At 40.4% G+C, this 128,124-nt stretch overlaps 1 protein-coding gene and 1 long non-coding RNA gene across 2 annotated transcripts; both read right to left on the reverse strand.

Annotated features, from left to right (window-relative positions):
• Positions 1–7,664: 7,664 nt before the first annotated feature.
• On the reverse strand, positions 7,665–105,229 carry usp43b (ubiquitin specific peptidase 43b). Its single transcript, XM_085156660.1, has 16 exons — positions 104,470–105,229; positions 97,982–98,128; positions 72,773–72,876; positions 55,574–55,666; positions 47,269–47,404; positions 46,946–47,090; positions 37,916–38,078; positions 35,216–35,327; positions 25,997–26,100; positions 20,619–20,696; positions 20,410–20,539; positions 16,286–16,628; positions 12,879–13,037; positions 12,260–12,433; positions 10,774–11,913; positions 7,665–10,319 (listed from the first exon to the last, which is right to left on the reverse strand). The coding sequence occupies exons 1-16, from the start codon at positions 105,097–105,099 to the stop codon at positions 10,309–10,311; spliced, it is 3,669 nt and encodes a 1,222-aa protein (XP_085012786.1). The 5' UTR covers positions 105,100–105,229; the 3' UTR covers positions 7,665–10,308.
• LOC146520577 (uncharacterized) lies at positions 31,737–35,208 on the reverse strand. Its single transcript, XR_014873681.1, has 2 exons — positions 32,283–35,208; positions 31,737–32,211 (listed from the first exon to the last, which is right to left on the reverse strand). It is a non-coding gene; the product is annotated as an uncharacterized LOC146520577 (long non-coding RNA).
• Positions 105,230–128,124: the final 22,895 nt, after the last annotated feature.

The following is a 128,124-nucleotide window of genomic DNA, read 5'->3' on the forward strand; positions in this document are numbered from 1 at the left end:
GAGTAACACATTGGTGTGGAGCCGGAATTTGTTTGGAAGTCATTTTCACTCCAATATTGCAGCAACAGGTGAGCATGAGACTCTGAGCACAGCACACTGGCTCAAAGTCTTTTTAAAGCTGGTTCTTTAAGATGTGCTGATAAAAAAAAGTGCTTGGAATAAATTACAACTTTAATGAAAAACGTTTCAGGAATAATTTAACATTTGGGGAAGTATATTCTGTTTGGTATGCTTCATTTCAAGTCTTTCAAATAGGAATAAGTGCATAATTAAATGAAATAAATATGTATATAAGAATGAAGCACATGATGAGAACATTGGTACCACTCTTTTTTTTAATCTATATTTTTATTAGTTTATTGAGGATTGACATTAAAAAGCTAAATAAAATAAAAGCAAACTTGTTTTCTTCATTGGGTTTATTGAGTTTGATATTTTGGGAGTATTGTTTAAATGACAGTTTATTAAAGGCGAAGAAGCAGAGGGGGGACTGCTTGCCACACATGATCAGAACGGTGTCACGATCCTGGGTCTTATGACCCAGTGTTTTGAGTTTAGTTTATTTGGATGTTTATATGATTAAGCTCATGAGTTTTTCTAGATCTTTGTTATTAGATTCCCCTTGTGTCTTCCAACCCCTGTTAAGTCTCCCCTGCTCTTCATGTGTTTCATGTCTGTGTCTTACGTTGTCAAGTTCTGGTTGTCATGTCTGCGTCTCATTATGTTTCCTATTTTATTTTGAAGAGATCTCGTGTTTTTATATTATGGATTATGTTTTGAGTCCTTTGTTGTACTGTTTCTTGTTTCCCTAGATTTCAGTTATGGTTATCATAGGTTTAGTTCTTTGGCTTTGTAATATGGCTTCCCTGTGTTCAATGTTGTGTCTACTGTGACCTTTTTGTACCATGTTTCTGGTCCCTATGTTCTGTCTTCTCAGTTGCTGTTAAGTTTGCATGTTTAGAGTTCAGTCAGTGTGTTTCCTGTTTTACTTTGAAGGTGCATGTCTCATGTGAGTATTTCTAGTTTTGCTTCCCTTGTCTCGTCCAGCCTGATTACTCCCAGCTGTGCTCTCCTTCTGTGTCTCATTCCCTCGTTATCCCTCAGTGTATTTAAGCCCTGTGTTTCTCTTTGTCAGTGTGGTAGTCTCCCTCATAGCGGTGTTTCCCTGTATGTCAGTTTATCCATGCCCCAGTTTAGTTTTGTTATATTTTTGTGCCGTTCTGCAATAAAGTAGCTTTTTGAGTTTTATTCCTGCATGGTGAGTTTTGCGTTTGGGTCCTTCTCTTGCCTGCACACAGCCGAAACATGACAAACTGTGCAGACTTTATGATTATTTGCAGGCATATGGTTAATATTAGCAGTACTCACCTTTTCCTGGATGTCTTCTCAGCAGGATGTGGATCAAAAAAGCAAAATGAGCTCAGCACACGAAGTGTTTCTAATATATGCAACTGATTAACCCCTTAATGCCTAGTGTATCATATTTGATACAGTTTTTTGTGAGTTTTTGAGGCATCGATATCATTGCTGTGATTTTTTTTCCCCCATTAAAAATCGAAATAAATTGTACAAAACATTTTTAAGCAGTTGTTACAAAAAAAGTCAGATGTAGCAAACACAATACAAATATGGAAATTAAAATTTCATTATTTTTTTAAATTAATTTGTCAGATGGTTCATTAACTAGAATTTTATGGCAATTATTTTATATTTCAAGCTTTAAGGGTTTAAATCACAAATGTTATTGAATCATTTAGAGGAAGTTGTACAATTTAAATTTTTCTTTTCTTTGTATGATACTTTGGTTTGGTGCTACCTTGTGTGGATAATGCCCAGACTTTGTTTATGAATTTAAATCTGAAATTTTCTTTCTCTTGTCACTTGTTTTATTTAAAAGCTTGAGTTGCTTCAGACTTTATACAAACTATAATCACCATATAAAAAATGATTATACAACAATGGAAATGAAGCTACCGACAACTTTACATGAATTATACTTTGCTGGCTGCAATATGATGCTTATTGCAGAACAAACAAGAATACATAAATAAATGATAAGCCATGCTTTTTCTGATTTACCCATTGAGAGTACCAAAGGAGTCATGATTTATTCAAGCGCTGTGCTTCTGAACATCCATCAAGTCTTATTAAACACATGAGGAAACCCATCGTGATGCTGAGGTATAATACCCCATGCTAACCTATGTTGATGTAGGGTGTCTGCAGAGGTAATTCAGTTTGTCAATCAGGCACCACCACACTCAATTCTGTTTCCTCTGAAATCACATACTTGCTAGTGGAACAGAGCCAGATTTGAGGAGAAAAGAAGTCCTCATCTATCAGTCCCATTTCCCTTTGTATCCATCCTGGATAACTGCATTGCAGAAAATAACAGGAAAGTGGTACATTTGTGAAAAATGTGCTTGAGGAATAACAAGAAACAACAAGTACTTTGAAGTCTATGTTTTACACTTGTTAGTGAAGTGTTTCTGGAATCATTAAAAAAGAAAAGTTGGCTTGTCTCGGCCATGTTCAGACATACAGCCGTGTTTTTCGCAGAGTTTACTGGGTTCTATCAGAGTGCTTGAGTGTGCATCAGGCTATAATCTTTTGATAACATTGCAGTAACACACCGGACCCTGGCTTGTTTTCCTGCTGACATCAAAGAAAGCACCAGAGGCTGAATATGATGATTGATATTGCTCCAGCACACCTCTTCTCCGTTAGCAACCATTTTTCTGAAAGGTCTTGCTGAAATGTCAAACAGTGAAAGCTCTTTTATTTACATTTGATCAGCAGTTCTATTCAGTGTCGTGTTGGGCATCTGGCCCTCCTGCTGCAGAAGAGCATATAATTGTATAATTATAACAAGCAGAGCCTCCCTTACTTTGGTAACTTAGACATAGAAAACACATTAGCTTTGTTGGACAACACTGGGCATTATATTAGTCTGTGTATGTAAATAGGAATTTATTTGCACAGCAAGTCCTGTTAATGTAGCAGATGCTGTGAGAACATTTAAAGCATGTTGCTGCATACAAAATAAGCTAATGTCTTTTAAAATTATCTTTGGTCATGGCAAGAATAAGAAAGTTAATAAGAAACACAGACCTCCTCATTTGAGATTCAGTCCATGATCCCTTTGTCTTGCAGTCTATAACCCTCACTGTTGTCCAGGGTATGCTGACTTTTGGGGTCTTGCTTGGCTTCTGGCTCTGTCACACCTGGGATAACCCCTTCACGCTACCTTCACGCTCACATAGCTGAATGTCAAAATCGTGTCAGGACAGACACAGTCTCTCTTCAATAACACAGGGAATTTATTTACAAGGGAACAGTGCAACAATAGTCCAACACAAAGTCCACAGTAGTGATGATCGTGTGCGTGAGTGTCCTCGCTAAGTCTCTCCACAGGAGCTCTCCCAGGCTCAGTTTGCCCTCTGCTTTTTCGGAGGGGTTTCTCTTCAGGTGTCTGCACACAGGAGACAACAGAAAGTTTTCCAAACAGATTACAGAGCCAGACAAGAAGCATGGAAGCCAGAGTCACTCTAACTGTGAGCGATTCAACAATACAGCAACGACTGAAGCTCAGCAGATCCATAAGTAGTGGCTTTGAGGAGGGCTCAGGAAAAGGTGTGTAATGATCAGCAGGAAAATTGGAAAAGCTGTAAAACCTGTGAAAATGGAGAAAGAGCCAGGTGCTGCTAATTGAATACACCTGATTAATTGATCATCTGAAAGTGAATGCACCTCTACGAAAGGAGAAGTTTTGTCAGTTTGCAGGTCTGGAACAATTGAGTCAGTGTTAATGCAATACCAACAAGGAAAGACTTCAGCTTCACATCAATCAGGGGAGGGTTATAAAGTCACGTCGAAACCATTTGAAGGCCAGACTGTGCAATGCCTGTAGTAACTGCCAAAACCCCAAGAGCTACGTCTCAGACTCTACAAAAGTTTTTTTTTTTTTTTATAGGAAGATACTTGATTTTTTTTTACTAATGCTTTCACCTGATACTTTAAGTTTTTACAGTAATACTGTAATTTCTAGAGTGTGTATATAGGGGCACTTAAGTTTTTACAGTAATAGTGTAATTTCTGCAGTAAGTTATTTTACAAAATTATAATATATTTGACCAGGGGCGATTCTAGGATCAGAGCTTTGGGGGTGCTGAGCACCCAGAGAGCTGCCCATGCAGGCAAGGTAAACTTTACTCGTCACAATGAGAGTTCTTCCCTGTCTCTGTCAGTCCCTGCATCCTTAAATGTCTCCAGTTGTCCCGAGTTCCCTCTGACTGTCTCCTTGGTGCATTTAAACCCCTGTTCCTCCCTGTCCTCGTCCTCTGTTGTCTTCAACAGTCTCCGTTATCAGTCATCATAATTTTACCCTCTCTGTGCAAATCTGCAAATTTCTTTATTAAATCATAAGTTTCTTAAATTCATCAAGTCTCTCTGTGCCTGGGTCCTCGTCACAAAACATGACATCACTGTTTTGTACATTTTAACACAATTTAATCCCCACATTTTTGAAAGAAAAGCAAAACACTTTTTTGAAAAGTCTGTAACAAAACCATCAAATCTGATCAAGGTTATTTAAATGCTGCCAAAGAAGAATGGATTGGAATAAAAAAACAAACAAACAAACATCCTAACCTTAATTACTGCGGGAGAATAATGAATGATGCTCACAGTGAGTAAAAAGTAAACTGAGTGCATTTTTTGGACAGAGATTCACTTTTAAAGTGTATGTATAATATAATACAGATACATAAAAATACACTCCAAAAATAGAAGAGTCCTTGAAATGTACAAAATATTATTACAAAATTAGAAAAATTGAGACACCTTGGCCTTTGGTACAATGTATACAATGTATGAAAAGATCTTTACTGCAGATACTACTATGGCTCTGCAGATTTTTTTCTTTTCTTTTATCCTATGTCGCCTTAGCTTGAGGTTGGCAAATCTGTCTATCACATTTTGGTGGTCAAGTCTCTCAAGCATCTCTTTCTCAACTGACATCACAGCCAGGTGCTGGAGTCTGCTTTGACCCATGGTCCTTCTCAGCCAGGTATGGAGCTGACTTAAGACACTAAAAGACCTTTCACAGCTACAGCTGCTAACTGGGTTTGTTAGGGCAACCTGAATAACAGTTTTCAGTGTGGGGAAGAGGTGATTATCCAGAAGATTGTACAATGTTAACATATCTGGGATGGCACCAGCCTCACTCTTGAGCTTCAAAAAGTTTTTGGCAACCGTGACTTCCTCTGACTGAAGCTCAATATGGTAATGCAGTGCCAGGGCTGACAACACAGTTTGTTTTGCAGATTATGTATAGCAGCTTTAATATAGGGAGAACACAACTTCCAGATTGTATGAGTAAAATTAGTTGTTTTGTTTTTTGTCTTTGCCAGTTTAACAATTTCTGTTTTGCCTGTTAGTATCCCCTGTCTGTTTATATATATATATATTATTAGTGATTAATAATAATAATAATAATAATAATAATAATAATAACAACAACAACAATAATATATGTTTATATATATATATATATATATATATATATATATATATATATATATATATATATATATATATATATATATATATAATTAGTGATCTTAATAGTATTTTTTAATCTAATTGAATACAATCTATACAATACAATCATCTCCCAGTCTCAATGGAACTGATGCAACGATTTCTTCTTCTAGCACAGACTCCTTCAGCGTAGAGATAGTTTTAGGCATTTTTAGGTTTTTAGGCTCTTTCAAAGAATATCTTTGCAACACCTAACCCAGTGAGGCTCTGTTAGTGTGCAAGAAACTTCTTTAACCTGGGAAACTAAAGAAAAAGAAGGCGTAGGCAGAAACAAAATGCTGCTGGTAACAGCTTTGGTGAGATGAGGCAACCTTGTAGTAATTCAAATAGTTCACCCAGCGCTGTGTTGTATCAGTGTATGAAATGTGGTGTGAAGCACTTTATGGCACTTCTGTACAAGCTTTGAAACACTTGGACATATTCACTTCATTCTTACTCCCCCGCAGCACACGGCATCGTGGCACAGCTGTGCTAAAAACATCCCCGCAAATCATCCATTATGACACACAAAGTCCTTTCAGAGAGGTCGGACCTAAACCACTGCAGAGCTGAACCAGTGATGCCCACCCACTGCTACATTCTGCTTTTACAGTCTGTCGGCTTGCAAAAGCAGGTGCGGTCTTTCAGCGGCTCCGGACGATCTGGTCAATCCCAAAGATCGATCTGGTGACGAAGATTCGTCTTCTCAACTCCATCGTTATACCTACTGCGATCTGTACTTGTGAGACGTGGAAAACATCAGCCAGAAGACTCAATGTGGCCCAACAGCGATGGCTAAGAGGGAACCTGGGCGTCTCTTACCGGGACCATGTCACCAATGAAGAAGTACACCGTCGGACTGCCACACATCCCCTCCAGGACATTGTGACTGAGCAGCATGTGCGCTTTGGAGGTCACGTTCTATGCCATCCCCCACACCGACTGCCCAAGATTGCCATCATGTGGAACCCACCCCAACCAAGATGGAAACCAGGCCGCCCCTGTACAACATGGTGGAGGACTTTCATCGATGATTTACGCACCACAGACATTGCATGGGATGAGGGCGAAGCAGCTGCAGCTGATTGAGTACGTTGGCGGACATTTGACACCCAATGCGCCAAATGGCGCAGGAGGACCTAACTAACTAATCAGAATAATAACCATTATGACATGACATCATCACACAGTTACTACAGATTTGTTGGCTGCACATCCATGATGTGACTCGCTCATTCCAACACATCCCACAGATGCCCTATTGGTTTGAGATGTGATGACTATGGAGGCAAACTCATGGTCATGTTCAAGAAACCAGTGTGAGATGATATGAGCTTGACATGGTGTATCATCCTGGTGGAAGCATTAATACTCAGATAGGGTGGTGTTTAAATGATGTCGGTTCCAAGGTGTCTGAAGTGTGTCAATAATTTTTGTTTTTGCACCAAATTCTGACCCTATCATCTGAATGTCAGAACAGAACTTGACACTCATCAGTGGAGGGAACAGTTTTCCAGTCTTCTGTTGTCCAATTTTGGTGAGCTTGTGCAAACTCTTCCTCAGTTTCCTCAGTTTCACCCAGTGAACTGCCACATACTGGATATTTTCTATTTTTCAGACCATTGCCTGTAAACCTGAGGGACTGGTTGTGTGAGAAAATCTCAGTAGATTACCAGTTTTTGAAATATTCACTTAATTTCACTTAGTTTGAACTCCAGCGGGCAGCCTTGAGCATGTCAGCAAACTTAAATGCATGTAGTTGCTGCCATGTGATTGGCTGATTACATAGTTGTGTTAACAAGCAGTTGAACAGGTGTAACTAACAAACTGGTTTCTGGAAAATTAATCTTGGTTATTATCTATACATTGTTTTGTATGCATGAACATTTTTTTTTTATTTTTAATTTAAAAATGTTATTATTCACACTTTGAGTTTTAAAAAAAAAAAGATTATTAAGTATGAATTAAGAGGAGCCACGCAATGCCTTTTTTTTTTAATAAAAGAAAAAACTCAGCTGTTTTTCATTTATTTGAACCAATGTTGAGAAAAATGCACCACAAATAATTCTGCCACACTGACATGATTTGTGAGAAAAGCTGTGTTTAATTTGCAACCCATAAAACTCTCAGTACGTTATGCAGATGTTACAGACAGTCCGATTCAAGAACTCGCGTGTGTTGTGTCACATTCAAACCTACCAAACCTATTATTCTGACCTTTCGTGGTAATCTGAAGCATACAGTTTTAATCTGGTACTTAAATTACATAATTACACATCAGGTACAAAATGTAGACTTTTAAAAAAGTTAATAAAATAGAATCTAGCCATTGTTCCCAAATAATGTATCAGACACATCCTTCATGTATGATCACTTAATTTGGTAAATAGTGATTTTAAACAGTGACGTCAAATGACAGAACATAAAACAGTGAGGACAGATACAGTGTGTGCAACTAACAGGGACTCTGAAAAGCATCAGTGACAAATTTAAAACACTGAAAACAGTTTATTGTAAATCAAAAGATTATCGTCGAGTTTGAATAGAGAAATTTTTTTTTTTATTTCTGGTTTGCTCATCCTTCCGCCCCATCGGAGAAAGCTATCACGGTGCAGCTCCAGAAATGGTGATTACTCTGACTTAAACAGATACTAAATATTCAGGAAGAGCTCCTGTTTCTGGCGGCTACTTTATACAATTTTCAGGGAATGCTTTGAAGCATGATTGCCATTAACACTTTGCCTATCTTCAAGTCTTCGATGAAAGAACAGCCTCGTGCACAATTTTTTTAAATCAGCAAAATTTCAATCCAACTCGAGTGAAAAAGACATGCACTACACACTCACTCTCCCACACACTGGAGCAGCAGATGTGGAGATAAAAAAAAAAAGCCATCTCCTTTATTGCTGTGCAAGCCACTGAGGTGGTAAAAACATGTTTTCTGTGCTTTCTTAACATTTCCTCATGATGTTTTATTTCCCTCCACAGAGCAAACCAACCACTGGAAAATGTACATTTGAATAGAATGGGGTTTCACAGCTCCAACACCCCCCCCAGACCAAACCTTTAGTCATGAAAGTCCCCATACATACTCTTCACCAGTCGAAGTACAGATGAGAACAAAATTATTATCAGCTGTATGAAATTTCTAACTTTCCCTATTGCTTTTGTAACAGAGCAATCTTGATAATCCCAAAGCAAGGATATACAAAGTTGTCACAGCATTTCCAGGTGTCAACAACTGGAGTGAGAAGTATCATCAAGAAATTAAAAGAGAGTCACAGAGTACAGAACGAGGCTGGCAGAGGTAGGAAGCCAAAGATCTCAAAGACTCTGGAAAGAAAACTTGCCAACAACTGCCAAGACACCATTGAATGACATGTCAAGTAGGGAATTGTAGTCTCCAAGAAGACTATCACTCGAACCATGTACAGGAATGGATTGGGAGGTTGCAGAGCAAGAAAAATGTCTGCAGAAGAGACAGATGAAAGTATGTTACTAACAACTTAGTAACATACTAAGTTAAAATAAGCAAGAAATAAGCAAGTAATAATAAGCGTACTGGAAGCGTGTCCTTTTGTCAGATGAGATGAAACTAGAACTCTTCGGCCACAGAGACTCTGCTTACATTGTAGGCCTACAACCAAAGAACACCGTCCCCACAGTGAAACACGGTGGTGGGATTATTAGGCTGTGGGGATGCTCCAGTGCATCTTGAACTGAGAATCTCATCAATGTGGAAGGAACTTTATCTTGCAACACAGGAATGACCCAAAACACACATCGCTCCTGGGGAAGAACTTGACTGAGAAGCCCAAAGTGAATATTATTGACTGGCCTACACAAAACCCTAAATTGGATCCTACCTAAAATCTGTGGGATGAACTGAAGACCAAGTTCCATGCCAGAAGGCCATCGAATCTGTAGGAGCTTGAGAGATTCACCAAAGAAGAACAGGCAGGTGGTTATCCAGCAAAAAGGATTCAGATTCAACTTTTTACATCGACTGGGATAATAATTTTGGCCCCGATAAGTAAAATAACGTAAGGATCCAAAATAAAACTAGGATGTTTGGAAAAGCTTTGTTAAAAATTGCCTGCTCTGTGTATCAGTACTTTGGAAAAGGGGGAGGCTAATAACTCTGTCCTCATCTGTATCTGTTGTTGCCCAATTTGTACAATGCAATTGTTCCAAATGAGCTCTGGTCACTTTGGACAGATATGGAAAAGTGTACAAAAAAGAAAGTGCAACAAAATATAATATTTAACTGATAATACAGCCGGTTAACAGTGCTGTGTTAGTATAGTTTTTGCAGCGCTTTAGAACAATCTTACACATCATCGCCCATTAACTGTAAACTGTTCTTTAGTCAATCAGTACATGCCACACTCCACAATGGACTAAAACTATGCAAATTCACCATATCAACTTCCACAAAAAGTTGATCATAAACTCAAACATGTAGTGTAGTAACAGCAGACAGCAGTGTAAAAACAACACAAAAAGTGCAGGAAACAAATCACATTACAGCAGTATTTTCCCTTAGTAATTCATCTCTGCATAGATTTCATTTAAGACACACACAGGTGAGAACTTAGAACAGTACTATGAAGGGGAGAGAGAAGATGTACTTTGATTCGCCGATGCCTCCAGCTGTGGGCTTCTCCCGGTGCGTGGGTGTGGAGGGATCAGTAGAGAGCTCGGGTGTTCGGCAGTCATTCAAGGCTCTCACAGAGGCACTTATAATGGGATATAAAAGGAAACAATTAGTATTTGATCACCTGTCAAACAGGAAATCAGCATTAGCATTGGCAACAAAGAAAAAGCTGGCTTCAACTGACATTTTGACACGTGTGGCTGCATTTGCTGGAATTTAATAGCTTACACCTAATCCGTCAATTGGAATTCATTCCACAGTTTCAATTAGTGCATTACAGCAGCAGGAATGTTTGGCCAATCCGCTTCCACTGCCACCACTTCTTTGTTCACCAAAGGCAGTTTCTCATTTTAAAACCAAGCTGACATAAGAAAAACATCAACCATGCCACTGACATTAGCTCTAATTTGTGCTTTTTGTTTTTCTAGACCAGACAAACTGAAAGGATTTTATTTACAATTCCACATAACATAATAATTAATTTCAGAGTGCAATGTGACCTTTAAAACAGGCCTCAGGGAAAGTACCGTGCCTACCCAGTGAGGTGGTACTGTATCGCGTCCGCTGCAGAGTGGCGTAACCCGGCTTGTCCGCCAGCAGGACGCGGTGAGCTGGAGGGATCGTGACTTCTCCGTTCCTCTGCAGGGAGGAGCACCTGCGAAATGTCAAATCTAGTTTCGTCTGGATGTTGCTGGAGCTGTGAGCGCGTTTGATGTCGACAGGGTCATGACTTCCAGCCTTTCCGTTGACCAGCTGGATTTTGCAGTTATGGCCATCGCAGTTGGGCCCACCGGCGCCTTTCCTCTCTTCTAGTGCCGCAGCGGTCAGAGTCCCGTTGGAGAGGGACAGCTTGGCTAAATTGCTACTTGCCAGCCTTCCCAGATCTTCATGGTCTTTCAGGCGCTTCTCTTGCCCCTTGACTGGTGACCTTGGAATGTCTTTCTTCAAGAAACCGGGCTTAAAAAAAGAGAAGAGACTTTCTTGGCTCCGACCTTCATGTCCTCTTTGCACCCTCCTGTCCTCAGGCTGAAGGACCATCTGTAACAAGTCTTTTTGTGCCCTGGGAGTCGCCCCTATTTGGACCTTAGATCTTCTCAGTGTAGAATCTCTGCTCGGGGGTGCGCTGTGGCTGAACTGACCGCCTAGAATGGCCCCTCTCTGTAGCTGGAACTCCAGGGTCCTGCCCTGGTCTGGCCTCGCTCTCTTAGATGATCTCCTTCTCAGAGAATCATCATCTCGAGCTTTGACATCTTTGCTGCCATTACCGCCTCCATGGCTGATGTTTCTCTCTGCAAAAGTTCTGCTCTGTCCCTCTGGTATTTTGGGGGAGTAACAACTTTCAGAGCTGACTCTGTCTGTACAGCTGAGGCTGCTGCCGCTCGGTGAACTGCAGTCCTGTCCTGCTTCAAAGACTCTTCCGTGGGCGTTTCTTTGTGGCGGGGTAGCCACCAGCGTGATGATGGGGTCTTTGGTACATCTTGGGCGCCGACCGGACTCGAGATACTCCACCAGCTCTCCAGATTGAGTCTGGGCAGAGTGCTTGATACGGTCTCTGGAACCAAAGGACCACCTCAGTGGGAGAACTTTGTTCAGGGTGTCCTTGGGCTTAGTTGGCGATCTCATGCTTACACTCCTGCCCTGGTACCCTCTGACAAACTGATTGTTTTCTGACCCATCTATAGGAGACAAGACACGAGACAAAGTTTAAAAAAAGAAATTGACATGACCTGGTCAAGATTATAGACCTGCACGAGGTTGGAATCACATCAAAATCATCAGCAAGAACAACAATAAAATACTAACTCAAAACAAGGAATTGTTTTCTCCTTTTGTTAAGATAAGAAAGGAGTTAACCAAGCTTTCCATAGCTTATCATTGAGACTGGAAGCATTTGAATACAAGTCCTTTGGTAACAATGTAGCAGTGTAAACTATAAAATCCACCTCATCTTTTACTCTTAAAGGCTTTTTTTTGTGTTTTATACAACATATACAAACTATACACATTAGTCCAGATACCTACATGTTTCCACTGTTTTGGGAGGTTCATCTCTAAACACTGGCAACTCAGGAGACTCAGGGGCTTGTACGGCTCCCAGAGATCCTGGCGCAGGTCCTCCTGACACCACACTGCCCCTCTTACTGCCCCCTGTCAGCCGGACCAGCCAGTGGTCAGAGGCGGACGAGCTGGTGGAACCTAAACAGAGGAATGAAAATAGTTTGTTTTGTTGCTCTGCAGTCCAATAATAAGCATGCACATTAGGAGAAAAAGACCAACTACAGCTCCATTAGAAGAAGCAATCCTGCATCGAGATGGCAACAGATCTGTGATTGTGGAGTAGTATCTATTTTTATCCATTAGGAAAAACAGACATTAGGTAGAAACTATGAAAAAGAGCGTCTCTGTGACTCATGTAAATAGATACTGGCAGCAGGTCATCCTTTGTTGGCTATTAGCTACAACACAAGATGTAGCAGTGAAAATGAACACTGATGGGGCTAAAAATACCAAATAATGAGGGTGTGAGGTGAAGTGACACTCTCACGTTGCCTCCATTAGTTTTATATTTTATGAATGAGGTGTAGCAGATTCCAGCCAACTAATAATAACAAGGCACTCTGCAGCATCTGAAAGGACTGACCTGTGACTGAGGAGCTGGCAGACCAGGGGGGGATAGTGTTCCTCCTCTGGTAGAAGAGGATGTAGGCTCCACGTGTGCACACCTCCGCCTCTGGAACTGGCTCAGCGCTGCTGTCATCATAACTGTACCACTGGCCGTCAACAGAGTTCCTGCAATAGGCTGAAATTACAATGGAAAAAGCAGAGAGACCAAACTCTTTGATTTCTGCTAGGCTCCGGCGAAAGGATGTCACTGCAGTTGTTTCTTTATTTGACTAATTAATGAGTGAAAAAGTGGTACACAGATGGGTGTGTCTGTAGGAGTTTGCTCATAAACATACACAGGAAAATACACAATGAATGGGTAATTGGATCCTTAATTGTCTGTTCAGCTTTCTGTTAATACCCATGCTGCGGCTAATGACCAAGGCAGCTGATAATATGAATGCTTTTCTATGTCTTTGCCACAGGGTGTCCTCACTGGGCTTTTAAACAGATTGGGCTCTTGTATGGGTCCTTTCTGAGACTTGGGATGGCTCAAACTGGAAGTTCTGGAACTGGTAGGAGATTTTTTTTTACTGTAATTGAACTTCCTTCTTCACTACATCTCATTTCTGGCAGCTTGTCTGAGATCAGAATCAGAATGGGTTTTATTGCCAAATGTTGAGCAGGTTTACAACATTAGGAAATTGCTGCAGTACTTAGTGCAAACATACTGTCATATAACGCTTAAATAGACATAACAATAAGAATTAAAAGTGCTAAGTAGATAGATATATACATGAGTGCAGGTGGTGATCAGTGCAAACATGGAATGATGCAGTGAACACAGCGTAGGGTCATGTGTTAGTGGTGGGAACAGTCATATGGTTATTGTTCATGAGTCCAACAGCAGAGGGGAAGAAACTGTTCTTATGGCGAGAGGTTCTGGTGCGAATGGACCGGAGCCTCCTGCCTGAGGGGAGCAGGTCAAACAGACTGTATCCAGGGTTAGAAGGGTCAGCTGTGATCCAAGCTGCACGCCTCAGTGTCCTGGAGGTGTACAGGTCCTGCAGAGATGGGAGTCTGCAGCCAATCACCTTCTCAGCAGAGCGCACAACATGCTGCAGTCTCCGTTTGTCCCTGATAGTGGCTCCAGCGTACCACACGGTGATGGAGGAGGTGAGGATGGACTCAATGATTGTAGTGTAGAATTGCATCATCGTCCGTGTTGGCAGGTTGAATTTCTTCAGCTGCCTCAGGAAGTACATCCTCTGCTGGGCTTTCTTAATGACGGAGGTGATGGTGGGCTCCCACTTCAGGTCCTGGGTGATGGTGGTACCCAGGAAGCGGAATGAGTCCACAGAGGTGATGAGGGTGTCAAGTCAATTAAACTGTTTCTTCTTGCACTTGATGTAATTCTTTTTTTACCAAAAGTCCTCTCAGTTAAATCCTTTGAGTTTCTATTTTTTTATTCTATTGCTTACTTGCAATCATTTAGTTGTAGGCAGAGGACCTGTTTAGTGCGGCACGAATCAGACTTATGTCAATCAGCATGTCAGCTGGCGTCTAATGATGGTGGTGGTCATGCTGTTTGTTTCTGCTTCTTCAAGAAGATCATTTTCGGGGCTTACAATGTCAATTTTTATTTTATGGAACACTTGCCGAGGTTAATTAAGATCCTTGGTGTCTTTTTTTATTTTCTTTAAAGTCACGCCGATGTGCAAGTTTGCCCAGACAGAGCCATTTAGCATGCACTGAAGATCTTTTTCTGTGTGGGCGATGTTAGTGCCGTCATCAACTCCACGAGGGCTGTGTGGGAGAAATCGGTCTAGGCCTTGAAATCATTTTATTTCATCGCCTAGCTTGAGCAGGCGACCCATATATCATAAGGCTACTGCAGAAAAGTTCTATCTATCCCAGGGCTTTTGCTGAATGTCTTCCCCCGCTCTCTCTCCCAGCTTTCCTGTTCACTCTAAAAACTTCTGTCATAATAAATGTATCCTCACTTTTAAGGGAGAAAATGCTGCAGCCTTCTCTGGACCTGAGGTCATTTAATACAGACTGAGGTTAAGTGGAAAAGTGCTCTATGGTTGTAAAAATCTAAATTTGAAATTCATTTTGGAAGTCATGACACATCCTCTGAGTGAAAGAAAAGAAGGACCGTGCAGCTTCTTTTCAGCTCGTGGTTCAAAAGCCACGCACATCTCACAGGATAAAGTGTGAAGGCCCAGTTTATACTGAACGATGTAGCCTATAGAAAGGTATCATTATAACTTATGGTGCCAAAACTGCTTTTTCAGGGAAAGCCTTACTTCTTTCAACAGATAGTGTCTGCGTTACAGCATCATGACTCTGTAGAAAAACAGTTTGAGTGAAGGGTCAAATACACCAATTAGTCACAGCATTGAAACCTGGAGCTGGTGCAGAGAAAGACCGGTTTCTGGAATGTTCTTTTTTACTGATTTTCAGACTGACTTTATCTGAGCGCATGCCAGATTATTTTAAAACAGCTTCTGTCATCCCTCTGCTTAAAATCCCCTCAAAACGTCCACAGATCCCACAGACAATTACAGGCCCATTTCCAAACTTCTATTCATTTTTGAAATCCTTAAGAAAGCTGTGTAAAAAATTCCGGTAAGAACATGCAACAGACAACTGAATTTTGAATCTCACATCCCAAAACTCATCCAGTCTTGCTTCCTCAGATAAAACTCAGGTTTTACATAAATCTCTGATCTCCCCAGCCTATCTTCAACTGGTCCAGAAGGCAGCGGTTAGACTGCTAACAAGACTTTGCACAACCTAAAAAATCCCCATGGTGGTGTGGTGTAAGAAGTAAGAAGGCCCTGAGTTCAAATCCACCATCTGGCTGGAGCCTTTCCTCCCAATGCGTGCACGTCACATGCACTTAGTGAAATTAGCTTAATTGGCGATTCCAAATTGCCCATAGATGTGAAAGGTTGTCTGCCCTGTGACAAAATAGTGACCTATCCAGAATCCCCACCTCTTGCCCAGTGGCAGCTGGGATAGACTCAGGCTCCAATAGGATAAAGTGGAAAAAAATGGATGGATGGATAAAGCCCTACATGGTCAGGCTCCTGCATATAAAGTAGAGCTACAGAGACCTTACAACTGCAGCTCTGATCAAGGTCTCCTAACGCTCTTATTTTAAAACCAGAGGTGATCACGCTTTTAGGGTTGTAGCGTCTAAACTTTTAAACAGCTGTTTTTAAAAGAAGGTCAGTTTTTCTTAAATCATCTTTAATCCCTTTGCTGTGGCCTCTGCTTCTCCTAATACGTCTACAGGAGTTCATATGCAGGAATGAATTTACATCTATAAATATGGTCACTTGGTTTTAATGTGTTTTTATCTAAACTGTGAGGGACTTTGCTACTGTACAAATAAAGCACAAACTTCTAAGTACATTTCTTAGATGTTACTCAAACCTGTGTAATGTCCACCGTGCATGCCTCCGTGGTGGTTGCACACAGCATACACATCATACAGATAGTCAGGAGGAGCCAGGTCAGGTCGTCTGCTCTGCTTCCAGCCCGGCTGTAGAGGGTGCTGATGGGCGCCGTGGCTGCGATGCACCACGTGCGGCGTCATGTCCAGGCCCACCAGGGGGAAATGCACGAATGTGGTGAGCTTGTTCCTCCGCTCACCCACCTGCCTGAAGCGCTTCAGATGGAGAATGAGGATGTCTGGCAGGGTCCACAGGCTCATCTTCACCATGCCCTGCTGCAGCTGCTTACAATGGGGGCACTTCCAGGCATCATCAGGTGCCAGCTGATTGGGAAAACAGAGAGGAAGGGAAGCAGAGACAAAACTGCCGTTTAAATATTCGATAGTCTCTCAAAAATCCCTCTTCTGCTTCATATGTTTGCAAATCAGTTTTCCCCTCCTGTTTTATTACATTCTTATAACTCACACACTGGTGCAGCGAAAACCTGGAAATTCTTTCTTCCTTTGCTCGTGGAGCACTCAGCTTGACTTCGACCAAGATGTACATTTAGAATCCGTTGCCATTATTACTACTTGTGCACACTTTTCTCGCTTCCCTATGTTTACCATCCTGAATACTGTGAAGTGATGAGCTGTTGTACTCAGCAAGGTCACGGACTCAAACTTTACAAAGAAGCGCTGAAGATTGTTTATCGCTTTGTTAATGTCACATGCATCGCAAATAAAGCACAGCTGCACTTTTTGCTGACTCACAACAACAACGACCATCTCATTGCTTAAAAAAATACTCTGTGAAGCGAAAATCACCTCAAACATACGGAGAATCTCAGAAAAAAACACATCCTCCGCTTGCCTTCTGTACCTTTGTAAATGTTTGCATTTGCTTTCTGGACTGCAGTGAAAAAAAAGATAATTATCATTTTATGCTTTTATCTTGTTTTTATCAGGTTTAGAAAGGAATCAACATCTGCAATTTGTAAAAAGGAATTTATTTATACAGTGAAATATTGGTAAGTTGGCTCAATCAGAGGAACATTTACCGACATAGATTGAACAGCGTCTCCCACGAGACTGGTTACCAGCTGGTAACAAAATGCAACTGTAACAAAGTCACACAGACTAAAAAGTGGATTCAACTACTTTCTAATCTACGTCTACTCTTAATTATTCTAATAAAATGTAATAATAAATTATATTCATCTACATCTCCATGCAAAAAAACACAGGAAAAAAACTATCTTCAGTGCCTTTTGGATGTTTTACTGGGAAAAGAGACAGTTTTGTGTCTGGAGTGTTTGGCTGAACGCATCACTGAAGCACATGGACAGTCATATGATTCTGACACCCCACATGATGGGAACAACCCACTTAAAAGCTGTCTAACACTGTCATGTACTGCCCACAGAGGAGAGCATGAACAGACATTTGACATGTTGCAGTCGATAAAAATACTTCGCCTGCTTGTTTTTACCTCTTTACCACCTACTGATAGACGATAGACAAACATAACCTTTCAAAAACAAACATTTCTTTTCCCGTTTCAGTCAGCGTCAGTGTGTTGTACGCTGGCATATCTACAAGCAACAACAACTGTCTATTTTTGAACTACCTGATTACTTCCTGATTTAATACCAATACAAACACAAACACGTGGAACCAGTTCCACACTGCACTAGTTCAGTAGCAAAATGTACACAGCTCAGAAAAATTAAAGGAAGCCTTTGAAAACACATCAGATCTCACCTGGAAAAAACTAACTTAATGGATGTCTATACTGATATGGACTGGAATATGTGTTAGGATATAAAAATATGTCACATGGTGTGACAGAAATGAAAATGATCAAAAACACCACAAAGTGGACGAATAGTCCGTTTTGGCAAAATTTCATTGCAGCAACTCAAAATGTTACTCAGTACATGCTTGTATGCATGCCTGACGACATTGGGGAACACTCCTAATGAGACTATAGATGATGTTTTTGGGGATCTTGTCCCAGGTCTGCACAGGAACCTACCAATACTATGACCAGAGCCAGTTATTAAGAGACATTCACATTAGTGTTCTGCTGGAGGTCATTTTGTCACTCTGACAGTGCTCGTCCTCTTACCCTCTGTCTGTCCAGCTCTCCTAAGCTGTGTCCCAATTCAGGGTCTGCACGCTTGAAGTACGCATTTTAAGTGTGATTACGTCACCACCACGCGACGACGGCTGTCCCAATTCGAAGTGTACTTCAAATGCATACTCCAAATGCACCGTCAATTTCCCCAAATATCAAGCGTGGTCCGGTGCACGCTTCGTCGTCCCATATATCCCACAATTCATAGCGCGGCGGTGGGTGTGGATAATTTTGCCGCAAAATACGGCAGAAGGGAGCGGCCGAAGAGTGAACTGTCAAAAGTAAGTACTGAACATGACGTCACTTATTTATGTGCGAATGTTTAATAACGAAGAACATTAAAACATTGCTGTTGGCCACATGTGGCAAAGTTGTGTGACATTAGTGATGTTTGTACTTTCAGCGTTAACTTAGTTGTAAAGCCTTTTATATATTTGTCAGATTATTATGATATATATATATATCATAATAATCCGACATTAACTATAATATTGGCCATATTATATTTACATTACCACAGTGAGATGATTTTAGTCTCTTGAACAATATTAGCTAATTGTTATTTATTAACTACTCTTGGAATAACTGTTCGGTACAGAAATGAAGCCCAACAATCATGTTTTACAGTCCTGTGGTCTCAGCCTCAGATACTCAACTAATCACAGTGATGTCATGACAAAAATGATTGACCAACAAAACATTTTTTCTCCTTCATTTCTGTCACACAAAGCTGTATGTAACGTTTCTCGCGGTTAGTATCATGGTTGAACAGCGCGACGAAGGCTAGACCGTCCCATTTCACAAGCCTCTCACTTCCGCACTTCTCGTACTTATAGTACGCACGTACGTAGTACGCGTAGTGTGCGTACTTCAAGCGTGCAGACCCTGAATTGGGACACAGCCCTAGAGTAACTGCCTGCTTCCTCTAATCTTCTTCTTGGTCTTGAGACCGTGCAGGGAGACGCAGCAAACCTTCTGGCAGTGGCAGGTATTGATGTGCCATCCTGGAGGAGTTGGACGATGTGCGTGACCTCTGTAGGGTCCACGGTGGTTGGTATGGTTGCAGCACTTCGAGCATTAGCTCTTGTTCTATTCGAGCTCTTGTCTCTTCTTATCGTTTTGTGCTTGTGGAGATTAGAAGCACTGCTGGTGCTTCGGCGTTGGTTTTGTATCCTTGGTTTTTATTCAGCCTCGGTTCCTATTCTGAGTTTGTTATTTATTTTTAGTTCCTTCAGTGTTTCCCCATCTGTTCTTCCATCTGTCACTGCAGTTTCAGCGCCTCCTCATTTCAGTTATAGTGGCTTGTTCATTTCCTGTTTTCATTCTGTTAACTCATTTCCTCTGGCATCTTGTTTCTGGATTTTATTTTCTGTCTGTTGACTATCTTGTTTTTCTTCAGCTGAGCCTTGTCCCCCACCTGTCTCCACTTTATTGGTCAGAGTATAAAAAGTTCTGCCTTCTTCTTCCTCTTCGTCAGATTGTTTGTTGTACTTCCTGGTTTGCTTGTGTGGGTTTTCAATGCGGCTCCTCTCCCCTGCAAGTGCCGTCTGTTTATTTTGGATTGGTTTTGTCACTTTGGATTTGTTACCTCTGCTGGCATTCTGGTCTGAATTTGGGCCAAACTTTTAGTTGAATCTTGAGACATACAAAACAACTTGCTGACTTCTATCCCATTGTTAGCTTCAAATGTTAAAGTGTTTTAATTGTGTCTAAAGTCTTTGTCTTTCCCTGATGGGTATCAGTAAGAAACAGATTAGATGGAAATGTATTCATTGATTGATCTATCAGCATTAATATTGTATTATATTAAGATATTAATATTTTCTTTTATTTTTGTGCACAAGTTATCACTTTTAAAAAAAAAAAAAAAAAAACAGAAATCAATTACACAGTTTAGGCCGCTGAACTAAAAGAGCATAAGCAGCAACACATCCGTGCTGTACTGTTGTTCCAAACTGTAAATATCTATAACAGCACACAGTCTACCTGTTCCTCTTTGGTGTAGAGCTGGAAGCACTCATCCAAGGTGCAGCTGTACTGCTGTACATGCTGCTGTTGCTGATTCCTCACGCTCTCCGCATCCTTCACCACCTCCTCCTTAATGTTACCGAAGAGGCTGCGGGCACAAAGAGTTATTTAAGGTTAGCGCAAATGCTAAAGTAATACTGAAACAACTGGATGCACAATGTACTGACCAGTCTTTGATTCTGTGTTCCCACTCGATAATGAGCTTCACATGTGGAGGGCCTCCTGAGCCGCACAGCTTCAAAGCTCTAAAAGACAACAGGATCAAAGGTAGCTGTGAGGCATCGGTACAACGTGACATCGTTCCTGTCAGCAGGACTACTCCATCGGTTTTATTTCCATCAGGCTTTTCTAACATTTGCTGCAGTTTCAAGTTGTGACACATTTATCAATTTACTGGACTGTTTAAGTACATGTGCACTGATGCTTCCAAACCACTAGGTGTCAGCATTGTTGTTGGTTTTAGATGGGACATAAGCAGGTGATGTATTGACTCCGAGAGAGATGATCAATGTATCCCCATAAAATTAAACATAGGAGTGTATATTTATGTGAGATGTGCAATACAGATGAACATATTTGAATTATCTGATGTTGATTTCAGCTTGTGAGGTTAGACTGCTGTCATTCCATTAAGACAGAACCTTTAAATGTCTCCATTAAAAATCAACTTTGAGCATTTCTGAGGTGCTGTGGAAGCTGTCGAACAAAATCAAAGTTTCAAAAGAAAATGAATAGAAAGAGCAGGAATCTACCAGCAGCTGTCATTCGTTTTATGGCAATTGTGATATGTGTGACACTATGCACATTATTATTTTAAGAAGAGCATTCTGTTGTCTGTACATAGATACAGAAATCTTAGATCAGGATGCTAAAACATGCTGATAGTAAGCAAGTGCAATTCCTATCATTGACACCATCTAGCTAATTATGGCAGCATGCTAACATTTAATAGTTAAAGAGACACCCACTAAAATAAGACTCAGGGGATGACTGAAGTCAGTAGGTGGTGCCGTTTCAATCTGATAGTGGTTCAGAGGTTTCACTCAGAACCAAAGTAGTTGCCATCCAATATTTACATCCATGCTTTAATGCTAACATGACCAAAAAGGTGCTAACAAGGCAATCTCTGTGGAAGCAGTGACCTGTGTGACATTACACACAAACACAAGCAGTTTACAAAGGCCGAAAGAAGTGAACAAAGTGTAGTGAAGCACTTGCACTAGAACACTCTTGCCTACTTGATGTGGGCTGACTTGGGGACAGAACATATTTCTGAATCATTAGAGTTCAAACGCTATCATTACACGAGATTCTCGGATACAGTGTGCTGCTTTTGCATTTGCATTTCAAAAGATTTCAAAAGCATTTGCCCCCATCAGCACCATTCAGTGAGTGAATGAACTGTTCTTAGCAGCCACACAAATGGAAGTCCTTTAAAGACTTTGCCAAAATGGTCCTTTGAAACAGCAATTCACTTCTGCAACTGAAAGCCATCAGACATGCGCCTGTAAAGAAAGAGGAAATGTCTGCACATTTCAGTCACTGCTGTGAAAATCAAAGCCAATCTTTCCAGTAAATGTGATATACATAAAAAAGATGAAATAAAAGCCAACTTTGCCTTCAGGACAGCATCAATCAGAGAATGATAAACTTATTTTTAACCACACACATGGTGGTGTGCAGCGTGTCAGCATGCTGCTTGTAGCTTTTATTTTCAAGAAACCTTCTGGTTAGATCAGAGAAGAATTCAAATCCATTCAAACTGATTAAATTAGACCTAATATGAGTTAGCTGATTGAAACAGGTTATTGAGGCGAGTTTGTTGGATTTCAAACATAATACCCGTCATTCCACAACTCAGGAGATATTTACAATGATCTAATAATTCTTTAGACCAATAAAATATGAATATATCTGTCAAGGTGTGTGCTGTAGTAGGCAGGATGAAGGACAAATGCAGGACCCGTACACGGAATGAAAACTTAAAGTGTCACCTTTTATTGCGGGGAAGACTTTCCATAAAAAACAAACTCACAAAAAAACCAACCAACCAAACAAACAACAGAAAAAACTTGATCATGAAAACTAGAAATTAAACTGGAAACTTGAAAATAAAAAAACACAGACTAGGAAAACAAACTAGGAACTGAGAACTAGAATTAAGCCAGGAACGCAAAGGGAGAAAACAGCATGATGAGGATATCTGGATTCCTTATTTGGAAAACACGGGGCTTTAATACACAAGGGAGTAACGAGGGAATGGGAAACAGGAGGGAAGCACAGCTGGGCTAATCTGACATAACGAGACACAGGGACATAGGACACGATGTGTGTCCCAAAACGTCGGCTGCATCCTCCGGAGGCCGCATTTGAAGCCCGATTACGTCACAGCCAGGCCACGAAGGCTGTCCCAATTCGTCCATCAAATGCGGCCGACAAATGCGTCCTTCATTTCCCCGTATTTGAAGGATGGGTCGGGTGTGTCCTTCGTGGCCCACCATATCCCAGAATTCATAGCGCGGCCCAGCCAAATTTCAGCTGCCAACAATGGCGGCCGCTACTAAGTTTTAAAATTAGTCTTATTAATCTTTCTGGGTCACAAAATAAACTTTTAACATATTTTCAGCTCAGAAAGTAGCTGTGTAAATTACAAATATCTGCTTGGTTTATCAAGACATCGTATATTTGCAAAAGAGTGCCGACGTTTTCGGAGACGTCTGTTACCCACCCGCTCGATAGCAAGCCGGGGGGTTCAATGGTCACTCCAACCGGCGAGAGCAGCGGACTCCTGGCTTCATCGTTTCCAGACCCCCGCTCTTTCGCTACTCAGGTTAAACATGATATATAAGTCACTCGGATACCATAAAAATTGTTTGCCTTTTTTGGTGTTTTATTTGTTCCGGAGTAAATCAGTTTGGCTGAGATCAAAGTTATTAGATTATTAGATTAAATAAAACTTTATTAATCCATCGGGTGGGTTCCTCCGGGATTTTCACACAGCTGAATAAACGTTAAACAGAAGTGTGAGACGGTCGAGAATTTACATCAGTGTCCTGTTATGTTTTAGATAGCAAGGAGCAGACGGCCGAGTTTATTAAACTCCACCAAGACAGCGGTGACGCAAATCTGAAGGCTAGACCGTCCCATTTCACAACCTCGCACTTCCCGCCTTCTCGGTCTTCGAAGGACCCGGCCCACGTAGACCGCGAAGGCCGGGTTCTCCAAAGGATGCAGCCGACGTTTTGGGACACAGCTACGGACTACCAAAGTAAAACAGGAAGCACGAGACAGTTTATAAAGAGGCAGGATAGACACTGAGATGTGGTAACATGACAGACTCTGGAACAGACGGAACATGAAGCACAGATACAGAAGGAACTAGACGTGGAGCACAGGGAAGACATAAAGACAGAAAACTAAGACTAAGCATAAAACTCGCAGGGACCAGAATCAGAGCAGAAACTGAGAAACCAGGAACAGTAAATATAATACAAAACAGAAAAGCATAATTCAAAAAGTATAACTTAATCCAAAAACACAAAACACTGGGTCACCGACCCAGGACCATGACAATATCAGCCTTATAGTTTGCTCAAACGAGATCTGTCGCATTCAGTTTTATTTATATAGCTTCAATTTACAACAACAGTCACCTCAATGTGCTTTACATTGTAAGGTAAAGACCTTATAATAATAGAGGAAACCCCAACAATCAGAAGACCCCTATGAACAAGCACTTGGCGACAGCGGGAAGGAAAAACTCCCTTTTAACAGGAAGAAACCTCAGGCAGAACCAGGGTCAGGGAGGGGCGGCCATCTGGACTGACTGGTTGATGGGAGGAAGACGGGACATCACTTATCTGGTATAAACCCTTACCAGTTGGCCAGCTACGCAAAACTAATAATTATCTCACAGTTCTGACTGTCCTTCCTATCCTTGATGTTCAGAAGCAGTCCTCAATGCTACCGCCACCTCTTCTGTACTATTAGCATTTTCTAGATGATAGGCAGCACCTTGATTTTAAAAGTGCAAAGAGTTCAGTCCCAAACAGTTCAGTTGTATAGCTGCTCTGATGGAGTGCTGCTGGGATGGTGGTCCTTTCAGCAGGTTTTTCCAGTTCTACAGACTTACTTAGACTTAGATCCTCCCGCGCCGATCGGCGCATCGGGCGACAAGAGAACGCCATCGAACTCAGTCTATCGCGGCAGTTGTTGCTTCATCCCATGACAGTTCGACTGAACGTAAATCTTCAAGGAAAGTCCTCCTCCATGTTATTTTAGGTCTTCCTCGCTGTCTCTTTCCATTCTTCGGGTTCCACAGAACCGCGACACGGGCAGGTCTTGGGTCCGGTAGCCGAAGGATGTGACCGGCAAATCTGAACCGGCGCTTGGTGACTTGGACATGGAGCGGCTCTACTCCCGCACGGCGATATACTTCTTCATTGGTAACGCGATCCCGATATGTGATCTTGAGCAGCCGTCGAAGACAACATTGTTGGAAGACGTCAAGATGGCGGTTGATCTTTGCAGTTGATTTCCAAGTCTCCGCTGCATACAGTGCCGTCGGTATAACGATGATCTTCAGGAGCCGCAACTTGGTTGATAAAGGCAGTGCGGTGGTCATCCATATAGGTTGTAATCGTTGAAAGGCTGCCCATGCTTTCCCAATTCTGCACTTAACGTCATGCTCCACGTCCCCGTCACTGCTAAAAGTGCAACACAGGTACATAAACCTGTCCACCTCTTCTTCTCCAATTCTACAGAGGACATCTGAAGTCTTGTTCTTGATCACCTCTCTTAGCTGGGTTTCACATTTTGGTAAAGCTCCTAGAAGACTCTGATCTCAGTGTCCTTGTATTTGACAGTGATTGAGGCCACTGCACTCCTGGGAAACCGCAAAGTTTCAGATGTGGATTTAGACCCTTCTGCCGATCTACGCCTCGCCTTAGTTTTATCACGGGAGCATACAGAGTTATTCTTGGATGTTCACAGCTTGATCTTTTTCCTGATGTGTGGAGTCAATTTCCGTACACTATACAGCCAATCCCTGCTATTTTCCACCGGTGGACTCTAATCAAGTTTAAGTAGACACCTCAAGGGCCATAAAAGATAACAGGATGCATCTGACCACAATTTGAAGTGGTACAGAATAGCCTCTGTATCCTTTTGCGAAAGGGAGAGTTTAATTTTTGAGAAGTGATAAATTTGTAAAAAAAAATCTAATTATATAAAAATACTTTACACACGGTCTATTCAGACATTTTAAAAAAACATAAAGAGCTCAGGGAATACGTTCTGTGACCTTTCGCTTCACGCACGCTTTCAAATTTTTGTTTGGCATAAAAGTTGCTGCAGCTGTGGGGGCTCCCCAGAGCTGCAGAGGAAGATTCAAGTTTCAACAGGAACTGCAATTAACACCCCAAAATAAGAAAAAGTCATTATGAGTGAATAAGTGATAATTGGAAGAACCAACACATAACACGGGGACTTGTTATGCCCTGATATACGCTAACTTATAAGATTCAAGTATTTTTGGCATCCTGACCTGTCGACAGCAGGGTGGTAGAGAGGCTGCCCATCCTGAGGTGACAGGTAGCTGTAAAACACGGATCCCCCCACCACACGGATGTTGAACAGCACTCTGGTGTTCTGAAAGAGGAGCATAAAACACACAGTAAACACACGGACAGCATCAGGATACTTTACCACACAGCAGCACCTCCTGAACGTCTTTAACATCTCTCAGCACCTCTCTATAGATACTGTAAGTGTTTTATACTTTCTGGATCTCAGCAGTATTATTAGATAAATGCTTCTGCATGTGAAAGTCAGTGTTAGTTTGCTCCTTAAGACGTTCTCACATACACCATTTAAAAACGTAATGTGCTTTTATTTCTATGCAGTGTCAGGTAAACACGTTAAAGCTCACATTTTCACTCATGTTAGTGTCGTGTGGCTACATGGATGGTTAATTCTTCACATTCAAATACACAAACTCACTGATTAGCTGTTTAGCATAAATAGCTGTGGCCAACAGAGGGTCGATCCTTTTGGCATTTGGATTTCTCCCCCTTTTTTTCTAATAACCACACTGATGTTCACAATAGCTGCTAGTTTATTAGTTCTTTTACATTTCCTACCTACGCTGCTTATTGCTTTTTATATGATTTATCACATCTCAATCATCCAGGAAAGTAAATCAAATGTTGCAGGAAAGTAATTGCAAATGTGCTGTTTATAAGATTTGAAACCTGCAGTCAGCTGAGACTGAAGAAGTCACTTGGATGAGTGAGGAAATGTTTCTCCCACAAAACGCTACGTCCAGATGAACAGAATCAACTTTTGGAGATTTATCACATTATTTAAAATCACTTGTTGAAGTTAAAGCATTGGGCGGTATTCTCTTCTCTTATATTTACAATCTAGCACAAAGTACAGCCGGCCTCAAAGAGCTGCTATTATCGCTGCAGACTTGTTGTCTGCATGTTACCACAACAACTACCGAAGCTCTGCTGCTTGGAGTTGAGTGTTATTATTCATCCAGTCAGGGTTTTGTGTACTGATCAGGCAAAATGATGGCTCAGTTTGCTGAGTGCAGACCAAAAAGAATTATTTTATGAACCTAATATGTGAAAGACAGTCTGCAGTTATATTAAGAGGTTGCTAAAAAATCAGCTGGGATTATTTGCAAAAACAGGTTTGTAAAAACTTCATTTAGTCACATAAAAGCCTTATTTATCAAAAACCACTTTACTGTCGCACCCTTTAACACTAAAACTATCTGGAAGGTCAAGCTTAACCACCTAGCCTCCCACCCACAAACATCACAAGTCAGAAAAAAAGAGAATAGGAGGAAAAAGGGAGGTGTAGAAGTAGCAGTGTAAGACAGAGACAGAGAGGGACTCAGTGCAGCTGGTAAACTATGGAAATGATCGCATGTCTAAAAACTGGGTGAGATGTCTGTTTTTGTGTCTGTTTTACCACACGGTGGGGTTAGGGGAGCAGGTTTTTTGGAGGCCATCATCTGGTTGCCTAGTCACAAACAAGATACCTGAGCCTTCAGTACTGATTTGCCTCTTTGTAATCTTCTGGAGTTTTTTTGGACACCGACACATGAGTGCAGAATGTACAACAGCTTCTGTTTTCCCATCACACGATCAGTCAGTGCTTCATCTTGGCAAATAATTACTTCAGACATCACCCACTTCACCATCCCATTAGGTACATCCTTCCCCGCGGCTCACCAAAACATAGCCAGAATTTCTTATGGAAGGAATGGTGCCTCTGTATATAAGAAGGCTAATGATATAAATCAGTCTTTACAGGCAATTTGTTAAAAAAACAAAAAAACAAAAAAAAAACCCTGAGTGAAACTTCCCGCCTTGATATCTTTCAGACGGTGATTAGTTGCTGGCGCTTGCGTGCTAAAAATGGTTCTTGAACAGCTGTTCCAAACTATTTAAAAATGCTGAAATGGAAATTAGTGTGGATAAAAAACAATGGCCTGTTTTTGTGTTATATTTAAGTTGGAGAAATGTGCTGTGTATGGGCTCGGGAGATACAAAAACAAAAATGGGCCATCGTGAAATATAGGCTGAGACCTGCACCTGACATTTTTAGCTCATGGCTTGAATCAGCACGGAGCACAGCATTTAAGTGTCTTTTTCTTAAATCCAAACCACAAACAGACTCAGACTTTTCTCTCATATGCTATTCAACCACGCTGGAAAACACGAGTTCAGGAGAAAAAAAGAGAAAAAGAGTGTTTCTTGTCCTCTGAAGCCCGAGTATATTACCCTGAGATCTGCCTTAGATCAGAAGTGCTTTAGGAACGAAGGAATGGAAAAATGAAATTGATTTCCTTTTGTTCTGGGGAAATCTGTTGCTGGCTGGCCTCAAACGCAAACTCCCACACGAGGCTGAGAGGAAAAGCTCAGACCGGCAGGATCTTTCTGATGACCAGGAGCACAGCGGAGCAGACAGAACATTCCTGGAGAATATTGACGTGCTGAGCCCACCGGTGCGCACGCACCCCTGGGGAAAGTTAAATGTTACTTTTGAATTACTGCCTCACAAATGCACACGCAGTACTATCCAGAATGTCAGCTAGCTGCTGAAATGCAGCAGTTAGCACTTATCGTTAGAAAGTAGCATTTTGAGGGCACACACACACACACACACACACACACACACACACACACACACACACACACACATAGTAGTTTATAACGAAGCTATCTTCACTGTCTGTGGTCAGTGAAGGCATCAAACTCCCGTGTGGTGTCTAGGTGCTTTGGACGGCCTTTCCAAAGAATTCAAAACCATTCCTGCCTATTTATTTGGAATGCTAGATGACAAGTTTAAAACCAAAATGACTTTTTATTACAGCCTTGCCGGGCTTGTTGTGAGTTCCACTGCAAGGCTTGTGTGTACATGCAAAGCGACCACCCAATGAGTTCTTCCAACTCGAGATTCTCATGTCAAGAAGCAGAGAAAACTTCCTCTACAATAAGATACATGCACTTATATTTTTAAATGCCCTTCTTTTGACTCCTTCAACAACATTACCTCTCCTCGCACACATGAGATAATTCAGTCTGAACTCTTGTCTTGAGCTGCAATTCTCCAGAGATGGCTTAGCATCCATAAGGAGTCATGACAGAGCTGTCAAGCTTGAGATGTCTCTACATAATGTAGAGCTGTGAAAATACAAAGAGTCTGAACAGCACTGCAATGCAAGATCAGTGCTGTTTTTCCCATATTCCCACGTTCCATAAGCATCATTAGTGGGCGAGGAGGGAAACTTTTAGTTTTATTTCCCTAGGACATGCAGCTTTGAGCCCCAGTCTTTAAGCACAATATAGCATCAAATGCTTCTTTAAGACTTTTAAAAAAATAGATCAAACTCTACTGTTAGAAGTTTGTTTCCTTCTGTCTATAGAGGATGCTTTCAAAGATGCCTTTACCTTTTGACTGGTAGACTGTAACTTAAATTCGTAACTGTGTCAGAGCATAATCTTGACAAGTGACAAAAGTAGCATATTGGTCTGGTAACTGTTCTGTATGCGCTTATCTTCCTCCCAGCTTTAAGATGAATCTGTGAAGGCAACGCCAAAAATGAGGCGGAGCTAACAGACCGTTGGTTGTGTGTCAGACAGTAAATATGAGATAAAAATGAGCTGAGAGATTCTCAGGTCAGTGTCGTAACCATAGCAGATTTGCATAGACTGTGCAGGCGCCGGGCTGCAACAGGTGTGGCAACACTAGCCTGAGGACCACGCCCTACATAAGGACCACTGTCTGGAGAGGATCGTTTGATTCCCTTTTCATTCAACGAGTCAGCTCAGCGATTAAGACTTGCTGCGTGCCTGGGAGGATAGAAGGAGTAAGTAGGAGTGAACTGCTGCTGCTATTCTGTAACTGTGTTCTCTTATTATAATAGACTAAAAATGTAAGCCCATATTTTTGCTTCGTCACTTTCAGTCAGGTCTCTGAGTTTGTGTTGATGCATAGTTCTGTTAGTTTGCTGTTTTCACTTTAGCTCACCCTGACAATTTTGTATTTCTGAAGTTGTCAATCTGCTAAATAATAAATACAATGTTTTTTCCACATAGAAGTTGTTTCTGCGTTTGCTTCGGCCTTAGAGAAGTAGATTTTCCTGTTATGTCCTGCCTCTCAGGTTGGAAGTTACCACAGTGAAACATAAATATAGTCATTCTGAGAAATATAATGTGATAAGGATATTAAAGGTATCTGAATATACATTTAAAAACAATTTTCAACAGCAAATGTGAAGACGACCTGCTGCAGTTCAAACAATAAAGCATCAGAGTGAGGAAGAAAGGTAAAGTAACTTTGAAGCAAATGGGAAGACAACAGATACTCAAATATTCACTTGTTACAATCAAGGTGTGCAGAAGAGCATCTCTGAACACACAACACATTGAACCTTGAAGCACCACCAGCAGCAGAAGACCACACCGGCTGCCACTCCTGTCACCTAATATCAGGAAACTGAGGCTATGATTCACATGGGCTCTACAGAATTAGACAAACAATACCAGGTTGTTGTTAGTTTTAACATCCAATCAACAACTGATGGGAACACAAATTTAATTTTTTTTTAATATATTTAAAGTAATGAAACAGACAGTTACATGTTTTCCTGAATCCTAGATAGAAAGGCTGTATGTGGGGTGCATCAGTCATTTACATGGAAGATCATGTATCACATTTCAAGTTTGAGTCTTTGAGTTTCATTCTGAGTTGTCATCCTCTTGCTCTTTACCTCTACCTGACATTTTCTGATGCAAACAGTCATATGAGTCTACTTAGAAGGGCACGAGTCTCAACACTACGTCATTAAGTGATGTCAGTAGCAGGAAAAATAGCAGAGGATGTGTGTTTTTTGCCTTCGCTAAAGCTAAAATTAGACAAAAGTGGAAAATATCCACTTGTGAGCATAATTCATTGAGGCAAGAAAACCACATATTCTGCTGAGTTGAAAGATTTAGAGCAAACATCTGCTCTGAGCACTGCTCCCTCCTTGGCAAAGGTAGGCTTCCAGCGAACTGATTATACTCTACGAGCCTGGTTTTAATTAAACAGCTGACAGCATGGGGCACAAAGGAGACTGCAGATCTCCAACAGAGTTACAGAAAACGCTGCACCTGACTCTTCTCTTCCATCTCTCTCCTGGCGCTTCTGAAAGAGCGGCGAGCAAGTCTGCGCCTTTCTTGTGCTCTGTATGGCTGTTTATTGCAGCTGCATGGCACCTGCACCACGCGGGGAGAGGCACTGATTGAAAATCAGTTTGGCTGCACAATTAGCAACAGGCTTATGCACACAGTGATATGCTCAAGCACAGGAATGTGTTCAGTGCAATCATAGACTCTTTGTTTGGGGGTGTCTTGGTAGCAAAATTATTTACAAAGGTGAGTTGAGAGCTATGCAGTTATCTTTGTCCTTGTGTGCACAATACGACTGATAAATGTGTAGACAATTTTGTAAATGCATATTGAGATAACAATAGCTGAAAAGAATGATTGTTCTTGTACTTGTTGCTGAGGGTAACTAGCAACTGGTAACATGTAACCTGAGAGTGACACCCCGTTCTTAATCCATAGGGTTTAATGTGATGTCGTTCCACCCTTTGCAGCTACAACAGCTTTACTTCTTCTGTTTATGGGAAATTGAGGTCAGACTGATAGGGATGGGTATTGATAAGATTTTCACGATTCCGATTCCATTTTCAATTCTGTTTAACAATTCGATTCTCTTATCGATTCTTTTTTTTTTTTTTTTTTTTAAAGGAGAACACTAAGGTCGATTAGCTTAGAACTTTGTTTTATATCTTCTCTTTGAACAAGATAGAAATTTAGGAGTAACATGGCCTTACAAACCCAACAGTGAGATCTTAAGAGATCCACAGCCTATGGCTCTTCAATGGGGTGTCACAGGGTCCCCGGGGAAAAAAATTGTAAATGTAAAATAATAAAATAAATATTCTTCTGTAGCAATAGCAAAGTATACCATTCTGTAGCAATTACACAAGAATATCCAGTAATGTCCCTGCCTACAATTAAACACATTCACTTACTGAAAATCGGGGGCAAATGGGTGCAAGGCTTTTACCACAAACTTAGTCACTGCTCGGTGACATTCGTCTATCCTGGCCTGAAAGGAGACGCTACCGGTAGACTGCAGCGAGAACTGCCAACATCTGAGCCAGACTCTGTCTGTCTCTCTCATCATGGTCACCTGAGTAATGGCAGGTTTTGTAATAAGGCAGATTGCGCTAACATAATATGCACTGTTAGTTGATTATTTACCTGCCACATTAACGAGAGAGGACCTGCAAACGTTACCGCTGCTGCTGGGTTGAGATTCACGAGTCCGGAGCGGAATTAAAAACACGACATTCATTTAAGGTCATCGTGTGTTTTGTGAGCAAATGCTTTTGCATATTCGTAGTGTTTCCTCCCTTAAATGAAATATCTACTTTGCAAGTATTGCAAGTTGCCCTGTTGTCATCTGTTCTGGTAAAGTATGACCAAACTTTTTAGTGTTTGAGCCGCTTAGGCGCCATGTTTCCTGCCAGGTAAATGGCGCTCCGCAACGTGGTGACGTCATTCGGGGCGACTGGAATCAATAAGGGAATCGTTTGCAAAAATTGCAAACAATTCCAAGGAATTGAAACAGTGGGAACCGGTTCTCAACAAGAACCGGTTTTCGATACCCATCCCTACAGACTGATGATAAGAGACTTGCAGTCTCCGCTCTAATTCATCCCAACGGTGTTCTTTCGAGTTGAGGTCAGGATTCTGTGCAGTCCAGTCAAGTCCTCCTTGCTCATCATCTTTATATACCTTGCTTTGTGCATTGTTGCGCAGTCATGTTGGAACAGAAAGGGACCATCGTCAAACTGTTCCCACAAAGTTGGTAGAATGAAATGATTTAATTGACTTACTAATCTGATCGGCAGATGGAGGAGTATTATTTATCGCTCCAGAGAACCTGTCTCCACTGCATCTGACGTCTTGTATTGGACTTGGTGATGTAAAGATGTCACAAACCTTTGGGAGATTATATAAATATATCACACAACTGTAAATTTGAGTTTAACACTGGAAGAATAATCACAGCTTATTTTGTGTCTGATGTGGTTTTGACAGTTTGCATATTTTGGAGGGGAAGGTATCACCAGAACGAATGTATGATTGGCACAGGTGGACGCTCAATGCTGTGAACGAGGTGCGCAATGATTTGGTTCTGTCCTGTAACTCTTTGCTGCTGAGTACAGAGCTGAGCACCACCTATTTCCGGTCCTCATTAACACCAGCATTTTGATGAAAGGGAGCAGAAGTGAACTGAATGTAGAGCGTCAGGGGAACGAGGAACCCGATGGACAAAATAAAAACAGGCAAGTTAGCTTTATTTCTTTTTACACAATGAAACCATCTCGTATCTCATGCGTGTCGTTTCTCAGCAGTGCAAATACAGAGCGAAACAACAGATACTGACATTCAGACACACCTGAAGTGTGTTGTCTTTTTAATGGTGCAGATCAGTTATAACAAACTGTAACAGTTTGTAACAATGTAGCTCTCCTCTGAGTCAAATCGGCAATAAACCTGAGCTTTTTTAACCTAGAGAAGAAATTTGATGAGTTTGCCTTTATATTAACAACACATTGATTCTCCTTCTTTTTGGGGCTGCTTCCAATCACATGGTCTGGACTGATCCCCGTGTCCTACACAGGGACGGATGCATCAATCTTAAGTTGATGCATCTATTGTCCATGTGAAGGTTCAAAGATTACAAAAAAGTGCTATTTGAATTAGAAAATGAGGCTTGTAGAAAGAAAGTGCTTTGAGTATGAACGGAGTAGAAAGTCAGTTTTAGATCGACCTTGGGTTGGTTTAAAATACCATGTTATTCCAATTTTTGTGCATTATTTTTATTTATTATGTTGCTCTCCCCAATCACATCCCATCCCAGCTCAGTGTGTATTAGTAAAGAATCCACATTCACCTCCTAAGAAATCCCAACATTTGCTCATAGAAAAGATAACACAGCGTGATTGAGACTGAGCAGGACCAGTAAATGTGATTGGCAAACAACAACGCTACACCGTAATGCATGAGTGGACAAAAGTAATGCTCCCAGCTCAAACGTGACTATATAAATGACTTATAAATGAGGCTCTGAGACAGAGGAAGCAATCTATTCATTCATCAGCACACAAAGAGGGAAACAAACAGCCTAGACGAGAGAACAGCTATGCTCATGCATCTCTTTAGGGTGCAAAAGTCAAATAAATATTTATTTGCCTTAAAATAACCGGATTACATATAAATTGGTTACATAAGTACGACATAAAAGGCTTTTTTTGATGAGCTGGTCAAATTCACCTGACTAGCATACATTCAGTTCATACCAAGCATATTTCAATTTAATGATTAATTATTCAAATGCAGTAAATAAACATTTTATTTAATATATTCCATTTGCATTTTACCCAAAATGATTGCCTTATGTTTTTCGAGGGCAAAGAATCTTTTTTTTTTTTATGACACAAACCAGCATTTGTCATACCAGTACACCTGACTCTACTTTGGTGCGCTGGTAGGCACAGCGAGAGGACACCAGCTCGTCTCTGCTGCTTCCAGCTCTGAGCTCTGAGATCTCGCGGCTGTGAAACACAGTGTCACTGTGTTCACTGTGTGGGCATGCTTTGCTCTGTCTCGAGCCAATAAACCTGGCCTGGAACAGGTGCGCCAGCCGGCTCTGCAGGAACTCTAGCTGGTGCTTGAAACACACCCGCCTACGCACACTGCCGTTAAATATAAGCTTTAAAAGCATCATAGGTGTCATAATGCGGGGGTACAGTACAATATCTTTTCTGTATTATTAATATTATTATTGTTATTATTATAATTATTACTGATTTATTGCACAGGGCTGTACTGTAGTTTTAATTTAGTCTTTATGGGGCTTTACTATAGCTTTAGTTGTGCCTAATTAGTGTGTCTAATAATCAGTGTTAGTTTTTTTTTTGGTTCCTAGACTGAATTGAACATCTCTGGCAGTTGGGTTTAACCAGAGGACATGAGTTAAGCATCTGTTGTGCTAGAATTTCTCTACGTGAGTCTGTGAATCCCTACCCTGGCATGGATGTCTCAATAGGACATCAGGATAAGACAAAACAAAACAAAATTTCCTTCAATCATTAAAAAAAAATAAAAATCTATCTTTGTATTACCTGTGCCTGAGCTCCGTTGATCATCAGGTAATAAAGCTTGCTGAGGATGCTCTGCTGCAGCTGATCCCAGGAAATAGACCGGTCCTCCCTCATGAGGAATGGAGGCCCGAACCTAAAACCAGCACAGAGAAAATTAGTGTCACGGGAGCTAAAAGATGATGAATTCAAAATGGCAACACCACCACTCAGTCATCCCATATTACCCCTCACTGACTCACCGCCTTCTTATCCTATTGTAATGTAAATAATTATTTATCATCATTATCAGCATTAGAGCAGAATTCTCATTACAGCCCATCTACAGAAGGGAGATAAGAAATGGAAAAGACCCTGTGACATGATAGATCACATGACGCATTTATTATAATACTCATTTAATTGAGGTCAACCCGCTATTGTATGTATTAGATTTATTAGCATACACGTCCATAGAGAGACAAAATAAGAAGCAGATACACATCAGAATTGTAATGAATGAAAGAAAAGCTCTGGTGCATGTTTAAAGACACTGTGGTTTTTCATTTGCACATTTTTGCAGACACTGATGCAAAACAGTCGACATCGATCCTAAAGATTTTAACATATTGTGCCAGTGAAAGCTGGGTGAGGCCGTAGCCTCCTGCAACCCCTGAATCGGATAAGCAGTTAAGAAAATAGATGAATGGATTTCTTAAAATAATCTGCAAAGTTCTCCACTCGACTCCAAACCTAAAAAAAAATCAAAAACAGTGCCTCATTCAAATGTGTCCAAATTTACCTGCACTGCTTCCAAAACATCAGCTAATTTTAGATGGCTTTGCAGGATTACCATTGAACTTGTGCCTGAGCCATGTGTGCTAAATTCCCTTCACTTTATCGAAACAGTCACTCTTTAGCTTGAATTTTATTTTGGTGTGAGAAAGCAAAGTCACAAGGAGGCAGATCAGGCAAGTAGGCATTGGTCAGTGGGTTAAGATTATGCCAGCACACTATATGACATCATCTACAACAAGCATGCCCCTCTCCTGACGTGCTGTCTGCAGGTCTTTATGATGTGGACTCTTTCACTGGAAGCTGCTTTTCTGCTATTGCCAGCAGTATGAAATGTAATTGTCCTGCTCTATGGTTTGTGACAGATAGCCTTACCTTCAGAGATCCCAGTTTATTATTTCTTTCACACAATATTTTGGAAGTTTCATGAAAGAAATGTGAGAGTTGGGGTCATACAGAAATATCTATTATCTACTGATAGGTCTATATTTTATACTTGAGCCGACAGGTGTAAGAATTGCCATCTACAGGCAAAATGCAAAAGAACCAAATTGCTAATAGAAGTAACACCTTTGGGTTTCCACACATAAAAATATCCCATCACAGTTCCAAGTTTTCACACTGGTGCTCAGAAATGTGTCTGTGATGCTCGACTAAAAAGAGCGAAACAACTATGTGACTCCAATGTCATTTTCTTGGCGCTGCACAGTCCTCCAGCTGTCATCTGATGAGAACGAGATAGGTGGGTGGGCTGAGCAATGGCAGAGAGGCGTTTGAAGGAGAAACGGAGAGGCCGACCCTTATAGATTTGAGCGGACTTTCTCTCAGTCGCGTTGGCGAGCACACCTATATTGATCTCTCTGGACTCTGTCACAGTGTCTGATGGATCTCTGTGTATAGCGCCAGATGTCAGAGTCCTCGGTCGTTTGATTTGAAACTCATCTCACTGAGTCCCAGAGTGAAATGTGAGCCTTTTCTGTGACAGGGAGATAATCTGACCTTGAAGTGGTTCCCTAGAGGAAGGCTATGTATAAAACAAGTTTATCAAAGTTGATTAGGTTTAAAGGACAAGTGGCTACTTCCTGGATTCATTATTTCTATATATACAAAAAAATATATATAAAATAAAGAAAGGAAACATTTTAAATTCTAAAGTATGAGCCTGCATCTTATAGTATGGACAAACTGACGACACTGGCAAATGTAACATCCAATGGCAAGACACTTCCATGAGCTTAGAATTCCATTTTTCTAGTACCTCGGATAAAACAGGACGGATGAATGTTCAGCTTAAAGTGTAACCTCACAACATTAGGTTGTCCACCACTTGATGGCAGGACACCAATGGACTTATACTCTTGTATGCATTCACTTGTTAAATCTATGATAGCGTATGGATTTAAAGCTGCTTAGCCTGCCCAAAGATGCTCCTGCATCTGCAAGCTGCTTTGCAACCCGCCACCATCTCACACCTACAAGTGATTTAGGCCTGGTACCCTAACATGCATGTCACTGGGAGGAAGCTGGAGAACCCACATAGACATAAGGAGAGGGTGCAAACGCCACACATAAAGGCCCCGTCTCACTAGTGGGTTCGACCTCAGGAGCTTCTTGATTTCATGCGATCATCCTAAATGACTGGAGATGGAAATATCAGTGTTTTTAGACTACAGTGGCCATGAATAAGCTACGTATGATCTGGCAAGGAGCAAATGTTGTCGAGCGAATAAAGTTAAAGTTGAGAGATGAAGTAGATGAACTCTGATACTTAAGGAAGTCATCTTCCAAACTCTTCCCATGGAGAGTATCACTCTTACTGGGACCCCAGGCACGCTCCCACACAGCGATCATTTGACAGGTCTGCTGCTGCTTAGGTGTGATGTCTAAGCTATTACAGAACAATTGCTGTGAGAGAGGATGTTACAGTGAGCAGCCCATTGATGTAATTACCTAACCGCCTGCTGGCCGGCTCCTGCAGCGTTGCACACCAGCAGCAGAATCTTGACGGGGGCACCTTGGTTGAGGAACTCTGATGATAACGTCCCAGATGGGGGTAACCTCTGACCCTCAGGACCTGTTGCGTATGGGGATGATGGTAGGCTGTGATGGTACCCTGGAAGAGGATGGGGAACACAAGTCTGAGAAGTAGAGCATGCTCAAAAGAGGAAAGAGGCACTAAAATGAGTCAGCTTTTAACAACTTTGCATTTACAGCACCAAATATTTCACATGTTGCTGTTGAAAGGAAGCTGAACTGATTCCATGTGTCGAGAATGTGTTCACGAAACTTAACACCTCTACTGGGGAGTAAGGAGGAGAATTGAGATATATAAAGTGGCGAGACAGCAACTTTCTATTTGGGGAACAGTGATTCAGAGGGGAGAACAGATGGACCAATGGCTGCCTGCACTCTCAGCAGGAGGTATTATCTGATACAGCTTCTGTTCCACATCCCGTCCTGGTGGGGTGCCAAGAAGCGCCACTTCTCGCTCGGTCCCCTCGCGTCTGTACCAACACACAGAGGAGTGTGACCGAATGAGGGAAAAGCGGAGACTATAAGATTCCTGCTTGATGTGACGTCAGTGGAGCTGCTTTCCCATCACACAGCCGACAACCTTCATGCTTGGCACATAAGCAGGTGATTCAGAAGTTCACGGCAATAAATCACACGTTAAATTACTTGCAGACGGTATTGATTGACCACAGCGGCTGTGTTCCCATACAACAATGTTTCATTAAACAATGCTGTTCACACCTAACACATGATTCTTCAATGACAAAGCAAATGTCATGTTACTGAGACTGTTGTAAAGCAGCAAGCCTGTGCTGAAACGTGCCTCCTCTTACACATTTAATTCAACTCAGTTCAGTTGAATTCAGTTTTATTCACGTAAGGCCAAATCACAACAGCAGTCACCTGAAGGCACTTTATTTTGTAAAATAAATTAATGCATTAATGCAGAGAAAACCTCGACAATCAGATGAGCCACTATGAACACCAGTTGAATGGTGAGGGCATTAAGCTGTGCACTGTATGAAGGACAAGATCTCTTCAAAATGAGTCGAACCACCACAGCTTAAACATTAAACGTCTGATTGCAGTGTCTTGACCTTGCGATTGAGCGCAATAAATATGCACAGCTTTTGATTTCCTAATGTTGCCCTAATCAAGCAAGCGGGCGATAAAACTTGCTCACTAGGAGCTTTCCATTTACATGAGGGGCGACCTCAGGGGAATGATTTATGGGTGAAAATCTCCTTTTAGATCCCCCATGAAACATGACCGTGAAACAGCAGTGAAATTCATAAGCCATATTCTGGCTTGTCCCACTAAGATTTATGCAGGGGTGCTTGGGAGGAGACCTACCTGTCATTTGTCATTAAATCTGTTTTTTATATTAAGCTGTCAAAAACTGAACCGTTTCTAGGTTTTTTTTAAAGCTCCTGTTGCTGCTTTCATCATTTTTTTAAACCTTGTTTCCAGGATGAATAACAGTTCAGTGTGTGTCTATTTTACTGTTTTCATTCATGTAACCCGAACTTGTCTATTGCCACAGGCATTCTATAAAAAGGCAATTACAGTGCAGCCATGAGACATTTATAACACACAAATGTGCACCACACTAAACCACAAACCTGTTGATCCTGACCTTTTATCCTCAAAAAGCCTCTAACTAATTCTAAGAAACCGCAGGAGGCCGGCAAACTCTTCCTTCCTCTGCACTCTCAGGCTTCTTTCACTGTCAAACAGATGAAGAGGTTGAGCCTCACTAAACACAGCCAGACTATGAGAACCCATAATTAAACACCTCTACGCCTAATGGGATATACTCTACCCACAGCAACAGCTATCCCTCCTTTCCATTAGCAGTCTGCACAGTCGTGTCTTTGAACAGGAAAGGCAGTCAGACGTGAGCTTCAGTCAGGTAACAGATGCGCATTTACAGCTTTGAATTTGTAGTAAAATATTACATAACAAGTATGTATTAATGACAAAAAAAAATTAAGCACTGAAAACATGATGCATAAGGAGGAAGATTGTCTGTGAAAGCTGTCAAAGCGCGTTTTCAGACCTGCTTGGTACTGTTGTGTGTCTCAGTAAACTGATGTCATTTAGGCGTAACCTTATCTTCCACAGTGATTTATTGTCACAGATTTAACAGATTTAATCATATAAACAAAACAGTGAAAGGCAGTGGTTTGGCTGGACAGATGTTACTCATAACGAATGCTCCATTCATTATTGGGAAACCTAATAATACCGCCAAATATTTGATTTGAGCTAAACTGTTTGTTCAACAAGACTGTAGGTCTTGTTGAACAAACAGGGTTACAAACAAACAATATTCCTATCGTTACAACAACGTTACAGTTACTAACAAGAAAATGCGGTCGCGTTACTATTTTTCAACAAACAGACGGTTGAAGCCATTGACTGAAGAAAAGTTGTTTTCTACAGTCAATGGTTGAAGCTGTGTTCAGCTTACCGCATCTTCTATCAGTTGTACGGAAGTAGCTGTAAGTAATCTGGACGCTACAGCTTTAAGCAGCTGCGCGCGCTCTCGCGGACGGTAATCACTTTCTGGTAGACACTTTTTGACACAACACCTGGAGCTAAGGGGGAAAACAATGGCATGAGTGCTGCTGTTTGACTGAGGAAGAATAAAGTAGTCGTGGTAAGCCAGTCACATGACCACTTAAAGACAAAGCAACAAGGTGACATTTACCAGTTTTAGGAGTGACGACGAGAGAGAGAGAGAGAGCAGAAAAAGAGGAAGAGCGAGTTTTGATATGTTGAGAGATTTGTTACGTTTAGTGTGTTTGGAGTGTGTAGTTAATGTGTTGTCTTGTGTAGTTAGTGTGTAGTGTTGTGGATAGTTTTGTGTTGTGTGTCAGAACAATGAGGCGACTGCTGTCTCCAGGTAGAAAACAGGAGGAGTGATACACCTGCTGCTGTCAGACCTGCAGGTATCAGGCTGTGATTTTCTCCTTTATAGAGGACAGAAAATATCTTTTTTGGAGTGGCACAAATAATTTGTGTGGCGTCTTATTGAATGCAGAACACCTGATGGTCATGTTAATAGTCAAGGTAAAAGGTAAATGGATACAAATAACTTTGTTGTTTGCAAAACTTGTGCATATGATTTTAAAATTCACAATTTATATTTGCATTTAAAGTTATAAAATATGATTCAATGAACATGTTTGTGGTTGTTAAAGTAAAAATATAACTTTTTCTACTCCGATTTTATGTTTTTTTTTTGTCTGATTTTAGATCAATTGTGTTAATACAGTATGTCAATATGAAAACATAACTGTAAATTCAGACATGTGAGGCTATGCTGAAAACAATGATACCAAACACGGCAAAGTAAATAGTTTTAAAGGTGAAATGTGGAGGGAAAATCAAAAGTGGTTAAAATGGCCAATTATACCCTGGACCCCAGAGGCTTAAACATTTTTTTTTAAAGTAACGCAATAGTTACTTTTCAAGTAATTAATTACTTTTAGAATCTGGTAACACAGTTACTAACTCAGTTACTTTTTTTGAAGAAGTAACTAGTAACTATAATTAATTACTTTTTCAAAGAAACGTGCCCAACACTGCTGTTAATTATAGGATCTTTACCGTAGCATCTTGAGGCAACTATTTTGATTTGGCGCTGATCAATAAAACTGAATATTAAATAGGATTTTAGTTAAAACCACTAATATCAACAAACATGTGGCACAACGGTCAAGTGGTTGAGGAAAAAAATCAATACAGCATACTATTGTGACGTTTTGGATGGTAGTGCCATTGATACAGGGACACCAAACAAATCATACTCTGGGAATGCTGTGAACAAGTTGGCTCATCTCACACACCACCATCCTGAGATAAAATTAACCTTGTGTTAGCCTTATATTAAATCGACTGAACCCCCCCAAAAACCATCCAACACTGGACACACTTAGCTTTGCAAACCTACCTCCTATTTATAGCCTGCATGGTTCGTTGGCATTCTGACTGGGCAAGCAAGGCAGGCAGTGCTTGTCTAATAATATCCAAAACAGACATGAATTAAAACCAAAGTAAAAGCAATCTCATCTTAAGCTGGTAGTCTTCTGTAATGTTAACTCTTTTTTATTACCTGTTTGCAAAATCCTGTGAACTGCTGCCATGTTGTGGATACATTTGGCTAGTTGGACAGGCAATGATAATAGAACAGGTAAGTCGAACAGCTTCAGACCACAAAAGTTCTTCCATATTTGCATCTCTAAGAAATCCCTTGACAAAATGTAAAGTTGCCGTTTTGCCAATAAACCACCATTACATCCTTATTAACATCCACCTGTAGATATTTACAACCAACCATGACACAGTGCTCAAGTGCTTTTTTACTAATAAGATATTTTAAAATAACTTTCTTTTTTTTGAGCTCATTAAAAGCAGCTTATTTAGTGATACACACTCCTCCTAGGACCACAAATGAATAATAGAATAAGAAGCTACATTTGGTTGTTCATTTAATCAAAGTGATCGCCACAGCGGGTAGCTCTGCATGCATTAATGTAGAGTTAACAGAACATAAAGCACTTAAAAAAAAGCTCAGCCTTTAACATCTGCACCATTAAAATCAATCCATTTAACACTTGTTCTAGAAAATAATTACTATACTTTGGGTACTTCATGTACAATGTTCCAAATATACATTTTTATGTCTGTTAAGGTGTTTTGAGAGTGTGCTATTGGTACATTTTTTTAAAGGAACAATTCTAATTCAGCTAACATAAAACATTCTGTTTATAACCATAGAAGTAATATTTTTTGCCAATTATTCAGCCTAGAAAGAGTGCAGAAAGGTGAAGATGTCCAGGTAGAGTGCAGTAAGATGCACAAGGATGTTGGCTAATATAAAGAAATACAAGACAAGCAGCAGAAAATCAACATAAGGCACACTGTGGACCAAGAAAATACGCTGGGGGGTGGTGTGTTCATCAGCTCTTCTGTAAAACACTACATGCCGCTGTCGTGACTAGATCTGAAAGTCTACTTGTTTTGAAAGCAGGAATTGTTAGAAAACTGATACCTCTAAGTTTTTAGGATGTGCAGATTAAGAAAGCTCACATGATGATGTTAAATCAGTCTTTGCTGTAAAATGATGAGACAGTAAACGGTAAAGAAAATGTTCAAACAGACTACAGTATGGGAGATGATGTCATCTTACTGAAACTTGGCAATAAATTAAAAAAGGCAGAAACTGTTCTATGTTTGTAACCAAAAGAAAAACGCGTGAGATGGATATATAACTGCGGAAGCCAAATATCTGTTTCCAAGTATTCTCTGGCAGGCGCTCCTTTATTCAAGTCTAACCCCTGGCAATAATCTTCCTGACAATGATATTGTGCTCATTATTTCTTGTCAGAGCATCATCAGATCCCAAACAGGAAAGACTCCTCTTCACTTAAATGTGTCAAGATTACATTTTTAATGTAACTCCAACCTAGTTGTTTACCAGTACATTAAAGAATCTCAACATTAAGACGTCAATTTAAGTGAGACTGAAATGAATGAAACAAAGTATTCCAATAAATAAATCCTAACTAATAAAAGATGGTCATAATTCTGTCATCCAGCATGAACATGTGAATCATAGGATGCAATGACGTATTTGGTATACAGGGCAGGTGATAAGCGTCATGCGGGAATATGACTGCAGCAGCGATGGTGGGAGTTCTGAGTGGAAAGGTCACATCGTCATGGGTTTGACTTTGGTTTAATCCACAGCACACAATTTTTTCATTCATCACAGCTCTTTAGTGAGCACCTCATGCTGTCTCTAACAGCACTTCACATCTGCTGGATATAACGCTAACTTATGAGTAGCTGCTACCATGATGTTCACTACATGAAAAAGTAAATATTAGTCAATCAAAAAAGTGTGACAGGAGTAACAGGGACCACACATCAGTGCAACTGAGGATTATAAAACATGGTTACATTTTTTGGGGGGTTTAACTGCACACCAGCTGTATTAGATCTGTTCTTAAAGTAAACACTTCAGGGTAAAATCCACATGGGTCCATGCACCGTTCATGAGCACTGAGCGGAAAAATGTTTTTAATCAGACTCCTGGTGAGTGTTGGTTATCATATCATATAGTTAAACAACAAAATTAGTTTTGTTTTCCTTTTACCGTTTATGAATAGTTAAATAAACGTCTCTCATGGATCAGACCTGTTAATGATTGCAGACTGTGCCAGATTGTGTAAAAGCATTAGAAATCACCGAAATCAGATAAAAGCAATAACGTATTGTTTATTTAAGTATAACACTATAGCACTAAAATAGCATAAAAATAAAAATAGCTCATACTTTGCTCATGACTTAATTTCATTTTTATTGCATTTGTAATAAGACAGAAAACATTTGTCTTCCTGGACTAAAATGAAATCAGAGATAAAATTTAACTGAGCAAAGTATCTTTACTTATGAACTGTGTACATAAGTAATTTAGACATAGAGGAGTGTACATATATATGTGGGATATTTAATGAAAATCTGTAGATTAAACACTTCAAACAACTCATAACACGAGGTTATGCTAAAGACTCACCAGCCACTTTATTAGATACACTTGTTCAGCTGCTTGTTAACACAAATATATCCAGCGGGCATCATTTATCTGGGAGGAAATACCTATTTGGTAACAGCAAGAAGAAGAAGAAGAAAGTGTGCAGAACAGCATGCGGCAGGTCGGCTACAGCAGCAGAAGACCACACTGAGTGATCCTCCTGTCAGCTAAGAGCAGGAATCTGAGGCTACGATTCTTAAAGGCTCACCAAAATTAGCAGAAGATTGGAAAAATGAGTCAAGTCTTAAATTTCTGCTGCAGGGTCAGAATTTGGCATAAACAGCATAAAAGCACAGATTCATCCCGCCTTTCATACTAGCAAGAACTAGCAAAGTGTCTATGTATTGTGTTGCTGAGATGTCTACTAAAGCTAGCATGCTAATAAGCTAGTGATAGTAGCCTTGTATACACAGGGGTGCACAAAAGTGGTCCGCAGGTGCGCATGCGCAGTCAAAATAAAAGACGCGCACCAGATAAGAAGTTGCAACACGCGTTTTTGTACATATAAAAGGCACTGTTTTTGCCCGCTAGAGTGGGATTTTCACGGCATACTCTGCACCACATCCCTGTGCGTTCATCATTTGTTTGAAGCCAGCTCATCTTCTGCAACCACTTTTCTGAAAATACGCGCTTCTTTTGTGGTTCGGACTCCTTCTGACATTTCTTTGGAGGTGGAGGAACACCAAAGTAATTGCTTAAATGAGCTTGCTTCTTCGACATCCTTAAGAGTTCTAAACAAATGTCTGTCCTCCTCCAAAAAATGTTATGTACGCAAACGCACGTTGCAACTTCTTCTCTGGTGCGTGTCTTTTATTTTGACAGCGCATGCGCACCTACGGACCATTTATGTGCACCCCTGTGTATAATATCCGTTTGCACCAATCAGGTTGAATGATAGGCAGTCATTGTATGAAACTCTGAATGCAAAGATGGATGAAGGCAGTCCTTCATCATCACTGAGTTAGTAGGCAACCACTGAAGAGCAAGTAAGATGGGAGAGCTAGAGTTTGTATTTAGCCTAGCACTTAATTTTCCTACACACTGCGTACAACATCCTCTATCTGCCCACTGCTTGCTGTTTCGTATCATTGACTCCTTTTAAAGTATTTTTATATTTCAGCTTTGAGTAACAGAGCAAATAAAAACTTCTCTTCCTTTACACTGGGTTTTGCCAGTGTTTTTCCCTCTTAGAAAAGCTGGCTAAACAGAGGCTGAGACATTACATAATATAATGCGAGATAATGTTTAGCAGAGGAGCTTTACTCAAATAACTTTATTATACCAAGGGGCCATTATTAGATGGATGCATCATTTAAAAGCAGGTTTTACTGTGACAGAGTGACACCATAATTGGAAAAAAAAAAAGACTAGCATTTTGGAAAAATAAGCAAAATATCAATTTTCTTTCATATTCCAGCAGCCTGTGCAAATGGAAAAAACCTATTTCAATCAACGCGACTTCTACTGAGACTGTGTGTTTACTGGCACTACAGGTGCCTGACTACATCCTGTGCAAGCACAGACGGAGGGCCTAAGCTGCTCTGCTAACACACTCTTCATACTCTTCACAGCCTGTGCAGACATTGTGTAAGTCAGGCAGTAAACAAACACATATCTTGCAATTTCCTTAAAACATAATAATATCTTACGTCTAATTTCACGGGGCAAACATTTATCAGTGAATGATGGGACAGTCTCATGTGGGCAGAAAAGTGTTGAACGTCGATGTTGACTCAGCCAGTGAGAACCAAGAGATTTAGTCTGGAGACCAGACAGACTGTCACGTGAACCTCGTTTTAGGCAGCACTGCCCTGTACGGTCGCTGACCGACATAAATTAAAGCACTAAAAGTCACATTTTTTCAAGGAGTCCTCCAGCGTTGACACGACTGGAACTTACAGCCCTGTAAGAGTGGACGACAGTGCAGAACCTATTTGTTTCCAACACAAATCAAAGAAACAAGGGGATACTGTGCACTAAAGGACTTCTGAGAACACATTTTACATCGCTAGCTGAGAAATAGATGAAATGAAGACATAAATCTGATGGCACAAGGGAGGCCTGCACGGGGGATGTAATTCACTGCACTCTTTGTAAAGTTATATAGCTGTTAATGTGCTCCCTGAGGACCCCCTACAGGAAGGTGCATTCCCTAACGGTTTCATTAAGCAAAGTAAATTCATAAAATGAGCTTGTTTGCTTACAGAGTTGTGTGCACTTGCACATTAATGTGTATAAATATATCCATGCTGTACCACAAATTAGTTCTAATACTCAAAGACAGTGTGAGTGCTTTGTTGTGACTGAAAACAGCATGTTATATGTTTAAATCTAGATTAAAAACTGACTTGCTTCAGTCATACCTGAGATCCGTGCAGAGCCGCCTCTGATGTAGAGTGGGGGAGCCTGAAAGGCATAGATGACATCATTTTCAGCTATGCTAGTCAGGTCGTCTTCATCAAAGAAGGAGCGTTGGAAACCAATGGAGTAAACCTCTGTCAGGATCACCTGGAGACCAACAGATATGCACGCAAACACAAGTTGGTTCCTTGATGTACATCCTTTAACGTGGTGAAGGAAATTACTTTACTATTATTTACTTCATGTGTTGTAGCCAAGAGGAAATTCAAGCCAAAGGCGGAGTAAGAAAAGTACAATCACACCAGTTACAGTTGCTTTACTCTACCTGGTCTGGAGAAATTTTCCCCTCGTCAGCCACCAACCTCCTCAGGAAGGCCACAGAGCCAAACAGCGGCACAGCCAGCCCGACCCGGAGATAACGCTGTCCTTTGGTGCTGAACACCAGAACCACACACAAGGGCCTGCCGCAGACAAAGACACACAATCAGTGACAGCGGGTAACGGGGCGGCTTCTATTTTGATTTCTGTGCCATTTCTACTGCAGCCTCCTCTACGGCCAAGATGGGACAAAAGAAGACTTTCATGAATAAATCAATACATTTTAACATTAATAATAGATCATTAGGACTCAGTTTTATGTGTGCGAAATAATGGAATCTCTATTGCATTTTTAAAAACGGGGAGCACTCGGCTCTGACCTCTACAGAGGCAGCTCTGACATACGGTGCTGGGACATAATGGCTTCTCTGAATAACAGCTCACTGAGGAGGCACAAAAACTCTGTCAGGGACCTGTTTGAGTCTATGGCCTGTGGGCAAGAGCAATTATGTTTAAGAATTTAAGGCTGATGACAGATTTTTCTCTAATCACAAAAAAGATTAAAGCAAAAGAAATACAGCAAAAATATTCACAATACAGATAAGAAACATTAGAAAAATCATCCTGGAGACTTAAAGAAATTGTAAGAAAGAAAAAAAGACTGTATACACAAATAAAATGAACACCAGTGAGTAGGGTTGTTCGATATAACGATATATATCGGATGACGATATAAAAACTTCTATAGTTCGTTTGGTGGTGTCGCAAAATAAACTGTTTACGGCAATATTTTTTCATCCTTTTGATGGTCACTGTAGTGACTATATTAATTTCTTCTTTCTCTCTTTCTCTTATATTTAATATAACCACACTACTGACGGACAAGCGCCTGTTTTTATGCATTGTGGTTAGCAACAAGGAAGGTTCCGCATAAACCTTTCACAATAAAGCTCAAGATCCTGTTGAGGCTTTTCAAAATAAACTGAATCACCTGAAAGAGCAGATTATTTACGGATGAGAAGTAAAAAAAGAGCCGCCAGGTGCTAAAAAAAACAACCTTAGACTCAAACGTTAGAACAGGGTTTTCTCTGCAGCACGCCGTGTAATAAATACCTACAAAGAAAACGACAGGCGTTACAACTTACGTCTAAAAATGTATAGTTTCATGCATCGGTTAAAACACTGGACTCCAGGTACATGACGCCCAGCTGGAAACACTTCCCGCAAGTCGAGCTGCCCGAGATTTACATAATTTACAGAAAATGTTACATTTTTGTGATTTATATCGTTATCGGGAAGATAGATGTCTTATATCGAGATATGATATTTTGGTCATATCGCACAGCCCTACAAGTTGGTCTAATGCTAGAAAGTTTCTAGACACTAGGTGGATTTTTTAATATGTTTAATAGCTTTCTGCTGAGGTTTATACTCCACTTCTGCTATCAGCATTTTGTAGATGCAAATTTAATCTAGAAAATAACATTTAAGTCATTATATTTTAACCATGAAAAGAGAGCGCGTGGATGGATGGACGTCAGAGACGAGTGTTGATTTGTGACAGATGGATAGCAGCAAGAGTGAAAGGAGAGGTTTAGAAGATGGTAGTGAGAGCTGCTGTGACGTACGGCCTGGAGACGGTGGCACGAACAAAAGGACAGGAGGCCGAGCTGGAAGTGACAGTGTAGAGCTGAAGATGCTAAGATTTTAACTCGAATTAATTAAAAAAATAAATACATTTAAAAACGGAATCTAATTAAAAGCTGTGTACCTATGAATAATCAGTAAAACAAAATAAAAAAAACATCATGGAAATTTGAAAGAATGGATGTTATGCATCCTGGGGAGACCCTGAGGATGCCCATGTGTGCAATAATTGTGATACCAAATACAACTTCAGTACTGCAGATCTCCAATTTACTTAGCGTACAGTGAAATAACAGCTTCACCAATCTGCATGTCAGTCCACTGCCCAGATACTTTGAGCCTCTGAAAATAGGAGATTATATATGAAAATGTCTGTAATTCCTAAACTGTTAATACAATACCTTTATTAAACACCTCAAATTAAAGCTGAACGTCGACACTCCAGTGACAAAATTTCAAAAATGTGTCATAATCCAAAAACCTATGGACCTAACTGTATATGGTTGCGCATAATTTTCATTTTTGTCCGCCTCCAGAATTATTCCGATGCAGTTTTTCTGTCACAACACACTCAAGTTAGTGTGAATTATTTATTTTGAACTGGACTTCATTAAGTTCTGGGACCACCAACTTTATGTGTTTGAGACCTCTAAGAGTCCTGCTGGCTTTATGTTTCCCAAGCATATCAAATATATTGTGGCAATAAGTAATTAAGTGATGTGTAAACTAGCAGCACTTTGAAGCTGGCTCAATAACTGGTGCTAGCATCAAGTTAAAGTTTCAACAACAGGACTTTTCTGGCTCTTGTTAGGTAAAAACAGTGTTGTTTTATCTATTTGCAACTAGTGAGCTGGTGCATTTACTCCTGCGCAGCTGATTTGGACAGGAAATAGGAGACTTCAAACAAGCCACAGTCAAAGGAAGACTAATTTGTGCTAAAGACATTTCATGCCAGTATGAACAAAACCTAATTGCTAATAATGACTGCTGTACTGGGGACTGAAATGTGCTCTTCACTAACAGTTTTAATTTCTTTAAATAATATTCAATGTGATGGAGGTTTCTTCTTTGGTTCTGCTTGGTCATGGGGTGTCTTCTTCACCACTTTTACATGTTAAGTTCATTTAGTTTCTAGATATTTGATGGTGTTCCTGAATTTTTCAAAGGCCTTTCAATATTTCCTGGGGATTCAAGTCTAGTTTCATAACTACATTTCTTCTTTCAAAGCAATTCCTTGGTGGACTTCTGTGGTGTTAATATGCTTTAGTTTTTAAACTCGTGTTCTTTTTGGATATCAAAGGATTTTTCCCCAGCACGCCTTCAAGTATGTCAGATTTGTGCAATCTCTTTGTGATTGTAGATGCAGCTTTAAAAGTTACCTGTGGTCAAATGTTTTGATTCTGTTTGTTAAAATCTGACAATGGGCAGCAAGTCCTGGACAAACAGACATTAATATAAAACTTTGCTATGTGTGGATGATTTTTATTATAGCTGAATGATCTGTTTTAGCTCTTTGGATAATAATTTACCAGATTCACGTGTGACTCTCTGCCTGCAGGCCTTAGAGGTCACTCCCCAAAGATGTTCTAGTCACTGGCACCATTCTGAAATCTGTGCTTTTGAGTTTTCCAAGTTTTTCATTAAAATTATATTTTATATTTTATAATTTTTTACCAGATGAGTTTCTGTTTAGATATATTAAAGAAAAAAAATCCAAGTTTCATGAGATCTACTCGTATGTATAGTGTAAACAATAGCAAACAAGGACACGACCGCCAATGGATGAGTTTGGATCGTCAAGCCCAGCAAATGTTGGTTTGGTGACAAACAGTATGTGTTTATGGTTTACACACATAATCTGGGTGTGATTGTGCTGAACTTCTTCACACAGGGAAATATATAATGAATTCTTTAAAAGATAATCCATCTGTTTTCTCCTCTGTTTATTCCTTCTGATGTATTTTTTCTCTCAACCTATTTACTGCACACCAAAAACGACAGGTTGGAAACACAGCACTCTCAACCTGGCGCACCACGAGAAATCAGCTCTTAAAAAACATTTTCCTAAATTAGAAGAGAGGTAGGCTGAACTTTTATGAACTATTCAAAAGAATGGATAATAAAAGGCAAATGTTTAGTGACGAATCTACACTCACAGGATGTGATGTTAATTTTCGGGTCTCAACAAACGCTGTCAATCAGACACACGTCTTCATGTTAAACCAGTTTATTCTGCAGTTTGGGAAATGCATATATATAAATGTATTCATCTTCTTGCTGAAGGTGAAATGGAAAAATTGATAAAACTCCCATTTCTGTCCTTTTATTATGTAGCCAGGTTAATGCTTGGCTTTTGAAGTTTGGTATCAATCTGATACCAAATACAGATCCTGATACTTTTAACCTATAAAGGCAGCTTGTGTAGGGGAGAGCAGTGTGTCACAATTTATGAGATGAATTATCACATTCTGAACACATTTTAATGACGGCTAAATCACTGTGATTTTTACTTTCCATATAATTGATAGTAACAAAACGCTCCTTTGAGCTTTTCGTGTATTTTGAAAGTGATATTTTTGGAGACCTGGGTCGACTTCTGATGTGTAAGGCTATAAATAAAATAGATAAAAAGCCTCGGACATTAATTATTGTGCATATTTCAGGTACATTTTTTATTTCCCCAAAAATAATGCATTTAACAGAATTCAGTGGACTATATACTGAACTTAGAGGAAAGGAACAAAGTATTGATCCTATCACCCTAGTATCAAACCGATACCAATACCAGCGTTGTAATTGATACTGTTTGGATATTTGGATCAATCCACCCACCTCTAGGCTTTAGCTAGCATGAAAGAACACAACTAGTCCGGCTCTTTAACAAAATCCAACTTTCACAGATCATTAAAGCTTAAATTAAATTAGCGCCTTATAGCTTGTTTGTTTTTAGCCACCATTAGGCAAAGTATGTTCCAGACTAAGGCTATGTCTACACTAATCCGGATAAATTTGAAAACAGTGTTTTCGTCTAAAAACGCTCCGCATCCACACGATCATTTTCAATCATTTACGAACAGTTGTTAAATACTTACGTTACTGTATTGAGCATGCATGAAATGTAAGATGATTTGACCTTTGTGTCTGCCATTTATTTACTTTCCAGATTTTGAAACATCGCTGCAAAATGTTGAGGAAAAGCACTGAGTTTTTTAAATGGACTGACAATGAGGTGGAGTTGTTGCTGCAAATAGTGCAAAGGTACAAAGTTGCAAAAGCGAGTGAGAATTAAAGAATTTGAAGAAAAGCTATCTGGAGCATGTACAAACTGATATTAATCTTCAGTAGGGCTGTCAAAATTTCAATCAATTGAGAGCAAACAAAACAGCTGCTGTAATGCCCTCAGCCATCTTAGTTTAATTGGTCACATGACTGCATCATATAACTAAAATGCTAAAATAAATTTTTCGTAGTCCACACTGTGATGCAAAAACGTATTTTTCAAATTTATCCACTTTGGAGAGCATTTTCAAAAAGCTCAGGTCTCCTTGACCAAAAACACCATCTCAGTGTGGACAGAAGGCCAAAGCTAAGAGAAAAGATGCATTTTCAAACAAAAACGAATTAGTGTGGACATGGCCTTAGAAAAAGTCTGCCACGTAACACCCTTACAACTCTTCCCCGTAAAACTCTGAATTGCTAATTTTACATTTTAAAATGCCGTTTCTTGTACCCAAGTCTTAATGCTAAGCTAAGCTAACTGGCTCCTAGCTCTAGCTTTATACCAAACACACACACCCACACAAACACACATATAGTTTTACCAGCAGCAAGCCTATTTCCCCAAATTCTTAACTGTGCTCTCGGGTTTAGAAACACGTTGTGCTGTTTCCTGTGGATACTGGGAAACACTCCAGGCTCTGTAGCTCACCTACCTTATTACAACTCATACCAGCTGTCTAAGCAAGAGCTTCACTATCTAAACTACTAACAGTCCACTCCACAGGACAGGACATGAGAACAGGCAAGTTGTGGGAGACAAAATATTCCATGTTGTTTTTAGAAAACTATCAACATTACAGTAAAGATCAAAAGCAAGCACTTGGAGTGTGTTGTAAGTGCTTAAGAGCCAGATTTTTATCCAATTGCTAAAGACAGGTGATAAAATAAAATAAAGGGTTAAGTGCTGGATCACTGTGTGTTGCCAGAACAGCTTTAGTGTTCCCTGGCACTGGTTCTCCAAAGTCTTTACTGGAGGGATAGACTCCATTCACCCAAAAGATATTCCCTCATTGGTTTATTGATGACGATGGTGGTTCAGACATCTGTGTTCACCTGGGTTGACCTGAGTGATTCTGGCCAAAGTATATGATTCATATCATTTCATCCTGTAAGAGACCACTTCCACAACTCTGTTTTTGCAGCGACCCATCTTAATCCATGCCAGCAAAAACTTTGTGAAAGTCTCTTAACTTGAAAGTCTTGGTCACCTATCTGTAGATATGTACATGTGTTTTTGATAAGAAGGGGAAAAAAGCCTGATGCATAAATAGAGAGGCACTGGCTGAAAAAAGGAGGAATGGGTTACCCCTCCCTGAAAATGTCAGGATTTCCTGAATGGGCTCAGGGCCTCGTTAATCTAACGTGGAGGAGAAGTGGTTGTTTTCATGTAAATTTGAATAACACATTGTTTTAATGCGGAGAAGGTTTCCCACTAGCTTTTCCTTTCTGATACCAGGCCCTTCAGCTCCACAATGACCTGTGTTCCTACTGTATGTAATGCATGAACAAAGCTGGGTGTTGTACATCCTATTTTCTAATTGTGTCTCGATTTGTTTGGTGTTTTATTGCCTGAAGTTTCAAGAGCACCTATCATGCTTTTCCTTATTTTCCGTCACATACAGTATGTACTGTTACAGTAGTGGATTCACATATTAAACATGCACAAAGTTTCAAATAATGAGCTCTATGTATGCAAAAATAATCCCTATGTCACAATATCAGGTTCTCAATGTGGTCACAAAAATAGCAGTGTTTTGCAATATCTATATAAAATTACCAATATTGCTATTAGTCCAAGTCTTCTGTGACTTTATAACAAAATCTTCACAGCTCAAAAAAAAACAGGAACACATTCAAAAATCATTAGATCTCAACAGGAAAAAAAAATCACGCTGATATGGACTGGGTAGTGTGCTAAGAACTGAAGGATGCCACATCATTTGATAGAGATGAAAATGATCAACCTACAGTGGGCTGAATTCAAAGATACCTTCAAAATCAAAGTGAGGATGCAGCAGACTAGTTCATTTTGGTGAAATTTAATTGCAACAACTCATAATGGCGCTCACTACTTTTTTTGGCTCCCACGTGCTTGTAGGCATGCCTGACAACATCAAGGAGTGTTCCTAATGAGACGACGGATGGTGTGGTCCAAGATTCAGACTAGGATATCACTGACTTCCTGAACAGTCTGAGGGGCAACCTGATAGCGTTGGATGGACCCAAACATAATGTCCCAGAGGTCTTCTATTGGATTTAGATCACTTGATCATAGGGGCCAGTCAATGGTATCAATTCCTTCATCCTCCAGGAACTGCTTGGATGAATGAGGCTGGGGATTTTCATGCACCAGGAGGAATCCTGGACCCACTGCACCAGGGTAGTGTCAAGAATTTCATCCTGATAACTAATGGCAGTCAGGGTGCTGTTGCTTAGTCGGTCTGTGAGTCCTTCCATGGATATACCATCACTGACCCACCACCTAACTGGTCGTGCTGAACAGTGTTATAGACATTCTCCACGGCTTCTCCAGACCCTTTCATGTCTGTCACATGTGCTCAGGGTGAACCTGCTCTCATCTGTGAAAAGCACAGGGTGCCAGTAGCGTATTCAATGGCAAATGCAAATCTGGCTCGGCAAAACGGTGCTGGGCAGTGAGCACAAGGCCCCCTTGGGGATGTTGGTCCCTAGTGTACCCTCTGCCTTATTCAGTTAGTTCTCCGATTGTTTGGTCAGTGGCATCCACATCAGTGTCCTGCTGGAGGTCATTCTGCGGCTCTGGCAGTGCTCATCCTATTCACAAAGGAGTAGATATTGATCCAGCTGTTGGGTTAAGGGCCTTCTATGGCTCTGTCCAGCTCTCCCAGAGTAGCTGGAATCTTCTTCATGCTCTTGAGACGGTGCAGGGGAACATAGCAAACTTTCTGGTAATGGCACTTATTAATGTGCCAACCTGGAGGAGTTGGACTGCCTTTGAAACCTCGGTAGGGTCCAGAAGTGACAACATTAGGCACCCTAGTCCAATGCAAAACTAGTGAAAACAGTCAGAAATAATGAAGAGGAAAGAAACTTTTTTTAAACAGTGCTCACATGGAGGTGGCGGGGGCGTTGGCATTAAACCATACAAAAAGAAGAACTGCACAATTATTTACAATATAATTTATTAATAAGTCCATTATCAGAACTTTTCTAGAGTGAATATCCTTTAAAGGACTATCTCAGAAACAATCATCCACCTGTGAGCATAGAAGCCCGGCACATATGATGTTCAAAGCTTCTGTGAGGTGTAGCCAATCTGAAGAAAGTTAGCTTGAATGGAGATAAGCTAGCTTGTTTCAGACACAGGAAGAATTATAGAGCTCCACAAAACTAACAGCACTGCTCACCTGGTCTGGCGAAGAGGAATCGGTAATGAGATGCAGAGGAAAGGGTCAAAGGTGTTGCTCTGTTTCAGGCAGTGTGGGCATGTCAGTGAAGATCTGCGGGGACGAAAGAACACAGTCACATTAGTCTCGAAAAAACAGCTGCACTGACTCGACACGGGCTTCCAATTAATCTCAAAGTCCTCCTGATTAAGTCTGGCAGGAAAGGAGATGGCTTAATCTTGTTACACAAGTGAACACCACAGGAAAAGTGTTCACAGTGCTCCATTCAGACGCCTTGATCTGATTGTGAGAAAGGAAAAGATGAGTGATGTAACTGGTGGGAATGAGAGAGAGTCGAGGGATGGGGGTGGGGGCTAGAGGTAGTTGAAGCAGCCCCCCTGGGATGATTGGCGCTATAAACGCAAAACAGCAAAAGCGGTTTCCACGCTGTTGCGTCACTTTCGCTGCTCATTTGATGCCATTAAAGGAGGCAAAGGAGGTAGGTGAATTTCCTAAGTGATGGTCTTTGTTCCTTTACGTCTGGATGCACAGAAAGGAGGGAGTGGCTACAATAGCGATTTTTGATTCACTCTCTTCTGTGGATGGCTTCACTTCTTTCAGTTAATCCCTCTTAATGTCATCGGAAGAAATAGCTTATTCCGGTGAGCTAATTGTCTCAACAATGAGCCAGGGAGCCCACAGAATTTAAAAGCAGGATTGCTGGAAGTGATTTTGTAAACCTCAACTCTCTGTAAACAGATCTAATTATGTGAATGTTCAACAAATTTGAAAAAAAAAAAAGCAGTACAGATTCAAAAACAGGCGTACTCATACACACTCTTCTAAAGTTACCAATAGAAGACTGAGCCTGTCCATGGTTTTTATGGTTTACAGATGAAATGAATAAAATTTGCACGAGGCATCGGTACCACCTGGAGTATTTGCTCTATGTGCTGAAATTCAGGCTGTGGTTTTGGTCAGTATGTAGACCAGATTCCTTCAGATTCCTTCCAGTCCAGTTAAAAGTCCAAGTTACTGGAAACTTTCCTCAGAGATTTTGATCCGTGACGTGATAGCATCACACAATTAAAACCAGGTGGAAATGATTTGGGGTTTGTGACAAACAGAAGAAGAGTACACTGTGGTCATAATGGGTTGGACATAGTCTGCAACAATACTCAGGTAAGCTAACCTATTTAAAGGATATTTAGTTGGTACTAAGTGGCCCAAAGTGTGCCAAAAAATCTCCAACACCATTACATGACCAGCAGCAGCCAGAGCTATTGATCAGGATGGATCCATTCTTTCATATTGTTTACAATATACTTGACCCTGTTATCCAAATCCTGCAACAGAAATCAAGACTTGGACCAGGCAGCATTTTTCCAATCCTATATTGTCTAATACTGGTGAGCCCATGCGAGCTGTAGCCCCAGGTTTCCTGTTCTTAGCTAACAGAAGTAGTCCTCTGCTGCTGTAGATACCAGGTTCAGCACTTTGAGGTTCAATATCCTGTGCATTCAGAGATGTACATACCTTAATAATTAAATATTTGAGTTTCTGTTGCATTCCTATCAGCTTGAAGCAGTCAGACTCTCCTCTGACTTTTCTCTGAAATACAACAACCATGTTCAAAACCACTCAAATCATCTTTTTAAAGCTAAGTTTAAACTTCAGCAGGTCTTCTTATCCATGTCTGCATGCCTAAATGCACTGAGCTGCTGCCATGTGATTGGCTGATTAAATAATAATACATCCTCACATCATATTATTTGCTCCTTATAAGATAAATTAAACATACTATATGTATAAAAATATATATTTATAAATATAAATGATAATGACCATCAGAATTTGTAACTTCCATAAACTGCACTCCTGTGCTCAATTCAATAGCTAATTAAAAGCAACAGTTACAGTTGAGCTTCCCCTTTGGCTGCTGTTAGCTCAAAAGTTTAATTTCCAGACTAGCTAGAAAAATTATTTTAGTGTAAAAATTACTAAAAAGTTTCTCAGGAGCACCATTTGACCGTGTTAACATAAAAACGTGTGGTTATACTTTGCAGGTGTTTGGTATGGCTTTGTGTAACTGCTTAAGTGTGACGGACGGTTCTGCTGGGAACATCTGTTCAGCTGTAAACATATTCCCGAGGGTTTTCCTTTCCCACCGGCACAGGAACCTCACACCACACCGGTGGCGTGCACAGCATGTTTCAATGGAACTATAGTGTTGATCAGTCATTACTCTAATTTATCTTTTAATTTTCATTGCTTCAATATCAAAACAAGAGAAATAAATCTGTTGAAATAGTGTGGAAAGCACCAGGCAGAACATTAACTAAGAGATTTGTGGGAAATACAGCTCATGCACAGCAATATGTAAGCGTAAGTAGAAGATCTGAAGTTCACATCATGTCTTGATTGAACTGAGGTCACGCTAACGACCTGTGAACCTTTTCCGACCTTAGCACACTCCATGAGAAAGACATAGATAAACTGATCAAATGTGTTTTCCTTACAGAAAGGCACCTGACAGACCCAGTGAGGGAGTAAAGGGAGGTGTGGGAGGCTGGTGAACAAAGTGCTATTCAAACAAGCCCAGCTGACATGGGCTCTTAGTGGATCTCTCCATTTTGGCAGAGTCGAATGGCTGCCCTACGGATGTCTTATTCTCGCCAGGAAACAGTGAGGGCAACCGCACTGCATGCATACAAATCACACTCAGCCTTAGCTAAAACATAGATGTGCCCAGCGCTGCTCTGAAACACTTAGAAAGAAAAAAGCAGCAAAGGAAGAGGTGATATTCTGGTGATGCTCTAATGGAGGAAGCGTGGAAAGGTTGAGAGGTATGTATCCCCTCGTCTGGGATGCAGCCATGCTGAAGAGACTCTTGGCTTGATGCTTTCCTACAGCACAGAGCTTTGAACCTTCCTGAATAACACTTAATTTACTTATCTGCTTCCACTTCATTTTCTTTTCTAAGTAATTAGAAAGAAAACAACTTGGGTTGAAATGAAACGCGCTGGCACCTCATTTTTCTCACTAAGCCTCGTCGCTATCCTCTGCTGGGAGCTGGGGAGCAGTTTATTGACCACGTTAATGTTCTGTAATTGAAAAGGCATGAACCTTAATTTGTGTCTCATAATTCTCTAATTAAAAGTACAATTGAGACATAATAATACCAGAACGAGAGAGTAAGCGAGATCCCTCGGAAAAATTGGCGCCACAGTGAGACGAGCTCCACACTCCCACTGAAACTGCACCATATCTGTAATTTGAAACACTTGACTGACTGTCATTCAGCCTTCATCTGCTGCACACTGCTGGAAAGTCTTTTTCTTTTTTACTAACTACAGCTACGGTAACTCACCCACATATAGTAAAATATTACAATCTTTGATCTAATTTAGGCTTTACTTTATGTGGACCTATTATTTACATTTTCTGCCATATACATGCTGTTATAATATCAGATGCTCATATTCAACATGGCCAAAGTTTACAGTGTACACCGATCACACATAACATTATGACCAGTGTTGGTCAAGTTACTTGAAAAAAGTAATCAGTAGCTAATTACTGATTACTTTACTTTACTGATTACTTATTTTCAAAAGTAATTAATTACTTAGTTACTTTTTAAAAACACGATTTACAACCTGAATAGGTGATAAAGTGATAGCCTTTCAGCCCAATTCTACTTTTTCTGCATAATCCATCATACAAAATGTAATCAAATGGAAAAAGTCTCTTTTTAAAACTTGTTTTATTAGTTTTAATCTTTTAACTTTATGCATCAAGCAAAAATTTAATTATATGCAACATTCACTGACTGGAAGAAATTAGTTTAACATTTAAACCTATTTTCTGCACATTCCAGCACATAAAATAAAATATTTTTTTGTGTTTACACTCACTCTTTCAAATAGATGAAAGTAAAACACAGCAGAAAATAAATAAAATCAAAGACTAGCGGTACTGTTGTTCTATTTTCACCTGTTTAGCAGGAGTGGCGTAGGCGGAGGTTTGCCCTGGTGCAGGTGTGCTGCAGCGGTCAGTTGAAGAATCCGCGAGTTACTCTGTGAATTTCACATTACGTTGTAGCGCACTCGGTGCTTGCTCGGAAGTTAAGGGTTTTTTTTGCTGTAAAAAGAAATTTTCTTCCCACGCACAACAGACACTAATGTTTTTGTCACTTTTTACAGAATCAAACTCAAAGTAAGGTCAGTACTTCCACGCTTTAAACGCTGCACGCTCATACTCTCTCCACACTCGATATATTATCCATTGTTGATCTGCACACAGCTGTTGTCACAAACGTGGCACTCGCTTACGTCATTGTCATGAGACATTCTCGCAAAAAAATCACGGTTTTAGTAACGCAGTAACGCAGCGTGCTTACGGGAAAGTAACAGTAATCTAATTGCCGTTTTTGCTATAGTAATCCCTTACTTTACTCGTTACTCGAAAAAAGTAATCGGATTACAGTAACACATTACTTGTAACGTGTTACTGCCCATCTCTGTTTTTGACCAGCTGCATAATATTGTTGGTGAAGACCTTGACTGGTCTGCAGCTCTGCAGCCCCATACACAACAAACTGTGTTGCTCTGACAACTTTCTACCAGAACCAGCATTAACTTTACAGCAATTTGAGCTACAGCAGCTTGTCTGTTGGACCAGACATCACCAGCCAGCCTTCACTCTGCCCATGACCCTGTCGCTGGTTGACCACGGTTCCTTCATTTTTTGATAGATTCTGACCACTGAAGGCTGGGAAAACCCCATAAGATGCTCTGACTCTGTCATCTAACCATCACAGTTTGGTTCATGTCAAACTAGCTCAAATCCTTACACGTGCCCATTTTTCCTGCATCAACTTTGAGGACAAAATGTTCACTTGCTCCCTAATATCTCCCATCTACTGACAGGGCCATGATGAAATAATTAGTGTTATTCACTTCACCTGTCAGTGCTCATAATGTTATGCCTCAAGCTGTGGTTTCACTACAGCTAAACACTTGGAGCTTTATAGTTTTTTCTGCTTCTGGCTTTGTGGGACGTCACTGCGAGCAGATTTCCCTGATATCGTCATGTCAAGCGCGCAGCTCTGGCTGTGAGTGCAGCAGCCTCGTCCAACTTCTGCTTTTTTGGCACAGCCAATAAACCAAGAAGGAAGAGCGTTAAATGGCTTCCTTTAGACATTGTACAAAGGCCCAGTATACGATTATTAAGGATTATATTAAACTTCATATAATGTAAAGATGCGATAATATAAAATACTGAGCTGGGTCCATTTTAGAGGGCCTAAACTTTTATGGATCAGTGAGTGAACCGAAGTAGAAATGAAACTAAAGTCATCACAAAACGAGCCTTTTGATCAGCTCCAGAATGTGATGACACATAACATAAATAAAGATCTAATAATTGTTGGCGCTGCTCGCTTGGACAGTGATTTAACTTGTTTGAACATGTATAATGGCCGTGATGATTGCATAGTGACAAACCGGGCTATTACAAGGATAATTCTCCGGTCTGTCAACTCTAGATGTTGTATTGCATTGGACACTGCATTGCAAAGTGCTACCCGAGCAGTGATGGAGCCCCAGGACTCAGTTCCTTTGAAGCCAAAAGAGAGAGAGAGACAGGAGTCGGGAATCTTTTGTTCTAAGTCTAATTCCAGCAGTGCAATACATTCATAAGCAATTAAAAACTCAGTGTTTGGATGCTTGTCTGCAACTTTTGCACTGGTAAAATAGACTGACAGTGTAATCTATATGCTGGAGTATTTGTGTAAATGTTTTGCTAAGGAAAACTCAGCCTGTAGTACACAGTATACAACAGTATACAAGAAATGAATACACGCATGTGCAGTAGCACTTTTAAGCAATCAAAAACAAGTAAAGACTATATTATAAATAAAGGACCTGAAGTCAGAGTACACCGGTGTATACTTTAGCTTATTCATTCTCATTTGACCCCCTGCTGAGGTAAAAAAAAATATATACACAAACAAAGCAGAGGGTCAACAATAAATACATCTATCACCAAATTACCCATGTCCAAACACAGATACAATCTTATGAGGTGCCGTAAGGGACATTATTACTGAAACGCTCTCACACACACTACTGAAACGCTCTCACACACACTACTGAAACGCTCTCACACACACTACTGAAATTTTAGCTCTCACACACACTACTGAAACGCTCTCACACATACTACTGAAATTTTAGCTCTCACACACACTACTGAAATTTTAGCTCTCACACACACTACTGAAACGCTCTCACACACACTACTGAAACGCTCTCACACACACTACTGAAATTTTAGCTCTCACACACACTACTGAAACGCTCTCACGCACACTACTGAAACGCTCTCACACACACTACTGAAACGCTCTCACACACACAACTGAAACGCTCTCACACACACTACTGAAATTTTAGCTCTCACACACACAACTGAAACGCTCTCACACACACTACTGAAATTTTAGCTCTCACACACACTACTGAAACGCTCTCACACACACTACTGAAACGCTCTCACACACACTACTGAAACGCTCTCACACACACTACTGAAATTTTAGCTCTCACACACACTACTGAAACGCTCTCACACACACTACTGAAACGCTCTCACACACACTACTGAAATTTTAGCTCTCACACACACTACTGAAACGCTCTCACACACACTACTGAAACGCTCTCACACACACTACTGAAATTTTAGCTCTCACACACACTACTGAAACGCTCTCACACACACTACTGAAACGCTCTCACACACACTACTGAAATTTTAGCTCTCACACACACTACTGAAACGCTCTCACACACACTACTGAAACGCTCTCACACACACAACTGAAACGCTCTCACACATACTACTGAAATTTTAGCTCTCACACACACTACTGAAACGCTCTCACACACACTACTGAAACGCTCTCACACACACTACTGAAACGCTCTCACACATACTACTGAAATTTTAGCTCTCACACACACTACTGAAATTTTAGCTCTCACACACACTACTGAAACGCTCTCACACACACTACTGAAACGCTCTCACACACACTACTGAAATTTTAGCTCTCACACACACTACTGAAACGCTCTCACGCACACTACTGAAACGCTCTCACACACACTACTGAAACGCTCTCACACACACAACTGAAACGCTCTCACACACACTACTGAAATTTTAGCTCTCACACACACAACTGAAACGCTCTCACACACACTACTGAAATTTTAGCTCTCACACACACTACTGAAACGCTCTCACACACACTACTGAAACGCTCTCACACACACTACTGAAACGCTCTCACACACACTACTGAAACGCTCTCACACACACTACTGAAACGCTCTCACACATACTACTGAAACGCTCTCACACACACTACTGAAATTTTAGCTCTCACACACACTACTGAAACGCTCTCACACACACTACTGAAACGCTCTCACACACACTACTGAAATTTTAGCTCTCACACACACTACTGAAACGCTCTCACACACACTACTGAAACGCTCTCACACACACTACTGAAACGCTCTCACACACACTACTGAAACGCTCTCACACACACTACTGAAATTTTAGCTCTCACACACACTACTGAAACGCTCTCACACACACTACTGAAACGCTCTCACACACACAACTGAAACGCTCTCACACATACTACTGAAATTTTAGCTCTCACACACACTACTGAAACGCTCTCACACACACTACTGAAACGCTCTCACACACACTACTGAAATTTTAGCTCTCACACACACTACTGAAACACTCTCACACACACTACTGAAACGCTCTCACACACACTACTGAAACGCTCTCACACACACTACTGAAAAACCAAGGCATTTCAGTTGAACAGGAAGGCATTTCAGTTGAACAGGAAGGCGTTTCAGTTGAACAGGAAGGCATTTCAGTTAAACAGGAAGGCGTTTCAGTTGAACAGGAAGGCATTTCAGTTGAACAGGAAGGCGTTTCAGTTGAACAGGAAGGCATTTCAGTTAAACAGGAAGGCGTTTCAGTTGAACAGGAAGGCATTTCAGTTGAACAGGAAGGCATTTCAGTTAAACAGGAAGGCGTTTCAGTTGAACAGGAAGGCATTTCAGTTAAACAGGAAGGCGTTTCAGTTGAACAGGAAGGCGTTTCAGTTAAACAGGAAGGCATTTCAGTTGAACAGGAAGGCATTTCAGTTGAACAGGAAGTTAATTCTTGACAAAGAAACTGAAGGAAAAAGTGGTAGATTTCAAACAAACCACTACACAGATGTCTACTCAGCAACCTGCTAGTTAGGGGTGGGTTTTTATAATCGATTTATCCATTAAAATCGATTCTGGCTTGGATAACGTGAAATCGATTCATTAAAATCCTGAATCAATTTTTTAATATAAATTAATTTTGCCCGAAATGCCAGAATCTCAGGTGAAACCGCACAAAATTTCAACAACCACCAAACAGCTAAAACAGTAAATGAGAGCAGGAACAGGGATTCTGCACAAAGACGTAAACACACAGCGCGGACCCGCGGATCAGAATCAATGGGATGTCGCCTTTCTCACCCGACGGCATGGACACGGTCGGGGCTGAAAGCCAACAGCTGGCTGATTCTGATCTGTCGGCGGTCCGCGCTTTGTTTTCACGCCGTTTTTGCGCTGATTCAAAAGCTGTTAGTTTGATCTCTCTCCAAACAATATTGACTGAACCAGCAGCAAAAGAAGATCCAAACTGCGCTTCACATAAACATCGTCATGAATTCCCTCTGACGTTTACTGTTTTGCTTCCACCATGATAAAATCACACGTCATGCACAGCTCTCTCTCTCTCTTTATTTCTCTCTCTGTACTTCAAGAACTGTTTCCCGTCTAAAAATCTGTTTTCTGCATTATTCACTTGCTTGTTATGCACAAGTCTACTGTTGTTTACAGCGCTGTCGGCCGCTGTTCTTTTTTCGTTTTACATACTTCCGAAAAGAAAATCTTATTTCTGCCGTTCAATACTGAACAAATTTAAACATTTAAAAATTATGCAAAATGCAAAACGCTTAGCCGTGTCTCTAATAAAACCGCTGGAACGTCAGAGGTAACGTTCATATGTTGATTAATGGTTTTCTTTCGTTTTTGATGTACTGCAGAATATTTTTTATAAAATCCCAGGCCAGGAAAAATCACCTTCATGTTTTTCTGTGTTTTATCTTCAGCTACTTTTACACAAAGGCATCTGCTGTGAGCTTACATCTTTGATAAAGTCTTGCGTGTGTCAGCTTCCTTTTTTTAGATACAAAAATATGTAAATGTACTGATCTGAATTATAATATTGCTGACTGTCAAAATTTCCCAGAATCAAATTGAATTGAATCGAATCGAATTGAATCGAATGATGGAACGATAAGTTAGACAGCTTAGTCTTAGTGAGACAGCTGCATTACTTAAAAATATATTAGCCTCAGCATAAGTCAAAATTTAGAATAGCAGGAGACGGGCATTATCCTGTTTTTTTTTGTTTTTTTTTTTGGCATATGTGCTTTTTGTCTTTTTTAGCAAAGAAAAAAATATCTTAAAATCATCAATAAAACCAGGGAGAGAAGGCTTAGCGTATGATGTAATTCAAATAGTGACACATCATTAATATTTAGGAAAATCCAATTTTTTAAGTTGCACCAAATACATTGTGTGATAGGGCATAGAAAAAAAAAAGATGTTCTAGGGTTTCATTTTCATCAGTACAAAAAGAACACTGATCCACCTCAAAGCCAAATCTCTTTTTTTTTTAGAAATTCTGCCACAGGATTAATTTTTTTTAAAGTGTGTTTCTTTAACTTTAGGTAGAATAGGCTATTTCATAAATTTTTAGTATGCTTTATCCAGTGTATATGAAATAACTAAATTAGAACCATGCAATGTAACCATTCTGTTGTAACTATGAAATATTTTTGTCTTTGAAGAAACTACTAACAAATTTCTTATTGCATTTTTATCAAACAGCTGACATTGCCCTAGCAATAAATTTGGGAGCACTGATGAGAAATTATTGTATATCATAAAAATTTTAATCAAATGAAGCAGAGGCAGTGGGACCAGTTCACAAAATTTGTTATATTCTCTTTGAGAACAGTTTAGACAATATTTTTCTGAAAAGTCTGGGTAACTTAGAATTACACCGTTATCATCCAACAAATCTGTTATGAATATAATCTTTTTGTTCAAACCAGTCACTCTTGAAAATTGATTTTTGATTAAGTGTTATTACCCTATTATTCCATAAGGTTGAATTATGGGGAGAAGTTGTGGGTAAATCTCATTTTCCCAAAAATGCACAGTCTGTTTTGGAAAGTTTGATATCTTTATGGGGATTTTATTTACCGCAAAATCACATTTCAAAATAAAGTCTAATCCTGTATACTATTTTATTAAACAAGGATCATAGGATGTGGAGCTAAGTAGAGTCTGGCTGTGACAGACAAGATTTTAACCATTTAATTCTAAGGGTGCCATCCATAAATTCTAATTCTGGAGTTTTGATACCACCTTTATTGTATTCCTTCACAAGCTGATATCTTTCTATGTAATGGGTTTTATTCCTCCACAAAAATTCGAAAATAACTGTGTTAGCCTTATTAATGCTTTTAGAGGAGATATATAGAGAGTGACAAGGATAAATCAATTTGGAGATGCCTTCAGCTTTAGATAGGATGTTTCTGCCAAAAAAAAGCGAGGTCTCTGCTTAACCAGTGGCTAAGTGATTTCTTCATCTCGATGATACAGTTAGAAATATTGGTGTCTTTTCTGCTAATTGGGTTTTTTAGATATTATCAGCCCTATATATTTAACTTTAGATTCAACTCTAACCAAAGCTATTGAGGAGTCAGAGCTTGTATGAATCGGGAGAAGTTCACATTTTTTGATACTGAGAGATAAACGAGAAGCTTTAGTTTTCTCTACCATGTATTTATCTTTCAAAAACATAGATGTATCATCTGTGAATTGACTTATTTTGAAGTCTTTATTAAAAATTGATATTCCTTGTATGTCGTTAGAATTTTTGATTAATAGTGTTAACAACTGAGTTGCCAATATAAAAAGCTTAGGGGAAACAGGACATAATTGCCGAATTCCCTGTTGCACCTTGAATCCATTCCTTGATTCAAGGAAGCTAAAATATTGTTAAGTAATGCGGCTGCTTCACTTAGGCTACAAGCACAGCCGTCCCCAACCCCCAGGTCCTGGACCAGTACCGGTCTGTGAGTTGTTTGGTACCGGGTCGCAAGAGTTGAGGCTTGAGTTTAAAATTTATGGTTTTCATGGTATTTATCTTTTTTTTAATTTTTATATTGTTTACGTGGCACAAAAAAGGTTGGGAACTGCTGTACTAGCAGGTTGCTGAGTAGACATCCTTGTAGTGTTTTGAAATATACCACTTTTTCCATCAGTTTCCTTGTCAGGAAACAACTTCCTGTTCAGCGGAAATGCGTTTCGGTAGTGTGTGTGAGAGCTAAAATTTCAGTTGTGTGTGTGAGAGCGTTTCAGTTGTGTGTGTGAGAGCGTTTCAGTAGTGTGTGTGAGAGCGTTTCAGTAGTGTGTGTGAGAGCTAAAATTTCAGTTGTGTGTGTGAGAGCGTTTCAGTAGTGTGTGTGAGAGCTAAAATTTCAGTAGTGTGTGTGAGAGCGTTTCAGTAGTGTGTGTGAGAGCTAAAATTTCAGTAGTGTGTGTGAGAGCGTTTCAGTAGTGTGTGTGAGAGCGTTTCAGTTGTGTGTGTGAGAGCGTTTCAGTAGTGTGTGTGAGAGCTAAAATTTCAGTTGTGTGTGTGAGAGCGTTTCAGTAGTGTGTGTGAGAGCGTTTCAGTAGTGTGTGTGAGAGCTAAAATTTCAGTAGTGTGTGTGAGAGCGTTTCAGTAGTGTGTGTGAGAGTGTTTCAGTAATAATGTCCCTTACGGCACCTCATACAATCTCCTTAAAAATTTACATTCAATAAAAATGTCTTTAGAGTTAAACAATGTCGTTATAGACTTCAGTTCAGCATTCAATACAATCCACCCCTCACAACTCATCAGGAAACTGACAGACCTGGGCATCAGTTCCCTCATCTGCAAATGGTTACTGGACTTCCTGACCAACCGCCCCCAACATGTCCGGCTGGATAACCGCTGCTCATCTACAATCACAATGAACACCGGTGTACCACAAGGCTGTGTGATGAGCCCTTTCCTCTACTCTCTCTTCACCCACGACTGCAGACCTGCTGATGGTTCCAACACCATCATTAAGTTTGCAGATGACACCACGGTGATTGGCCTCATCAGTGACAACGATGAGGCCGCCTACAGGGAGGAGGTGGATCGTCTGGCTGAGTGGTGCGACAGAAACAACCTGCTGCTTAACACCGAGAAGACCAAGGAGCTCATCGTGGACTACAGGAGGAATGCTGACCCACATCCACCCATCCACATTAAGGGGACGGCTGTGGAGCGTGTGAGCAGCTTCAAGTTCCTGGGAGTCCACATCTCCGAGGATCTCATCTGGACGACCAACTGCTCCAAGCTGGTCAAGAAGGCTCACCAGCGCCTCTTCTTCTTGAGGACTCTGAAGAAGAACCACCTGTCCTCAGACATCCTGGTGAACTTCTATCGCTGCACCATCGAGAGCATCCCGACCAACAGTCTGGTACGGGAACTGCTCTGCCTCGGACTGGAAGGCGTTGCAGAGGGTCGTGAAAACTGCCCAGCGCATCGCCGGAGCACCACTTCCTGCCATAAAGGACATCTACAGGAAGCGGTGTCTGAAAAGGGCTGGGAAAATCATCAAAGACCCCAGTCACCCATCACATGGACTCTTCACCCTCCTGCCCTCTGGGAGGCGCTACAGGAGACTAAGACCACCAGGTACCGGAACAGCATCTTCACCACAGCTGTCAGACTCCTGAACTCTGCCTCCTGACATCTGACCCACGTTAAACTCATGGACTGAACATACACACACCCACAACCACCTACACACACACACAATGGACAACTGTACCCTCAAACACACAATAATAACATGGACTGAACCACCACTCACAACCACTAGCACTTTATACAGCCTCCACATATCTCACTTATCTTAACTGCACTACTGTATAGCTCTGTGTAAATAATCATTCTGTACATACGATAATTTTTAATCCTACAACTGTTTATAACTTGCATAGTTCACATTTCTGTATAACTGTATATCTCAGATTTCTGTATAGTTTTTTATTTCATATTTATATCCTGTTCATAGCCTGTACTCACTACAGCCTGTACATACTTATAGTTATAGAATATTCATAACATACTTCATACCGTGTACATTATAACATACCATAATAGACCCATTTCTGTAATATACTTACATATCTATATTATTGCTAATATATATTGTAATATATCTATATCACTAAAGCACTTCTGGATGGATGCAAACTGCATTTCGTTGCCCTGTACCTGTGGATGTGCAATGACAATAAAGTTGAATTCTATTCTATTCTATTCTATTCTATTCTATTCTATTCTATTCTATTATCTTATATGCATTTGGTGTCAATCTAAAATATACAGCAGATATATTTAATGATTATAAATAAATAATGAAATAATGATACTAATATCCAAGGTTTCCCAAGCTACAGAGTATGTGATTAACATATGTAACATAATAAAAATCTGCCCCACCTACACCTCGCCAAATAACACCAAACCTAAACTACACAAATTATTTTCCAGCTGGAACTGTCGCTGAAATAATCCAGAATGTAAACAGATACATGGATACACTCATACCACTTTTAAAACATGCCAGATTTCCAATTTTGCCTCAGGATATCAGATATCCTTATGTCAAGTGCTGCTTTTATGTACTTGCCATTTACCACTCCAGTCTGTCCCCATAAATAAGAAAGTCCTACATGATCAAATATTTGCTTTACCTTCACAGCCCAGTTTGATATCAAGTGGGCCGGACCAGTACACTCTGTTTTCCTGCAGTGTAAAGACGTTTAACTACACATTTAATCTTTGCTACATCTTAATGTGGTAAAAGCAGAGTAGTGCATCCATTTTTGGACTCCTTCACATTTTTCAAAGTAGTCCCTTGGGCCAGATTGGAGTCTTTATTGAGCTTATTCTGGCCCTCGGGCCTTATGTGTGACACCTCTGATCTACACCAAGATCCAAGAACGTCCTTGGTAAAACTAAAAACACAGCTGCAGCAGTATTAAGGATGTACAAGAGCAGGTAAAGCACCACAAAATACAACCACAATGGCTGCCCGTCTGCAGTGATGCCACTGACAGTGCACTGCTTTCATCATCTACCTCTTAAAAACAGACGATTCAGAGCCGGCGGTGTTCTTGTCTGTAGGAATTTTTGTGACAGCTTGCTCTCAAATTTGCTGAAGAGCACGAAGAGAAGCCTAACGAACACCAGGAGCAGGCTAAATGCTTCAGCTCAGAAGGGGTCCAGTATGTTTCTTGTGAACATGACGCAGAGGTTGGAGCGTGATGATATGGACCCGGACGAGTGCAAAAGGGAGACAACATTTATAGGCGGCACAGACAATGCCTGAATGCTGGCTGACAAGATGACTTCCGTCTCCTAAAGCTTGGCAGAAGATGAATATTCCAGCATAAAAAGGATCCACAGAGCTCTGCCAGAATCACACAAGAGTTTCTAAAGAAGGAAAATGTAAAAAAAATAAAACCCAAAAAACTATCACTTGACCAAGCATTTCACCTGCCTTTAGTCCAATAAAAAACCTTTGGGGTGTTTCAGAAAAAGGAAAGGCGAGGCAGCACATCCTCTCCATCAAAGACGAGCAGGAGGGAAAAAAGAGTCTCAGAAGAATGGCAGAACATTTCTTCAGAAATTTGCACAATAGCAGCATCAAAAATAAAGGTGGACATAAGAAGTGTTGAAAAAAAAAAACCAGCTTCAGATCTGAGCTCCTTTTGTGGGCCGCGTCTTTTTACTGCAGTAAACCTCAAACGGTGGTTCTAATTTTCAATAAGAGCAATTACCCCGCTCTTCAAATTGGTGCAATTATTTTGAGGTGATAACATTTTCAATCTTTTGACATCTACGTGCTACCGCAGAGCGATGCACTCGCTCCTGTTGTATACTGCGCACTCTCTCTGTGCCGCCTCACCCACTCTCGCTGGCTAGGACACTATTTGAGTGGGAGAGAGGAACAAATCTTGCCTGCCGGGCTGCTACGGCTGCTGCTTCCTATGTAGACCCACCCAGTGTGTCACAGCTGAAACATTTGAGAGTGAGGGTGGCAATTAGGCGATGCGCTCTGACAGATGTAATACTGGCAGTCACACAGAGCTGCCAATTTTCCAAAGAATTAGCAGATGGAAGAAGGTACAGGCCACAGAGAGTACGCATCAGAGGCTGTTCAGCCTGGAAAGCCTGCACTTTTATGAAAAAGTCTTGTTTATAAAAAGATGAGATTTGAAATCAGCAGCAGCAGCAACAACTGCTTAGATGTTAGGTATAATAGAAGTAAACTGTAACCTAACTCAACTAACCAACGAGGTAAAGCCTTGAAAGCTAAACTGCGGCATAAACGTAGTTTCTAACGGACAAGATTAAAAATTCTATTGAGATAAAGTCGACCTGTTCCACTCTCAGGAGGCTGCAGCTGACAGACGTGTACATCAGCTGCCTCTTTATCTCCAGGATGACTGATCCGTGGGAGACATGAGGACATCCAGCTGCACCGAAATGTTAATAAGACAGTGTGCTAAGCGCTTTCCCCCCCTTAACACCCACCTTCCAAAAAAACAGGAAGAAAAGTCTTTGATTGAAAAATATTCACAAAGCATTACAACAGAGAAAATACTCGACTATTGTGACATCCCTAATTGTTTCAGCACAAAAAGGAAAGCACTCCAAATAAGTACTTGTACTTAAGAGATTTCTGTTTTTCTAAGAGGCTCAGAGGTTAGAGAAGCAGGCCAGTTTTTCATTGGGCCTTTTCAGAATAACTCCCTCTGTCTGCCTGGTAATTAGTGCTGTGTGTGTGTGTTTGTATGGGCGAAGATGTAAAGTCCTTCTAACCTGGCATGTGTGTCTCTGAGGGCTTCTCTGTAAAAGAAATAATGACATCTCCATTAAATCGGCCGTATTTAGCAATTACTCTGCAATCTGACCGGTGAACCCTGAACACCGCGTACTGTGAGCCTGTAAGTGGATTGTGTGATTTGACCCCCTCTCTTTACTGGTATTATTCAGTAATATTTATGTCATTTATCTACACAGTGTGAGCCTGGACGAAACACAGGAGTGCCATGAGACAGACGTGTCCGCAGGAGCTATTTAAGTCGTGACCTTTCTCTTGCAGAGCAACCTGACATTTAGACCACTTGACAACATGGCAGTGGACCTTTGTGCAAACAAAACTCACAAGATACTTGATACGGTATGTGCTGATTTCAGCCAAACAGAAAGAAATGTCTGCTGGCAAATAGTTTTTGGTTCAGAAGAATTTTTTTTTTTACAAAGTCACTTTTGTCTTGCTACAGTCATTCAATGGGAGAAACAGTTTGACAGGCCTTCTGTGTCTGGTAACTGTTAGACCAAGTTACAACCATAGTCTGTATATAAAAGATGGATGCAGCTGTTGAACTTATGCAAAAATCCCTTAAACCCAATTCTTTCTACTGGGGTAGACTCCTTTGGATGCACAAAGGAATCTTTTTTTAGTACTTAGGGATGAGTTGATTCTTGTTCTGTAACTTACTGTAGGTAGTATTGTGATTTTCACTTAAATAGTTTATATGCTTTACTAAGTCTGAAAGGTGAAAAACAGGTTTTTAATGCAAAATGATGTTTAAACTGTTGCTTTTATGTAATACATCTATATAAACACAGTTTTTTTCCTCCACTAACTTTCTATATTGTGTTCTTGTGTGCCCCCACTCCTTTGTTCTTGGTCTCCCTCTGTGACACACATTAAAATGCCACTTCAAGGAAGTTACCCGCATCTTTAAAATACAGTCTATTAATGACTCAGGGAAGGTTTCAGCAGTCACTTGTACCATTAAATCTTCACGTAATGATAGTAAGCCAGCAAGATGTGACAAACTGATAATTTGTTCTTAATGTCGACTTCATTTAAATCAAATTTTATCCTTAGAAACTCACTTGTATTGTGCCTGGAAATGCTCCTGGACAAAGCTGTGCTGGACTCTGGGCTGCTGTGACTGGGATGGATCAGGAGACGGCACTTCCTCAGCTCCAACAGGGCCCTGCGGCACAAAGGAGGCCACACATAAACACAGAAAGTCTATCCCATTGTCACATTTATTATATATATATACTGCAAAGGTTGTTAGGCATTGTTAATGAGACAGCAAATGTGTACTTTAAAGGTAAATTGAGTAAAATATCACCAGCAGATGTCAGTAGATTGCAGACAACCACCCATCGAATTCTGTTTGTTTTTTTTACCCCTTCCTAATTCAAGTGTATAATCTTAGCTCTGGGGGATGATGTAGGACAAACAGCCTCGGTTGCCATCCATCTGTAGTGAACTGTTATGTGTCCATATCTATCTACTCTGGAAGAAGCTGTAAAACCTCGTGAACGTAATCTGAAGAGATAGTGAAGCTTAGTAGCAACAGCTAATGAAACTTTCTTTGAAGTGGATCCAACATTGTTGGATTTGGACGCTTAATAAAGAAACTCTCATATGATGTGAGAGTGTAATCAACGTTTTGGAAGGAAAGTGTGATTTTTTTTCTGTTAGCTAATAACCAGCTGGTTTTTTTTTAGCTAGCTTTGTGTCAGATGCCCAAAGACAGGATGGTTGCATGTCTAATTTTCTGAGTAACTGTAAAAATACCAGGAATAAATCAACATGTTTACGCACGTTTTTGTGTGCTAGAGCCCTGACTTCAGTTTAGGAGACGAGGCTTGAGGTAAGGAGGAAGTGGATGAGGTGGACATGAAGGAGGAAACAGAGCAGCATTAGAGGAAGAGAAAGAAAAGACATAATAAGAAAGAAAATATACTGTACATGTTAAACAGCCGATGTGTTAATCGATGTCCATCTCGGTCACTCAACAAAGGCATTTGCACGTTTTTACTTTGCTTTTTAAAAAACCTTTAAAAGAGCGCTCCGTCCTAAATATAACCCCTTCAAGAAGCCTTTGTTTTTATTTGATCAAATTCTTACAAATGGGAGGAAGCTGGCCTTGGATGGAGATAAAAGTAGAAAAGTTCAAAAAAAGGAGTGAACAGCCAAAGAATTGCAAGGTCACACTAAATGTGTGGGATGAAACACGCTGGGAGGATCATAAGGAATGCTGACGACACAACTATGTGAACAACCTTCTGCATCAGTTTGCAGATGAATTCATGTTTTCCTAATTACAAACCATGAGCAATAAACATTTGAATAATGTGCCTCACTTCATAATCCTGCCAAAATGTATAGATCTGTTTGGCTGTGTGCGTAAACCAAAGTTATGTAGCGGGCTGAGAAGAACACAGTAGTAGTGTTTGTTGTGCTTTAATGCCTAGTGCATCATATTCTGCATCATCAGTGTAATCCCCCCCATGAAAAACCTCAATAAATGACAAAATACATTAGAAAAAAAGAAAATATGAAAATCATTTTTTAAAATTTTAAAATTTGTCAGCAGGTTCAATAAAAACTCAGGACACTGAATTTTCTGGCAATTATTTGATGGTTTAGGCTTTAAAGGGGTTAATAATGACACACTTTAACTAAAATTTAAAAGTGCTGAACGTTATGACACGTAGTCACACAGTGATATTTCTGTGCTGTATTGACTCATTCACACCTTTTCAGGCAGGGGAAAATAAAAGCTGGAAAACATTCTTTAAGTGGTTCTGCTTTAAAAGGGCATAATGTGGCATACAGACCTGCTGCTAGCATTCCTCTGCTCGCACGCTATCAGTCCCACAATAGCCTGGTGTAAAAAGTCAGGTACTTGAGACTGCATTAAGTCATCATATCATCTCGGTGCTTTTTACGCCGGGCTGGCAGAGCCAAATGGAAATGCACTCTCTGAGCCTTCTCTGTTGACCCACACTCTCGCTCTGTTTACTATTCCTCAGGTTTCTAGCTACTGGTCCCGTACTGGCTGCCGCTGTTCCCAGGCTGGCAGCTCGACCATGACGTCCCCTCACAAACAAAGTTAAAAAAGGGGGTTTTGAATTTCTAAAGGGGAGAGGGAGGTGGAGGGTGTGTGCGTTTGTTTGTCTGTGAGGTGCACTCAGAGTAATGGAAGACTCCTTTGCAGTTTGCCACCATTTCCAAATGCTGACTCTATTCTTCTGAAAGCATTTGAGCTCACAGAGACCCCAGCCTGAAACCTGACCACCCTGCTGCGCTGTGCTTTAAGAGGAGCACAATGACAAACCTCTACCTCCTCTCTTTTCATGGAGTCGAGGAGCTTTCATATCTCCCTGTCACGGGAGGATTAACCAAAAGCGGAGGTTCAACACGGCTGATCTTCCAGTTACCGCTTTATGTACAACATGCAGTGAGAGCTCGAGAGTGCAGCCTGTCGTGCATTTGCATTTCGAGCTGACATCAAGTGCAGCATTTTACTCCCTCTTTTTCTTCCACATGCTTGCTAATGGATTCCACTGCTATCTTTATGGAGAGATAAAAAGCAACACCGAGGCCACAGAGTTCAAACACAGTTGGTCTTATCACCTCTCTGGAAACCCATGCCCCGCTCTGCCGTGTCAGTAGACTGCAAGGTGTTAGATGTGTGCTAACAGTAGCTGTTGACGGCGTGGACATTTAAACACAGTGAGAAAGTGGGGGCAGCTTATGCGCCTGCTGATATGGGGTTCTGAAGAGTTATCTAAATGATCGTGGTCAGATATCAGTTCCCACAGAGGAAGCTGCGTCTGCTGCTGGTTTAAGAAATTGTTTTACAGGTTGGGAAATGACCCCAGCAGAACAGGGGGGGCATCTCAAGGGATGGCATGCACAAGTCTGAAATTGAGATGCTATCTTTGAAATTGCTTGTCAGAAAAATGTGCCATCTTTCAACCTGATAAAACTGTAACTAAACAGACAGGCAACAGAGAGAGAGAGAAAAAATCCACCCAGCTATTTATAGAGCCACGAAGGAAAAGAGAGAAAAAAACACCGATATAAAATATCACTACTTTTCTGACACTTACCTTTCAGTATTTGAAGCAAACACACACACAAATGTTCCCTACTCTTTACAAATATTTTCATTTTGTGACAAGCAGAGGCTCATCCAAGGGCAAACTGTTTTACCAGTCCAGTTTAATTTAATTTTATTTACACAGCTGCTTTATATTGTAAGGTAAAGACTCGACAATAATACAGAGAAAACCCCAACAATCTGATGACCCGAGCACTTGGTGACAGTGGGAAGGAAAAACTCTCGTTTAACAGGAAGAAGACTGCAGCAGTGATAAGGAGTCAGGCTAGCAGCATTATGGCTTTCATTTGTACACGTACAGTAGAATTACTGCTTTAAAGTCTCTTTTGGGTTGGTTTTGTGTTTATACCTAAAAAAAATATAAGAAAGATTACTTGTGTATTTTCATTGGAACAGGTATGTAGAACTGTAGCCTAAGGTTTATATAGCTATCAATTTAGAGTGTAATGTAAAATTAATGTAATGAATGGCATAACAAATTACTTTCTCCAGGGAGTATGTATGATAAAAAACTGCACTGCTTTTTTACGTCAAGTTATGCGTAATGTGTAATACATTACCTTTTAGAGTAATGACCCCAAGACTGGGTCTAACCTCATTGGAAAACTGAAAAGTAAAGTGTGGAACTATTAACACATTTAATGCTCAATTTGGTTGTGAACTGAGGACAGCTAATCTTCACCCTGCAGGAGGAGGGCACATCATCAGCACAGAAGGTACCTCTGCTAGCTAGCCAGCTAACAGCAACAGCTTTGTTAATGTCATGTCAAGGCAGACCGCGTGGAGTGGAAAGCAGTGGACCCAAATACAGATGAACGAAATGTGGAAACGTAACTGTATTATAATAAATGGCGTGCCGTTTATTGATGCCGAAAAACCGAAGATGAACCAAACATAAAAAACAGACAAATGAGAAACTAATCACAAAAACCTAAACTGGGGAAACTAAATACACAAAAACCAGGAACACTAGGAAACACAAATACCTGAGACATGGGATGTTAGTGATGGATGATAAGCAGACAATCAGAGGAAGACAAAGTGCTTAAATACACAGAGGAATAATGAGCTGGGAGTAATCACGTACAACAAGACCGTGAGGAAGCAAAGCTGAAAACACTAACATAGCACATGAGACCGTCAAAGTAAAACAGGAAACATGAGACAGGCGCAGAGACACGGACTTGACACTGAAACAATTCAATTCAATTCAATTCAATTTTATTTATATAGCGCCAAATCACAACAAATGTCGCCTCAAGGCGACAATGAGAAGCACAGACATGAAAGCATAACTTGATTAAACGTGACAGAAGGAACACAGGGGAGACAGAAACCTAAAGACTAGAAATCCCCATAAATACTAAGGAATAACTAAAAGAGCCAGAAATACAACACACTAAACCATGAGAAACCACTAAATCACAGAGCACTGGGTCACCAGACCCCGGACATGTCAGGCATTAATGTTCCACCATTAACATTACTGTTAGTATTAAACTGTGGTCTTCAATAGAGAAAATATGTGTAACTATAGTTTCTTTTTATTTGAAACAACATTGCTAAGAATTGAAATCAGATTGAAGTCATTTCAATCTGGGCTACCTTTTAACAGCAGGTTCCCTCGTGGGACTCGTGCTGACCTATCACTGGTGGCAGTGCTTCTAACGTTACTGCATCCCTGTGGCTGTTAGGCTGCTGTTACACACTGGGTCTTCATAGTTTTACATGGTAACACAAGAAGGGTGGTATCACCCCACCCTTCTTGTTGCAACTGACCAGTCATATATCTGTGATATTTTAGCCTTGTAACTGTGTGGACAAATACAATAACATGGCTTGTCCCTAAGTAGAAGTAGGATGGAAAAAACACAGGGTCATGGTGGATACGTGGGCCACACATGAGACTTTCACCCAGAAGAAAGGAGCTTGTGTCCCACGTCAAACTTGAGGTCAATGATAGTTGTTTTGTTTTTTCAGTTGGACTCAATATAGCCACCAAAACTACCTGAATAGATTTTGAAAATAAAATCCTAGATGAAAATTTTCTTCTGTTTCTTTGATGTCCTGGGAATGAGAATGTGTTGGGAACACAACGTAGCCCTTTTTCAATCCAGATCTGTTTGAACTGGTGAATTCTGATGCATTTTCATTGTGAAGACTGTTAATTTAGCTGAACCAAAAGGAAAAGGAGAGTCTCAGAGTGCATATGGATTGTTATGGATACTTTAAAGTAAATTCTTTTGATTTTGGCACGCTAATCCAGTATTAAATTAATCTGGTAAGGGGAACTCCAAAGAACTGGCCCCTCTGACTTATAGAGTCAGTCAGAAGAAGAACACTGCCAAGAACAAACTAAGTTGCTAAGCAGAGAAAAGACCCCAAAATGAAATCGAAATAAAAACCAAGGCCAGTCATATCTACAAAAGCAACACTGGGAAATGTAAACACAAAAATGTGCAGCCGCCAATATCCGAGATATGTAAAGCCTGAGAATTGTCTACCTCTGCTTAATTCAATAAGCCTCAATGCCAGGAGAGGGGCATGTGCCAGTGCCTGAGGAGCAAGGAGTAAATTAAAACTCAAATCCCTCACCCTGGCACCTTGGAGTGCTGTAATTGATTTCTGGGATTTAGATAAATGACAAAGATACGGCACCCAACTGAGTGGTGGGCTGGAGGCCGGCCGCCAGCTCAGCACTGTCAGCAGGAGGCCAGAGTTCACAAAGTGTGATTTTTTAAGTCGGCTGAAAGAAGAACAGAGAGTGAGGCCACAATGATTGAGAGCGAGTCGTGATAAGCAAATTGTTGTGCGGTTGGCTGCTCAGCATCAGACAGCCGCCTGGAAAGGGTCAATTTCTAGAAAAATCAGAGAACGCTAGCTGATTTAAAAGCAGAGGTCAGGTTTCTGGGTAGTTATTCATGCTGGAAACAAAAATATGTCATTGCCTTAATGTAAGTACGTTAATGACTAGGATTGTGATGGTGTATTATATGGATTCCAATCGTTTGGTTTGGTAAATAAAAAAACATCTTATTTTGCTATACCCTTTAAGCCAAACATTTACAACATGCTGACAGCACTGGCCGATTCATGTCTGAGTGACACGACAGGCACAAGTGACGTTCACTATATCTAAGTGATGATATAAAAGTCATGTTTCATGTCAGTTAATGATAAATGAAGTAAATACTGCAAAGCTTTAAAAGCTGCAGCAGCAGCCACCCTACATCCAGCATGGCAGAAGCTGAGCAGACACCCTGCCAATTTTAAGAAATGTGTATAATGTGTTAACTCACACTACATACTGAGTTTATGCTATGCTCATGGTCTGAATTTGCAACTTCACAGTGCAGAGCTCATATTCAGCAGAAATACCAAGGCTCTGCATTCTTATTGTTTTCTGTGCAATAATAATATACCTGTGATACAAAGGGTCATACCAAAAGAAGAACTTTATGTAATGTTACACCACTTGTAGAAGCTGCTTTTGGAAGTTTGCCTACAGTGTTTTAGGCACCCTTGGCAAAAGCACTACATTTACTCACAATACGTTTCAACAGTGCGGATGTAGACACTGATGACTAGCGCACTACCACATCTCTGTTAAAGACTGTTGACTGCTGGACATCTGTACTTCAGCACGAAAGCCTGAAATCACACAGATTAACAGTGCACTCTGTCCCATCGGAGAGGCTTTCAATAATTCACCCCCCAAAAAAGCGTTGCCGGGAGTGATTCATCTGTGAGTGGATCCACTGTAAAAGAACTCAGGCGCTTTTACTCCACTGTGGCGAAAACCCAGGAAATGTGGCACCCCTCCCATCCTAACAGACCACCCATCTCATCCTGATGGGGGGAGATGATCGTATAGGAGGGGGTGAGTGTTCTTAGTAATGGCCCTGATGTGAATAATTTAAACAAACCCTGGAAATGCACAGGAACGGACACTGAAGAAAGCACTATGAGGAAGTGATTGAGAATAAGCCACAACAGCACCTAAATCCCCATGGCGATCGTAACAGAGAGGGTCAGAAAAGGATAGACAGCAATATAGGGCAGCTGTAAAGACACACATATGCATGCATTTATTGATATAAGTAGTGAGTCAGTAGTGTACTCAGCTGACAAAAAGACTGTTGATAAATAATGGACGGTCTCTTTCAACACCACCTGCTGTTGCACGGTTATCTCTCTATAAATAGTCTCAATAACTGATTCTGGGAGCTTTTCTCTCTGACCCTTTTGGCCCATTACATCCTCCCCAGGCGACCGCTCGTTGTGGGGTACATTCATATTTATTTGCTCAGCGTCCAGACATGAGGGCTTGGACTCTAAGTGACCTCATGGTTGTAACTGAATGACGGCTATGCGCTGCACATCTTAACAGTATAATGGCTTCAGTCTGCTCTAGTTTTGACTGACTTTGATCTTCCACAGTTTCTACAAATCAGAAATGATCAAGACAGCCTGTGCTGCTAGGCAACAGCCACGGAAACATGTACACTGCTTAAAAAAAAGTTAAAGAAAAACTTTGAAAACATCAGATCTCAATGGGGAAAAATTAAGCTGGATATCTATAAGGACTGGGTAAGGTGTAAGAAACAAAAGGATGCCACATTGTTTGATGGAAAGGAAAATGATCAACTTCAGAAGGCTGAATTTGAAGGCAACTCAAAAATCAAAGTGCAAAAAATAATGGAGCAGGCTAGTCCAGTTTAACAGTGGGTCTAAGGATGTTATCCTGATATCTAATGGCACCTTTCGGCATCTTTTTCTTTCTCCCGCTCTCTCTCATCTATCTTGTCAATGACCCTCACCAACCTGTCCTCCCATCTGCCATCTGTTCGTGTAGCAGCTTAGTCTACCACTGCCTCATGAAAACCTTGGAGCTCAGTTGCAATAAGATGCTCATCCTTGAAACACCCTTTTGGATTTCAGTTACTACCATCTTCACCACTTCTTCAATCATGCGCTGTTAGAGATTTGTTCCTATGCTTCTGAAATAATCAAGTAATCAATTGGCTTTGTTTTGCATCTTATATGTTGTCATGGCAATGACATCTCTTTATGGATCGATGAATTGATCGGTAGATAAAATAAAGCATTTGATAGCTGCTCTAGTCTGTGAGACTGAGAGATACAGATTTATAGATGATCATTTCTTTTATCCCCAGCTAAGGTGGGTTTGCATCACTGTTCATCAGGAGGACAAACCTCTCTACTACTTGAGCTGGAGCCACAACAATAGGCGTTCGCCCGACATGAGGCCAAGTTGTCAACTCTTTGCACTGAGGGGAGGGGTTTCAGTTTCCACTAACCAGTCACTGAACATCAACGTCCCCCTGCTTTACAGCCATGGGGCTGCAGTGCTAATCAATAGCATTCCCACAGCATTCACTGGACTGATTACTTTTCAGCAGAGAAAGCGCTGTTTCCTCTCACAATGCCACATGAATTACTCAACAGAGCAGTGTGTGCTGATTCAAAGTTCTGGACCAAGGCAGAATAGACAGATGACATGGATTCTAATATTTCTTCTTGTGCTGTGCTGTCAATGGGTTTTGCAATTTTCTTCACAGTCAGATCATCCTATCATTTTCCTGAGCTATCACCAATAACAGATCCACTGCTCCCACTCGCCACACAAACAGTGCAGAGTGGGAGATGTGTGAGATATGGACATGTGACACACTCTCCAGATGCTTCATTACATACACCTTGCTAGCACTTGGTTGAGCCCCCTGACGCCTTCAGAGGTGCCCTAATTCTTCATGGCATAGATTCAACAAGGTGATGGAAACATTCCTCAGAGATTTTGGTTCATATTGACCTGACTTGTTGACTTGTTGGCTGAGAATTTCCCAAAGGTGCCCTATTGGAGTGAGATCAGGTGACTGTGGAGGCCATTTGAGTTTGAACTCATCGTCATGTTCAGGAAGCAGGTTTGAGACGATTACTTTGTGACATTATCATTATTATCATTATCTTTAATCCAAATTCTGACCCTACCATCTGAATGTTGCAACAGAAATCAAGCCTGTGTGAACAGCTTCTTGTTGCTAGCTGACTGGAATAACACCCGTCATGGTCTTCCGCTGCTGTAGGCAGCATGTCTGATGGTTCAGGATTTGGCTTGTTGTGTGTTCAGAGATTTGTCCAATTGTTACGCATACTACAGCTGTAATGCGTGATTATTTGAGCTACTGTTGCCTTTTGCCAGCTCAGAGCACTCTGGCCATTCTCAGACCTCATCAAAAAGGTATTTTCACTCAGAGAAATGCTGCTCATTGGATACTTCAGAGTTCAAAGTTCCGTTTTGAATTTACTTTAAAGGCAATTCACTTGCTGGGCCCATGTCCGCATTTTAGGTTTAACAGCATTTTAGTAGGTAAAGGTGATTGGCTTGGACATGAATTGAGCTGCAGTTTGGAGAAGGCGGCTCACAGGCAGATCCTCATGTACTAAATAGGCACATCATCCGACGTGCAAACAGCATAGTGAAGGACACTTTCCACCCCTCATATGTATTGATCTCCCTCTTCCCATCTGGCAGACGGTTTCATAGTATAGTACTGTATAATATAGTATTGTATAGTTAGTAATTTCATCCCTGAATTTTACCGAAATTTAGCATGTTATTTATTTGTAATTTCTAGTTTTATATCTCTTGGAGATATATCTTTTATATACACCAGCCACCAGAAACAGCCTTGTTGTAAGCTGTATGCTGTGTATACTGTTGTATTGACAATAAAGTTCTTGAATCTTGAATCTTGAGAAGTGAAGAAGTAAAAGAAAAAGGGCAGAGAAGATGGGGCACGTAAATGATAATGAACAGCTTGTAGAACTGGGGTAACCTATGTAGATGAGAACCGGAAGGAGCGTGTTTGCAGGCGTGGTCGCGCTCCTGAAATTCTCCCAAAAACAAAAAACAAACAAACAATGAACTACGTGTGAATAAAACTAGCAAATACGTGATATTCTTTCTGATTTTAAAAGACTTTATGTAAAATTAAATATGATGGTTTTGACTGTTTACCATAGCAGTCACAGAGTCTGATCTTTGCAACCATCACGTGAAAATGAGTAATGCAAAGCCACTGTGAGGGAGCTTTGTGTACTTGCTCTGCTAGTCTAAGAACATCATGACAACAGAACACAGACCTATAAATGGATTTCATCATCATCATCATCATGATTATCATCATCACCAGATGGTAGAGAACGGGCTTTCAGCAAAAGAAATGAAAGCGACAGAAGGAAAAAAAGATGCCTCAGACAGACACGGTGACACGAGAACAAGCCAAGATGCAAAGCTGGTCAGAAAGCAGGCTATAATCATGTGGCCTAAAAAGTCTTGGTGTGGTGTAAACACGGTGTCTGAGTGACAGGTGCAGCATATCCACTAACCACGCTGTGAAAGAGTAGGTAGTGTTTCTATTTTTCTGTTTGTTTTGCTTTGTGTTTTTAACCATTCAGTGTCATACGAATGACTCATATTTTTAAAGCAGGTCATGAGCTGACTGTTATGCGTAACACTGAATAGGACAGTTTTGACAAAGCAGCCCTTGCCCCAATAATTTGACCTCAGCGTGAGTCACAAAAACGAAGGACACTGACTAAGGGCTGCAAAAAGTAGAGCTTGATTAAATAAAAAGTGATAAATGATGAATCTGGGTTTCTCTCCATTTTTTTATTTACTTGTTTTTAGCTTTGTATTTGTGAGCTGAGCACTTTTTCTTCTCAGCAGTTGGTCACCTGTAAAAGGAATATCCCACACTTTAGTAGCTGCTGCTGCATTTCTCTGTCTGACTTTAAAGGCCCTGCTGGAATTATACTTCTTGTTTTTAATCAGGTAATGAACTGAAAGATCTTTGTACCAGTGCCTTAAGACACTCACAGGCATTGTGTGTCTTTGAGTGACTGTCTGCATTAAGAGTGAACTTGATCTAGACCGATAGCCGTTAGCTCCTGTGCACTGTATACCTGTGCACAGGAGCTAACGCTGATCCAACACGCACTTTGAAATTATTTATTTAGTTTAGTTAGTTTATTTTCTTGCAGAGAGAAAGAAAACTGATGAATAGTATGTTCAGTAAAATGAAGGTAAAAATTACTGTACACCAGTGGATGTAATGTAATGTACGTTCATGTCACTGAAAAAAAAAGTGATTCATGTCTCTTTGAAGGTATTTCAAAAAATGTCATTGTCTCTGTGTCTCCTTGGTGGACCTAGGTTTCAGGCTACATGTTGTTTTTAGTTTGTGTCTTTCTCTCCCTCCCTCTCCTCTCTCTCACCTGTCTGCCTCTCTCACCAGCTCAGCTGGGCTCCCGCCCTTGGCCCACGCACCTGCTGTGAATTTACCTGATTACCTGGACTCCTGGGCTATTTAAGCTGAGAGCTCAGAAGGCTTCTTCGCTGGATTGTTGAGTTACTCTCGTCAGTACAGCCCTGATAAACCCTGTTTCTCGTGTGATTACTCTGTTTATGCTAACCGCAGTTCTCTTGTGCTTAGGGTCTCGGACTCGTCTGGTACCCCCGATCTGTTTCCCTGGTGGCGTGGTGTGGTGTGGAGTGAGAGTGAGTGTGCTGAAAACAAATACGAGAGGAGTGGAGTGTGTTTTGGACTTTCTCCCCTTTTCCCCCTGGACCGTTGCTGCTATTTTAGTTCAGCTGGTCTGCGCCTGAGTCCATTTTCGCCTGCGTGACAAAAATGGATTAATCAACGTGTTTTATATACTATTTATTTATTTATTTATTAGGAGGTTAGGTGCCAGTATGTTCTTGCTGACGCACTGCATCTTCCTGGGGTCCAGAGTAACCATTTTATTTATAAAGCACCAAATCACAAAAACAGACACCTCAGAGAAAACCACAGCAACCTGGTGACTGCCTATGAGCAAGAGTGGGAAGGAAAAACTCCCTTTTAATAGGATGAAAATTGCTTCCTACGGAAGAGGATTAGGGCCACTGGAAAAAATCTGAGAAAAAAGTCAGAATTCTGAGATTAAAGACAGAATTCTGAGAAAAAAGTCAGAATTCTGAGATTAAAGACAGAATTCTGAGAAAAAAGTCAGAATTCTGACTTTTTTCAGGATTCAGGAAAAGAAGAAAAAAAAAAAAGACATGCCCACTTTTTTTCCCCAGTGGCCCTAATCCTCTTCCGTAGCTTCCTGCCTACCAGTGGTGGCTTTAAATTTTTTTCAAAGTGTGGTCTTCTAAAAATCTCATAAAGCACTATTTCCATGAAGTAGTGCTTGATAATTCACTGTGTATTTAAGAGAGATTAAAGTTGATTGTAAATGAACATTTACAATGAAGTGATGCGGAAACATGAAACGTGTAATGTTTCCAGAAGTTCCCTCCCTGTACTCTGACAAAACACAATCATGTTGCTACCATTTAGCCTGAAGAACTTGGCGTGGTTGTGATATATTTGATTAGGTTTAAAACCTGACAAAGAGAAAATCTCAGGAATCAAAAGTAGTTACACCCTTTAATGGGTCGCTTAAAGCAAATGTAACGACTGAAAATACAGATAAAGTCGGTCCACTGATAAGGCCCCCGCTACTGTTTAAGAATAAACCTGCAGTTAAAGCTGCATGCTAGCTTAAACAAATCTCAATCTTGTTCATGTGGAGCGAGTTACAGAAAAAGGCTTATCCACATTTGGTGAACACTTGATAATGTCAATAATTTTACAAGATATTAAAAAATCCCAGAAAATATAACAAAGTGTTATTCATCTGAATATGAGCAACAAACATGTCACTGTTACTTTTGTTTAAGTGGAGAAGATAGGTACATCAAGTCTTTTCTAAAGAGTTTATGGTGTCAATCACCAGTTTCAAGTCTTATTGACTACAACATGATGTTTCATTTGTTCATTTTGTTTGCTTCACCTCTCCTCACAGCTGTAAATTACTGTCCCATTTAGAGTCCAAAAGGCCAAATGGGTCAAGGATATGGTGCGACTGATGAGTCTCTATCATATGAGCATGCAGTTTAAGTCAGTTTCTCCAGACTTAAGGATGGGCCTCACTAACCAACAGATGATGTCACAGTCTCTGAATCCATCTTTTGTTTACAGTCTATAGCATGAACCCAATGGAGCCAATCGTCACTCACTCTGCCTCACAGCTTCGTTCCTCTCTAAAATAGGAAATGGGCATAAAACAGACAGATGTTAAATCTTAAAACATACAAACAAACCCTCTGGGTGAAAAGGGTTCTTAAGATGAATTCTTCCAACTTTAAGCCAGAGAAGCTGAGGGATAAATTAATTCTAATGAAGGAAGGTCGACCTCCTGAGCTGATGAGGTTTATTATTACCCTCCTGCTTCTGCGGCTGCTGCTGCTGCTGCTGATTGTGGTGACACAGATGAGGATAAAATGACATGCGCATCAACAGAGCTACACAGGAGACTCTGGTACCCGTTTCATGGCCTTCAAAAACAGCATATACTGTGTTATAAAACAAGTAATGGAGCTTAACTCAATCACATTTTTATTTCTGGATCGACGTTCTTTCTCCAGCGTGGCATATCTTGGTGAGGCTGGATTGATAATTACTGCTTTCCATTCATCTTTACAGGCAGCTTCAATTTAAATCAAGATAACACATTAAAAGTGGACCTGGCGTGACAGGCACACCTCCCTCCTTAAATTATTTCTATCAACAACTGTTTAAATCATTTCACTCAGCCTCTTTAAGGCAATTGAATTGACACACTCGCTGGAAAACCTCCACTCAGCAAATCTGAATAATTTAAATTGTTGGGGTCGGTGCTGTACGCCAATCAGACCCAGCAGGGTTGTGAATAATTTGTGTGCAAGTCAATCTCTTTATATTAAATGGTAAATGGTAAATGGCCTGTATTTATATAGCGCTTTACTAGTCCCTAAGGACCCCAAAGCGCTTTACATATCCAGTCATCCACACACACATTCACACACTGGTGATGGCAAGCTACATTGTAGCCACAGCCACCCTGGGGCGCACTGACAGAGGCGAGGCTGCCGGACACTGGCGCCACTGGGCCCTCTGACCACCACCAGTAGGCAACGGGTGAAGTGTCTTGCCCAAGGACACAACGACCGAGACTGTCCAAGCCGGGGCTCGAACCGGCAACCTTCCGATTACAAGGCAAACTCCCAACTCTTGAGCCACGATCGCCCCTCTCCTATTAAATAAAGAATCAGTGTGTTCATTTAACTAGATTTCTCTTCAGGTAAGATGAGGCGCTTCACTCGTGGCTCGTGTTTTTGAAACCAATCTGTTAGAGTTCAAACAGTGACTTTTAAAGCTTTAAATACATTAAACCCATCTAACCTCTCGGAGAACTCACAATGACACAAAAGCAAACGCTAACCATGTTTCCTTTCATTTCAAAGCTCTCCACAATCTAATGAGAAAATGTCTTTCTGGGTTGGGCTGCATAGCATGAGAGCAGCTTTTATAGCAATGCTCTTAAACTGTTATTCAAACCACCAGTGATACATTGTTTGGTCTGGAGATGTCAGACAGTTAGAGTTTAGCTGTGTGTCTGCTGCAGTGAGCAAGCTCATGCCTACAAAAGTGTCTCTTTTTGCAAGAATCCAGCCTCTAAGACTGACAGACTGACTACAGCTAGATCAGCTCCTGTGCTGCTTCAGATATCAGTCCCTTATTGTGCTATTCCTTCCTATGACATGCTCAGAACTTAGCTAAAAATTGTGGTTTCAGATATACATCATTGTTTTGGAATCATACTGACAGCTACAGTGCAACACAAGGGTTCAAAGATAAGGCCTGGGGGCCAGAATCAGCCCGGGGACGCCAGGTTTCCTACTGATAAATACCCCCATTGTAATTCATGCTAAATCAAAGTAATTAAATAACAGATAAACAATTAAATGACAGTCCGTTTTTTAAAAACAAGGACATTTTCTATGACTTAACAAAAATTAAAGTCAAAAACTATCGTAACTTTTTCTGCAATTTTACATCATGTAGTTTCATTGGTCCAGCCCACGTAGAAATGTGGATTATTAAAGATTTTTTGTGTGTGTTTTTTTTTTTTTAGATCAATATATCATTGAGTGGAAAGTGTTGTGAGCAAAGATTTCTTAGATTTCATACTACATTAGACTGGCAATATACTGGAGTTGAGTGTGTTGTAGTGGTAGAGTTGGAGCAGCAAGGAAAAATGTATTTATTTTGCTCCTTAGCAGTTTAGAGCCACTCATGTATCACAGGTATTACGCTGCAGTGCCGCAGCACACTTATGCATAGAGCCTGGTCAGTTCTAAGTGTATAGCTTCTTTAGCGAGTCATAAATGCACAACAGCTTTAGTACAGACTGCAACATTTAAACCTTTACTAATGTTTTACATGCGCATTAGTTGGGTATGGGGTTGGTGGGGTTCCAAGTTGGAAGTCTGATTTAAGGGGGAGTTCTGACTTGGATCTTGGACATGGAATGCACCATAAGCCAATCAACACTAATGTGGGTCAAAGATGAGTGAGGAGCTCAGACACTTGGTGGTCATATTTGCACCCTAACCTCCAAGCTGCTCTTCCAGCTGGGTAGCTCTGAACCACAGGACACCATTTCTGCTTGGCAGGGCAGACAGTATCAAAGGCTGAACACAGAGGAAATGCATACACACACACACACCCACAGCACAAAACACACGGGATTCCCAACAAACCCATTCACATCCCAACCCTACCAGAGTGGAGAGCGGCACTGACCGCACACAGGCAACTACTTAGCTCTGGGTTTAACTGTGCACTGCTATAGTAATTGAAAACAACCCAAGTTTGAAACTTGGGACCACTTCTCGGCTCTTGGCTGGATGTGTCTAATTTCAGTTCACGAGCACTGAGGACGAATAGCTGAACTACTGGGAATGCACTGAAAAATCAGCCGAGTATCAGGCTTGTTGACTGATTATGGCCCAGAAAACGCTGTTCTAGAGTCTTCTTAAAACACCGTACAGATCATTTATTCTGTCATGACTAGATGAGCCTGTTTTTTTAAGCTCTCTTCAGAATCTCCTGTTTTTGCGTTTGCAGCTTTAAATTCACCTGGTTGCCACTGGCCACACACCCCTTTTAGATCAGGGTAATGCCTTTTCCTAGGAGCGATTATTATAGTTGACCAGTATAGCAAGGAAAAAAAAACCCACAGGAGGGTTTGATTCAAAACTGGACAAAGGCATCTTAGAGTTAGCGACAACAGAAGCGGCTCTAGTGAGTAAATAAAAATAAAGAAAAGCGCAGCTGCTGGTTTGGAATTGAAGAGCAGATCTGCTCCAGTTCATGTTGATTCAGACATAAGCTTCCTGATCTATGAAGAAAGGAAAGAAACAGTCACTTCTCAGATTTTGTGGGTCTATAGACACAAATGAGTCACGCAAATTGGAAGCTGCTGAATATGTCTGACCACTGGCTGAAAAGTACTGTAACACAAGGGAGGTGGAGCACTGCAATTTTAGGTGACGCTATGACTTTGTGCGTCTATTTACTGTTTGTGCTCTATAACACTGCCATTACTGATTACCACTCAGGTGTATTAAATATATTGTTTTAATAAATTTGTAACATGCTCAATAATCATTTAAGATTATTTCCAGAGATTTGGTGCCACACTCTCTATATTAGTTAGAGAATATTAGAAAATGGTGTCGGCAACATGTAACATCTGAATTTGACGCCAGCCTCACGATTCGACAAAGTTGGCACAGGAGAAGGTTTACCACTGCATTGCATCACCTCTTCTTTTAAAAACTGAGGGAACCAGTTGCTGTCATTTTGAAAAGCAAATGTTTACTCAGTTCTTGCTCAATATTGGATTTCAGTTGTTACATAATACGTCAAATTATAGGCATTTGATAGTTTTGCACTGCAGCCAGCTACTTCAGAACCTGAACTGTTATGCATGTTGTTGTACATAACTCACTTTTTCAGAAAAATGAATGTTTATACACTGATCAGGCATCACATTCTGACCACTGACAGGTGATGTGAATAACGCAAATTTTCTCTTCATCATGGCACCTGATATATGAGGTCCTCAATGTTGGCGTGTTAGAAGAAAGAAAATTGGGCAAGCTTAAGGAAGTTAAATGAGTCTGACAAGCGCTAAACTGTGGAGTGGTCAGTGATGAACCAGCAACAGGACAATGGGCGGTCAAGGCTCACTAAAGCACGTGGCGAGCGAAGGCTGGCACCTGGCACCCCCTGCTGATGCGCATGGGGTGCATAGGTGCAGGGCTATCCACGACTGAAAGCACCAACAATGAAGGTGGGCTGGTATGATGAATAACAGTTTTCTTTTAATGTCACAAGGCTGTGTGTCATTTACCTGAAGAACACCTGGCACCAGGATGCATTATGGGAATAAGGCAAGCTGCTGAAGGCAGTGTGATGGTTTGGGCGATGTTCTACATGCAAACCTTGGGTCCTGTCATCCATGAGGATGTTACTTTGACACGCACGTCCTACCTAAGCATTGTTACGGATCATATACACCCCATCATGGAAACGGTGCTCCCTGATGGCTGTTACCACTTTCAGCAAGATAATACACAAAACAAGGAACACAACAACAAGTTTGAGGTGTTGACTCGGCCTCCAAATTCCCCAGATCTCAATCCAATCGAGCATCTGTGGGATGTGCTGGACAAACAAGTCCAATCCAATCCACCCCACAACTTACAGGACTTAAAGGATCTGTTGCTAACTTCTTAGAGCCAGATACCACAGCACAGGTTCACGGGTCGAGTGGAGTCCATGACTTGACAGGTCACAGCTATTTTGGCAGCAAAAGAGGGAGCAACACAATATTAGGCTGGTGGTCATAATGAAATGCCTGATCGGTGTACATTGGTGGAACAGTGATGTGATGGATAGCATTGTTACCTCGTAGGAGGGTACTGGATATATACATAGGACATTGGGTCTTTTCTGTGTGGGTTCTCTTCAGGTACTCTGGTTTCTGCTCACAGTCCAAATACATGCATTTTAATTGGTGGGTGACTCTAAACTGGCTGCAGGTATAAATTGCCCTGCCTCTCACCTATGACAGCTGGGTTAGGCACAAGACACCTTGGCCCATGACCCTGAACTGGATAAGCTGAGGAAAATAAATGGGTAGATAGCTTTGCACATTCACTTTGTATTTATTTTCCTGATAATGACAATTCAGTCTTGGTTCAGTTCGGTCAGGCCTCGTTTAACTGTTTATGCAGACATTTTTTTGTCTTGTAGAATTGAAGCAATTTCTCACTTCGTATCCACTGGCTGTCACCGTTCTTTGCCACACTGTTGCAAAGAACTCAGACTCACCTCATAGGCTGCACAACAAGCGTTTCTTTCTTCCTTCTACTTACAAAGAGACACATTCATGGAGAGAGAGCAAGAGAGAGAGACAGAGAGAGAGAGAGAGAGAGAGGGAGAGAGAGGTAGGGAGGGAGGGAAGTTCACACTTGCACTGTGTTTCCTAAGAGATAAATTATCAACAAACTAAGAGCGAAAGTGTGTGCCTGAGTCAAAGCCATGGAAAGTCAACAGTGAATGTTAGTATGTGCATAGTTCAACTCTGATTGTGTGCGTGGGGAGGATGTCACCTTTGATTACAAATACAGAAACGCTCCAACTACAAAGCAAAACCAGCACAAGCAGGTCATCAGCAAAGAGGGATAGCGGGGGTTCCCTCGTCCTCTCTTTTCTTTTGGCTCTGGCTCTCCTTCGCTAAATGGTAACTAAGAACAGATGCTTAAAAACAATTAGAAAAAAGGCCAACGGGCTCCTTGATTTGCAGCAGAAGAGAACGGCGCTTGCAGACTCCTTGGCTGTGAGAAGGAACGTGCACGGACTGGTAAACTGACTGTGACCCTGGATGACTCTCAGCCAGCCACCAGAGCCACAGAAAGCTGACTGGGGAGAACATTAAACAGTGAGGTGAGGCAAACCTCCCCCACAAAAATCATAGACAGAATCATGATCCTGAGTGACTCTTTAAAGTTTTAAAGGAATGTGATTTACACTCTTTCTTGCAGCTGCACTTCTCAGCGTCAGCGAGGCCCTTTCTGCCCCTCACAAAGCTCCTCTGTGGGAGGGGCAGTGATATCAAACTGCATACCACAGCTTTGCTACATATTGTACCTCCTACAGAGATACAATAAGTAACAGGTATGAAGGACAAAAGACAAGATAAGGCAAAGAGTAGACTGATTCATGGGAAATAGAATAACTAGAGTATCCCTTTCTTTATGTGAGACTAAGCATCTGACCACATGTTTTTTTTTTTTTACCAGTAAAACTGAAATCCATGACAACCTTGATTTCTGCAAAAAAGCCTGACAGTGGAAGGCCTGAACAAACAACTCTTATGAGGTTTTCACCTCAGCGCAGAGGGCATAGTGCTGATTACTGCCTCTCTATTTTTCTCCTACACCTTCAAGCATATAAATTCATATGCTGCATTTACTACTACAGCACTATACAGCTCTCAAATAATTACTGATAAAAACACGTCAGAGGAGCTTGTTCCAGGGTCTGCTTTTGAAAACAACAGAGATATCTATAGTTAACTGAGAAAAACCAACATAATTTTAAATGCATATTGCTTTGAATACTTGGATTTAAAAAAATCCTTTGCAGTCAATAACTTCCTGATTTCTAGAACCCATGTAGTTTTGCTCCCCTAGCCTTGTTGTGTCTAATTCGTCTCTGCTGTGTCTCTCATGTGTTTTCTGTTCCCTCATCATTCCCTCGGTATTTAAACCTGTTTCCCTCAGTCCAGTATCATGTTCTCCCTCATTCATGGCTGTGTATTTCATCGTGTGTTTCTCTGTATGTTTAGGTTCCAGATTTGCAGTTTAGTTTAGTTTAATTTTGTATCACCTGCACACCAGCAATAAAGCTGTGTCCTATCCTAAGCTGTCCCATCCTGCCTGCTGCGCACAGCCCGCTCATGACACCATGGACATCATTAGCTGCTATGTCTCCTCCCCTGAAATGCAGCTGCTATGATTTGCTGTTTATTTGTGGGTCTCTGTGACTTCGGTTTTGTCTTTAGTAACTGAAAAGCTGCTCTACTGGGTACAGCTGAGTTGACTGACATGGCCATTGCATTGAGAATCTCTTGAGTCGCTTCTGAAGTTTGCTTTGGGTCATCATCACTTTGTACCGTGAAGAGCTGTGTGATCAGCTTTGCAGCATTTGGCTCTTCTGAGCAGAGAGTACAGCCCCGTACACGTCAATTCATTCAGCTACTTCTATCAGCCGTCACATCATCAATAAAGACTAAGACCAGGTTCCACTGGCAGCCACACATGCTCGTGCCATAGCACTGCCTCCCCCATGTTTCACAGAGGATGTGGTGTTTTACCCACCATGTGTTGTTTCTCCATTCGTCCGCACTTTTCTCTTCCCATTGTGGTATAAGTTAATAAGTTAATCTTGGTTTCATCTGTTCAAATAGTTTTTTGTTTGTTTTTTTGTTTTACAAAACAATGCAGGGTTTTTTGTGTGTAATCTGACCTTTCTGTTCTCGAGCGCAACCCACAGTTTGCATCTTGACGTAAACCCTCTATCTCCTATAGACTGTAGCTCCTGTTAATGATAGGCCCACATCTTTTAAAGTTTTCCTGACTTAGTTCAATGTTGTAAATATGTTTTTCTTAACCATGGAAACAATTCTGGCATTATGCAATTTAGTTGTCCTCAGTGGTCTTTCAGGGACTTTGGTGTTGTTGAGCTGGTCGATGCATTCATTCTTTTTAACTATGTCTTTGGGTCTCAGGTTTAAAATGGCATTGACAATCTATAAAACACATATTCAACACTTTGAACCAACTTTAGGTTCTTTTGCTATGAAATAATGAGGGTATCCGGTTGTTAAGTCTGACGTCACTAGCCGTGTCCGGGCCTAAACTCCGCTGCAGGTCCATATATCAAATGATCACTATGGCATTACTGAGAGTTGAAAAACTGTCTAAAGTCTTTCATCTTTAATAAAATGATCAGTGTTCTGCTCTACCAGGTGTAACAATTGAGTTTAACATCCAGGCATCCATGAAAACGGAATTTATGACATTTAACAGAGTTAGAAGTTAGCAGGAAGTTAGCTTGCTAGCTTCCATCTAAATACAATATAGCATGTCCTGACTGCAGGGTTTTGGAAACAAATTAAAACGTACAGCTCTGTTATCACTTCCAACATAATTGAAGACAGAAAACTAAACAGCAGTGACGTTTGTAGGGTTACTGAAGTTTGGCTAGCTGGTATATAATGTGCTGGTATATAATGTGCTACGTGACCGCTAGCGACACAGCTATGTTAGCATACTATAAAAGAGCTAACTTTTTTTCCACTCGATAAAAGTTAACGTGAGTGTTCTCGGTGGTCAGGAACAAATGTAATCGCATGGCAGGATGCTGTAAAAGGACCAAACTTCAGCCAGGAGAACAACTGAGATAATCCATCCACAATACGAGGTTAGTCATTCATATACTGCTGCATGGGCTGGGCTGTAGTTACATCCCAAGGTTTTAAAAACTGAGCTTAAATAAATGATTAGCGGTAATAAAAGCCGATAGAGGTCAACAGTGATCACTGACTGTTTTAGGAGCTTTTTGAGATTAAATAGAAGAAAATACAAAACATTAAATATGTTAACAACACAACAGCCATATTAAACGCAGACTACTTTAGGCCTGGAAGCAGGATTTGTCACGTCATTACTTAACGACCGGATAGGCATCACCATCACCTTGCCATGAAATGGGTTGCTAGTCAGTTTTCCAATTAGTTTTGAGGCTCTGGAAATGGGAGACTGTTTAAAAATGGCACTAATTCCTAACCTGGTGTTAATCCCCTCAAATTAAAGCTTAAAGTCTGCAGTTCAATCACATTTGCATTGTTTGATATAAAGGATCAAGTATTCAACAATGTAAAACATTTTGGTTACAATATTAAACTAATTTAAGGATGAAGAAAAAACAAACGAGCTTCACATGCTGTTGCAATTTTTCTCTAACTGGATGTAAAGGTGTTGAGCAGGAACACCCCAGTAAACATCCAGCTCCTTTGATCAAATCAATCCTGATGCTGACACCATCATATATCAGGATCAAGGAAAAAGTCAACATGCTTTTTTAAACCTTTATACTCTACAAGCCACACCAGCTGTGCTGAGCAAGGTGTGACAAAATTTTCCCGGGGGGTGCTGCAGGTGCGTGACATACCTTATCAGCAGCTCTCCAGTCCTAAGATCCTCTCATGTCCCTTGCACACCCAAGTTTACTCAAAGATACAGTCCGGACCCCCCCTCCTTTGGCCTAAAGCCTCACCCCATCTTTCACTATAACTCTGAACTGAGGAGCCAGCTGAGATTACAGCAGGAGGTAAACTCCAGTTAAGAGACATCAGATGGGTCTTTGTGTGATGTAAAAAAAAAAAAAGTAGGAGAAAAAATAATTTAAGTTATTCATCGGGCTGGTCACACAAAAGGGCAAAGTGAACAGTGCTCCAAATTCTCACAGCTACACTACAGAGAAGACGCGAGAAATGCTATACTTTACAGTGTGGCTTTGGCCTTTTAATGACATGCTGACAGTGCACCTTCTGAAAACAAGGACTTTCCTCCTTTCTAACTGAGAACAAAAGACATCCCAATAAGTACTTGGAAGGTCACTTTGAAATATAATAGGCTACAGATGCTAGTTACCCTGTTAAAAATCAATGATATAACTTCGGTGATTACTTCATCAAAGCACTATAAGTTGTTACCTTTAAATATTCTTTGATTATTTGTCTAGAAAACATATAAAAGACAAATCTAGTTGCAAAGAGATGAGACATAAAGATACCCAAACCGTAACCATGATTATTACTGCTGTAAAATTTGAAGCTAGTCTAAAGAGGGCATTTGAATTCGAAGGTTGCTACTTGGTTTCAAACTGGATTCTGATGTCGACTGCACTTTTATGTAAACATCTTTTACACTGTACACAAGAGCCATTTTTAGCTTTCGATATTGATGCATTTCCTGTACTGAAACATGTTCTTGGCCACTGCTTGGGCAGCAGTTTGTTGTTAAAAGGCTGTTTAACCTCCTAAGGCCAAAATTTTTTCATGGCATGCATTTTTAATTTCTCTTTGCTATTTGGGCTTTATAATGTTCGATACAACACTATAAAGTACAACTGAGTAATGATGCGCAAAACTCTTTATTTGGTGTCTGAACACAACAGCATTTTTCCTGAGTACAAAAACAAAATGAGAAACAACAGTTGTGCCGCTTAGAGAAATACGGCTCATTTGAAAGCCATTTGAAAGAGCAAAATTTTGTATTGTGGTCTAGACAACCCAAAATGTGATGTCCCAATATGTGGACATCAGATCCTAGGAGGTTAAACTCAAACAAGAAAACCATTCAAAAACAACACTCAAAATATAACCTGATGATCCAAAATCAGCAAAAGTTGACTAGATGTAGAGACAGCTACTCGTTAGCAAATCTAGTACTGATGGTGAAATTTGTCCAGATGATGTGTTCATACCAAAACAAAACAAAAATAAACAAGGATCAAAAGTCATATTCTACGCAATCTTTTTTACAGAGAATACATTTGGACTACAATCTCTAACATTTGCATTTTTAACTAACTTAAACCATATTTTTTCCAGGAAAACTTTGATTAAGAACGCATATTTTGGGCTGTTTCGCTGTTTTACAAATAGTGACTTACTCCCCAACATGGGGCGGCTCTGACTCAGGTGGCAGTGTGGGTCATCTACGAATTGAAATTAGTAGATGTAAAGTTTTTAATCTACAGTTGAAGTATCTTTGACGTGTGAGTGATCAAAGATAAAAAGCACTTAAGCACAGATAAAAGCGCTTTTGAATGTGTCTGTGTGTGACTGGGTGAATGAGACTTGCAATTTTGAGCTTTGAGTGCTCAAATTGAGTAGAAAGAAACTACATAACTACCATTCATTTATGTATTATAACTCAATTATACGAAACTCATAGAAAAAGGCACATTTCATATCTAAAGCTAATTAACATATAACCTTGGGAGTGTCAGGCTTCTTTATCCCTATCTCACAATCACATGACGATGAAACAACACACTAAATTATTGCCTTGGGAAACATGGGGCAGTGAGATGAGTGGATTTATTTGCAATGACTCACCAACAGCACTTCTCATAAATTGGTTATCAGCCCAATAACACTTCAAATAAAGAGGTATATCTATTTCAGAAGTAAAAACATATTTTTAATAATGCATGAAAATTCTGCTTTAATGTCTCACGGCAGAGCAGTTCAAAGTTCTCTTCAAGGGGTATCTGGATGCATCGTGCCTGCAGGCATGGCTTCAGGAGAAGACACGCTGAGAACAAATCAAACACTAAATTGCCATACTTGTATTCCCTTTGCCACTGGCAATGCATTAGACACAGGGCAATATCGCAAAGTGCAGATTGCCACATTACATCTGGTGACATGAAGAGCTGCTTTGCAAGACAAATTTTGAAGCTAACCTGCGAAGATGCGACTATGGCGATGTTATCTGTGGAATTATCGAAGCCGTTATCAGTGAGGTTAGACTCGTTGGCTTGATAATAAACAACACGAGATATGAGCCACTGGGGGGAAGAGAAGCACATGAGATCTGAATGATGGATGCTCTCTCATTAGCTACACTGCTGCAGGCCATGAATACTATAGATGCATAAACAAAGACCAAGTGTACAGTGGAGCGTTTAGGCAACTTACACTACAAACACACTGATTCATAACCCTAATTATATAACTGTGCGTTAACTTTGATTAACATTGACAAAATTATGACTCCTTAAATATTATTTAAGCTCACGAAATAACAATGCCTGTATAATATATCAAGCCAAAGAAGGAGAAACAGATTATTCATTAAATCACATGTTTAGTCATGTATTACTTCTGCATTAGTTAAGCAAGTAGATCATTTATATTAAATTATTACTGATGTGTCTGTAGAGCTGAGATCCAGATGTGACGTATTTTACATGGTTCAGTATACTCTTTTATGACTTTACGAAGATCATTTCCAAGAGTACATATGTATAAGAGTTTCTATGTAAATTTTGGAAATTAACTGTATACATGCTAACTGCTTCAGTCCTACCTTTCCAGGAGCTTTGGTCTTGTTGTTGTTATTGTGGGAGGCCAGAATGACGTCTTCGTGGACGCGATCCAGAAGCCATAAGAGAAATTCCAGGGCATCGTGCTGGGAATTACCACGAAACTGTGATCCATACTTGGACACTGTAGCCTGGAGAAAAGAAAAGCAGACACAATTTAAGTCTCTTATTTTATTTATTTCTTTTTTCAACGGATGGATCGACTTCAGAGAGAAACCTTCATTAAAATAATATCTATTCCATTCACATACTCCTCCATTCTGTTTTGGTTGTTATTTGAGCTTTATAATTTGACAGCCTGTTAGATTTAAAGCAGTGTCAGGAGAACCCAAAAAAGTGCCTTGTTAAAATATCCTTTCTACACAAGTTACTCCCACAATATGCGAATCTCTTGGACTGCTTGTTTACTGGTTTTAACAGCCCCAGTGTGTTCGCTGGTATAGCTGAGCCTCCTGAATGGGCAGATGTACCCTGGGCTTCTCCACAGAACGCTGATCAGAGGAATCCCAGAATTGCAAATTTGCACTAACGCACTTCACGCTTCCCTCGTCTCAGCCCAGCCCACGCTTTGACTTAAGAATGTGCAAAATCTGCCTTTTGTGTAATACTTAAAAAAACAAACAAACATGCTTTCTAGTAAAAGTTTAGCCAATCTGCATTTATCATCTACCCACCTTGTTGTCTAATTTAACGAAAATTTCAAGATTTTCATATCAAACAAGAGGTGCGAATAACATTTTGCTTAAAAGCAGGTTGAAGACTGCATCAACTCAAGTACAGTTTAATGTCACTTCACATGTGAATTGCACACAACTCAATTAGGCAAAGAATTTGCTTCGTGAACAGCAGCTGGCAGCCCGGAGAAGCAGAGGCTGTGATGAGAGATCATTGCAGAGGGAACAAAAGACTGACACTAATATGTGATATGCCTCTTAAAGCTATTACACCCCAACGTGATGTAGGGTGTCTGCCTAAGCTGGAGGATTGGGAGTCGAGAGCTACCATTTCAGTTCTTTAACAAACGGGTAGATATGCTGAATTAAAAACAAAACAAAACAAAAAACAGCTAAACCAGCCCTGAAGTGTCCTTGTGCAAAAGCAAGTAAATGAATTTTGCTTCAGCTCGCAATATAAAAGGTGCAGTTGTGCTGGGCAGCTGTCCAGCCTGACTGTGTGTAGCTGTTTGATAGGAGGATAGAGGGATAGATGTGGAGCTGGGACTGCCTCTTCAAAGTAATTACTGAAATGTGGACAGGAGCAAAAAGTGAACATCAAAATTCATAAACATAAAAAATGCTGGTATAAACTCGGCTGAGCAATAAGGTTCTCTAATCTTGTCTTCTGATCTTGTCATGAAAGTGAAGTTTCCCTTGCCTCGTGCATCTCGAGGAAGCAAAAAGTGAAGAGTTTTGTCACTGCAATAGCTTCAAGATACGGCAGTCAGAAGAGACGCCACAGTTAATGAATGCAGAGCTGCTATTTTTAGCTGAAACAACTGGAAATCCACGCCTCTGTTGACCAACATTTCCGTTATGTTAACCCTTTGAGGACACTGACACTTTCAACGGTTTATGATTCACCCGGCCTCCTTCTGTGAAAATGCTCAGATAACATTAGCTCTATAGTACACAGTCTTTGTTCTTGGTAGCGTATATCAATATAATCTAAAAATATATAGTATCAATCCATTCACTGTTATTCCATTTGCTATCCCACATCCGAGTCTGGAAGACTTCTGGAGAAGCCAAGACCCATCTTAGGCCACCTCCTCAGGCTCTTCTGGAGGATTCTCAAGGTCAGCTGAGACACGAAATCTCTCCTCATTTAGGAGGCGTCCCCGTCAGCTGACACAACAGTGTCAACTCGCTTCAAAGCCTATGCTGTCAGAACATTATTGAGAATTTTTAGCTTTTAAAATGAATCTCCGACATCACGAGCCAAGTCATTTGTGAGGTCATAAAACAATAAAACTGAAGCATCTGAACAGACTCTTTTTCAGAATCAGAATACTTTAATAATCCCTGAGGAAAATATATATGAAATTATGTATGTTTTTGCAAATATTGCAGGCCTCACTCACTACGTGTTCATACACCACACTTAAATTATTACTTGTTATTTTCTCTGGCTCTCTTCTTCTGTGTCGCTCGTCTTGTGTTCCTCATCTCACCCCCCACCAATCACGACAGATGGCTGCCGCCCCCTGAGCCTGGTTCTTTCCGACGTTCCTTCCTGGAAAAAAGGGAGTTTTTCCTTCCCACTGTCACCAAGTGCTTGCTCACAGGGGGATTTCTCTGTGTTGTTGTAGGGGCTCTACCCTACAATACAAGGAGCCTTGAGGTGATGCTATGTAAATAAAGCGGAATTGAATTGAATTGAATTGAAGATAAGACTTGGAAGCTACTGTGTATGTGATATCACCATGTTCATGTTGCCACTGGAGCATCACACTAATTCCCTTCCAGGACTGTCATTAAGTACCTTATAATTTTTGGACTTAGAGGTCTTATTCTACAAAAAGAAACCCCAAAACCAATTGCCAGTTGGGGTTTATTTTTGTTTAGGGAAGGATTGTGACTTTTTTTTTAATTAGACCTTTCGCACTGTTAATTGTGTATCAAAAACAGGAAGTTCTGGAGGCAAACTTCTTCCAAGTGTGGTCTTTTTTTTTTTTTTAAATCAAAACTACAAAGCCACAGCCTAAAAAAATGTGATTTGTTGGTCCTGAAGCAGCATTTATGATGCTGCTGCAAGAACTATCAACATAATATGAGATTGTGCAGAAGCTACATATTTTATTATGGTAGACTATGGCGACTTCTAATCAGAGCTATTTGCAGAGTCAGACCATGAACACTGGGTTATGGGTAAAGTGACACTGGCAATGATGGCTTATTTTTACCAGTATAGATGGTGTACCTTTACTATGAAAAGTCTTATGCATGTGCCAGTGTTTGAAATAAACCCTCTGCAGTCTCAAATATGTGTCTTGTAAGATCTAAACAGACTTTACATTCGGTCCAACAGCCCAGCCTAGGATCGCAGTATCATACCTTACATTACAGACATTTCTGAATGAGACCAATCAGGGGAAAGTCAGTCTAGTACAGCAGCCGTTTACAGCCGGGGAACAAGCCTGAGGCATTCAGGCTCGTTTTGAAGAAATGCTTTGACATTAACTGTGAACCATGACCTGCGCTAACCTAAAGCTTTTGTGCAGCTAGTCATTACAGCAAAGTAATAACAGTAATTACCATCAGCCCTCTGAAGGTGGCAATTGTGTCAGTGATATAATTAAGGCTGTGGAAAAGGCCATGTTTTTGTTTTTTGTTGTTTTGGTGTCTCTGATATAATGATAACAAGCCACTGTATTTAGACAATGTTAAATATTTATGCAGTTCATCCATCATCAGTTAACTATTTACTTTTTTTTTTAAGTTCAGCTTTATATTTCATCTATTTCCACTTAGCTATTTAAACATTCAACCTATGATTTCAGGTGCTTGTTTAAATTATTAGTGTTCCTTTTTAACCATTGGTGATATAACTCTAGGTGCTTACTTCCTTTATAGTTTTTTTTGCCCTCCAAATATTTATGAAGCAATAATTTTCAATAATATGCAACAAAAATATATGAAATTGAAGGTGTATTTATTCATATAATTAATCATTAACCAATTAAAAATATGTTTGGTGTATATATATATATATATATATATATATATATATATATATATATACACCAAACATATTTTTTGTTTGGTATATATATATATATATATATATGTGTGTGTGTGTGTGTGTGTAAGATTCCATTAAATTGAACATTTTGTACTTATGTAACAAAATTACATGGAAAAATTAAATGTAATCAAATGAATTATTAAAATATTTTTTGTGTATTTTTGATTCAGTTAAAATAACAACAACCTCACAACACAATGACCATTATCACTATCACTGCAGTCTAATGTAGATCTCTTTGTGAGTCATGTTCTGCACCCTGCAGCATAGCTAATTGTGCAAACCTTAACATGGAGCTGGTAATTACCCACACATACCTGTGACAAAGAGCCACTTTCACCACAGCATATGCTTCCCAAACCGGCCTATCAATACACGCCGCGAGGAGGATTCCTGTCCAGCCGTCGCTCTTGCTCACCCTAACTCACTTCTTTCTCAGGCCTCTCATGTTATGGAAACCAGTAAACTGGCTGTTGAGTAATTGTTTGAGTTTCAGGCTCCGTTCCTATCTAGGCCCCTCTGTGCAAACACACCACCCCGTTGGGGGGGCGACAATGAACAGATCAAAACAACACATCTGCTCACAGGTTGAAGAAACTCGGCACCTCAGCCGCAATGTGAGAGACACGTCAGTGAGAGCCGAAGCCCTGGACACACTGCCAGTGCTGGTGTTATCACAAAGCAACCCAGAGGTACTTAATCTTTTTTTTTTTTTTTTTTTTGCAAATGCTTATAAAAGCTGCCTCCCTCCTTCTACCTGTATTGTCCTATGAGCCAGGTGGTACTGGAATGTAGCACAGAGCTTGTTTTTCCTCCACTGCAGGACTGGAACAGACCTCTGCTGAGTCATTAACTGTAAAGATCTGCTGATCAACCCAGGATGATTCGACATTTACAGCACCAGCAGCATCATTACTTAAAATATAAAGTGCGGCACTGTAAATTCTACCTAGGGTCATTTTCAAAATGAGAACCCTTTCCAAGCCTGGCCTCTTGTCATTTCTTATAAAAGTCAATTTGATATGAAGATGGGTACTGTGGTTAGTCCTCTTCTGACAAAGGACGCAACTTTCAGAGACCAGTAAAGAAAGATAATCAACTTTTTTTTTTTTTTTAAAAAACCCACTAGATTAATAGAGCTACTAAAGCAAAGCTTAGTCCTTTGTGGAGAATTGTTTATTATTGGTTTGTGCTGTCTGGAGTTCCTGCAACTGGGAGCTAATTTAGCCTCTTAGAAACAGGCCTCAGAGCTATCTGATCATTTTATAATGCCTCCCTTCAGGCAGCTGTGGTATTACTCAACAGGCAATTTCAGAAAACCCAGACAGCACGAACTCTGGACCTCCTATGGTCACAAACCACAGCCAAGAAATCCAGTGTGTGTGTGTGTGTGTGTGTGTGTGTGTGTGTGTGTGTGTGTGTGTGTGTGTGTGGCAGGAAACATCTCATCACATATAAAGAAGAGGGTTTAGCATTTTTTTTTCTTTTAATCTTGGCAAGATGTTTCCGTGCTCTCCTCTTATTGTTTTAGTAATAAAATGTGATATCAGAGTCTCCCGATATCAGAAGGAAATGAAAGTGTGGGATCAAAAAATGATTGGCAGCATCAATTACGTTTGACGGGGGGCTTTTTTGGAGAGCACAACAGATGGGACAGCAAAAGAGTCAAGACAAATGATGATGATCAACACTCCATTTATAGGCTGCGAAACCCTGATAATCTGGCTAACTGGCTTTCAGGTAAACCTTCCGCTTCTCTGTAACCACAATGAAGTGTGACAAAAAAAATCATGCACGTGTCTGTGCTGCAGGGGTCAAGATCTTCCAGCAGTCATCTTCACAGAGTAATTAGCATTTCCAAGAATAGATCCACTGTGAGTCTCTTTGTTCGCCGCTCCAATATTATCTACTTCTTGCATTGAGCTAAGGCTCAGAGAAATCCAGAGCAAAGAAGAGCTTCAGGCAGATAAAGTACAGTTGCATTCCCCCTCCTATCTTCAGCGTGGGTAGAGTAGGAAAAGCCTGAGGGTCTCCTGATAGTGCTCACTGTCCCTGATCCTCAAGGAAGAAAGTCTCTTAAGTGTAAAGTAAATCATCTCTTTCTGGTGCTCACTTTGCATCACAACTTTTTCGCCTACTATAAATAAATACTGTAATATAGAGTTGACCAAGTCAGGTAAGTCTAAACGATTTCCCCCTTAACCTCTTCTAACCCAGTGCTCATAAAATAATGCGAGCAGAGTGAACCATTTTAAAGTTTTAGTTAGTAGTATCCATCAAGTCTTCACGTGCAAACCCAGCAACAGCATGAGAGCCAGGCACCTGCTCACCTTGTGCCCTCAGACTGCTGCAACTCTGAGCACCAGTGTCATTATCACCTGTCAGGGAAACCCTGGAGTGTCAGGGCAAAGCACTGCGCCCTTGTTGTTGACCATGGCAGAGGAGTTGGTGCTGTGCTATTATATAAAATGATAATCATCTGAACAGGACACCGAGAATAATCATAGTGGTGTTAAAGGCATACTGTCTCAATAACATGTGATTATGTGCGTCTAAACAGAACACCTGTACTTACCAAGGAGCTAATAATGCAGTAACTAACTGGTTGCTACAGTGCCCTTTTTAATACTGTTTCCAGTACCTTTCATTTTGTGCCTATGTGTGCCTTTCACGTTAGAGAACTCACAACCACCTGCAGACTAAATTCGGGGTGGGGGGGGGGGGGTACCTTGAAATCCACAGACAGCTGAGGGGTGTACTCCAGAGTCCAGAGGGCTCTGACAAGTGACGCCAAGTGCTCCGTGACTTCTCCCCTGACCAGCCTCGTCCCGTCGCTTTTCACCACCCCGTTCATTCTGGTTTGGCTCATGTCCATCTTGTATCGCTCCAGTCCCAGATACTCCGCGAGCAGGTCGGTGTTGCTCAAACACTGGACCACGGCGTTCATGAAACAGGTGTTGCCGTGGTTTTTCAGCCCCAGCACACCTGGGATTTTGTCTCCGTATTGGTAAAGTAGTTTCTCTCTGCCGGTGCACAGAGAAGACGATGTGCTCGAAGTGTTTTTCACTACCCGATCCCGAACTACTTGTACATCCTCTCTGATTATTCCTGAGCTGGCGCTGAGGGTGCAAGGTGCGCCATTCCGAAACCCTCCATCATCATCCTCCGCGTCCTGCGCGTCAGCGTCTCCAAAGTGGGTGAAAGTGCCCAAAGTTTTGATAATTCTGTTCATAAAACTCCCCACAGACTTTAACGATTTCTTGCGGAAAAGCTTCCCAGATTTCGGCTTCTTCTCTTTGCGCTTCTCCTCCTTCGATGTCAGCATTTCCTCCTTGTTGGCTCTGCTCTGTTTCTCCATGACAGTACCTCTACTCCCGTGCCGAGCTATTCTGAGACTGATAATTGTAGGAATTCCGATGCCGGTCTGTCACTCCTCTGCCAGCGTCCCTTGTCCGGATAGCAGAGGGGAAAGCGCACGGGGGTGCCACCATCGCACCGCGGTAAAGTGAGCCGTCATTTGTGAGCCGCGGTCAAGCCAGCCGCCTCTTATCCGCCGCATAAATTTACTTGCGCTTTTACACCAGTCTTTACGGTAGCGCCTTTTCGCTTTATATCCCGATTGAGAGCCTAGACCCGCGCACGCGCGCGCACACATTACGATGGAACAGCCCAATACAGTCAATACAATTATGTCTATTACAAAAATTCATTAAAAATCATCCTTAGTAGTTGAGGTCCAACTTTCAACACATCCCTCCTCTGGGACACCTACTGTACCTGTGTGCCAAGTTTCATCCAGATTTACTGTAGAATTCCTCAGAAATTAAAGGAAACTTATATTCAATGCAATACAGTCAATACACTACAATTATGTCAAATTTCAAAAATTCATTAAAAATCATCCTTAGTAGTTGAGGTCCAACTTTCAACACATCCCTCCTCTGGGACACCTACTGTACCTGTGTGCCAAGTTTCATCCAGATTTACTGTAGAATTCCTCAGAAATTAAAGGAAACTTATATTCAATGCAATACAGTCAATACACTACAATTATGTCAAATTTCAAAAATTCATTAAAAATCATCCTTAGTAGTTGAGGTCCAACTTTCAACACATTCCTTCTCTGGGACACCTACTGTACCTGTGTGCCAAGTTTCATCCAGATTTACTGTAGAATTCCTCAGAAATTAAAGGAAACTTATATTCAATGCAATACAGTCAATACACTACAATTATGTCAAATTTCAAAAATTCATTAAAAATCATCCTTAGTAGTTGAGGTCCAACTTTCAACACATCCCTCCTCTGGGACACCTACTGTACCTGTGTGCCAAGTTTCATCCAGATTTACTGTAGAATTCCTCAGAAATTAAAGGAAACTTATATTCAATGCAATACAGTCAATACACTACAATTATGTCAAATTTCAAAGATTCATTAAAAATCATCCTTAGTAGTTGAGGTCCAACTTTCAACACATCCCTCCTCTGGGACACCTACTGTACCTGTGTGCCAAGTTTCATCCAGATTTACTGTAGAATTCCTCAGAAATTAAAGGAAACTTATATTCAATGCAATACAGTCAATACACTACAATTATGTCAAATTTCAAAAATTCATTAAAAATCATCCTTAGTAGTTGAGGTCCAACTTTCAACACATTCCTTCTCTGGGAAGCCTACTGTACCTGTGTGCCAAGTTTCATCCAGATTTACTGTAAAATTCCTCAGAAATTAAAGGAAACTTATATTCAATGCAATACAGTCAATACACTACAATTATGTACATTTCAAAAATTCATTAAAAATCATCCTTAGTAGTTGAGGTCCAACTTTCAACAGATTCCTTCTCTGGGAAGCCTACTGTACCTGTGTGCCAAGTTTCATCCAGATTTACTGTAAGATTCCTCAGAAATTAAAGGACATGTATATTGAATTCAATACACTTACTTAAATATTGCATCATATTCAAAAATTCATTAAAAATCATCCATAATAGTTGATGTCCAACTTTCAACACCGTCTTACTCTGGGCGACCTACGGTATCTCTGGGCCAAGTTACATCTCAATTCACTGTAATCTTTATCAAAAATTGAAAGAACAATTATATGTCAATGCTGGCTGTGTGCCTTTCAAAGTGACACTAAATAACAGAACTCAGGCACATCAGGGAATAATCCAAAAGGCGGATTTATTAAACAAAAACAACATACAAAATATCCCTAACCCATACTACATAACCTAAAAAGAAACAAAGGGACACTTAGAAGCACAAGAAAACAATACTATACTGAAAGGGCAAGAGACACAGCCCAAACATAATCCACAACTAAAACGCCAAAAGAACAAGTCATCCCACATAGCAGACGGGTGTTGCCTGGATCTGGTGTGAAGCCGGCACTGCTGGCTGACTTCTGGCATGGTAAGATAGCACTGTTTATGTGATGGCATGCTACATCTGGCCTGATTGGGTGAATGTGACATGTTGTATAGAGCACTTTGAGTAATATGGGTGAGTAAAAAGGCGCTATATAAGAATCAGTCCATTCACTGTCTGAACAGAGTTTTGTCATGACAGCATATTTGATTGTCTTCACTGACTCGCTATCCGCCTTAGTGCAGCTGCCGTACCATCCTGGGATGCAGTAAGTTAGTAGGCTCTCAATGGGCGAGTGGTGGAAGGTCAGCAGAGGATGTCTGGGATGATTGCATTAAAGGCTGAGCTGTAGTCCACAAAGAGCATTCTGGCGTAGCTCTGCCGCTTTTCTGACACAACGACCGAGACTGTGGGAGCTGGGGCTCGAACCAGCAACCTTCCGGTGACAAGACGAACTGCCAACTCTCATTATGCAATGTACTGTTTAAAAGAAAAATCTTTTTTTTGCCTTGACAACATACATTCATCTTCATTTCAAATAAGTAGTTATTTTTCACACAGAGAGCAATACCATTCTCCAGCCTCTGCTGTCCAAAACTACTCTGTATTCATCTGGAGGCACTTTGTGTGAAACCATTTTAAATAGCTCTCATGCAGGAACAAAGCAATTGTATAAAATGAAGTGAGGGAATGGAGCTATAAATAGATTAATATAGAGATATGAAAATAAACATATATAGACATAGGAACACAAGTTTTAACATTAATGTTTCTGGGATATAATAAACAATATAAGCATACAGGTGTCTAAGCAAACATTGTGGCATACAAAGTGAGAGAGTGCAGTGAGTCATGTTTATTCCTGTTCAATATGTGTCTGACACAAGTGGATGAATTAAAAAGTCTGACAGCAGCAGCAACAACAGGCAATGCCTTCCTGATGACTTTCTATCTGGTTACATCTTTGTCTTTGATGCCTGTATCCCAGCTTGAAGAGTCCTGGACCTTTTTTCTAGTCAGTGGGTGTGTAGGCAAACAACTCTGGCTTGTCACCCAGTTGGATTTCCTGGTAATTGTCAGGTGGCACTATCTACAAATCAGGACACATTAACTATGATATTAAAAAATTGACATGATGACATAGTCCTTGGTCAGTTTACCAAGCATTTCTCAGTTTTGTTCTTTATAGTTCTGTTCATCATATCATTGTGAGTCCTGGATTATTTGATGATATGTTTACATTATGTATTCTTTTGTTTTCAGTTCCATATTGCTTTTAAGTGTAGTTCTTTTTAAGCATTCCACAAGTGGATGGAACACTTGTGAAAACACTCTAGTGTTAAAGCCAGTCTTGTCTTCATGTCTGTTTCTGGTTTTGTCTGTGTCAAGCTCGTGTGTCTTAGTCTGTGTTTTAGTTTGGTGGCCTCTTGTCTCTTTCTTGTGTTGAGTCTTACTTCCATTGTCTTCTTATTCCCAATGTATCCCTGCTGTGTTACACAGCTGTCTCCAATTCCCCTAATCACCATCCTATTTATACATTTTGCCAATCTCCCGGTCTGAAGTACATTATTCTATTCGATTCTATTCTATTATATTTATACAGCACCAAACCACAACAACAGTCACCTAAAGACACTTTATGTTGCTGGTTAAAAACACAACAATAATACAAAGAAAGCCCCAACAATTTAAGTACCCCATATGAGCTAACATTTAGTGTGAGTGGGAAGGAAAAACTCCATTTGAAGAGGTAGAGACATCTGGCAGAAACAGGCTCAAGGAGAGACAGCCATCTACTGTGACTGGCTGAGGTTGATGAAAAGGAGACAGAACAACATATACACTGTGCAAGAGATACATACTAACTAATGATTAAATGCAGAGAGGTGTATAAACACAGAAAGAGCAAAGAAGGAAAAAATTCATACATGATGGGAAGCCCACAAGAGCCTAGGCTTATTGCAGCACAAATAAGGGAAGATTCAGGGTCACCTGATCCACTCTAACTGTATTATTTGTCAAAACTGAGGGTTTTAATGCTAATCTCAAAAGCAGAGACGGGTGTTTGTCTTCTGAATTAATATAGAATAGAATAGAATTCAACTTTATTGTCATTGCACATGTCACAGGTACAAGGCAACGAAATGCAGTTTGCATCCATCAAGAAGTGCTTTAGCCATGATATAGATATATTACAATATATATTAGCAATAATATAGGTATGTAAGTATATTACAGAAATGGGTCTATTATGGTATGTTATAATGTACACGGTATGAAGGTATGTTATGAATATGCTATAACTATAAGTATGTACAGGCTATGAACAGGATATAAACATGAAAAACTATACAGAATATGAAATTTAAAAAACTATACAGAAATATGAGATATACAGCTATACACAAATGTGAAATATGCAGGTTATAAACAGTTGTAGAATTAAAAATTATCGTATTGTACAGAATGATGTGAGCTGCATCCACAGAAGAGAGGCCTGAGAGATGATTCCTGTTCAACCTTAAAATTCTATAGGAACCACAAGTACACTTAATATTCCAAAATTAAAATCTGGATTTCAAAGCGAGTCAGTGAAGACAATCAAATAAACTGTCATGACAAAACTCTGTTCAGACAGTGAATGGACTGATTCTTATATAGCGCCTTTTTACTCACCCATATTACTCAAAGTGCTCTATACAACATGTCACATTCACCCAATCAGGCCAGATGTAGCATGCCATCACATAAACAGTGCCATCTTACCATGCCAGAAGTCAGCCAGCAGTGCCGGCTTCACACCAGATCCAGGCAACACCCGTCTGCTATGTGGGATGACTTGTTCTTTTGGCGTTTTAGTTGTGGATTATGTTTGGGCTGTGTCTCTTGCCCTTTCAGTATAGTATTGTTTTCTTGTGCTTCTAAGTGTCCCTTTGTTTCTTTTTAGGTTATGTAGTATGGGTTAGGGATATTTTGTATGTTGTTTTTGTTTAATAAATCCGCCTTTTGGATTATTCCCTGATGTGCCTGAGTTCTGTTATTTAGTGTCACTTTGAAAGGCACACAGCCAGCATTGACATATAATTGTTCTTTCAATTTTTGATAAAGATTACAGTGAATTGAGATGTAACTTGGCCCAGAGATACCGTAGGTCGCCCAGAGTAAGACGGTGTTGAAAGTTGGACATCAACTATTATGGATGATTTTTAATGAATTTTTTGAATATGATGCAATATTTAAGTAAGTGTATTGAATTCAATATACATGTCCTTTAATTTCTGAGGAATCTTACAGTAAATCTGGATGAAACTTGGCACACAGGTACAGTAGGCTTCCCAGAGAAGGAATCTGTTGAAAGTTGGACCTCAACTACTAAGGATGATTTTTAATGAATTTTTGAAATTTGACATAATTGTAGTGTATTGACTGTATTGCATTGAATATAAGTTTCCTTTAATTTCTGAGGAATTTTACAGTAAATCTGGATGAAACTTGGCACACAGGTACAGTAGGTGTCCCAGAGAAGGAATGTGTTGAAAGTTGGACCTCAACTACTAAGGATGATTTTTAATGAATTTTTGAAATGTACATAATTGTAGTGTATTGACTGTATTGCATTGAATATAAATGTCCTTTAATTTCTGAGGAATTTTACAGTAAATCTGGATGAAACTTGGCACACAGGTACAGTAGGCTTCCCAGAGAAGGAATGTGTTGAAAGTTGGACCTCAACTACTAAGGATGATTTTTAATGAACTTTTGAAATTTGCCATAATTGTAGTGTATTGACTGTATTGCATTGAATATAAGTTTCCTTTAATTTCTGAGGAATTCTACAGTAAATCTGGATGAAACTTGGCACACAGGTACAGTAGGTGTCCCAGAGGAGGGATGTGTTGAAAGTTGGACCTCAACTACTAAGGATGATTTTTAATGAATTTTTGAAATTTGACATAATTGTAGTGTATTGACTGTATTGCATTGAATATAAGTTTCCTTTAATTTCTGAGGAATTCTACAGTAAATCTGGATGAAACTTGGCACACAGGTACAGTAGGTGTCCCAGAGGAGGGATGTGTTGAAAGTTGGACCTCAACTACTAAGGATGATTTTTAATGAATTTTTGTAATAGACATAATTGTAGTGTATTGACTGTATTGCATTGAATATAAATGTCCTTTAATTTCTGAGGAATTTTACAGTAAATCTGGATGAAACTTGGCACACAGGTACAGTAGGTGTCCCAGAGGAGGGATGTGTTGAAAGTTGGACCTCAACTACTAAGGATGATTTTTAATGAATCTTTGAAATTTGACATAATTGTAGTGTATTGACTGTATTGCATTGAATATAAATGTCCTTTAATTTCTGAGGACTTTTACAGTAAATCTGGATGAAACTTGGCACACAGGTACAGTAGGTGTCCCAGAGAAGGAATGTGTTGAAAGTTGGACCTCAACTACTAAGGATGATTTTTAATGAATTTTTGAAATTTGACATAATTGTAGTGTATTGACTGTATTGCATTGAATATAAGTTTCCTTTAATTTCTGAGGAATTCTACAGTAAATCTGGATGAAACTTGGCACACAGGTACAGTAGGTGTCCCAGAGGAGGGATGTGTTGAAGGTTGGACCTCAACTACTAAGGATGATTTTTAATGAATTGTTGTAATAGACATAATTGTAGTGTATTGACTGTATTGCATTGAATATAAATGTCCTTTAATTTCTGAGGAATTTTACAGTAAATCTGGATGAAACTTGGCACACAGGTACAGTAGGTGTCCCAGAGGAGGGATGTGTTGAAAGTTGGACCTCAACTACTAAGGATGATTTTTAATGAATCTTTGAAATTTGACATAATTGTAGTGTATTGACTGTATTGCATTGAATATAAATGTCCTTTAATTTCTGAGGACTTTTACAGTAAATCTGGATGAAACTTGGCACACAGGTACAGTAGGTGTCCCAGAGAAGGAATGTGTTGAAAGTTGGACCTCAACTACTAAGGATGATTTTTAATGAATTTTTGAAATTTGACATAATTGTAGTGTATTGACTGTATTGCATTGAATATAAGTTTCCTTTAATTTCTGAGGAATTCTACAGTAAATCTGGATGAAACTTGGCACACAGGTACAGTAGGTGTCCCAGAGGAGGGATGTGTTGAAAGTTGGACCTCAACTACTAAGGATGATTTTTAATGAATTTTTGTAATAGACATAATTGTAGTGTATTGACTGTATTGCATTGAATATAAATGTCCTTTAATTTCTGAGGAATTTTACAGTAAATCTGGATGAAACTTGGCACACAGGTACAGTAGGCTTCCCAGAGAAGGAATCTGTTGAAAGTTGGACCTCAACTACTAAGGATGATTTTTAATGAATTTTTGAAATTTGACATAATTGTAGTGTATTGACTGTATTGCATTGAATATTAGTTTCCTTTCATTTCTGAGGAATTCTACAGTAAATCTGGATGAAACTTGGCACACAGGTACAGTAGGTGTCCCAGAGAAGGAATCTGTTGAAAGTTGGACCTCAACTACTAAGGATGATTTTTAATGAATTTTTGTAATAGACATAATTGTATTGACTGTATTGGGCTGTTCCATCGTAATGTGTGCGCGCGCGTGCGCGTGTGCGCGGGTCTAGGCTCTCAATCGGGATATAAAGCGAAAAGGCGCTACCGTAAAGACTGGTGTAAAAGCGCAAGGAAATTTATGCGGCGGATAAGAGGCGGCTGGCTTGACCGCGGCTCACAAATGACGGCTCACTTTACCGCGGTACCATCGCGGAGGAGCCAAGAGACACAACAGCACACTGTTATTCCACCGCGCTCTGACTTAAAACCTCCCTCGTCCATCCCAACACTTACTGAAGACGTTCATTATCATCCCGACACCGCTGTCACAAGCAGCATCTCGTCATGGCCGGGACAATGCGAGCCGCTGCGCCGTCCAGTTGCAGCACTGCGCGCTCCTCTCCCACTGCACCCAACTTCGCCTTCATAAGAAGGCTTATGATTGTGTAGCTGCCCCCTCCCACTTTCCCCACACACGAATGACCTAAGAGAGCCCTGTATAAAGCTTGATTTGTGGTCATACAGGCCGGTCATTTAAAATTCTGAATACAAATAAAATATTATGAACGTGATGCACTTCTAAAGTCAAAACAAATTCGGTAGAAAATCACCCCAATGACGTTATAAGATTAATACAGTTGCACTGGAGTCGCTGGAGTTGGACCTGCTACCTTATGCAGTATATATATATATATATATATATATATATATATATATATATATATATATATATATATATATAAGCATTTAGATCCTAATATAAATATACGTTTAACCTATAAAAGCAGCTCAAGGCAGGGGAGAGCAGTGTGTCACGATTTCTGAGATGAATCATCATCAATTTTGCAAATTATGAACACATCTCAATGACCACTAAATCACTGTTATACTTTCCACAATAATTAGCTAATACAACAAAACACACCTCTCAGCTTTTTCATGGACCCTGAAGCAGTTTTTTGGAAAAACAGACCTGGAATGTAAATGTGTCCGTCTCTAAGGCACTTCCAGTCAGTTTCTGTTCTTTAAATGTGCTACAGGCTATAAATAACATATAACACGATGTGACAGTCAACACAAAAAGGTTCAGACATTTTTCATAGTCCACAGTGGTTTAAGGTACATTTTTTCATTTCCAAAGAAAAAACAATTTAACACAATTCAGTTGGATACTGAACACTGAGGGTAGAAACAAAGTATCAATCCTGTCACACTATTGATCCAATATCAATACCAACATTTATATTGATACTATCAATTCTTGAATGAACTCACCCTCTTCTACACTTAAGACAGAGTGAGAGGAGCTGTGAAGAGTACATACCGTTAATGTTACAGTTTTTCAATGAAATGGAAAAACACCAGAGCATTTGGAGTAATGACAAATGCTCTGGTAAGACAGACATGTTTGGTACAACATTAAGACATCTTTTCAGTGGAGCAACCTCATACCAGCTGTGAAGCATGAGGGTGGAAATTTCAAGGTCTGAGGTTATCTTGAGTGCTTGGAAGCTTGTAGTCAAGTGAGTTATGCATCCTGTCTCAGGATGCTTAAAGATAATGAGGGACCATCTGCCTGAAAGTTTGAGTTGAACCATGAGTGGGTCTTTGCAACAAGGAATGGCTCAAAAGGGAGGGTCATGGAATAGCCTATTTGAATCCTGTTGAAATTAGGGGGGATTTGAAATAGTCAGCGTGTGTATTAAAAATAAAGATGTGGATGAGTTGGTCACATTTTTTTAGGAAGACATTGTCGGAGAATGTTGAACTGTTATGAAGGAAAGGATTTATAGTTTAGCATTGCTAGTTTGTCTTGCCACGACCCCCCCCCCCTCCACCCCGCACAGAATAATTGTTTTTATACTTGACAATTTGGTTGAATAAAAAATTGAAAAAAAATTTTTTTTCCTTGCACTTACGTTCAAGAACTTTTCCATTTGTTTAGCAATTATATAAACATTTTACATCATATGAATTTTAATGTAAAATCTTAGTTTATATCTGGCAGATAGAGTTTTGAACTGAACAATTCATTTTAATGTTTTTATTTATGTACCACTGAGTCAAAAAAAAAAAAAAAAAACCAGTCATTTCAAGTCACTTTATATTGTAAAGACAGTGGGAAGGAAAAACTCCCTTTAAGCAGGAAGAAACCTCCAACAGGAAGGGGCGACCATCTGCTGTGACCGGTTGGGGGTGAGGGGAGGAAGACAAGACAAATGACAGTGTGGAAGAGAACCAGAGAGTAATAATAACTAATAATTAAATCTGGAGTGGCATATAAACATCATGGAAAGCTGACAGCAGCCCAGACCTATTGCAGCATAACTAAGTAAGGGTTCAGGATCACCCGATCCATCCCTAACTGTAAGCTTTATCGATAAGAAAAGTTTTAAGTCTAATCTTAAAAGCAGAGAGGGTGTTTGTCTCCTGAATCCAAACTGGGAATTGGCTCTGCTGAAGTGCCTCCCATTCTACTTTTAAATACCCTATTAAAGGGAAATACTGGAATGAAGTCGAAAACCATTTAGACGTCAGCACAAAATCGAATGCAGCGTGAGGCTGTTTTATGAAGAAATCAATAATGCTATTCTAAAGTCATCACAAGTGTAAGATCTTTCATTTCACATTTCCACATTCCACAGATCCTTTGGCTGAAGATACATTTGCATCAGTGCATCTTTTATATGGAATCTCCTTTATTATTCCACGTTTTACTGCCAGCATACCTCAACTTCTGTTACACAGTGAATCGTTTTTTGCGAAGATGATATTACTTACGTGGGTAACGCTGTCAAAGCTCCCTGCAGTCAGCTCTCTCGCCTGAGGCCAATGCCAGTAAATTAAACTCTTGTTTATTGGCCTTTTCACAGAGATATGGCTGCTAATGAAACTGCTAGTCTAATGTCCTGAATTCTAGCAGTTCTGAATAAAAAAGAAGGGGTGCATATCTTGAATGAACATGTGTGTGTGCGTGTGTGTGCGCGTGTGTGTGCGTGTGTGTGCGTGTGTGTGCGCGCGAGTGACCCCAGTAGCCTCCAGCAGAAATTCATTAGCTAAGCCTTGGAAGCTTTTATCACAGGTTACAGTGTTCTGGATTATTACTATCATTACTGGGCCGTGAAGCATGGGAGAGCTTATCTCGTTTGCTCACCACATAGATATGTTTAATCACACAGGGCTGTCATTTATAATAACACTAAAAACTGCAGATTTATTGCAGCAGTGAGCAAAAGCGTTATGACCAAAGCTCCTCCTGCCTTCTAATGCAACCTGATGAGTGAAACTGAGCCAAGTTTTCTCCAAGAGCCTCCTACTCTTCTTCCCTTCGGAGTGGCGTTGATGATGATATGAAATACCTGCTGTTGTTGTCGGTAGGAAACAACAATCCCACCAGGAGGCTCAATTTGAAGGGAGAGAGAGAAAAATCATGAAGTGCTCTAAGCTGAGAGCCTGAAAGAGCTGTCAGTGCATACAGCAGAAGGGCTTGCAGTCTGAATACTACACGCTGAGTCTGAAGGCCCGTACCCAACCAAGCAAAGCCGGAGGCCTACTTTCCAAGCAGCATCTGACTCAAAGAGGAAGTCTCTCTCTGTCTGTCATGCATCACTTCCCAAACACACCACCTTTTCACGTGAAGCCACAGAGGCAATGCAAAATATAGTCAAGCAAATCTAACTTCCATGAAATGAAATCATGTTTAAACTGAAGTCGTGCTTCTGCACAGACAGTTTTTTTAAATGTTTTCTTAGTCACAGCAAATCTGAGACAGACAGGTCTGCTCAGGATTTTTTTTTAAGTCCAATGAAGCTACAAGGAAGTCTGCCAAAAGTCTTGGACCAAAATATTTGTTTCATTCACTATCCAACTTTTTAACTTCGGAAATAATGAGCCTTGGGCACCTTTGAGTGGCGACCATCTATCATTATAATGCTGAGCTGTCTGTGGCAAAGCCGTAATCACCTCTGTTTGGCAGTGGCCTCCTTCCTGTTTTAGCCTCCTCTTTCAGTTATTTGATGTTATGTTTAGAGAGATTCTCAAACCCCCGTCTCTCCTGGACCAGTCGCCAGTCTGTCGCAGAGCTAACATAGACAAACAAACATTCACACCTACGAGAAATTCTGAATCAACAGACATGGGGAGAACACACAAACCTTGCCTCATGGTGGATTCAAACCCAGGACTTTCTTGCTGCTGGTGTCTGTTCAGGGTGAGTGGCTCTAGCAGATCCCAGGAAGGACATCCAAGATTTTTGCCTAGAAGTGCAGTCCTAGGAGGGGCAATGATACCAGGCAGGACCCTTAAGCATCCAGGCCTCTCACAGAGGACCTGAAAAGACTACACACAGGTGAAGAGGGATGACTTTTCTTAGATGATTCTGAGTCATCTCAGGCCCCAGCAGCCTAGCCTTATTGCAGGCGACTGCTGAGGACTTCCAAAGATGTATTTCTTCTTCACTCATCTTTTCTCACTCACTATGTATTCACATAGCAGGAAACCACCCAATTTCCTTTCTTGGTCAACCTTCAGGAACAATAAAGTTTTATTGAATTGAATTGAATTGATTTATATACCACTTTGCATTTGCATCAGTTATTATTAATCTCTGGGTCTCTTCTACTCTTTTGTTTTGTCTTCATCCCCATTAACCCCAACCAGATGACCAGATGTGGGGTTGGCTCAGGATGGCCCCGCCCCTCCTGAGCCTGGTTCTGCTGGAGGTTTCTTCCTGTTAAAATGGAGTTTTTCCTTCCCACTGTCACCAAGTGCTTGCTCATAGGGGGTCATCCAATCATTGGGGTTTTCTTTGGATTATTGTAGGGTCTCTACCTTAAAATATAAACTGCCTATGTGACTAGGTGACTATTGTTGCGATTTGGTGCTTTATGAATAGCATTGCATTGAAATTGAATTGAATTGAAAATGCTATAAATCAGATTGATATGTTCCTGCATGCACGGCCCATGCTTTATTGTCTTTGATGTGAGGAGGCTCTCACATAAAGCCGCAAGCCTTTAAAACATTAATGTAGTACCAACTCAAAGTTCTGATTATAAGGATAAAATACACAGCAGAGTGTTTTTCTTTCAGAGTGCCGCAGCATATATAATCAGTTCTGCAGTGTCTTGGCCCAGTAGTTAACTAATGTTATTCCTCTAAATGAAGCGCCGGTTTTCCCTCCGTGACACTTTTACTGCAAAGAAGAAAATGTCATTCCTAAAGATGAAGTAGACAGCAGAGCCCATCTGGTTTCCTGAGTCACATATGCTGTATGCTGCGGGAACAAACACTGCCTTAACTGATAGAACAATGCGCTATCACTGTCACGCTGCCCTGTTAGGGCTGCCTTGACACGAAAAAATACAACCAGAGGCGAGAGCACACCAGTTTATAGTTTCTGAACATTTCTGAACTTCATCAAACATAATGGAGCCAGTGAAAGTTTTGTTTCATTTGACTTATGGTGTGGAAGCCCCACTGTGGTTCTTTCAGTAATAATGGGAGGTACAGTGGGGCAGTGCAGATCACCATTATTTGTGACCACTTGACAGACACGGAGAGGAAACAGCACACCCTGAGGAGGATGTTTTGCAAAAGTTATTAAAACGTTTAATAAGGTAATGGCAAATATTAGGAACTAAAATCATTTCAATAATTTCTTTACATGAATGTGTTTCAGCAAAAAGAAAGCAGAAGGGGTTGAGTGGGCGAGTTCTGGCTTCAACCGGGTCCCAGATTATGCAGGCCCCATCTGAGCTGGCAATAACACATTCCTTGTCAATGCCTTTAATCTTAATGCATTTGGCAGAGGCCTTATGCTTTCTCATGGACTCCAGGAGCCTGTGAGTCCTGGGCTGGATCTCCCACACACGCACCTGGATGGAGAATAGACAGCCATCAGCTTAACAGCACACATGAGGCAACTAACACAGCACTCCCTCCAGAGACTGGTGCCCAGGCTACTGAGCTATTTCTATTCATGCCCTATTTCATCCACCACCAGTCCTATTTTCACTGTATCAGGACTGTTATCAGTAACAGCAAGAATTCAGCAGAGAACCAAACTGGCTCACATTTAACACTGTAGCAGGAATGCCGTTTATTTCTTTCGCTCAGCACCGTGCTTAGATCATGAATATTAAAGATGTATTTTTATTAAAGTCCCCTGGTGTGTTTTTATCTTTCTTCCCGATCTTCATTATTCTTTTGCTAGTTCAGGTGGTGGCATCAGCTGTCAATCCCAAGCTGTTTGCTTTGAGACCAGACACCATCCTCTGTCCTCTCCCAAAAGAAAACACTTTTCTCGCCATTCCTGTCGAGAATAATAAAAATATTTATATATATTTTTTATATTTATGTATATGTATATGAATGGAAGGAGAACGTTTGTTTTGTTTTGAAGCTGTTATAATTGTTGACATCTAGAAGAAAGGGGAGCATATATGACGGGAAGTATCTGCAAACTGAATAGAAAAGCGAGAGATGAATAGCAAAAAACACTTAGATTTGGTTAAATGAAATCTGCTGGTTAATGATGCTTCTGTCTGTCAGGAACTGTAGAACAGCAGGCACCCGTACTGGATGCTTTGCTGCAGTAAAGGGTTTATAATTGCCTGTAGTGTCCCAGAAGCAAACCCAAAAGAAAAACAACCATCATTTTTATAATTTAAAAATAATTCAGAAATTTAATTTCTTCAGAAATAATAGACAAAACAAAACAAAAAGCCTTCTAGTCCATCCATCCAGAGGACTCACACAAGGCTTGTGCTGTAGCGCCCTCTACTGATGATTTTTTGAGTTTGTCTTGCAACAATTTCCATTTCAAAGCAGAGAGCAAAACAGAGACATAATAACAAATGAATATTTAACAGATGATGCTGTTACTGATGAAGATGCTACTGGTGACAACAGGCCAGCGCTCACAGCAGTAGGACTGTCACAGTGCATGAGCATCTGTTACAAAGGACGGCCCATATCGTTTGCACGGTGAGCTCTGAAGTCTGTGAGGGCGAAAGAGACCATTTGTGCTGCGTCAGCATATCTACGCACAGCCACCTGGTACTCTGACGGTGCACCTGCAGCCTCAAAAATGCAATCTGCTACATTCTACGTAAGCCGTGTTGTACCACTGATATCACCAGAAAGGTGATGCCATGTTTGACCTCACGAGAGCAGCAGGGGTTCCGCTCCACAACAAGAGGCACTCAGAACAGGAAGAAGAAGAGAAGAAGAAGAAAAAGCAAGAGCGCAAACTCGCTCTCTGGGCAGCATTTACTTCTAAGAGAACGTAATTGCATTTAGCTCATTCATGATATATAGAATCCCCATACACCAGTATCATGTCCTAAATGTTGCAAATGCAAATAAAGGAAGCAAAATTTTGAGCAAAGTTCAAAAGATAAAAGACATTTTTATAAAAGCTTGACCTTATTTGACCTTTCCCCCTGACTGTTTCTTTTTCATTCGACTATTTTACTCACTGCATGTACACACCATTCTGCACTTAATCAGTAGTTATTAGTTAATCTGTTGCTTTCTTCCACAGTGAGTTTTCTGTTCTGTCTCCTTCCCTTCACCCCCAACCGGTCGGTCACAGCTGGCTGCCCGTCTCTGAACATGGTCGCTGGGAAGTTTCTTCCTGTAAAAAGGGAGTTTTTCCTTCCAACTGTCACCAAGTCTGATTGTTGGGGGTTTCTCTCTATTATTGTAGGGTCTTTACCTTACAATATAAAACACCTTCAGAAGACTGTTGTTGTGATTTGGCACTATTTAAATAAAACTGAATTGAATTGAATTTGACCTAGAAGATGAGAGGTCCAAAGTAATGTCATGTGTAGAATCCCCATGTGCCATTCACTATGTCTATGTGTTGCCAATTCAAACAATGGGAGAAAAAAACATAGCTTCTTAGCTCTATATTAGTATTATCACTTTGACCTTAAAGGAGGGATCAGAGGTCAAATGTGGCATATTTTAAATTTTTATACTGTAGTTTCTATATGTACAATACACACCAAACTTTCTGAGTTATAGGGCTTGTTGTCAGTTTTTGACCAATATATCACTGAATTAGCCGTGAAGACCTGGAAGGCTTTGAACCCTTGAGGCAGATCTCTCATGTGTTTTCTTGATAGTAGACTTCACAGATTTTTCCTTGGTTTCTGTTTTAAAATATCTGATGAAATACGTCTCACTCTCCTCCATGTTGCCTGTAGTGACATCTAACGGTCTGTTGCCTCAAGAGGAGCTTTTTTTTGAAGGAGGTACAGATCAGAATGCATTCTGTTGTTGTGGGATTTTCCCCTTTCCAACAGATCATTTTCTGTTGTTAAATAGAACAAATAACCTTAACACAGCATCACAGTTGCATCACAGGCTGCACAGTTTTCAGTTTGCTTATGTATTCAGTATTACAGTCATGGGATTTGGTTTTACCTTTTTGATGCTGTAAATTACCTTGATGAGACTAATTTCCTGATAAATAAGTAAACATGCTGCTGTTGACTGGCAGTAAATTTCAATGTGTCTTAGTAAGACACGAAAGCATGAATAATTGGCTAACCTTGCTAACTTTATGTCAAGCCCTTGATAATCTAGTGCTAGTGAATAAAAGTAATATTATACACCTGCACAAATATGATCAGTATGAACCACCAGCCTGGGCCTCTGTGGAGACACATTACAAACATTACAGGACTCATTCATATACTGAATGAGTCCTGGACTGACACTCAGCAACAAAACTTTGAGAATCCACTGATACAATGTTACAGGGAACCTGTGAACTAAATACTTGGAAGCCACATGGAATTTTCTATCATTCATTGAAACACTTCTTATAGTCATGAATGAAAATTTCTAGTTCAGCAACAATAGTGTCAAAAAGACCATCAGACAGTCAGAGTTTCATATGTAAAAAAATATATGGACCTGTTCATGTCAACGTTTGAGCTTTTGAGGAAAGATACAACAAGGTTTATCCATCACTAGCCACACATGGTTAGCAGTTTGGTAATGTTAACCCAAAGGCTAATGCTAGCTATGCTATCTATGCCCTTGTCTTTAAAAGAGGGTGACATAAAATATACCACCATTCTGTTACAACAGCATGCATACTCCTGCACCCTGTGTCATTGTCTCTTCTTCTGCTTCTTCAAATTTGGTGGCTGCAGACACGGGTAAAGAGAGAGGACAGGAGAAACTGGAGATCCATAAATTCACAAAAGATGACAAGATGACATAGTGAAAACATTTTATCACAAGTGATATTTTAAAAGAGAAAAATTCAAAATAAATAATTCTGAGGAAGAGATTTCAGCTTTCACTCGTTTATTCAATTCTCAGAGAGGAGCAGTTGCTGTCCTAGTGTAGTTTATTGATGTAGTCATATTGTCATCATTCATTCTCTGATGATACAGATCCACTATATCAAGACTTACATTACCAAACGAATCTATACAACTTAATTTGACAGGAAGCCTCTGCAGTGGTGATTTGATGTGACGAGTTTGCACAATCCCACAGCAATAACGAGAACAAAAACATTATTTATGTTATTATGACTCATTTTACACTCAAAAGCACCATTGATGCATACCTCAAAGTCATTTTCCTTAAATTCAGAAGAAGAAACGGTTACAAGTAATTACTCTCCTTCATGTTGTAATAAATAATAATGTTAAAATGTCAAAATGGATGAATACATTAAGATACATTAAATTACCAGCATGAGATAAGAATAAAGAAGGATATTCGTGCCATGCTGTAGCACAATACTCCAAATCTGGAAATGCAGCAAATAAAAGAGGTAAGTTGGTTATTGTGCTGTTTGTTTTTCACACAACATCTGAATAAACTAGTTTTAGAAATATGCACACATAGTATTAAAAAATGTACTCATAATGTAAAGTCGTAAATATGTTTGTATCTCTAGTGCAACACTTTACTATATTTACAATGTATTGTTTTTTCACACTTTCAAAGTAAGTCAAGTATACAACACAAATATTTTGCATTATTTATTTTATTTTTTTGCATAATCAAATGGGATTTCCCTCCAGCTGCAACTATCAAGATGAGGGGTGAGCCCTTGAAAATGACCAAGGCCCGTTCCATTAGGAATGGCAGTAAAACTCGTTTTATGTCATGCCATAAAATCCAGATGATATCTTTGCAGTGCATTTTTAAGAGCAAACAGGGTTTTATTTGTTTCTTTGTTTTGCAAAATGTGTCGTGAATCACTGCCCCCAGACACTTCAACAAAAGCAAGGTTCGCGGCAGAACAGGCGCCGTTTAGAGGCACAGAAGTCTTTATTAGGGTCACACTCAGCTGGGTGGGCAGACCACCCAGATGTGTGGGTGGAGACGCTTTCACGTCTACGTACCCTGAGCGATGACAAATGAGGAAAAAAAAGTGTCATAATTCTCTCTTAGACATAAATGACCCGTGACACCTTAAATCAAAGCGGCTTCAGTTGTCCTCTGCGGCTGACCTCCGGGGTGGCATCTGTGCAGGGTGACTTATGGCAAAAATGAAAGGCGCATGAATGCCTTTAGAGCTCTCCGTATGTGACATTAATCCCCGAGTGGGTAGCATGACCAAAAAAACAGTCTTCCTTTATGCCAACATCGTTTCAAAAGTGGACTTGTTCCCACTTCTTGAGCCATGTCGCTTCAGTCCTGCAGAGGGCAGTATTCAGCAGAGAATGTGGCCAAGGGGTACTTCTGTTTTTCTGCAAGCAAGTTGGAGAGTCCATGAGTGAAAACCACAGAGGTGGCCCAGAATAATTATGTCATAGATTTTGGCAGAGCACATCCTTTAATTATGAATGACTTAAGTCGAATGATTGTAATATGTGCTGCTAGTGAGAGTCAGTCCAACGTGGTGGTTTCTCTTCAATTGCAGGGTGTTTTATTGACCACTTTGAGTCCCCTGCATCATTATGGTGCTATTTGAGTGCAAATTTTACAATCACAGTGGAAAGGACTGTTCACTTTCTTTGGTAATCAAGCTTGTTGGATGTTTTTAAAACATTTTTTCTTAGAAATTTTATCAAGCAATATCTGTATGGATGGTCCTTAAGGACACACTGTGTGGTCTTGTCACGTTGTTGTTCATGCTTCAAGTGTCAAAGCTTTCTCCTCTCTAATGTTATTTATAAAAAGAATCTTCTTTATGTTTAAAATTCCTACTTTTCTTTGTGCTCTGCGGATGTGTGGCGTAGCTTTTGGCTTTAAATGTGACTGATGGGTTTAGCTGGTCTAGGCACAAGGCTAATTGGATAAGCTTTTAATCTTCACACCCTTGCTGCTCACGCTGCTCGATTCAGGGTGAAGGATAGAGGTGGAATGGCTTGTTGAGTGCAGGGATACAGCCATCATAAAAGTCCTCAGCTCATGTTTTTGGACACGCTTCTTTTGTAACCAACAGCTTGTGCGTGCATTTGTAGTGTTAATATTTTTGGAAAATTGTCAAATCATTTGATCAGTTCTTTTTTTTTTTCTTTGAGGAGGATTTTTTTTTTCCTTTTGCGTCCTGGCTTGTTGCCTCTATTGGGCCGAGGCATTTGATGTTTTTGTGGCGGGACGTTAAGCAGATACTGTATGTGTTGAAAAGTCAGGTATGCGCTTGGATTACTTCTGTTTACAAAGAATTCCACATGATGTAGTAGCAGCGCGCAGCTATGTTTTTGCAAAACCACAAAATAAACTACTCCTCATATCACCTCACTGGTTTGACTCTGTTCTGAGATAAACATTCGTCGGCTGTCGGTGAAAAAACCCAGATGTTTATGGAGTCAAATCCATGCATGTAAAACATTGTGATCCATAACTGTGATTGAGTGCAGAGCGTGTGCTCAGCCTACTTTTATTATAAAAATTATATTTATGTTTTTCTGATTCTTACATGATTTGCATGCAGTTTAGAAGCGCTGTGCATTAATAAATATTGAATAAATAGAAAAGGTGGTAGTGTACCTGTTCCAAAATGCCATGCTAACAGCTTGTACCAGGATATCCTTGAGAGGTATTTCCACCATCAAAGGGTGGTAGTTCCTATCCAGTGTCACCAATATGAAGGAAGTGTCCTTGTGAATGAATATGTGTGTCAGTGCTGAAGGTCAAGTAAATGTCACCAAGTCTAATTGTTGCCCAGACTGTTTTACAGAGATAGAGCGAGTCCTGCTGAAAACTCACACCAAAGCAAGTAATAAAAAGTCGACGTGCATTTCCAGGACCAGTGCTGAGGTCGTCTGGTATGCACTTCTTAATATTAGGCTGGCAATATTTTAAGCGTTAGATTTAATGTGTGAGGTGCAGTCTAATAAATGGTGATAGAAATCTGTCTTCAAAAGCTCTGCCACCTCCTCCTAAACTGTGTGTGGAGCCGCTGAAGAGGAGTAACAGAGACAGAGTGAGTGAGGCAGTACAGATTCAACCTCAGTTTAGACTAAAGTATCTTAATAAACGTTACGTTTTCTACACACTTTCAACTTTTTCAGAAGATGACATTGATGAAGCCCAGACAAAGCACCACCATGAGGAGGAAATCCCTAAAATTCCTCTGCTCTTCTGTCGTAAGAATTGCATAGAATTTGATCCAGATTCAGGTTGCTCTCAGGGTGAATTGTAACTAATAACTAATAATGACTTTTTCACCCTTAAATTCTACCTCAGATACCCTACTTTAATATCTATGCTTGCTATTTTCAGTGCATAAGTACTTTTGCTGGAGCCCTACTGATAGAGGAATTTTAAGACAGATACTGGTACCGATATTTGTTGATTTGAAAAACTGATTTTCTGATATATTGCCTGATATTATTTTCCTTTCAGACATACAAAGCATAAACACATTTCCCTAAAATCTACTATGTGTAGTTATTTGTTTAATTGTTTACTCTCTGCTCAGCTCTATACTGATCTTCCAAATAAGTGATGCTAATGGGGAAGTTGCATAATGCCCTCTAGTGGAAAAAAAGCAACCTCGTCTCTTATAGCATGGTTAAAGAGTGTTTCTTTTTCATTTTTTCTTCTTCTATACCCACAGATTAACTAATACTGGTCTGTAACTTTGGTCCCAGCGGTTTCAGGTAATGGTACATATGTAACAGTGCACTGTAATTACCTGGATGACACACGATGTGGAATTGTTTGGGATTTTCTGGGATTTCTTTAAATGCAGAAATCCCAGACGAATTCTGTAATAATTTCCAGGAGTTGACAACTGGCCATGCTTGATTTGAGACAACACTTTAATCCTCAAAATTCAAGCATTGTAAGACAGCTCGTGGTAAGCAAATGGAGACAGTGCAAAAATGAATAGCATAACCTTTAACCTCAGATATATTTTGTGAGGAGTGTTATTTGACTGGTGATAATGGTGACTGTCATAAACACAACACTTGAGTATTGTCCAAGAGAGCCATTTTGACCATGTTAGTATGCTAATGTTAGCTAACCGCTTAAAGCAGTGCTGTAGGTTCCTAGCACTGTTGACATATTTGTGTGAATTAATTATTTTGGCATCCGCAGCAGCTGAAAGAAGTTCAAAGTTTTTTGGGCCTTAAGCGCTACAGCATGTGTGAATGTGTATATGCCAATAACAGCATGCCTGTGCTTTGTTTGTGTCTTGGAATATGTACTAGCAAATTGCAGACATAAGAATTTATGCGTGGCACCATGTTTCCATTTATGTGTTTACGCTGTGTGTGTGCAGAGGTCTTTGAGGTATTTTGGGAACATAAACTTGCCATAAATGAACGTCATTAGTGGCGATTGTTTGTAGCGCGCACGCTCGGTGCAGCAAGGCACTGCAAAAGAATGCAAGATGTAAGTCCAAGTTAATCAGCTCCTCCGCTGCTTTTCTTGGCATTGGCCAGGCCCACCACAATGCCACAGCCACGGAGGACGGTGTAATTACACGCTGCTATCGCGCTAAATAGGGCTCTTGCTCCAGTGCAGAACAGTGATGACATGATTAGTGTTTTCCTGCTCATCTAGGCCCTGTGAATGGCGATGATGACAGCTGTATGTGGCTGAAACAGCGTTAGATTGTTCTGCAGTGCCCAACAACATCTACCACAGTGAAAGCTTCTTGTGTGAGCCTCACAAATTAGCGTTAGAAGAAGGACGGCAATCTGTCTGCATTACGTCATTGTTAAGCCGAGTTTGTGATCTGTGGTATCAAAGGACAGCTGATTTTTAGGAGACGAACGAAGATAAACTGCGTTGCATTGTAAAATGACAAGTTAGAGCTTTACTCCAATACTGGAACCACTTTTTGCAAAGCAGATAGGATTGTGCGCATGTTCAAAACACCAGAATAAGGTTTAAATAACATGCTAAACATCCGAGTATAAATTCCTGCAGAAACTCTATAAATCAAGGCAAATAGTTTACCGTTGATTTTAAAGCATTTTCAAAAAGTCAAACTCTTATAGTCTTTCTTTGCCTTATATTTTATATGCTCTGTCCTCCTAAAAGGAGCTTTTATGGAAAGTTTTACGAGGCTTTGCATTAAAAGAAGACCTCTGCGCCTCTCGTGCCTGACACCTGTAGAAATATTAAAGGGAACTTTGCACTCCATTAAACGTGAGGCCCGGTGAGGAAGTGGCGGGTTCTATCATCAGAGCAAACCCTTGACGCGCAGGAAGGCCTTCACCCAGAAAGACTCGAGCTGGGATCTGCCACGGTGTGAGTTACTGGCGCTCTCCTCTGTCCTGCAGGTGCTGGTTTTTTATAGTGGGGAGCTTTTGGGAGTTGGCGGAGGTCGCTAGAGGAGGTTCCTTTAGGGAGTAAGTGACGTTCGCTCTAAACGGCATGTACAGAGAAGTCAGGAGGAAACGGTTTTAGTCTGAGCGATGAACGAGGCTGTTAACGGTATGCTTTAATAATGTTTCCATTAACGACTTCTCATTAAACACCTTCTGTTTTCCCCTGTTAGCAGTCCATAAGCTCCCTGCACTACACCGACACCATTTCAGCATTTTATTAAAATATAAGAGCCTGGGTGTCTTTTATAATATATCACATAACTCATCCAATTTTCCACCTCACACTTTCCTGGTGAGTGGATGAAATGTCTTTAAAGTGGTTTAGCAGTATCAGTTCAGCGCAGAGGTATTCCATCCCAGGCGAGGTTTGTTCTTGTTATTTTTAAACTCCAGAGGTTACATCGATCCATAAATCACCTGGCCCACAGTGTCGAAACGTTCAGCTCAGCCTGCCTGTCCGACGGTGGATTTATGATTCGCGGGTGTAGCAGCGAGCGCCAGCGCAGTCTCCTCTGGGCTCGCTGCCGCTCTCTTGTGCACTTGTGTACATATTTAGAAAAAGTGTGGGGTGGCTGAGTGTTGCTCGGTTGTGGGTCAGAGCGCCTGATCCTTTCTGTTAGGATGCTGCCTCACCTCTCCGG

The sequence above is a fragment of the Neolamprologus multifasciatus genome, chromosome 4 (assembly GCF_963576455.1).
Source record: "Neolamprologus multifasciatus chromosome 4, fNeoMul1.2, whole genome shotgun sequence".
NCBI lineage: Eukaryota > Metazoa > Chordata > Actinopteri > Cichliformes > Cichlidae > Neolamprologus > Neolamprologus multifasciatus.

Coding starts and splice junctions, on each gene's coding strand:
- usp43b (XM_085156660.1), bottom strand. CDS start 105,099: ATGGAGAAACAGAGCAGAGCCAACAAGGAGGAAATGCTGACATCGAAG. Junction 20,697..25,996: donor TACCACCCTGCTGTCGACAG/GTCAGGATGCCA, acceptor GTTGTCTTTTAG/AGCTTTGAAGCTGTGCGGCT. Junction 20,540..20,618: donor GAACACAGAATCAAAGACTG/GTCAGTACATTG, acceptor TTGTGCCCGCAG/CCTCTTCGGTAACATTAAGG.